The 144,179-nt window shown below is 43.7% G+C and overlaps 1 protein-coding gene and 2 long non-coding RNA genes across 6 annotated transcripts; all 3 read right to left on the reverse strand.

The window, feature by feature from the left end:
- Positions 1-6,633: 6,633 nt before the first annotated feature.
- NDP (norrin cystine knot growth factor NDP) lies at positions 6,634-33,928 on the reverse strand. Its single transcript, XM_029931010.1, has 3 exons — positions 33,551-33,928; positions 18,112-18,513; positions 6,634-7,985 (listed from the first exon to the last, which is right to left on the reverse strand). The coding sequence occupies exons 2-3, from the start codon at positions 18,283-18,285 to the stop codon at positions 7,758-7,760; spliced, it is 402 nt and encodes a 133-aa protein (XP_029786870.1). The 5' UTR covers positions 18,286-18,513; positions 33,551-33,928; the 3' UTR covers positions 6,634-7,757.
- Positions 33,929-34,030: 102 nt separating this feature from the next.
- Positions 34,031-56,753, reverse strand: LOC115284349. Its single transcript, XR_003905168.1, has 7 exons — positions 56,581-56,753; positions 55,517-55,584; positions 53,756-53,868; positions 37,531-37,728; positions 37,255-37,389; positions 35,037-35,113; positions 34,031-34,625 (listed from the first exon to the last, which is right to left on the reverse strand). It is a non-coding gene; the product is annotated as an uncharacterized LOC115284349 (long non-coding RNA).
- A 15,832-nt stretch (positions 56,754-72,585) lies between these two features.
- Positions 72,586-116,920, reverse strand: LOC115283586. Of its 4 annotated transcripts, none has more exons than XR_003905022.1 (9): positions 116,714-116,920; positions 113,725-113,892; positions 111,611-111,835; positions 99,035-99,287; positions 91,583-91,677; positions 89,887-89,970; positions 85,018-85,107; positions 84,080-84,174; positions 72,586-74,124 (listed from the first exon to the last, which is right to left on the reverse strand). It is a non-coding gene; the product is annotated as an uncharacterized LOC115283586 (long non-coding RNA). The 4 variants fall into 4 exon arrangements; XR_003905021.1 differs by having other exon boundaries at positions 72,586-73,555; positions 73,951-74,124; positions 84,080-85,107; XR_003905020.1 differs by having other exon boundaries at positions 84,080-85,107.
- Between the last annotated feature and the right edge of the window lie 27,259 nt (positions 116,921-144,179).

Below are 144,179 nucleotides of genomic sequence, written 5' to 3' on the forward strand. Positions count from 1 at the left end.
GTCAGAGAGAGAGGGAGACACAGAATCCGAAGCAGGCTCCAGGCTCTGAGCTAGCTGTCAGCACAGAGCCCGACACGGGGCTCGAACCCACAAACCGTTAGATCGACCTGAGCCAAAGCGGGAGGCTTAACCAACTGAGCCACACAGGCGCCCCTCAAATTTAAATTTAATGAAACAGGAACCTTCATGAATTACTTTCAGCAGGCCAGTACTCAGACCATGCTTCAGACTAGGTTTGCTAAGTCAAACATGTAAGAGGAATCGTTATGTAGTGGGAAGGGGAGAGCGGGGGCCGGAAAGGGAGGAAGGGAGAGAGGAAAGTGTTTCGGAGGATAACTGGATAATTAGAAGATAAGAAGGTTATACATTTATTTTGGAGTAAATTAATTTCCCAGAAAAAGTACTGAGAACTTTGCACATTTCATTGCTTTGGTTGTTTCCCGAGAAACCTGATTCAGGGGCACAGGAGAGCAAATCAAATGATCTAATAGGTAGTGTGAATGTAATTTTAAGGCAGGACAGCCAAACTAAAAATTGAGCTATAAAATAACAGCCAGCTCTGATTTATTTCTATCAATGTAGTGCTATAACCAAAAAAAAATCTAAAAACTTTTTATTACAGAGTCATATAACGAGAAATCTTAAGAATGCATGTTTTTTGCTGGGAAAAATACGGGGAAGCGTAATGTGCCAGTTAAGCAAAGCTATATTTGAGAAGTTACAGCTTGCTGGAGCTATGAATGTGTAATGCAAATAGCAGTTGATACTTATGAGAGCTTTTTGGTGTCAGATATGGTTCTAGATTTCTAGACATCACCTCTTAACTCAATTTAATCCTCATAACAGTACCCTGAAGTTTTTACATACGTACAGAGGCAGAATCCAAGGCACTAAAAGGCCAAATAACTTGTCTGAAAGTCAAATGGTCCCAAAACAGCAGAGCAGAGATGTGAACTCGGGCAGTCGGCCCCAGAGTTTATGCTCTTTCTTAATTTTTTTAATGTATGTTTATTTTTGAGAGAGAGAGAGAGAGAGAGAGAGAGAGAGAGAGAGAGAGAGAGAGAGAGAAAGAGAGAGAAAACGAGTGGGGAAGGGGCAAAGAAAGAGGTAGACATGGAATCTGAAGCAGGCTCCAGGCTCCTAGCTGTCAGCACAGACCCGAACGTGTGGCTCGAACTTACAAACTGCGAGATCCTGACCTGAGCCAAAATTGGGCATTCAACCGACGAAGCCACCCACGCACCCAATGCTCTTAACACGCAACAGTATGTGTGCTGAGCACTCGAATTAGTTAGTGAAAGTGGGTGAATGGTCAAGTCAAAATCTTAGGATGTTCGTTTCAAGGACAATAGTCAAGAATGCTTTTGCATTGTTCAAGAGAGACTGTCAGGCAAGAAGAATTGAGAACATTGCATTGGCCAATGGCGTGAGTAATGGTTGAGCAGTCAGAAGACACAGAATCGAAGACTTCTATGAAAGGAGAGAGGCGAACATCTGGCCTTCCATGCCCAGTGTTGATGTTAGTACTACGGTTTCTTGTGGCCTCTTCCAACAGCAGGTACCTAAAAAGTTGTGAATCACAAATGTTGTTGTGGAATCAAATAAGGGAAAGGGAATGAGATTGCCCCAATGCGAAAAAGGGCATAATTGGACTCTAAGATTATGGAAAAACACACTGCTGGTGTAGACCAAAATAGAAGAGAATGCGTTGTGAAGAATTCAGTTATTTAAAACCATAAGCACGGTTTAGAATGTCAGCTCTGACAAGGAGAGAACTTACCTCTTTAAATTTATTTCCATAGCACATATGCACTTACAAATACTTGACATACGCTTTGCAAGGATGATGGCGGTACTAGTTCTCGTGATCATTTTGAAGATATTAACCTCAAAGTCGGTCCGGAGGATTAAATGAGATAAAGCAGAGAAAGTGCTCATCACAACGTCTGCTTCATTATCTGCTGTGATTCTAGGTTGATGATGATGATGGTGGCCCTAAAGGGTCCTGTCCAACTCTCAACAACTTTAAAATAGAAACATTCAAGTTAACATGTTCGTCTAACACTGGGACCCTGAAGCGATTAAAATGATTACAGCCGAGGGTGATAGGGTTTTAAAATCATAAGCACAGTTTTGGCCTCATGTATAATGTGGAATGTATTTATTTTCTCCAGATGTTTATATAAGGATAGTACATTCTCTGACGTTCTATTGGGTTAAGGTCCTGTGCGCTCTGTGTCCGTGCTGTTATCCAAGTTTGCTAATGAGGACTGATATTCCGCCACAAAGGGATTTGGAGTTCCTTTTTGTTCTGTCCACACGTTTCAGGAAAAAGAAAAAGAGGGTGTTTGGAAATCGCAAAGAAAGCACAGACTTTAAGTTCAAACGTCAACTTCCGGTTTCTTATCTGCAAGATTTTTGTCATCATTAACTTACCCCATAAGGGTATTCTGAAAACCAGACGTGCAAAAGCTATACAAATGTTAGAGTTATTACCTAAAGTCATGTTTCTCCTTACTTTTATAATGGCTGCTTAATTTTTTTAAACGTTTATTTATTTTTGAGAAAGAGAGAGAGAGAGTGAGCTGAGGAGGAGGAGAAAGAGGGACAGAGGATCTGAAGCAGGCTCTGTGCTCTCAGCAGTGAGCCCAATGAGGGGCTTGAACCCATGAACCGTGAGATCACAACCTGAGCCGAAGTCGGACGCTTAACCGACAGCCACCCAAGTGTCCCTAAAATGGCTACTTAAAACCAACCACATAAGGTCATTGGCTTGGTGGATTATCACTTATTATAGTTACCTCTCGGCCCCTCTAGCCTGGGCACATATTAAAAGCAAGGCTATGAGTTTTTCACCTCAAATCTCTCCAGCATTTAGCACTCTAGCCGACGTGTAGTAGGTGCTGGCATAATATGTTGGGACTATGCCTTCACAGGAAGCACAAACATTGATTTGAACCCCACATATTATACGCCACGCATGTAACGAGACTAGACGGCTTAAATGCACTTGTCTCCTTTATATAGGCCAATGAAATATGTAAAAATTACTGCTGTTGGCTTGGTTCCTGAGCTGAGGTGGTGCTTGCAGTGCAAGTATTGATTAGGGATCGGCACTTAATCAAGCTTGGAAGCAAGAGGGAGAAGCCAGCTCGAGCACACAGAGGAATAGAGCTAATGGGCGTCAATCAACTCGGGGCCAGGTCCGGAGCCAGGACTGCCTGCTAGCGCTGTATTTCATCAGGCTGGGGTAGCCAGGCTCTTACACCCCCACGTCCATCAGTCATTGGGTACATGCCCTTGGGCAAGGTGACTCTATAGCTAAGGCAGTTCCTGAAGGGATTGACAGCTGAAGGCACAAATCCTTCCTTGGAGTATGCCCATGGTCCCCATAGTCACCTGATTTAAAAGGTTCTGTCTGGGGTGCCTGAGTGGCTCAATCAGTTAAGCGTCCGACTTTGGCTCAGGTCATGATCTCACGTTAGTGGGTTCAAGCCCCATGTCAGGCTGTGTGCTGACAGCTCAGAGCCTGGAGCCTACTTCCGATTCTGGTCTCCCTCTCTCTCTGCACCCCCTCCACCCCCCGCTCATGTTCTGTCTCTCTCTGTCTCAAAAATAAATAAAAAACATTAAAAAAATTTTTTTAAAGGTTCTGTCTACCACGGGAGAAGATGGTGTTAATATTTGAGGGCACAGAATGACTTTAATGAATGGGAAATTTGGAATTACATTTTTTTCTTTAAAAAATGTTTATTTTTGAGAGAAAGGGAGAGAATCCTAAGCAGGCTCCATGATGCCAGCACTGAGACTGACACAGGGCTCGAACTCACAAACTGTGAGACCCTGACTTGAGTTGAAATCAAGAGTCGATGCTTAAAGACAGAGCCACCCCGGCACCCCCAGAATGACATTCCCAACTGAATTAAAGAAAAGGCCTCTGCCCTTTCAGATTTAGGGTAGAACACACCAAAACATTTCATTAATGTCGTGAAGATTTCAAGGAAAATATTGACTTGCTGGTATATGATATTCTCCCATGAAATACCGTCCTTCGGCAAGTAGTTGCTGGGAAGCCATTTTTGCACTCAGACAGGCATTACTAAGCAAAATGCTGCTCCCAGCATGTAATGATAACAGTTACCGGCAGGACCTCTCTTCCCAGATCCATGCCTCTCCACTTTTCCAGTTCCTGGAGAGAATGGCCATGTCTACCCACCATGATGTGGCTGCACCGCAGGGTCCTGAAAAGGACAGCATCCACAGGATAGGCTGATTGTTTGCATATAAGCCTTACCATCTGCCTGACCCCCATGCATTTGGTGTTCCAAATTGGGCAGCTCGCTTGCTCAAGCGTGTCTGTTTCAGCAGGGCATGAAGAAGGGGCCTAAAGCATGTCTGTACCTTAATTCCTCCAACATCCCAAGGAAGAAATGAACATACTCAGTCACCCAGGCATAATGTGGATGCAGTCCACTCTCCCTAATACAAAATAATGCATTGGGTGGATTAGCAAGCACTTGATTTAGAAAAAAAAAATCAACCAGTATTTCCTTAGGGCCAAGAGGGGCTCATTTGTCCTTCATTCTAAGCATCCAGGGAAAGTTCAGAAGCTTACATGAATAAGAATTAAGAGATCGGTCTGGGAAACTCAAGAAAATCGATTTGGTCCCTAATCCTCTCTATCTTCCAGGGCGGTGTTAGCTCACCATTATTAAATGCTTGTAAGTGATGAGGGTAAAATCAGTTTACCAGAGTCTTGTCTTCCACTGTCATGGAAGATCATACACATTTTGGTAGGTGTATGCTACTAAGATCATAACATACTTTGATCTCCCTTTATCCACGCATAGCAAATGGGGAAGATGGGTGGACATTTCTCAGGCATTCCAGGGGTAATGTTTTTAACTGATCAATGTTTTCATTTGGTTCTCTCTCAATCCTTAGGGGTAGGCATTAAAACAAGGCTAACTATGTTTAATTTTTTAAAGACATAATACAAATTCCATAGTAACCCAATATCCAATAATGTCTAAATGCTCTCTGTTCCCAGCGCTATTTTGAGCTCTTTAGGGAAAATATTCTTTTTCCTCTGTCTCAGCCTTGATATGCCCCATTAAACTTCACTGTGTCTCTCTCATTTGTTGCACAACTGGGTGAGGTCCGGGCTTTCTGCAGGTCTTCATATGCTCATGTTTAGTGAGAGAAGGGGACAGATGCTCTTTAATAGCTCTCCCAATGGCACTGTTCTTTGCTTCTCTTGTGTTCCGAGCATGGTCTGCCCATTTCCATGGGGGAAGCTTTGACAATAGACTATGTAATGGGATTTGAAAGGAATATTTTCTATGGCTTCCAGGGAATTTGGAAAACATGAGTCACGTAACTGCCCACTCTAGTCCCAAATTGGTAGTAAGGAAATAAAAACTGGAGATGGGGTCATATGACTCTCAAAGCAAATTGAACTTTCAAAGCCAGAAGAGAACTTTTAAGGCTAGATGTATTATTTGCACTTTCTGATTAGCAACATGAAAGAATAGCTATAAATGTGAACATCAGTTAATACTCTTGTGATCAGTTAAGGATTATAACCATGCGATTTAGGTATTAAATTTAATTCTTTTTTATGACAAAATTTCTTTTTATGTAATGGTCTGAATTACCATTTCACATTTGCCTTCACAACGAGTAGACCTCTAATTAGTCAACTGCCTGGCCCTGTCACCATGAAGGTTAAGATCAAGGTCAAGGTTTAATAGCGTTAGTTTTATTCTGTTCCAAAGTCACCAATACAAATTTAACCCTGCTGGCTTTCTAAAAACCATGTGAGAGCTAAGCCCAGAGAGTGTACAAAGCCATCATCTCGACAAGAAAAGTAATTCACAAGTTGGTTGTGCTAACAGTGGGGTGTGCTGTCATCGCCGGTGAACCAAGGCAGCATGGGGTCAAGGTTACCCTGGAAATGGAGTCACCAGTCTAGGGTAGTGGTGTGGACACAGCACTATGCTAGCACCATGACAATTCTCTTAAGGCTCAGGAGTATAATTGGGCCTGGGCCACTGGACCGTTCATGACACAGAAAGCAAGGTTGGTGAATTATTTGTCCTTCTGTCTCTTCAGACCTCATTTATGGATACTCGTTCTTTCCTGAGAAAATTGAAGACATTAAAAAACAGATGACTTCAGGGTACCTGGGTGGCTCAATCGGTTAAATGACTCGATTTTGGCTCAGGTCATGAACCTGAAGTCAGCGAGTTCGAGTCCCGCATCGGGCTCTCTCTCCCTCCCTTTCTCTCTGCCCCTCCACCCCAAATAAAGATATAAACTTCAAAAACATTGACCTCTATTCCATCCCATAGTGCCCAAAGAAGCCAGACTTCATCAGATTTTATGCTCATTCAACAAGCTAAATTCTGAAATTAAAGCCAAGTTCCCTAAGCCTCCATACCCTAGTATATTGACTTAAAAAAAAAAGTCCTCACCATGCATTCTAGAACCCTCTCTCTTTTTCTGGACCTCCCTCCAGACACACACAGACACACACACACAGACACACACACACACACACACACACACACACCAAAGAGGATGCATTACAATAGGATATTTACTAGGAAAAAACAATACTTAACACAGTCAAAATTTTGAAGATACTGTCTTTTTATTTCACAACATGGGAATAACTCAAATTTTGAGTCTCAAGGACCAAAATACAGTTGAGCCAAATAGTCAGAGGATGAGTCAGGCTGCCGTTGGGACAGCAAGCTTCACACGGACAAGTGGATGGTGGAGAACGATGCCCACAACATGGCTAAAGCTATAGCACACCCACAAATAGATTCATACTTGGTTGTCTAATTTGCATGCATGAGTAGAGTGCATTCTCCATGCGCTAGTACATATATGCCTTTTTCAAAGTCAGTGCAGGATCCGTATTTGTGCGGCTCTTTAGATGTTGGCTCCCTTACACAATTTCACCAGGAGTTATCTGCAGGAGCCTTCAGTTGGCCAATCCCTTATGCCACCTTTACTTCCCAAAAGTCATTTCGGCATAATATTTGTCGCTTTCAGTAGCTTCTGCGTCACATAGGAGAATCCGAGTGTTAGTTATTTTAATGTTGGTTAGCAGGCTGCAAGTGGGCCTGGCTCTGGGCATCCACACGCTCGGTGCCCGCAGTGTGAAATTGGTAACTTTTCTCAGGGACGGCAATCTGAGACCAGATGACAAGATAAAACCCAGGGTAAAACCAAAGCCAGAAGGCATCACAGAAAGAGCGGGCCTTTTCTGCTTTCCGGGGCAAATGCTTCCCCAACGCACCAAACTGCGACAGCCTGACCCACGCTGGCATGGGGACCCACGTTCCCCACTAAAGAATGCTGTCGTGCTGAAAACCTAAACAGCATTCAGCGACAAGGGCGGGGGGGGGCGGGGGGAGAGATGCTTGAATCTGAAAAGGAACCAAAAGAAATTGTACGAGGGAAAGGAGATGGGGATGGGAACCAAATTCCCAGAGCATCTCTCTCTCTCTCTCTCTCTCTCTCTCTCTCTCTCTCTCTCTCTCTCTCTCTCTCTTTCTCTCTCTCTCTCTCTCTCAGCAAGCATGGAGAGTCTTTATTACTAGAATATGCAGAATCCTGTGGGAATTGCTGCATCTTTTTCTTTCCTCCTTAACTCTTGTCTTGCCAGTCCTTCTCCCTGGCTGGTTGAACTGTCTCGGCGAGGGACAAGGTTGTCCCATCCAGAAGCCACTGAGCGGCAGGTCTCAGGAGCCACACTCCTCACAGTGACAGGAGAGAATGTACCGGTAGGTGGCCGTGAGCCTCATGCCCCCGGAGCAGCGCAGCCGCAATGCTTTTAGCTTGGAGGTCTGGGGCCGGCAGCAGTGACAGGAGGAGCGGAAAGGCTGCTTGAGGACAGTGCTGAAGGACACCAGGGGCTCAGAGCGCGACGCCTGGCTGCAGTGCCCCTCGCACCTGGCCAGAAGCACCATCTGGGGAGAGAAGGGAAATGGTTACCCTGTGGGGGTGCCCAAACCCCAGCGGGGCCTTGCAGCTTTCTGACACCCATGGATGGCCCCGTTGGCTGAGGGTCCAACTCTGGCTCAGGTCATGATCTCACGGTTCGTGAGTTCGAGCTCCATGTTGGGTTCTCTGCGGTTGGCACAGAGCCTGCTTCAGGTCCTTTCTCCTCTCTCTGACCTCCTCTTCTGCTTGCACTCTTTCTCTCTCTCAAATAAAAAGGAAGAAAGAAAGAAAGGAAGGAAGGAAGGAAGGAAGGAAGGAAGGAAGGAAGGAAGGAAGGAAGGAAGGAAGAAAGAAAGAAAGAAAGAAAAAGAAAGAAAGAAAGAAAGAAAGAAAGAAAGAACCATCTGGCAAACTTGTTTTTAAAACGTCAGCACTCAGATCCCATCTCAAATCAACTGAATTAAAATCCTTGGGGACAGAGCCCCAGCTGTCATGGGTTTCAAAGTTCTTCAGGTGATTCCCAAGTGCACAGAGGGTTTGGGACCACTGCATGAGGCCCACCACCATGATGGGCAAATAAAAATGCAGGGCGCCTGGGTGGTCCCATTGGTTATGTGTCCAACTTCGGCTCAGGTCATGATCTCACGGTCCATGGGTTTGACCCCTGCATTGGGCTCTGTGCTGACAGCTCAGAGCCTGGAGCCTGTCTTCAGATTCTGTGTCTCCCTCTCTCTCTGCCCCTCCCTTGCTCATATTCTGTCTCTCAAAAATAAGTAAACATTTTAAAAAATTGAAACAAGAGAATGAAACAGAAACAGGGTACGTCTGGGCTTATATACACTTCTGGGCTTATATACACTGAAGGAGCCTGAGATTTGCACAATCACATCTTAGAGTCATTTATGGCAAAGTAACCGTCTGACCATCACCATTTCCAAAGGTAGGTTGGGATGACAGTAAACCTTGGGCTGAAGGAACAGAGGCTGTGTGTTCTTTATAGTGCCTCTTTTTTTTTTTAATGTTTATTTATTCTTGAGATAGAAAGACAGAACATGAGTGGGGGAGGGGCAGAGAGGGAGGGAGACACAGAATCTGAAGCAGGCTCTGCACTCTGTGCTTACAGCACAGAGCCCGACGTGGGGCTCGAACTCACAAATCCTGAGATCATGACCTGAACCAAAGTCAGATGCTTAACTGACTGAGCCACCCAGGTGCCCCTACAGTGGCTCAACCTGGCTTTAGTAAAAAGTCTTCTTTAAGAATCTAATGAAAAGTACCAAGGTTATCCTTAGAACAATGGGTGTAAGCACACACTCAATATTTTGCATACAGCTCACTGGGATGGAGTAGAAGCTCATTTATGTCTCCATACACAAATCCCGGAATCCTGGGACTGGCAGTCAAGGGTAGGGTCGGGTGGGCAGCTTGATTTACTAAGAATTAAAAAAAGGGGCACTGGGGTGGCTCAGTTGGTTAAGCATCTGACTCTTGATCTCGGCTCAGGTCATGATCTCATGGTTTGTGAGATGGAGCCCCGCATCAGGCTCTGAGCTGACAGTGTGGAGCCTGCCTAGGATTCTCTCTGTCCCTCTTTTCTCTGCCCCTCCCCCCTCATGCACGTTCTCTCTTTCTCTCTCAAAAATCAATAAGCATTAAAAAAAAAACAATTAAAAGAAGGAAATGGCCTGCTCATCTTTCTGTAAGGAAGACAAGATGACTTCTGGTAACTATAGATGATTATCATCATTATCGAAGAAGATGCTTGGGTGAATCCAACAACAGGATATGAGGTACTTGGAAGCATCCAACTGGGCTTGATGAAGTTGGAGTAGGACCTATTGATTTATTTTCTCTGAAAGATCACAGAGGCAGAGTGGAAATGACAGCTATACGCCATCTTGGTTTTATGAAAGCTTTGACGCCATCCTGCCTGCTCTTCACATTGATTGGCAAAACAAACAGGATCTGAAACAGCTTTTGAGAGATTATGCCATAAATCAGCAGTACACGGGCCAGTCTTTGGTGCCCACTCCATCCTTCTAATAAGAGGGATTCCAAAGGTCTTCCTCAGGCCCTTCTCCCCGCACCTGCCGGTACATGGGAAGAGCCCTCTGACGCCTCGCTTAGGAGGTTTAAATGTGCTCATGTCTGGGGCACCGGGGTGGCTCAGTCAGTTGAGCATTCGACTTCAGCTCAGGTCTGATCTCACAGTTCACGAGTTTGAACCCCACATAGGGCTCTTGCAGACAGCTTGAAGCCTCGAACCTGCTTTGGATTCTGTGTCTCCTTCTCTCTTTGCCCCTTCCCTGTTTATTCTCTCTCTCTCTCTCTCTCTCTCTCTCTCTCTCTCTCTCTCTCTCAAAAATAAACATTAAAAAAAATTTTTTTAATGTGCTCGTCTCTAATGCGGGTCATCTATTAGGCAGATTAAGCAATATTTAGAGTTCACCTTCCCAAACGGAAGTCTTCAGAGATCCAATTTCAGTCCAGATGAATATAGTAAACCTGTGTCAACAGATTTAATTCAAAGGGGCACAGACATGGTGGCGCAGTATACTCAAATGATGCAAATGCAGGTGAACTGAATGTAGACCTGGAATGACCATTGAATTAGCAGTGTCTATAAAATGACCAGGTGAGCAATGTTGGGCCATTGGTAGAAGCACTAACCTGACCGTGATTCCACTAAATGTGTTCGAGGGTCTCATGCTCTACCTTCAGCTCTTTCTGAAGGACAAGAACTCCAGCACTGAAGACCCTGACCACCTCCAATGGACCCATCTCTCTCTGGAGCTGGATTTTTGAGCAAGGAGAATGCACAGACATGTCCCATAAACACATTCAATGGCTTCCTCCAGCCTTCAGAATAAACCCCCAAATCCTAAAAGAGTATTAAGACCTTCCATGACCTGGATTTCACATCTTTCCAGTCTCACTTATAACTAGTAACTATTCTCATTGTCATCACCCACTCCCTGTTCTGATAAAGCTTAATCAGTTAGGAATTCAGGGAACTGCCCTGAATTTCCCTGCTTCTTGCCTTCCCTCATGTCTTTCCGCTCTCAGGAATGCCCTTTCTTTTCAGCTCTGCTTCATGAAATCCCAACTATCCCCCATTGCCAAGTTCAGATACCCTCTCCTCGAAGAAGACACTACAAAACAATATTTGGAGCCCTTGACGGTCTCGGCATATAGATCCCATCACAGAGCTGGAAATGATATAAAAGTCTAGCTCCGTTTTATGAATGTGTGTTGGAGAGGTACGGCCTGAAGCTGGGAAGGTAAGGTCGAGAAACGAGTGGGCGTTATGGAATGAAAGGGATAAATAATCTGCTTTCTCACCTCTTCCAAGCCAGAGCTTCTCAAACTATAACGTGCCTGTCAATCAGCTGGGGCTCTTGTTAAAATGAAGCTTGTAATTAAGTAGTTCCGGCTGAGGCTGGAGATTCTGTGTTTCTGGAAAGATTCTGGTTGGTGTCGGTACCACTCACGTCCACACTTTGCGTAGCAAAGTGATAAAGTCTGACAGGTTCTGCACTAGATGGGTCACTAGATAGCAATCATTTAGCCAATAGCAGTAACAGTAGCTAACATTTATAGAGTACTTACAACCTTTATAATCGCATTTCCTCCTTGTAACATTCCGATGCTGAGGTACTATTATTATCTGGACTGTTATTACAGAGGAGGAAACCAAGGCTTTAGAAAGTTTAAGTTGCCCAAACTCACATATCAGGTGAAAAGCAGAGCTGGCATCAAACCCGGGTCTGTCTAAAACCACCCCCCTGGTTTAAATCACTATTATGTCCTGCCTCCTGATATTAAAATGTTTCCCGGACCCATGAGCCAACTCACACCCTTCTTCAATCTGCTTTGACCTACTCCTGGGATCCCTAACGATAGCATAGGAGTCTGAATTTTTCCTTATGAACTTCTTGGGATATAGCACCACCACTTCCAGGCTTATTCAGAGCTGACTCGTGAAAGGGCACTCTTAAATAACATCTCCCCCACAATTAAGACCCTCCCCCAGTTCCATCCTCCAGTAATCTGGGGACTCCTGGCGACTCCCACGAATTTCTTGGATGGTACCACACGGTGTCTAGCTCCTTAACCAACTCACCCTTCCGCTCAACAAACCGTTGCCACCTTCAAACACCAGTTCACCTGCCAAAATCCAGTTTGCGGCCAATGCACACCCCTCCTGCCTGGGTGACTTGGCTGTGTTTTACTAACATGGGAAGACTCCTCTGCACTTGGCACTTAACGGCTCTTAACAGAGCATCTGCACTGCTCCTTCATGAAATCATGAAATGAGCTTCTTTTGACAACAAACCCACATGCGGTTCCACCATTAAAGGAGAAGATTTTAACAGTTCATTATTGCTCACGACCTTCTATTGACTCCTGTGGGTGACAGATACACGTGATCTGCTTTTGGCGCCATTTAATTTTTGCTCTCTTAGGTTCTCTAAACAAGTGGCCTGATTCTAGGAAGCTAGGCAGCTTCTCCTTGATGTCCCCTCCCCCCATTAGAGTCACTTGGCTCCAGCTGGATGTGGTCAGTTCCTTCTAATACCAGCAGAGCTGTGGGGTTCCCAGAATTGGTCATTGACGGGATCCTTCATATTCTAATCTGATTTCCATGGGCTGAGGCTAAGAGTAATGAAAGGTAGTTGGATAATAATAACAGGAGAGCGATGATGATAACATATAGCATGTGTCGAACATTTATGAGGCTCCAGGCTCCGGGCCAAGCCCTTCACACGCAATCTCATTCTTAACAACCATCTCAAAAGGTAAGCCTTCCCCATTTTACAAACGAAGAAATGAAAAGGCTGAGGGTGAAGTCCTGGCCTGGAATCACGTGGCTGTTTAACGGAGGGTCAGAATGCTGAACTAAGACAACATCATTCTTGAGCCCTCCGTCCTAGCCATGATAGTCAGCCTATCAAGCCCCTGTCAACCTCATAGGTTGCTCAAGGCGGTCATGGGCAAGTTCAGCCTACACTGTGAGGGTTGTATCCTGCTGTGATTCCTGGGTCCCCACCAAGGATTGCCCTTGGAGACTGGCCATACTTCTTGGGCAGTTATGTCTCTTGCTATCTTCTGAGTGAGAGAAAACCTGAACACAGATGGTTTTCATCACTCCTTATTGAAAGATTCTTACGGTTGCCAAAGCCATGTTCTTCCTCTGTTGTGTGGAACACCTGTGAATGCCTGGCTCAGGCCATGACTGACTAGGTATCTTCATCAGTTTCAGAATAAAGTTTCAGATGGGGCGCCTGGGTGGCTCAGTTGGTTAAGCATCCAACTCTTGATCTTGGCTCAGGTCATGATCTCACAGTACATGAGTTCAAGCCCTGCATTGGGCTTTGCACTGACAGTGCAGATCCTGCTTGGGATTCTCTCTCCCTTCTCTCTCTGCCCCTTTCCTATTCTCTCTCTCTCTCAATAAGTAAATAAACTTTAAAAAAAAAACTTAAAAAAAAAGACTTTGCACACAGAACATCCTATGCTAGAATAGGACTTTGGTTATTTTGCCTCAGTTAAGTGAGAAAACTTTTTTTTGTGCCTTTTTTTTCAGCAGTGAACACGACATACCCTTTATCCTCCCAGCACCTCCCATTTCTGCCCTCCCCAGCATCCCAGTAAATGACTATTCAGCTCATCTCCAGGCACCCAGGTCAACCCCCAAAGGGTCTGTGCCCGGCTAGACCCAGCTGAGGGTGTCAGCAAGATAGTAACCAGAGGGACAAAACAACATGGGGAGTGATGGAATCCGGTCCCCTTCGCTCTGGTCACAACTCAAACTGACACGAAGCCTTTGCACAGAGAGCATTTCCCTTCCCTCTATCCCTCATTTGCTTAAAAGCATGACGACGGTAAAAAAGAGTTGTCTTCTTTTCCCCCTGATTTTGGTGACTCCAGGACAGGTCACGGGGCCTATGCATAGAGGGCAATCACTATAAAAATCATTCCTTAAAAAAACAGAAAAACAAAAAAACAAAAACAAAACCAAAAATCCTGGGGCGCTTAGGTGGCTCAGTCGGTTAAGTGTCTGACTTCAACTCAGGTCATGATCACACAGTTTGTGGGTTCGAGTCCCACGTCAGGGTCTGTGCTGACAGCTCAGAGCCTGGAGCCTGCCTCGGATTCTGTGCCTCCCTCTCTGCCCCTCCTCCATTCTCTCTCTCTCTCTTTCTCAAAAATAATAATAAACATTAAAAATACAAAATAAAAAAAAAGAAGTCCTATCTCCCCAGGAGTTGATTGTGTTATAAACTCAGTATTCCGGACCCTATTTCTTCTCCCACAGTATGTGTTTCGTGGGTGGTCCTAGGAGAGGCCCGGGATCCTAGCAGCTCCTTCCCAATCCTGAGGCTTAGCCCTTGGCATGCCAGGCCCCTTCGCCTCTGGGAATTTTCTCAGGCTTTGTCCCCTCGAGTGTCCTTCTCCTTGTGCCTGTGCTCCTCCAGAGCTCAGACAACCATCTGCTCCGGTCCCATGTCCCTGCAGGGCCATCTCCCGAATTGCTCAACTCAGACTTCACAGGCCTCCCCTACTAGCTTGTTTTCCTGAAAACCCTCTCCCTGGCTCACATCCAGAACCTGCTCCCCAACCTCCCTCCACTACCGCCCTCCTCCACTCACCTGGGAAGGGAGGTCAGACAGCAGGATCTGTCGCTCTTCTCCTTTGATTCCCACTCTTAGCACCCAGTGTGGTGGCTTACATTTACTTTGCTCTTCAGCACACTCCCCCCACCCCCGCCAGGTTTCTGTGCTAAACAGGAACCACAATGAGGTTCGTTTTCCTAATCCTTTAAGGCTGTCCGAGTTATTGAGGTCTTAGTAGTGACTGAAATAGAAAAGTGAGTCTGAGCACCTGTCCTGTTTATAACTTCATCATCAAGACCACGACATCATTTATTAACGTCTGTGATATGCCAGACCCCGTGCCGAGTGCTTGGCAAATATCATCACCAATTCCCATCCATACCCCACCTTCACATAGGCAGCATTAGCTATGTGGACAGCTTCTGTCCCCTAACCACTGACCTTCTGTCTGTTTGCTCCAGAGCCTTTACTCAGAATTCTTTCAGAGATTGTCAGTGAACTTGCCAGTCCCAGGATCCTTTGTCCCCAGTCCAAGGTCTTGTCATCCCTGAAAGCTACCAGGCATGTCCTAATCCGTGACCTCACTGACCTCCTTGCTGGACCGTGGTGGCCAGTCTGGTCTGCCTTACTCCATCTCAGCCCTTTCCTGAATTGTTAGGCGGCAGGCGACAGACCTCTGGAACTCAGGACTGAAGGGGGGGGGGCGCGAGGGAAGTGGGTAGACAGTCTCATGGGAGGCTCCCAATATTATTCTTATTTTCTAGACACATTGCTGAGTATAAATCATTATTTCCAGTGGCTCCAAAGCTGGGCCTGGACTTCTAAATAGTGGCTTCTCCATTCTACTAGCATTTCTCCAACAGGATGGTCCCAGCAGTTGAAAGAGACACACACTGTCACTCCAGGACTCAATGAGCAATCTATGCTGAATACGTTTTTAAGGTTTCCATTTTTCCTACTGGTAAAATGGGATCGCTAGTGCCTTCCAACACGGGTGTGCTGGCAATGATTAGATCATGTGTTATGAGATGCCTTCCCTCCCTTGGGCCTGGCTCACACTGTCCCGTTCACCTGTCTTCCCAAGGCCAGACACTGGATAAATGTAAGTTAGGAAGCATTAACAATCAACAGGCAAACAGTAGCCATGTGTCTAGCAAATAACAGTCTTTGAGCATCAGGTGGAGGGATACTTTTCACAGAGAGGACAGATTTAGCCCTGTCTCCTCCGTTGTAAAAACCCTCGGTGGCTGTTTTCTAGACACAGGCTAGAGGTGTTATCCCGTGTCTGTAAAGATGAACAATTTCCTTAATGAGATCCATTAGAAAGAAGGTCAGCCTGAGTCTGGGAGCGTCAAGAATTATAGAATATTTAAAAAATGAAAACCTTTTTTTTTTTTGTTCCTGGACATGTAGAGAAAATCTAATCCAGAAAAGGTCTGGGCGATTCAGGTTCTGCCAGGCATATTTTAAGGCCAAGAAAGAAAGGTTTATAATTACAAACACCATTTACATAAAATCATTGCTATATTTGAGATAGTTTGGGATGTTTGGAAACAGATCGTTCCCATGAAATTACAAACATTTCTGCTAGGATCACAATTTTGTGCTATTTACTATGGCATTCTGGAAGAAACAGACATGTACCAAGGTAAGCTAACGTCTGTGTCTGGGAATCATGCTGAAGCACCGTGTGTTGGCTCAAGTTCATGACATCTCTTCTTTGACCGCCCCCCCCACTGAACTAACGTGATCATTGCGTGATCATCCATCATGTCACCAGATCTTTCCAGATTGTTTTTTAGTTTCTAGCGATGCTCCTATTTCCCTGTTCCTTCCTTTCATCACATTGGCATTTTCTTGGAAATAATTTCAATTACCATCCTCCCCCTTTTTAAAAACTCTTGATGATGGAGAACAGTTCAACAGGGGGAGAGATCACCCGTGGAGTAAGAAACACCAAATACTACTGCTATTTGTAGAGGGAGTGAAGCAGAAGCTAATAACTGCGCAGGTTCACAATTTTTGAGCAATCACAGTTGTAAAAATATGTCCCGACCTTCCCCCCACTCAATTTGCTTTAGTTTTTTTTTCCCTAAGAAGGAATTGCAGCCTTGCAAAAATTTATCTATTTACTCCTTTTTTTTTAGTTCTATAACTACAAATGAGAGCCAGAAGGCTGTTAAGTGGAAAGTCTCTATTTTTTCCCACAGTCCTAGATCTTATTAATATAATGGGCAAAATGATTTAACTCAAATTCTGATTCCCCCAAACTAAAACAAGCCATTACCATTGAGGTGTAATCAGAGAAGTGATGGAAATTTTAAAGGCAGACAGAAGTCGTTATGTTCTTAAATGGAGGGTAGAGACATTAACTTATATGGTCTTAATTCTCATGGTTGATATTACCCAAGCTTCTTAATTATACTGGTAATTTAAAAAATACTTGCCATATGAGAATGCTTAAGTGGTTTTGGCCTCAGGACTACAGTGAATATCTCTGAGGTTGGGCTTAAATGGATTCTTATTTACCAAATGTGGGCAAATTTCATTCATGTGACTGTTTGGGGGCAGTGAATGTCGTGAGATTTTTCAGTCTGAGTCTGTTCTTCGCTACCACGTGCCTCCCTTCTGGGTGGTCCAGGTGGCCGGCCACTCTCGGTGGCCTATGAAGCATGGTATTCCTTCACATGCCTTGTCACAACACTGAGACATTACCCACATAGGTTGCCTCCACAAAAGACCATACGGCCTACTCCAAACAAGAATGATTTGGATAATCCAGGTAAGAGTTGATAAATGATCAAATTGCCATTTAGCTTTTGAAATCATTTTATCGTAAATGTGGCAGGTGGAGAAAGGCGAAGTACCTTTTGCTGCACAATCATATTTCTTGCATCCGTTTCCTCTTCATCGCCAGTGAGAGTAGAGGGAGTTATGATAACCTGTAGATACCACTTTTCTTTTTTGTTTTTTAAGGTGATTTATTTCTTTTGAGAGAGAGAGAGAGAGAGAGAGAGAGAGAGAATCCCAAGCAGGCTCCGCACATCAGCGCAGAGCCCAATGCGGAGCTGGAACCCATGAATGGTGAGATCATGACCTGAGCCGAGATCAAGAGTCAGATGCCTAACCGACTGAGTCACCCGAGTGCCTCTACCCTGCTCTTCTTTGCTGATAAAGAACACTACTGCTCATAAATTTCCCAGCCAGGGATGAAATGCTCCTCTCTCACTGGTGTTTCGTAACAATTTTATCGTAAGAACCTTCCAGCCTTTCTTACTGACTTTGAGCAGCCTGCAAGGAGAGAAGCTGCCCGGGTATGCACTTGGTTAATGAGGCAGCGTTACTGACAAAGGTTCAAAGCATGCTGGGAACCCCTAAAAGCATGAAAAGCATGATTCTCCCACAAGCCCCATGGGCCAGCCATCTAGCTCAGGCTTGGGCTACGGTCATAAGGCCTCCATCCCCTGACAAAGGAATATGTCTTCTTTCCCGTCTCTGGGAAGTAATGCCACCTTCGCGGAGTTCTCGGTCTTACCTTTGAGCTACACTTGTACAATGGGTGACTGATAGAATCGACATAGTGGTGCCTCATGCAGCGCAGAGGGTCCGAGTCGATCATGAACGAGCTGTCCGTTTTGCTGTCTGTATCTCCCATCAGCGCCAGCAGGGAGAGCATAGAAAAGGAGGCAGCGAGTACATGATTTCTCATTGTTGTAAGGAAAGCTTCTCGGAAGGAACAGTAGAGGGAGGCAGAGGACTATAAATGGGAAACGCAGTTTCCAGAAGGATCTAGTTCCAGAAGGAACTAGGATCCAGTTCCTTCCCAGCACAGGGCAGGATCTGGCCGAAGCTTTCTGGTTGTCATGGTCCTTTGTGTGCCAGAGTTTGGTCTTACTCTTTCCACTTGCAATCCATCATCACCATATCGGCTGCACAGCTGGAATGAGAACAGAAATGGTTTTCCCCACATACATTTACCCAGAAAAACGAATGGAGCCCAGGAGGCTTTGAGGAGAATTTTTCCATGTCATTTTGGGTAAAGAACATTGGTTCCCAGAGTGCCATTAGCACAGGCTGTCGTTCATTCTCCCCACTCCCTCCCCGTGGCTCATGCCACATGTTCAAAACCATTTGGAGGGTGGACACAATGGTTTCATGAAAGCACATGTTGACTTCAATTGCCTGAGTCCCGTGTTTCTAGGAGCAAGAATAGTTTGAAGTCATGGTGAAGGTTACACATGTGGTTCTGGCCACGGTATAGCTGAATTGGGTGGTCTCATCCCCATCACCTGCTGGTGGGGGTGGTGGGAAGGTCTATTCAGCTTCTCAGAGAAACGAAAGAGGCTCCATTTTCATTTCCAAGTCCCTACCCACCCACACACCTAGTTTTTCACTTCTGTGCTCTTGGGCTCATCCTGTTTTGGTTTGAAGCCCCGTGCCACCTGGCATCAATGACAAAGTGCATCTGAAATGCACACTATGTGAAATGGCCTCCAGTGTGGTTAAAGCAGCACATGAGTCTTCGCCAGAGTCACATGTTTCTGCAGGGGCTCTGTACCCTGAGCACATGGTATCATTTGACCAAGTAAGCGGTCGTCAGAGCAAAGACTTAACAGTACAATGGGATTGAGGTGTATAGGCTGTCTGGACGTTTGCCTTGTTCTTTTAACTCTCTACTCCTTGGACAAGGGACTGAGGTCCTGAGGTTTCCCCATAGCACCTCACTAGCCCTCCTCCACATGGCCAACGTGGGTGCTTTTTATCACACCTGATGAGAAAGGATCAAAACTATTTTCAAATTTTTAGGAAAACCAGGGGGGGACCTGTCATTACCTCCCAAACAAAAGGAACATGACAACTAAAGCTTCAGAAACACTTTCACAAGGTATTTCAGATAAGAGATTGATTATTTTGTTCAGAGTACATTTTTTTTTTAAACTTCCTACTCATGGCCAGTCCAAACAAATAGGGCAAAGGAATGATAAGATAGAGATTAGAAGTTCAAGTCCTTATAAGTCAATTAGTTGACCCACACAGCCTCAGTTGTCTATCTTGTGAGTGTAGGGTGAGGGATCTCAGGCTGAAAAGGGTGTGTGACAAAAATCCATTTCAGAGAACAGTATTCCTAAAAATGCCATCATCTCATTGCGAATGTTTCTGGGAAATTCTATAGATTGCAGTAAGGGCTGGGACCAGTAATGAGGAGGCCCCCTTGGGCTGGAGTGCTGCCGTTGATTATCTGGGAGACCTCGCACAGGGCATTTCAACTGGTCTTGGCCCCAGTGTCCCTTTCTATAGAACACAAGAGTTGGAAAAGATGGTGTCTATGGTCCCCTCTTGCTCTAAAATGGCCCTGCCTGATACTCTTGGATTCAGTCACCACCATCTCCATAGGTAGAAAACAGTCCTAACGTTAAGATCATACCTTCATACAACTTTGTACCACGTTCTTTGATGAACATGCTAATGGCAACATCTCATTAAAATTGATCAAACCTGGGGTGCCTGGGTGGCTCAGTCGGTTAAGCTTCCGACTCTTGGTTTTGGCTCAGGTCATGGTCTCGTGGTTTCATGAGTCCAAGTCCTGTGCTAGTAGTACAGAGCATCCGTGGGGCTTTCTGTCTCCCTATTTCTCTGCCCTTCCCCACTAGTGCTGTCTCTGTCTCGCTAAAAATAAATAACTAAACTTAAAAAAAATTTTTTTTTTTGCTCAAACCTGAGCCTAAAGCTCCAAACTGGCAAAGAATTCCACAGAGCATTTTTTTAAAATTTTCTTTTCAGCTGCACATCACACTAAAACTCACCAAGACTTCACCTCAAAGAGCCAGAGCTTTCTTGGGTTCAATATTCAGAGGCTGCTGCATTACTGACCATTGCCTGAGTTTCAATATGACTATATTATCCCGAGTGGTTATCTGTCTCTTTGAAGCCTTAATTAGTCTCAAAAAAGGAATTTATCGATTTCTCCTTTTACCACTCCACCCTACAGATATTTCCCCCAGGAGTCGGTGGCAAAGGGATGAAGGGAAAGGCAGACATTCCAGACCTGGCCCTCCCTCCCCACTTCCAGCAAATTCTCTTCAGGGCCATGGCCGGGAGGTATGGTTAAATGAACAAAACACATGAAAACCCATAGCGCGATGGTAAAAAGAAGCAAACAATATCCAATAACAAGACGGTATATATGTGAATGTCAAGACCCAGCTAGTCCAATTCTGAGAATGCCCGTGAGATCACACAAGCATATGCCTGTTCACTCCAGCGTTGGTTGCTGTCATGGCATAAGGTTGGAAACTGCACAAAATAGCCATCATCAGGGCACTGGCTAAATATACTATACGGCATTCATATGATGGAATACTATGCAACTGTATAAAGAAGGATGCGGAAACTCTACTAATTTGCGTGTGATAAAAAATATATATTTGTGTTCATTTGTATTTGTACTGACTAGCTCTGGAAGGGTAATCAAGAAGCTATACGATGAGTTATTTGCAGCAGCGGGAGTATCGATATGAGAGAAAGACTTTTCACTGTATATATACATATATTATTTGTACAGTTCTGAACTTGTAAATGGATTACGCATCCAAAATTCCATGAAAAAATTACACTTTATCTTTTCAAAACTTGGCTTAAAAATAGTAATTAAGTTAATGGATGCTTATTGTTTGAGCCAGTTTGAGTATTTTAGTAGTACTATATTTTTTATTTCTTATAAATATTGGAAGACATGTTAGTCTCTCTTTTAAAAAAAATTCCTTTCTCAATTTTAGAGAGAGAAAGAGAACACCAGTGGGTGAGAGGGGCAGAGGAAGAGAGAGAGAATCTCAAGTAGGCTCAGCATGAAACCTGATGCAGGGCTGGATCCCAGGACCCTGGGATCATGACCTGAGACGAAATCAAGAGTGGACGCTCAACCAACTGAGCCACCTAGGAGCCCAGCTAGTCTCTTTTCTTAGTCAAATATCCTTCCTGATAGATCCTTTGGTTTTTAAGCACTACTGCCACCTAGTAGCAACATCCTGAATTGCAAGCACAGTTGAATTTTTTTCTTTGCCCTAGAAGGTAAAGATACTTTTTGCAAAACTATTTTGCCGGTGAATACTGTGAAGTGTATAACGACAAAGGGATACTTAACATCGCACAAAATGTAACTTTATTATCTAATTTTCTCATTAAAGTTATGCTGAACCCCAAAGTAGTAATAAAGATAAAGTATAAAAGAATGACAGGGAAAATGTTGCTTTACTGCTGATAAGAAATACATGTTTCATTTCCACACACTCACAAAGCAATATACTTTTGGTTCAGTTTTCACATGAAACCCCAAAATAAGAATGCAAGCAGCAATGTACATATGCCACGGAACTCACAGAGCTCTCAAAATATAAAGGTCAGATTCTCGCAACTTAACATTCAGATTTTTGCCTGAAGCGCTTAAGCTGAATGAACCCACACTGTTGTGTTGAGGAAGGAATAAACCTAATGCTCCAACAAAGAGTGCTGTTAAATCTAGTTGTCCTAAGGCCGTGTTGGTGGCGTGTGCGTAGGTGAGAAGTGCACACGGTGCCAGGGGAGGTTCCTCAGGAAGAGGAACGTGAACATGAAGGAAATTTACATCACCTGAGATCCCTGATTTTTGGCAGCCTGGCAGCAACCAATGTCTGTCTTGGAGGAGGTTGTCATTTCTCTCAAAGTTAAATTAATTCCAATGTGCGTGCTTGCTTTCTTTCTTTCTTTTTTCTTTTTCTTTAAATGTTTTTTAATGTCTTTATTTTATTTTGAGAGACAGAGCAGAGAGCGAGCAGGGGCGGGCAGAGAGAGAGGGAGACATAGGATCTGAGCAGGCTCCAGGCTTTGAGTTGTCAGCACAGAGCCTGAAGCAGGGCTCAAACCCACGGCTGTGAGTTCACGACCTGAGCCAAAGTCAGATGCTTAACTGACTGAGCCACCCAGGCGCCCCTTTTCTTTCTTTCTTAAGCCACATAGCATAAGAAATCAAATGCTGCCCATCAAGACTTAGAACCTCGGCCCGGCCAGTGATGAATTGAATGAGAAAGCGACTCTCTTGCTGAATTCTGTAGCTCTGGGATTGCCCCGTGCTCTGGGTACAGTCTCTGAGACATGGACTTGGCGGACGTACAGAGCCCACATTCTCGTCCCTCCAATGTGGAGCCTCTACAGGCAGGAGAAGCACGTAGGCTGGCGTGCCCGACTTTGGAGCTACCCTCCAAACGATACCAGTGGAAAAGAACAACTGGTGCCCAGATTTCCCCACCTGTCATCCTCGGGTGAGAGATGGTGTTGTGTCCACAGATCAGCTCACTCTTGGGCTGACCTTCTGCCTGGCAGAGGCCGAAGTGTTGGTTTCACGCAAGTTATTCCGGCAGCAGGCTAAGACAAGCTGTGTGTGCCAAGAACAGCCTTATTCTTGCCCTGTTTGCCAGACGAGGGAGGGCAGTGCTTTGGTATCCATATACCCACCCCGGCTGTTTCCAGCATTAATATATGCAAGTAATGCCTCCTGTGGCTTCTTTCTTTTCTTTTTAATTTTTAAAAATATTTTTATTTATTTTTGAGAGAGAGAAAGAGACAGAGCACAAGCGGGAGAGGGCAGAGAGAGAGAGGGAGACGCAGAATCCGAAGCAGGCTCCAGGCTCTGAGCTGTCAGCACAGAGCCTGATGTAGGGCTCGAACTAGTGAACTGAGAGGTCATGACATGAGTTGAAGTCACATGCTTACCTGACGGAGCCATGCAAGTGCCCCTCCTGTGGCTTCTTTCTACAATTATTTATTTAGCACACATTCGTAAAGCACCTACTATGTGTCTCTCCTTTTGCTCTAGCAGATAACAGTTAAGGGTCCGGAGGACAAAATAGGGCCTATTCTGGTGCCTTCTTCCAGCTCACTGCATCTACAAGCAAAGAGGCTTGGCCTGGTGTTTCCTGGGTAATTTTTTGCATACAAGGATCAGCTCCCTTAATATCTAATTCATATCCAACATGCACTGCATTATTTCTAAGATCAAGTTAAGCAGATAGAACATCATGACTTCGGAATGGCATCACTGTAACAGACAGAACGATTTGATATTTCTTATCATTCAGAACAACCCTGGCGCCTGGTGGCTCAATCGGTTAAGCGTTCGACTTTGGCTCAGGTCATGATCTCACTGTTCATGAGTTCAAGCCCCGCATCAGGCTCTGTGCTGACAGCTCAGAGCCTGGAGCCTGCTTTGGATTCTGTGTCTCCCTCTCTCTCTGCCCCTTCCTCACTCGTGCTCTGTCTCTGTCTCTCAAAAATAAATAAACACATTTTAAAAAAATCTCTTCAATCCTATCAGGCATGAGAAGGCAAAGATGGCAGAACACACAGCCTCTCTCAAAGGAACCGCCAAAAAGAAAAAGAAAACAGTGAAGTGCGGAAGAAAGTTTGCCACGAGAAAAACACATCACACCTAGGCTTTTCGAAAAGAAAGAATTTGAGGTCTCATCGGAGAGCGTGAAGTGCTAAGTAGCCCCTTCTCAGGAACTCAAAGAATTCCAATTGGATCTAGTCAACCAGATGCCTTGGAGAATAAGTCAGATGCCTCTTCCCAAGGCACTTAATTTATAAACTGTAAACAGCATGTTGGATTTTATAAAGCATCCCATGCGCTCAACGAATGGTTTTTTGATATTATTCCCATCTGGCAGCACATCAGTAGGCAGCCAAGCAGTCGAGCCCGGGCTGACCCCGAGAGGCAGTGATATGGAGTCTGGGCAACCACAAGGTCACTGGGGAGGGTATGGTTCACGTGCCCCTGTCATCTCACCGTGTCTATTCTCCAGTCCGGGGTGGGGGGGGGAAGGGCGTGAGAGGCCATTCCTGCCTCCACAGTGCCACCTTTGGAGAGAGAAGGAAACTTCTTTGCAAGTCAACAATGGTCCTCCAGTCTGGGATGGGACTCTGTGTTCTCACAACGTGCATTACTAGCCGAGCGTGGCCAAGGGCAGCAAGGGCGGTGATGGAGGAAGAAGAGTGATGGGAGAACAAGAGGGCGGGAGACCTATAACCTGGGAAAAAGGCAATAAATCAAGACCCCGTAGGAGCATAGGGCACAAAAAAGAAGGACAGTGAATAGAAGGGATTTCTGAGGATGAGCCAAGTGTCAAGGGGCCCCTCCTGGGTGTGTGTGTGTGTCCTTGAATTAAATAGTTGTACTGTCTGGGGAGGGACTGGTGTGAGAGGACTTGACCTTGAGACTTGACCGAAACTTAGAAATCCTGATTTTTGAGATATCCAGAGGAGCCTTTCGGTGTTATTCAAACTCCCACTTACCTACAGCTTTCAATTCTTCTTCCCCAAACCCACTGCCAGCCTGGGCTCAGTGTCCCATGTCCCTGTGTTTTGCACTCATCTGTTAGAAATATTAGATAACTATCCCACTGCATTCTGAAACCAGAAGAGCATTTTTCAATTTTTTTTAAAATTATTTTTGTGAAAGAGCCAGCATGAGCTGGGGAGGGGCAGAGAGAGAGAGGGACAGGGGATCCCAAGCGGGCTCTGGACTGACAGCAGCATGCCCAGTGCGGGGCTGGAACCCCTGAACTGCAAGATCATGACCTGAGCCACAGTCAGACGGTCAACCGACTGAGCCACGCAGGCGCCCCTGAAACTGGAAGGGCATTTTATCGTTACTTGCTCTGCCGGGAGGATGGTTGATCTGAGGAGCCTCAAGCTCTGAGCCCGACCCTTCCCATCATTGGCTGTGTGATCCTGAGCAAGTCCCTTGCCTTCTCTGGGACACAGTTTCCTCATCTGCAAAATGAACGGACTGCTCTAGATGCTGGTGGGTTTCTATCCATTTTTCACATTCTCCAACTCTATCCCAAAAGCAATACTTCTGCAATACTATGGTAAGAAAGGGTTCCTTTCTTACTCAAGAAGTTAATGATTTCAGGAACATCCAAACAAGTGGTAACGTGGGGCCTGAAGCAAAACCGGGGGTCAAATCATAAGAATTTGCCCCTTTGAGGAGGCCATATTGGTGGCCATACCAACTATAGTTATACATTAATAATATGCTGTTCATAGTAAGTGGCCGGCGAGGATATTGAACCAGTCCCTACGTCTCTTAGAGCTGTCTTAAAACTTGCAGTGTTTTTTTCCAGTCTCCACCAAATGGGGAGAGGAGAAAAGCTAATGGCAGCCAATCATGGGACAAATGGTAGATGTCTTTCTTTTGATGACGGTGATATAAGCTGAGTTCAACCCTCCGACACTTTTCCTGGGAACGACCTTATTCCTAAACGGAGCTTGAGTCCCAGATCCTCATACTCTAGTGGGGCCATCTGTGATCCTCTGGTTCAGGATAGAAGAGGGACAATTGGTTAGAAGTGCCGCCTTCTTGGCAGACGCAAACTGAATAAGGTCCTAGCGGTCAAGAGCAAGGCACTCTGCTCGGTAGAGAGAGGTACATTCCTGAAGCCCTGGGTGGGGACTTGAATCTAAAAGAGTTGCCCGTTGGCTTTAGCTCTTGGATCCAGTGCTGGGCTTCTGTGGGCTTCTATAGTTTCTATGGAAAGACAGTTCTGAGTTCTTTACAGTTGACATAAACTCACCGACGTTTAGAGTACAAAACCTTTTGTAAGTTGGAAGTGATGAAGTCTGATTAGCCGTGTGTCAAAAAGCATGATATGGTTGAAGTCTTTCCCTCTGGGGGGTTTGGATTACTTGTGTAAATCTACCATTCCACTGGAAGCTGTGGCTGATATGCTGTCAGAAAATGCTTCGGGGTGGCCTTTCATCGGGACCACGAATCAACAACAGCACCAAACATGGAGCCCCTTTCCTTCCTTCCATCAACAGGACATGAAAACAGGGAGAGCTGAGCAGAAGCCATCAACTAACAGAAGAGAAGGAGGAAGGATTTTTTTTTACATTTGAAATCCGCCACTGCCCTTTCAAAGATTTCCCATCGCCCAATTTCAGAGAGGGAAGCTTCCCTACATTTCACCCACTGCTTCCCAGGAAGGGGCTTTCACATGAGGGGTGAGCCCACTTCTACCACTTACCTTTGGAAAGAAAGCAGAAGAGTTTGAGATACCCAACCCAGGGTATCTATATATACCAACTATATAGATACTGTATACTATATACCTGCCCGAGCAAGAATGTCTGCTCTCCCTAGGGAAAAGAAAAGGTGGCCAGGTGTTCTGGGGACCAGGTGCTGATGCAATCTGATACACACTCTGCCGCTGGAGGGCTGCCTTTGGTATGGCCTTCGGGGGAGAGAGGTGACCAATGTTAGCCCAGGGCATGGACTTCCTTTTGCCCTGGAGCCAAATGAGTATGTTGGCTTTTCTTCAAAGTATCCAGCAAAGCGTTTCCAAGGCTGCATTTGAGTCTCCTCACCCGCAACAACGTTTTGGAATGGTGGGTAGTGATCTCACCTAACAGCTGTAGAGCCCTTAGTTAGAAATGGGGCCTTCAACAATGGGACCAGCTCACTCTTCCCAGGCTCCATTCATATGGCTTTTTCTGCCCAACAGTGGGATTTTGAATACCGAATTCAATCCTCTTGCAATTCTCTTGCAATCCGCAACACTTGCGTATGCGGACTCCTGTCAAAGGGGCAAGGTGAAAATAAAAACACATCGGAGTACATTTTTCTATCTGGCTAAGAATTCTGAACTCACTGGGCTGTCAGTTTTCCCTTTGTGTCTCTGCTTTGCATAAACTCTGCACACTACAGCTAGAGCATTTGATTGTCAGTTCGCCTTGAACAATCCCGTTCTGCTGCCTTTAGATTTCCAACCTCAAAAGAAAAATCTAAATTCTGAAAAGGAGTGATTTTCCATAGTTTGAAGGAAAAAAAAATCACAGAAATGTATCAAGTCCTAAAATATCGTCTTGTGTTTAAAAAAAATCGGACTTTGATTCTTCACGTCCATTTTAGGCATGTATGTGCCTATGTTTTACTGAGAGCTGAGGATGGGAGATATCTTTTTACTCGAAGAATTGACCTCCTTTTCTTCAGAGTTCAAGCCCCTCTTCCTGAGAGGGAGCAGGTGAAACTGAAGGAAGCTTCTTTCTCTGACACTGTGCTACTTGAAAATGCAAGGTGGCAGATTTTGAACATCACAAGTAATCCTTCCTTCTCTTTTGTTACCTCTCCCGGGTTGGGCCGGCTCCCTACTTTTATTCCCTGTTGATGGCAGGATGGAAAGGGGCTCCATGTTTAGAGCTATTGTTGGTTTGAGGCACTGCAAAAAGTTCACCCCTTGAGCATTTTCCGACAGCTCATCAACTTTCATGAATGTATTAACCTGCTACCCTTTCATTTTTAAAGGATACTGCAATTGGTTGGATCCCAGCTTAAAAGGAAAAGCTGGGCTTGAGCCAGGCCTTAGAAGAGAGAAAATTGTCTGAAAAATTCTTAGCTTTTGCTGAAAAACAAGGAGAGAAACCCATCTACTGCAGACCTTCTAGAAACGAGTTTAAAACTACTCGGCAGCGTTCATGCGCAGATTTCGACATGAGGGTGACACGGACCCCCAACTGGATGAATTCCTGATTCTAAGCACTGGGGGTAGCTTGTCCACTGAAGTTACCCATTCTTTGAATTTTCTGAGTCAGCACTCTTTCTAACAAGGAAGTCGTTGTTCCGGACCGCGAACCCCATCCAGGGTGTTACATTCTGACGACTGAAAATGGGTCTGGGGGGTGTGACTCTCAGCCACACAGACTTGCCCACCAGGCTGGGAGCCCCTCGGCTGCAGGGGACGGTAAGCATGAAGAGCACCCAGCAAAGTGCTGCCAGACACAGCAGAAGAAAGCTTTTGCAGATGTGGAGGGCAGCTGGCATCAGAAATAATGCCATCGATACAATCATCCTCAGAAACTCAAATGCTGGGGGTGGGGTGGGGGGAGTGTGAATTTGCAGCATTGCAACCTGCATGCCAGGCCAGGGCTCATTTCCGTACCAGCCTCTCCCACCGCCCTTGCACACACATGGGGCTTTCGGAAGGCCTCCCCGCCCTTTGTTTTCTGCCCGAATCAAACACAGAAGCTCATGGTTGCGGATCTGACGGGTGAGGAGTGGGTATTCCAGGCTGGAACGGTGCCACTGGCAGGGGCGGACAGGAAAATCGGAATGCTCTTAATGTCTTCCCAAAGAAAACCTTTGATGGACAAAAGAGTGGTTGTATTTTTACCCTCTCCCTTCATGCTGCCAGGCGTCTTTAAATAGATCCTCTAGCCGAGGGACTTGTATGGAATAATTCATATTAAAACCCAAGAAGTGGCAGAGGAAGCTTCTTTCTTCTCTTTCTTTCCTTTCTTACCCCCCCCCCCTTGTCAAGCGAACAGGAAAAGACTCATTTTCATTCAGCTGTGTTACATTTCTCCTTTTGGGTCTTTTAATGAACTTGAGCTAATTCGGAAAGGACTACAAAACCCCCCAGGAAAAGAAAAGGAATAAGAAACTGCATCCTCGATGGCTCTTGGATACCTTTTGGTCCCAAAGACATTAGCAGCATCCTTTAAGGACGCTTTTAAACCCATCTTTTAAGGGGTGGCATGAGGCTCTTAAATGGGCATGCCTAATTGAGAAGTCCGGTGCCTTCCATTTGCAACTCATAAACCAAACAGTTGTTCTGCTGTTAGGAGAGAGAGAGAGAGAGAGAGAGAGAGAGAGAGAGAGAGAGAGAGAGAAAGAAAGAAAGGAAAAGTCTTCCCATGTCCCCGGCTGCATGCATTTTTAGTTCAGCTCCAGCTAGGGTCCATTTCTTCCCTCTCTCTTTCGCCCAACTGGGTTTCCAAAAGACATTCAGGCCTGCGCTAGCCAAACGAAAAACCCTGTCTGTCCTTCTTTTTCCTTGGGAAGGGAAGGATGTGGGAAGGACAGAGAAAGAGGACGGAGTGGGGCCCAAGATCCAGGGAGCTTTGTGTCACGCCACTTGTCCCTGAAACAGAGAATAACCACATTTCTCTTAATGTGGGCCGTAGTGCATCCAGGCGTTCCCAGAGCTGTCCTCCCTCCCCCCTCCCCAGCCCTGTGCCGGAGATGTGCGGGGTCACAGTGATGGTATGCTGGTCCCTGCCAGCGCCAGCCCGGGGTCACCCCAGCCCTGGGCTCTCCACCGCCGGAGGGGCAAGGCGAGCCCTGCTCCTCTCTGCCAGTGCGTGGTTCAGGCCCCAGGGCTCCAGAAAGCCCCCTAATCGTATCAGCCTGGCGGAGCTGCTGCCAAGAATGACATTTTGAGAATACTATGAAGATGGGGAGACCTCACGGGGCTGCTCGCCCCGGATGGAGCAGGACCCAGGCTGTCTGGAAAATCCGGCAGGGTGGCAGGGCGAAAGAGCAAGCTCACAATGGGCCGAGCTCAGGCCCAGGGACAAGGGGGCGGGGTGCGAGCGGCGGAGAGCGAAAGAAAAAAAATAAAAGCCACATGCCACCCAGGAAGAATCCAGGGCAGGCGGGAAGGAGGTGGTGGAGGAAGGACTTGCAGGAAACAAGTGCCCAGACGTGGCACTGCCAGTCTAGCTGGATTCTTTTCTGAATTAGATTATACGAAAGAAAGCGGGGAAATATATAGCCTGCCAGCTGTTCAAAGGCTTACAACCTTGCTTTTATTGTCCGGGTAAGTTGGTGAGGTGGGGCATCAGAGGAATTCCAAACATACCAGCCCCGAGAAATTTTAATATGTTCCACAGTGTCATACACAAAGAGGAAATGACAGCTGATCACAGCCAGGGCAGGCCGCAGCGATCCGGGCCCTGGAGCTCACCCACCCTGGCGCGGCGGCACAGACCGCCTCCTCTGCTGTGCTTCAGCACTTCTGTCATTCCACCTGCCTCCTCATCCCTTCTGTCCCTGCTGGCCCAGCCCGGGGGGGGGGGGGGGGGGGGGGGGGGGGGGGGGGGGGGGGGGGGGGGGGGGGGGGGGGGGGGGGGGGTTGCAGGGGGCTGGGAGGAGGTGGCCTGGACAGAGCAGCAGGAGTTGAGTGTCATGGGAAGAGGTGAGGTTGGCCTTAGAGGCCGCTGGCCAGGGAGCCAGAAGAGGCTGGCTAGGGTGAGTCAGGCACCCCAGGGAGTCAGAGGCATTTTAATCCAACCACGGGGGCTTATCTGCTGATAAGGCCTAAAATCAAGGACTCTGGTGATGCTGTTTTCAGGGTGGTTTGGGGGTGGGGTTTTTTTGTTGTTGTTTTTTTTCCTCCCCCGAGTTACCTCCCCAAGCTGGAAAACAAAAGTCGGCCGCCTTATTTCAAAGGAACACCGCGTGTGGCTCTGCCTGGGACCTAGGCTTGGAGAAACACTTCCGGCCAACTTCTTCCCAGGGGCCCCTTGAATTTAGGCCAGACCTCAGAGGTCATTGGTTTGGATCCTGGCGGGGAGAGGGGGGCGGGACTAGTGAGCGGCAGGAGACAGTGGTGGTATCTTCCTCCGGGCATGTTTTTAATTCAGTGATTCATCCAGTGGCCCTGACTAGGTGACTCACAGCCGTCCCTGATAAAGACAGCACGTGGTCCTCTCCAATGTGTGCTCAAGGGAGCACAGAAACGATAAACTGCCCCCTTTTCCAGGCTTCCTGTAGCCAGGCGGGAAAGGTCCGGGCCTTGTTGGCTATGAGTGACGCGTACCCCCAGATTGGGTGATAGTGGCCTCAGGGAAACCCCTTCATCATAAATGGAAAGAAAATCCATTGATAAGCGACAATCGTTTCAAGTTAACCTGGGTATCAGCAGATATCGGAAATCCCTCTTTGTTACAAGGAAGTCACTGACCTGTTTACCTGTTGGCAAAGTCCATCTCAGTCCCCAAATCTAACTGGAGAGAGCATCCAGGCTGAGAATGAGGGCATGGGACAATGCCTCATTCACCTTTGCATCCATCAGGACTCGTGCAATTTCTTAAAGGGCTGATTGAATGAATAATTAACCAATAAGGATAATAGCACTTGAATCGTGAGTCCTTAAAATCTGGAAGAAATGGCCAGCCACCATTGGTGGCTATGATTCCGAGAAACACATTTTTCAAGGGCCCGGGAAAATAAATGAGTTGGAAATTGTTAAATGTATTGAAAAATGATTTATTTTCCCCTTGACAGTGTCACTGGAACTCGAATTAAGATTGAAAACTCCACAGGCATGTTTTCATCTGTGGGCGTTGGCTGCTTGGTACAGAGTCGGTCAAGAAGGCCTCTGTCAGTTTTCCCTTTACCTGAACCAAACGTATTGTAAAGTAAATGCTGCAAACCTTTGCATTTTGTGTTCAGACATTCTCATATAATGACCCAAATAACAGTAGAAGAATATTGTTTCCACTCAGCTTGATGGCTCCATTAACATCAGCAGTTTAAAAAAAATCACCCTAAAATTGCATAGCGATAGAACCCATAGTATCTTTCCAGGCTTTCTCCAACAGTGAATATCTCAAAGTTGTAAATTAACTCATTCGGAAGCTGCATTTTCACTCAACAGCACCCGTTAGGCTACTTATTAGAGAAGATCAGGCAAGTTCCCCATAAACTGAATAGGACCCTAAAGTTTACTTTCAGAAGCCACACTAGTGAGGAGGAAACGGGCAGATATTTGCATCTGGTCTAAAAGGCACACTCGAGAAGCCTTCTGCAGTCCGCACTGTACGTGGCTGACACCCACAGGCACGCCGCGTTGCAGGCGTCTCTACGTTCTCAAACTCCCCAGGTATTTAACGGTACAGGTTGGAGCAGTTTGCCGTTGCCAGCTCCTTGTAATGAAAATACACTAACATTAGAAACGAAGAGAGGGTTTCACAACACCCATATCTGTTATTAATGACAGTTACAAATGACAAGGGAGTGGGACCCCATCTCGCCAAAGAGCTTCCTTCGCTGCACCTGAATCTCACTGGAGGAGGGAGCCTCCTCTTTCGTGCAGGTTTATCTGGGCTCATGAATTACAATGAGCCTCAGTTACAGCGCGTTCTGAGTCATTAACATTCTGTACACAAACTTCCCGTCCCCCAAGAAAGAGCTATGCCCAGGCCTCCTACAACCCGATTGTTCATTTAAAGAGAGAACTTGCATTCAGAAGGAGCTCCAAAGAACCCTCCGAATATTCCTCAGGTGTCTGTAGGAGTCATTTCTACAGGTCCTGGTCCCTGCGCTGCCAGTGAGCATCCTTTCTCGCTCACCGCTGGGACAGGGCAGCATCGGTCAAGGGAGCCGCAGGGACAAGCTGACTACTAAAAATAACCCTTTGCGATAAGGCCAAGGCAAACAGCATGCATTTCCTCGGACTTTTTGCCCAATCAAAATCCTATAGTAAAAAACCCGTCCTTCTCTCTCCCCAGCGCTTCTAGCTGCGTCTATGGAAGCGAAGTCCTTGCACGTTGGGAGGAGAGTGCAAGGAAACAGGATTCCTGCAAAGCGTGACACAGAAAGCTAGAAATAAATGTTGCCTATTGTTTGAAGTCATTCTGAGCACTCCGGCGGAGCCCTGGCAGGAGATCAGCAGCATACAGAAGTAGTAATAAAAGCAAACAGTGCGCTTTTAAACTCGGAGGGTTTGCCCGCCTTCATAGTGCCCCCATTGTAACAGGGATGAGGGCGGTGGGGAAGATACTCGGGCTCCAAGAATCCATGTCGCCCAATGCTGCTTCCCAGCCTCCTTTCGCCGGGTCAAATATAAGAACCGTTACAAAGTTCCATCGAAATGCGCAGAGTTCGAAAATAAAATCTCTTTCGGTCAAACCCAAAGGGATTTTTTTCCAGCAGCCTCTCCGTGAGGCTCCCAGCTCGGTCGCAGACTTCAAAGACCCGTTCATTTAAAAAAAAAAAAAAACCCACAATGCTAGCATGCTACCGATTAATGCAAATTCAAGTAATGCAAATTTAAGTGGTATTTAAAGGTTGTCTCTTTGTCTGAGAGGAGGATGAAATGGTCGGTTTGGAAAGAAGCAATTTCCTAGGCAAGCCGTCAGCGTTTGTTTTTCCTGCTTACCTTGGGGGAAACGTAGGGCTCCTTTCTTCTCAGACTTTTCTGAGAGCTAGAAAGAGGTCCTGTTACTTCCAAATGCTTTTGTTCTTCTGTCCCTCTGTCACATGGCTTGCCTTTTATATTTGCAACACACAAAAGTTAGGACTGTTGTTTAAGCGACACAGGGAGAGAGAGAGGCAGAGGGAGAGGGAGAGGGAGAGAGAGAGAGAGAATGTCAAATGGAAAAGTGCCATTGCAGTCATATATCAATCAGGCGTGCGGCCGCAGCAGCGCACTAGCAAATGGGAATGCCACGGAAATGTGAGGCGCTCCTTATCGGGGACTCGGCCACTGCCCACCGCTCGGCTCCCTTCCACGGAGCATCTTACGATGAGATGGGAACAACACAGAAGAACAAGGGCAAGGGCGAGGAAGTTTCCACACACCCCCCCCACCCCCTTTTGGAATAACAAGAGGCTGAATGAATATTCTGAGTTTAATTCTTTGGCAAGCGTGCCCTGGAGATGGGCAGTCCGCAGGGAAGAGCCGTAGTTTTGGAAATACAGGGTTGGTGGCATTCTGTTTAACGATTCAGCAGCTGCCTGAGATGAAGTTGAAATTCTAAGTAAGGGAGGAGGAGGAGGACGGGAATCAGAACTACTTCTCAGGCGATGCCGTGGAAGCAAGTGCAAAATGCTGCCCTGTTTCATCACGATGTGTGTGGGTTGTGAGAGCTCTTTTCTGAGTTGTTCATCCATTACATGATTTTTAGCAGCGTGCACACGATGAAATCCACAAGGGCACTTTAATAAGTGCCTTCATCTGCATCATTTAGAATAAAACTCTCCATATGGTTTTGAAACAATGAGAAAGTGCAGTCCTTGGCTCCTTGGAATATAGGAGGGTGAAACTAACAGGTAACTCTCCATATGATTTTGAAACAATGAGAAAGTGCAGTCCTAACTCCTTGGAAAATACAAGGGTGAAATTATTAGGTAAGGCTAACTCACCAGCGAAACAGCTAGTTTTCTACAAAAGTGGCAAAGGTCATTATGTGTGGGCGCTAAGAGCTTGCTAGCTGGATAATGCTGCTTAGGAGCTGTGAAAATACAAAGGGGAATATTTCCTTCAAAAGCTGAAAATTAAGACAGAAAACCATCAAGCAATTTTTGTGGGGAACACAAAGAACCATTGAACCATTTATACATTATTTTCTGTCACACGGACATACCCGCAGAATAATTTTTTATTAACCCTGATGAAGAATTAAACTGAGAAAAATTTAAAAACGGCATTTCACGGAAGAGTAAATGTATCATAAATCTGAAGAAGAAATTTCTCTTAGGAGGTCCGTATAGTTGTTGATGCCCAAACTATCATGTTCAGCTGTACCAAATCATTTATTGCTCATTAATAAATTGATGATCACATCATTACTTTCCCACAGAACTTTTACTCTAGTCACTGATGTTTACAAGAGGGGTCTTGAAATGTTCGGTTTTATATCTACCTTTTTCAGAAGAAGCCTTTTTCTTTTGCTGTCAGCAAAACTCTAGCTAGGACCAGCCAGTTAGAAACAGAATCCACCTACAAGGTTAAAGGAGAAATGACAAGTTCAAAGCCTTGCAAGAAAACCCCGCACTAGGGCCGACGATGATATTGGCCAAATGTCTTAAAAGCTGAAGATCAAAAAAGCAAATGGAAATTGGGCCTTAAAAATGGAAACAATCTGAAAGGGAAAATGACTTGTAGCTGAGTAAGAGCCATGGAAATAGTCATGAACACATTTTCTGGCTCAGTTCTCTCTGGGTCAGATCGGGAGGGAGGATGAACTCTTTGGCCACCGACCCATTGAAATATCAGAGCTTGACGCCCATCCACCTTTGTTCATTTCTCTTCAGTATATACCTTGTGGCTTTCCCAACGGACGGTCACTACCCTGCTCTACTATCTTTTTCCTCTGGGTTTCTCGGAGTTTATCTGCTCTGAAGGGATGTGAAGAGGTGTATGGTTTTTCCCGGTTGGAATTTTCTAGCCTTTTATTCTGTCAGGGGCGGCAAAGAATACCATCTGCTCCCCTCTCAAGAAAAAGGCTTTGCCTCCGCCCACTGGGTTCCAGAAGGCCAGTTTCTGAGCCTATCAATAGGCATCTCGTGACAGCAACTCTTTTCCTTGCATCGTGCTTTTCAGAAAGGTCACTGTGCAACGTGTGGTTACTTTACTGGCTTGTCGTTAACGTTGCTGAAGAAGAAGGGTTCCCTTTACATTTCCTCCGGGTGCCAAAAGGAATGAAATTACTCCCGCTGCGATTTCACGTGCACTCAGGGTGCTGAGAAGGAGGTGTCTCTCAGCTGGATAGGAAATCTTTTAAGGGATTGCTTCTGAGCCTTTGATTTCTGGTGCTGCTTTCAGGTTGTCTCTCTCTCTCTCTCTCTCTCTCTCTCTCTCTTTCTTGGGAGCTCTAGTGGATATTTACTGGAGTCGCCCAACATCTGTTCACCCCAAAAGAGATGGGTAATCCCAAGACGGGTCCTGCCTCCTCCCTGAAGAATCTGAAGGGACGAGGGATTTCCTCTCCCCTCTCTGGGCAGCAGGAGAGCCAGATGGAAGTCCCATCCAAAAGGAGTGGCCAAGACATGCAGACATCCAAAGGTTATTCTCCATGGTTGCTCTGGAAGGGAGAGCCCAGAGGAAACAAGAACCAATGTCAGGGGCAACAGAGCCCAGCCCCATTGCCCTGGGGACACAGGGTCCAAGAAGACACCTTTAGCGATCTGCTCTTTCAGGCTACGTCCATATTCACCATTTTATGAGCTTTGATCTCCAGCTCTCCTTGTGATTTTGTGAACTACCCCCTCCATCATCATACCCATCAAGATCCTGCCAATAAATTCCTTTCTGCTTTTATTAGCTAGAGACAGTTTCTGACTTTGGCAACCAGGTGTCCTGACCTGAGCTTTCTATTTTCCAAATTTAGGCAAACCAACATCATTGGCATACAGATGGAATTGTAGCCTTGACTTTTTCTTAGTCAATTCCTCCAATAGACAAATGGATTCAGATTCATCGACTGTCTGCTATAGTCTGTTATAAAATTTCAAGTGCGGAAAATTCCCAACAAGATCCATGGTTCTTATATACCAGCACTTACTGAGGTACCTACTGAGAACCAATAACATTTGGTGTCATATCTACATGGATAAAGATAGGAGTGTGTGTGTGTGTGTGTGTGTGTGTGCTTAAAATCCCAACATATCAGCAAAATCTGCTAGTCATGGTTTTTAATTCTCTATGAAACTACTAATCTGTACCATCCTCTTGAATATGATAGTATTCATTCAAAAATACCTATCCATAATAATCACTTCTCGGCCTTTTGGCTAAGATCAAATGCAAAAATACTTATCCATAATAACAACTATTTAATGCTTGTTTACTTTCTGCTGGGCTCTGAGAGAAATGTTCTATATGTATGATCTCTTTCACAGAGATATGCAATAATCCTGTAAGGTGAATGCTATTATTCTCTTTTATACTAAAGCTTTTTCTCAAGTTAATTTATTTATTTTTGAGAGAGAGACAGAGAGAGAGAGAGAGAGAGAGAGAGAGAGAGAGAGAGAGAGCAAGCATACAAGTGGGAGAAGGGCAGAGAAAGAGGGAGAGAGAGAATCCCAAGCAGGCTCCGCAGTGTCTGCACAGAGCCCGACATGGGGTTCGAACCCACGAACCGTGAGATTGTGATCTGGTGTCATCAGAAAACTCAAGCTCCTTCCACTTCTATTGTGCTCATCATTCTTGGCTTCAGTTCCCCGGCAAGTTATTTCATGAACCCAAGATAGCCGGTGGGACTCCAGAAATCGCATCTAAATTCAGGAATCAAGAGAAAGGGAGGAAAGAGCTTGCTCTGTGCCTGCTTCTTCAATCGGGAGGAAGATTTTTCCAGAACCCCCAGGGGCTTCCCCTTGTATCCCATTGACCAGAACCTGGCCACATTCCTACCGCACCCGTAGTCTCTGTCAAAGGAAGCACTGTTGCAATGGCTGGCTTGGCTTCATGATGACCCATGTCCTGAGCTGGATATGTGGCCCACTAGACATAGTCAGATTCTTAGCGATCAAAGAGGATGGCCCGTAGGTGGGTAGATAGCCGGTAGCATCTGCCACAGGGAGAGCCACCTGATATACTTCAGAGTGTGACCAATGCTGTGAGGCAAACACAAGAGCAATGAGATAAAGAGTCACTGAAGTAACACAGGAAGAGGACTGCATTAATGGGGTGACCAGAGTTGGGCTCTCTGTGGAGATGACATTTGAATGTAAATGCTAAGAGCAAACCGGGAACACGGAAATGCCAAGGTGGCTGGAAAGAGGGAGAGGGACAAGTAATAGGACATGGGCTGGAGATGAAAGTGGCAGCCATATACATCACAAAGTTTTATTGGCCAGTGGAGAGAGTTTGGGTCTTCCCATTTGTTGAATTGTGTCCCCTCCCAAAACCATCCATTCCAGGCTTAACCTCCAGTACCTCGGAATGTGACTTTATTTAGAAATAAGGTTGTTGCGGGGGGTGGCTCAGTCGATTGAGTGTCCGACTTCAACTCAGGTCATGATCTCACAGTTTGCAACTTCGAGCCTCACATTGGGCCGGGCCCTCTGCTATCAGTGCAGAGCCTGCTTCAGATCCTCTGTCCCCCCTCTCTATGCCCCTCCCCTGCTCACTCTCTCTGTCTCTCTCAAAATAAATAAATCAACTTAAAAAAATAAATTCATTTATTTAAAAAAAGAAATAGAGTCTTTACAGAGATAACCAAATTAGTACGAGGTCATCACAGTGGGCCCTACTCTGATATGACTGATGTCCTTATGAGAAGGGGAATTTTAGACACAGAGACGGACACGGACCGAAGGAAGATGAGGTGAAGACACACAGGAAGAAGATGGTCATGTGACTGGAGTGATGTATTTGTAAATCAAAGAAGCTCAAAGATTGCTGACAAACAACAGGAGATAGAAGACACAAGGAAGGATCCTCCCCTAAGGCCACCAGAGAAAACACAGCCCTGCTGACATCTTGGTTTCTGGCCTCAAGAACTGTGGTGCAATACCTTTCTTTGTTTGACACCACACAGTTTTTGATACATTGATATAGACAGCCCTAGGAAATGAACACAATTTTGTTTGCAATTGAATAAGAATCTGTTGATGAGTTTAAAGCAATCATTGCCATGTTTAGAAGCTCACTTTGACTCACATGTAGACGGGTCATGGGCAGATAAGGTGGGAAAGGGCAGAGGGGAACGAGAGAGGTCACTGAAGTCTCCCAAGCAAGAGAAGGTGGTTGGCTGCCCGAAGGTTGAAGTAGAGAAGTGGAGTGAAGTGGACAGATAGGGGATGTACTATACAAGACTTGCTTCTGAATGAAATGTGGACTATACCAAAAAGAGAAGAATCCAGAACCATTTCTGTCCCATGGTGGACAGAGGGAAGCACAGGGTTGGTGAGGGGCAAGTTTGGAGTCATTAAATTCAGTCTGGAAGAGGTTCTGTTTGACAGTCTCAGAAGACATCTCTAAGTTGAAATGTAGAGAAGATGGTGCAACACACAAACCTGGATTTCAGGGACAATTTCAGAGATGGCGCTATATATATTTGAGGGCTATCAACCAACTGAAGGTATTTAAAGCCACGTGGCTGATTGAGATCACCGAGGGAGAGAATCCAGCTAAAGATTAGGAACTGGGATGGAGCCCTGGGCTCACTTACAGTGACTGAGATTGAAAAGAAGAGCCAGAGATGTAGGAGGAAACCAAGAGAGTGGGTTGTCACCAGAAAACAAAGAATAGTTTTGTTTTTGCTTTTAAACACAGAAAGAGAGCAGAGAATAGGGGCAGAGGGAAAGAGAGAGAGTCTTAAACAGGCTCCATGTCCAGCAAGGAGCCCAATGCAGGGCTTGATCCCATGGCCCTGGGATTATGACCTGAGCTGAAATCAAGAGTTGGACACTCAACCCACTCAGCCACCCAGGCATTCAAATAAATAAACATTTTTAAAAATGGTTTTTCAAAGGTGGAGACAGGGCATCTGGTATTTTAAAAAGCTCTCCTTGGTTTCTCAAAAAAGTACAAATAGGGGGTGCCTGGGTGGCTCAGTCAGTTAAGTTTCTGACTTTGGCTCACATCATGATCTTACAGTTCATGGGTTCGAGCTCCATGTCAGGCTCTGTGCTGACAGCTAGCTCAGATCCTAGAGCTTGCTTCAGATTCTATGTCTCTCTCTCTCTCTGACCCTCCCCTGCTCATGCTGTCTCTCTCTGTCTCTCAAAAATAAATAAAAAACATTAACAAAAAAAGTTTTTAAAAAAGTACAAATAGAACCACCATATTATCCAGCAATTCCACTCCTGGGTATATATTCACAGGAAATGAAAAAGCAGGATATTGAAGAGGTATATGTACCCCTGTGTTCAATGTAGGATTATTCACAATAGCCAAGATAAGGAAACAACCTGTGTCTGTAAACAGATGAAAAGATAAAGAAGATGTGACACACACACACACACACACACACACACACACACACACACAGAGGAATATTATTTGGCCATGAAAAATAAGGAAATCCTGCCATTTGCAGCAACTTGGGTGGGCCATTAGGGTATTATGCTAAGTGAAATAAGTCTGACAGAGAAAGACAAACACCATATAACCTCCTTTACATGTGGAATCTAAAGAAGCTGAAACCTCAGAAACAGAAAGTGGAGGTGGTTATCAGGAACTGGGGGTGTGGGAAACAAGATGTTGGTCAAAAGGTACAAAATTTCGGTTAGAAGATGATGAATAAGTTCTGGGGATCTAACATACAGCATGGGTATTAGAGTTAGTTAATAATACTGTATTATTTACTTGAAAGTTGCAAATAGAGTAGATCTTGAATGTTCTCACTACAAAAAAGAAATGGCAATTATGTGACGTGATGGAGAAGTTAGCTAAGGCTATAGTGGTGATCATTTTGCAAGATGTGTGCATCAAATCAACACATTGTACGCCTTACACTTCACAATGTTTTATGTCAATTACATCTCAATAAAGGTGGAGAAAATAAAGAATAAGAAGACAAGGAATAAAAATAAATTAATTAAAATAAAGTTTCCCTTACAGCATCAAAAGCACAATCCATCAAATCATTAACCGATAAGCTGGACTTCATTAAGATGTGAAGAGAATGAAACAAAAAGCCATAGACTTGGAGAAAACATTTCCAAAAGGCACATTGGATAAAGGGCTGTTATCCAAAATATGTGCAGCAAGCTTATACTCAAAAATAAGAAAATAAACAACCTGATTTAAAAATGGGCAAAAGACCTGAACAGGCACTTCACCAAAGAAGATACAGCTGGCAAATAAGCAAATGAAAAGATGCTTCACATCATATGTCATTAGGGAAATGCAAATTAAAACGACAGTGAGCTACCACCACATGCCTATTAGAATGGCCAAAATCCAGAACACTGACAATACCAAATGCAGGCGAGGATGTGGAGAAACTGGAACTCTCATTTATTGTGGGTGGAAATGCAAAATAGTACAGCCACTTTGGAAGACAATTTGGCAGTTTCTTGCAAAACTAAACATACTCTAATCACGTGATCCAGCAACTGTGCTCCTTAGTATTTACCCCAAAGAGCTGAAAGCTACACCATACAAAACCCTGCATGTGGATATTTATAGCAGCTTTATTCACAATTGGCAAAACTTGGAAACAACCAAGATGTTTTCAGTAGGTGAACAGATCAATAAACTGTTGTACATCCAGACAATGGAATACTATTCAGTGCTGAAAGGAAATAAGCTATCAAGCCACGACAAGACCCAAAAGAATCTTGAATGCATATTACTTTACAGTTTTATGTGTCAATAATACCTCAATAAAGCTTACATTTTTAGAAAATGCATATTCCTAAGTGAAAGAAGCCAATCTGAAAGGCTACATACTGTGTGTGTGTGTGATTCCAACCATATGGCATTCTTGGAGACACAAAACTATGGGGATGGTAAAATGATCAGTGTTTGTTTGCCAGGGGTTGGTGTGGGTAAAGAAGGAATAGGCCAAACATGGAGAATATTTAGGAGAGTGAAAATGGTCTGTAAGATACCATAATGATGGATAGATGTCATTATACACTTGTCCAAACCCATAGAATGTCCAGCACCAACAGTGAGCCTTAATGTAAACTATATGGCCTTTGGGTGACAATGTTGTCAATGTATGTAGGTTCATCAGTTGTAACAAATGTACCACTCAGGTGTGAAATGTTGATATGGGAGGGCTGTGTGTGTATATGGGGGGACAGGGGAAATACAGGAACTTTCTGTACGTTCCACTCAGTTTTGTGGACTTAAGTCTACTCTAAAAAAATAAGGTCTATGTAAAAAAACAACAACATAGCACACCCCCTTCCTTTCCTCCCATGAAATATTACCCAATTAAGCAGCCAGCCCTGAGGAGCAGGGGAAAACTCTCCAGGCAACTCTAAAGCACAATTAGAATTTAGAACCAGTCTTTAACCATTATAAAAATACCCCATCAATTCAATAAGCAATTCACAATGTAAATTCAAGCTAATGAACCACCGCATATGTACTAATTTTAGTGAATAATCTCTTTTGGCATGTTTTTCACCATTTTATGAGAATCTTCAAAGCATTGAGAGGACATCTTTCTCCTACAGCATACTGCACATCTCAGCAAATACATAAATCAGGACAATCTTCAGTTTATAAAAAGATGACGAAAGAAAAAAGACTCTCAGCCCTAAATTTAAGCACCTTTTGAACTTTATAAAAAGTGATTTAAGAGCAACATTGTTAGTGCAATCAAAAAAGTAAGAGTTTTATCTAGCCCTTTTCTTTTTAAATACATCCTTCTATCTGTGAGTTACTCCCAAAAGATAATGAAAAATCATTTTATACACAAAATTAGAAATGCAAAGATTCAAAGTAATCCGAAGAACATTCGAGAAAGAAAAAAAAAAGGACGTATTTAGGGAGGAAACAAATCCTCTAACAAAATGTGTCATCTTGCTGTATTATGGTCTTAAAATTAGCTCTTCCTTATGTAGGTGAGAAATAGAACTAAAACCATCAGTTAGTACTGTGCCATACTTCTGGGCATGAGGGGGGCCTCCATGCTAGAAGGAAGGACCCCGATATCCATTTTATTTCAAAGGTCTTAGTCCTCACTCCACAGGAGCCCTCAATAATATCCGACACAAATGAACAACTTTTCAAATTTTTCTTCTCTCGGTCTCCATCATGTTATATGATCCCCTCCAACCCTGGCATCCTTTTCGTTCGTGGCCTCAATGCTCTTCACTAACACCCACCTGAATGATTTATCTAGTTCATGGTACCTATGTTACCTCGACATCAATTTCTGTTCTCAGCCAAGTTTCTGACCTTCAAAACAAGAATTTACACTTATTCCTGAGAAAGCACCATTTAAATATCCCATCGCACGTCGCACTGGGGTACCAAGTGCAACTGATTATACTCTAAGTCTCCACCATTACTTGCACCTTTAACTCAATTGCACCACTGATGCCCCAGCCTGGAAAATGTCATTAGCTCAGCAATTTGGGCAAAGTCGTTAACTCCTTACAACCTTAGTTACTTCATCTGTTTTATGGGTAAAGAAAACCGATTTAAGAGGCTTGGCGTGAAGGTTATTTAAGGCATTGAACTGACATGATTTCTTTCTTTTATTAAATTTTTAATGTTTTATTTATTTTTGGGAGAGAGAGAGAGAGAGAGAGAGAGAGAGAGAGAGCGTGAGCAGGGGAGGGTCAGAGAGAGAGGGAGACACATAATCTGAAGACAGGCTCCAGGCTCTGAGCTGGTAACACAGAGCCTGACGCGGGGCTCAAACCCACAAACCGTGAGATTATGACCTGAGCCAAAGCCAGACGCTTAACTGACTGAGCCACCCAGGCGCCCTGTGAACTGACATGATTTCAAAGATTATCGCTGTGTGTTGTACCCCTGCTGGAGAACACCTAAGGAAATGATGAACTCAGCCCCACCCTCAAACAGGCCCAATGCCTTTGACTCCCATATTAATAGGCCTATACTAACTGGCAGGCTTGGAAGTAATGACTTTCTCTACAGAATGAAACCGAACTGCTTCAGTCATATTTGAACTTCAACTTCTTTTGTTCTTCCTATAAAATAATAAACTCTGCCGTCAAATCTTATTTTCTCGGATTCGTAAGTTTCACGGTAGTAAGAAATATTCACTTCCTTTAGTACCCAATGTGACATTCATTTGGAAATATATTTTTAATTAGCTTTGCATGTCTCAGTGTGATCAAGTACAAACTATATTCACTAGTAGCTCAACAAGTTCATGTTAGGCCAGTTTTAATCTTACTTAAGGTCAATTTCACACAGAAAGAATTATTATGAGAGTTTGTACTGACAGCTTCTAATTCCTGTATACTTTTAAAAGGATGAATAATCAATGTCTTGATGTTCAAAGATAGATTGTATTTCTTGATCATCCCCCCACTCCCCCCCACAAAAAGATACCACTCATCATAGTTGACATTGGCACTTCTTTATTTTTTCCCCAAAGAATTTTTTTCACATATTGAACCATTTCGCAGACCTCTGAGAAATTATTTTCAGATCTTTTTTCAGTCCCACTCATTCATTTATTCCACAGATCATTTTTTGAGCAGTGCCATGTCCTGTTTTAGCCCTTGGAGACAGTGTAGCAAAGGAGAACACAAGGTCCAAGCTCTCATGAAACTGAAATCCCATGAGGGAGGCTGACAACAGGCTCATAAACATACAATATACTTTCAGTTTTGGTAAGTGCCATGATGACAATCAAACAAACAAAAAACAATAATAAAAATGGGGCTCCTGGGTGGCTCTGTCGGTCGAGTGTTGGACTCTTGATTTTGGCTTAGGTCATAACTCAGGGTTGTGGGATGGAGCCCTGCATCAGGCTCTGCATTGGGCTCTGTGCTGGGCATGGAGCCTGCTTGAGATTCTCTCTACCCCTCACTTCTTTCTGTTCCTCCCCCACTGGTGTGCACACACACATGCTCTCTTAAAAAATAGTAATAATAAGGAGATCCAGAATGAAGGGGACTACTATTTTGGAAATGCACTCACGAGGAAGTGATATTTGAATGGAGATATGGGCGAAGGTAAAAGAGAGTCATGTTGGGAGAGGATCATTCCAGGCAGAAGAAACAGAGGAAGAGTAGAAGAAATAGGCGGGAGCCAAATCACGCAGAGCCTTGTAGCTATGATGAGGCATTTGAGAGTATTCTAAATGATGTGAGAGGCCATTGGGGAGTTTCAAACTAGAAGGTGACATGACCTGATTCAGGTTTATAAAGGATGACCCCAGGTCTTTTGCAGAAATAGACAGAAATAGGAGGCCAATGCAATGAAACATGATTAAATTCTGATTGTATTTGAAAAGTAGAGCTCTTGCAGAACTGGCTGAAGGACTGAATTTGTGGTTTAGGTGAAGAAGAGGAATAAACAATGACACTTGGGTTTTTGGTATGAACAACGTGTGATTGGTTGGTGTTCCCAATTCACTGAAACAAGGAAGATTAGAAAATGAGTATGGTGGATGAGGGAGGCAGAACCAAGAATTGGGATTTGAGCATGATAGGACATCTATTGTGCAACAAGGAAAAATGGCTGGCACATAGACCAGACCTGTAGGAACATCATTCATTGGAAGAAAATTCATGGGGACAGGATTGGGGCAGATACATGCGTTCAACACTGCCCCTCCCACTGTGGGGTAGCTTCATCTCAGAGGCCAGATATTGGAGAGGGGCATGGCTTTTGGGATGTGAGGCTTCTGAGCTGCATGGGTAGAGAGGAACCCAGACTCCCAGACTCTTCTGATGATGAGGGGCCAGGATGTAATAGCAATGTGAAACGGTAGAGCCACACTCCATCTCTACCCTGCCAGCTTCTCTGCTAGCATTAGGAAAGGGAGTGAAGGGTCCAGACGATGCACTGCAGCTGTAGGGACAAAGGAAGGCAGCAGCAGGATTTGTCACACTAGTGCTCATGATTAAATAAGCACCAGCTCCAATTTGGGCATGTTTGGAGGGCCGAAGTCCAAGTCTCATGGTTGACCAGGATTGATGTCCTTAAGTACTAAGCCTTGTCCAGTTTCTACGGAGATTTGCAAGAGGCCAATTTCCTCTCTACAGGGGATAATTCACAGACAAATTAATACTTACCTCGTAGTAACAAAAACTTGGATTCAGTTGGTAATGGTGGAGTGGTGAAATGTGCTTGGATTCTGGAAACAGTCTGAATGTAGATTTTTATTTAAAAAAAAACAAACAAACCCCAAAACCTTGCTAATGGATTGATCTTATGAGTTGAGGGGAAAAGAGGGACCAAGGAGCTGATTTAATCATGTTGTCACTGACTGAAATAAGGAAGGTTAAAGAAGTGTGTAGTGAGGGTAGGGGTGGAATCAAGGAGGTTCTGACCTGGAAATGGCAAGTAGAGAGAAGGACAGCACCTGGAGTTTAGGGGAGAGATCTGGGCAGTGGATACAAAATTTGGAGTCATCAGTATGTAGGTGCCTTTTAAAGCCACAGGACTAGGGGTGCCTGGATGGCTCAGTCAGTTAAGCATTTGACTCTTGATTTCAGCTCAGGTCATGATCCCACAGTTCGTGAGTTCGAGTCCCATGCTGAGATGTGTGCTGACAGTGCAGAACCTGCTTGGGATTCTCTGCCCCTTCCCTGTCCTCTCTCTCAAAAATAAGTAAGTAAGTATTTTTTAAAAATTAAAAAAATAGGGGGGGCTGGGTGGCTCAGTGGGTTGTGCGTCTGACTTCAGCTCAGGTCATGATCCCACGGTTTGTGGGTTTGAGCCCCGCGTCAGGTTCTGTGCTGACAGCTGGGTGCCTGGAACGTGTTTCAGATTCTGTGCCTCTCTCTTTTTCTGCCCCTCCCTGGCTCATGCTCTTTCTCTATCTCTTTCTCAAAAATAAATAAACATTAAAAAAAAAGAAAAACAAGCATTAAAAAACTAAAAAAAAAAAAGAAGCAACAGGATGGGATCATCTTAGGAGCAAATAGAAAAGAGAAAAGGGCCACAAATTGAACTCTGCCTGGGTTATAATCAATATTTAGAAATCTGGAGCAGACCTAATACCCACTTCTCCTAATCCCCGCTGGACTCTTGGTCACCCACTCAAAAGAGGGAAGACTCGAGCACAATGTATTCTCAAAATAATGGCTGTGACTTACTGCATAAGGCAGGCCTGAGACTGACCGGAAACCCCATGTTCCAAGGCAACGGGGGAGTATTTTTACAAAGACGGATACGAAACATGACGAACACACAAATCTGAAGCCACAGCTTTCTCTCCACTCCTCCAAGGAGAATTACCTTCCAGCTGAACAGAAATTTGGCAAAATTCATACTCTGCCGACTCTTTCAGAGATTTTCGTTAACATTATATAATTATCTCAAAGTATTTTTGAAGATTTGTTTTTCTTTTGAATGCCACATTTTGTCCTATGTTTAATGGGGCTATATTTTACTCTGTCCTCCCATAAAACTACAGAGCTATTAAATTAGTAGACATTCCCTTCACGTGGTATGTGTAGTTTCTGCTTCAAGACGAGGGCTTCCAGACCAATTGTTCCACTTACAGAGCAATGATGTTTCATATATGGGTATTCTACCACAGATCATGCTTATCTTCTTTAACACTTTATATTCTCGAATACTCTAGGGAGACATCATCAAGGAGATTTGAAAATGCCATTGACCTTCCCTCCATTTTCGAATCCACAGCCAAGAATTGGTTGTGGCCTAAGCTAAATGAAGTAGACATTAAATCATGATTAGTAATACTTGGTCAGGAACCGAAAGAGCTGTGGTTGGTAGGAATGGAACCACAAACATGCCCAACAATGTAAAATAGGGAACTACTCTGGTCCCTCTTTGTTCTAGCTTATTTCTTCCCTTCTGAAACAAAAAGAGCACTAAAATGTAATGGGTTCATTTCTAAATCTGTCAGGTACAATCTATGTGTGAGAATAGCCAGGAAATTTCTGAGAAAATAAACAAGAAAACATCTACTGCTCACCCAATACATTTCTCAGCCTCCTTGTTGTTGCTGAGGTGATGTGACTGGATCTGGCCAACAGGCAGAAAAGGTGTCACTTCTGGGTGAAGCCATTTAAGATCTCGGGCACCAACTCTTCACTTCTTTCTTCCCATACTTTGGGTGACCCGAAGGCCATGTATTAAGATGGCAGCATTGCCCATGGAAACAGTTTGTATCACTGAATCTCTCCATGGACGACAACTGGCCTGGAGCATTGCCTGACCCAAGGTGGAATCCAGGTAAACGTGAAATAAATCTTTGTTGTGCTGAACGACAGAGATTTGGGTGTGTGTGTTTTCCCATAGCGTAGACGTATATAGTGATTACGAAAGAAAACTTTTCTCAAGGGATACTGCAAAATGGATTAAGGAACTATGAAAGGGCCAGATCAATGGACTATGAACGGGTTCATAAATAGACCCAAGTCTACTTGAAAGTTTAGTATATGACAATGATGTCTTAAATCCGTGAGGAAATGCGGATTACTGGTGCACGTCTAAGTTAACAAATTAACCCAAAACTTAGTGTTCCAAAACAACAATAATCATTTATTGTCTCTCACAGATTTAGTGGGTCAGGAATCCAGATGGAATGTCATGGCAAGAACATGTCTCCATATCCTGCATCAGTGTTTAGAGCCTCAGCTGAGGCAGCTCAAAGGCTGAGTCACACAGCATCACTTCTGCCACGTTCTGTTGATCAGGCCAGAGGTTCACCCAGATGCCACCTTTCAGTGGAGAAGTATCGATGTCATAGCATAAGAAGGTCATGAAGGGTGGAAAAATAAATTTACATGTGCTTGCCATCTTTGAAGAATACACATCTTTGAAACATTTGCCACAGTGGAAATGGGTAATCTGTTTGTTAAAGAACCAATGCTACTTTTGGACAAGCTGAAGCTATGCCCTCCTACTACCGAGATGAGACTCACAGATAGGTTCTTACAGATATGGTTAGAACAGATGACCGAAAGCCTAGCTCATAATTACCTAAAAGAAGAGAGGCAGCAGATAAGCTTTTCGAAAATTAAAGATGTTTTGGGAGAAGGTCCTCAAATTATAAACTAGTATACAGGCTAAATTACCATGTACATTATTTTATTTAGTTATCTTGTACTTTTGGAAATGATTTGGGTCATTTACTGAGATATGGCTAATGGTCAGAGCCTTGAAAAATTCCAGACCAAAGATATTTTTGTGGCAGCATAAGACATAGAGTTTCGGGCTTCTGTTTCCTATGTGTCTAGGGACTGTAGCAAATGAAAAACAGTTTCCTAGAAGAATCTTGGCCTTGCCCATGGTGTGCCCATGTCTCACCTTAAAGCAGAGGTAAAAGGGCACCATATTCAACCCTACTCCTAGGCGATTGATTGCCCACAAAAGTATTCCAGCATACAAAGGCTAACTGTCACAATGTATCTCAACAATCTCAAATCCTCTGTTGCTGGTTTTCATTTAATGTTTGTCTGAAATTAAAAAAAAATGTCTAGGGAAGATCACTTGAGAGGTATAGAATTCCCCCTGTAGCCAGCACTGTTCATTACTCTGCCCAGAACCTTGGGGTCCCTTTCCTCAACTTCTCCAACCCTTTTTGGGAAGACTGACCTCAAGCCACTGGAGCTGCTTTGCCCACGGGCATTAGAGCAGGAAGCATGTGGGAGTTTACATCCCCCCACCCCCACCCCTCTACACCCACCCTTTGGCCAATGACTGATGGGTGCAGGAGAACAAGGTCGAGTTCAGACTGAGTTGCAATTTCTCCCCCAGAGCGCCCCTCGGGATCAAGTTCAGGCCAGGACGTCCCTCGAACTCACACCTTTGCTCAACCTCTTCCCTTCTTCCATCTGGTCCACCCGACTCCCTTGCCAGTTTCTCCTGGGAACACATTTTATATAAATCACATTTTGAGTGCATACATTTGAGTCCTCAAGTCAGAGTCTGTGTCTGGAGAACAGGACCTAAGTGCTATCCATTTCCTTAGATATTCTGCTGTGGGGAATATGTTTAGGAATTCCCTGAGCCCGCACCGATGGGTTAACAAGGCAGAAAGAAATAGAAAGCCACAAGATTAGGTACAAGATTAGGTAAACAAGATTAGGTAAACAAGATTAGGTAAACAGGGCAAAGGCCCCCAGTATAGGACAAAGGTATAGGAATAGAAAGCCTCAGGGTGAAAGCATCCAAAATTAGGTAAACAAGTTTAGGTATTCATGGGGTGCCTGGTGGCTCAGTCGGTTGAGCTGTTGAGTGTCAGGCTTCAGTTCAGGTCATGATCTTGTGGTTCTTGGGTCTGAGCCCCGCATGGAGCTCTGTGCTGACAGCTAGCTCAGAGTCTGGAGCCTGTCTTCGGATTCTGTGCCTCCCTCTCTCTCTGACCCTCCCCTGCTCAGGCTCTCTCTCTCTCTCTCGCTCTCTCTCTCTCTCAAAAATAAATAAAACATTAAAAAAAATTTAGGTACTCAGGGCAGAAGCACCCCCGAACTTAGTACAGTAGCAGAAACCTGCTTTCACAGGAAAGAAGGAAGGAAGGACAAAAACAGGAAAACAGGACTTTAGCCCCCAGCTGGGCAAAGTTGCTCAAAGCAGAGCTAATTAGCAAAAGAAAGATGCCTTGTTGACCCTGAGGTGGCCTGCTCTGTCTTTCTTGTCCCCTAGGCAAGTGGGTGGCACCTCAGGCTTGTTGTAAACAAACATCTGCCTGTGGCCAGGATTTTTTTTTGTATAGACCCAAACCCCTAACACCACATATTTTCAAAACCCCTTTTCCCTCCCGCCCATGAGTGAATGTTCATGATTTCATTGTCTTTTTGTGCCTGTCCATCACACTTGTAAGCCTTCTGATTCTAATAAAAAAGGAGCAAGGACCCTTACTCCGGGCTCTTGTCTCCTCCTGGACATTAGCCTCTCTTGCATTTTAATCCTGCATCCCACTCTCTTGCTGGACAAGAGAGAATACCAGACCCAGAGTCTATGACATTCTATTCTCTTTCTGTGAATTAGGGCAACTCTCTAGAGAGTGGGATATGTGGTATAGTTCTTTTTCTTTCTTTCTTTCTTTCTTTCTTTCTTTCTTTCTTTCTTTCTTTCTTTCTTTCTTTCTTTTCTAACTTAAATTCAAGTTAGTTAACATGTAGTGTGGTATTGGTTTCAGGAGTAGAATTTAGTGATTCATCACTTAAATAGAACACCCAGTGCTCATCCCAACAAGTGCCCTCCTTAATGCCCATCACCCATTTAGCCCATCCCCTCCATCAACCCTCAGTTTGTTCTCAGTATTTAAGAGTCTCTTACAGTTTAGTTTTAAAGAATCAGAATCTACACACCAATGAGATCCCTAGGAGAGCTATGTGTACATTAATGTTCCAGAAGCACTTTTCTGAGAAATAGCTTTATGAACTGGTTCAAGAAGAAGTAAGACCCTGGAATATACCAGAAATAGAAATGAAATAGACTGGAGTAGACCAGAAATAGACCATGGAAGAAATCACAAACCTTGTCAAAAATGAATTATTGAGTTATTTTCATTTTTATAATATTCCAATGCTATTTAAATAATTCCAAAGTAGAGAAAGCAATAGAAAGCTTCCAACTCATTTTATGAAGCTAACAAAGCCACGCTATTAAAACCTGATAAAGATGAAACACCCAGAGAAAAAGCTTATTAAATAGCCCAGCAAATAGGTGGAAACAAAAATCCTAAATATTGCATTCATTAACTGAATCCAGCATGAAAAGAAAAGAATAGTACACCACAATAAAAAACAGTTTATACTAGGAATGCAACAGTTACTTAATACTTAAAAATCGATTCACATAATTTATCACATCAAGGGAGAAAACAAAATTCAACCAACATCCCAAATTAATTAGGCAGTCATAGCATTAAATATCCATTAATTACCAATATGTGTAGTAAACTGGGACTAGATGAAAATTTTGCCCACATGATAAATAGCATAGTTTGCAAACCAACAATTGACATCATTCTGACAGGCTTTTCAACTGAAGAGAGGAATAACGTCAAGATGTTTAACATCATCACTATTCTTTTTCTTTTGTTGTAAGTTCCAAAGGACATAAGAGAACAAGAAAGGAAATAGGAGGTATGAATACTTGGAAGAGAATAGAAGTAATGCCATGTTGGATTTTTTTCTTGAACCTTCAAGAAAACCATCCATGAACATATTATAACTACAAGGGAGTGATGGATAGCAACACAAATATACAAATATCGATAACTTTCACATATTAAAAAATAAATATTATTTCATTCACAGAATGAACAAAAATATATAACCTATTTACAAGTGATCTGAACAAGAAATGTGCAATACTGTGTAAAGAAAACAGGGACGCCTGGGTGGCTGTTGGTTAAGTGTCCGACTCTTGATTTCAGCTCAGGTCATGATCTGATGGTTCGTGAGATAGAGACCTGCATCAGGCTCTGTGCTGATGGCCTGGAGCCTGCATGGAATTCTTTCTCTCCCTCTTTAACTGCCCCTCCCCTGCTCATGCTCTCTCTGTCTCTCTCAAAAATAAATAAAATAAATTTTAGTAAAATAAAAAAAAAGAAAGAAAGAAAACAAAAGAAAAGTAGCCTTAAAAGAAGAGTTTACAATGCAATGCAGAGAGACCCCGTATTTCTGGATAGGAAAATCCATTATTACTAAAGTGTTAATTCTTCCCAGTTTGCTTTATAAATGTGATACATTTCTAATCTAGTCCAACACCAACTTCACATTCTTGTAACTTGACCAAATGCTTTTCAAGTTTATCCAGAAGAATAAACATGCAAGAATAACCAAGAAAAATTTTTTAAAGAAAAATGAGAAGGGACTTGGAGCCAAATGTTGAAATATATTATAAAGCCGCAATAATTTGAACAATGTGGTATGGACACAGGACCAGCCAAACAATTCAAGGTAACAAAAATAGAAAGTCCACAACAGACACAGGAATGTTTAAGAATTTAGCATATGATAGCTGTCTCATTTAAAACCCATATTTATTATAGAACTTGACTAAATATTTGTGGAAAGATTCATTTAATTTCATTATATTCCAGAATAGATTTCAGCTGGGCTAAAAAATGTAAATTTTTAGGGGGAAAAAAAAGCATGAACTGTTCCAGGAGAGAATATAGATACACATTTATGTAATTCTGGAGTACAGGAGGCTTTTCTAATCATAACACTGAAAGCAAAATCACACACAAAAAAGCACTGGTCTCTTTGATTGTATAAACATATTAACACATAAAAGAAACAACAATATGTATTATAGACTCAAGCCTGATGTGCTCCTCTGCTGGAAGAGCATAAACAAAATTGGAAAAACATCAGTACTATATAGGAAGTAAAAAAAAAAATAAAACTATACACAACTCCAAAAAAGGAAGGCTGAAATTGGCAAAGGCCATGAAAAGGTAATTCACCAGATTGCAGAGCCCATTGCTTTATTTTTAGTGAAAGTTTAGCTTCTTTAATAACAGAGTGCAACTCAAAATAACAATGCTGTATGCATCGCCCTTTGTGTACCCACCTGAAGAGGATGAAATAAAATTATGATATTCAAATTTTGTTAAGGGTGCCAGCCATGAGTACTCTCAGATACAATCAGCAAGAGTGTAAATTTTATAACATTCTGTATAGAAAAATGGTCATATATATATATATATATATATATATGTATATATATATATATATATATATTTCAAATTTGGACCATTGGGCTTCTGTGAATTTGTCCTCAAAGAAATAATAATACATTTTCCCAATGGTTTATCTATAAGTACATTCACAGCCTCATTTCTTATAGTGGCCAATCTTGGAAACCAACTCACTATTCTATAATAAAGAATTGGCTCAATAAGGAAATGCCTTTATCTAATAAAATACCTAGAAGCTATTAAACGCATTTTTAAAAGAATATTTAATGACATGGGCAAATGTGCATGATATATAGTTTAATTAAAAACAGATTGAAAAATAACATGCAACTTGAACCTTTTGTTAAAAAATCACATTCATGTATATAATATAAGATAGGAAAAACACATACCAAGATGTTAACAATGCCTTTTTCCTGGATGCTGGGATTTCAGATGATTTATACCATCTTTTTTTCTGGCTTACCTGTATGTTTCACATTTTCTTCAACGAACACGCACTCTTCTATAATCAGAAATTGTCGATATATTAAAATTAAGTCAAGAATGCTTTTCATAAGTCAAAAGAGAGAAGCAAGCAGGCTTGTGGACCTCTTGGTGTGTCTTACGGAAAATCTGTTGTCAGTATATATTTGTCATGACAGGCAGTGCCTCCTTCCGGGGAACACCCTGGAGAGATTCTTATCCATTTTTGACAAGAACAACCAATGACAGTTGCTCTTGTCCCGAGCAGTTGACCTGCTTTTATCTGATGGACCCTATGAACCATGTAAACCAGAAAGCTTGGAGACAACCTAAGTTCACCTCTGGAAACAAGGGTATGAATCTATGTGACATGTAATTGTTCCATTTAAGAACCTTGTCATCTTGTATTTTGTGTATTCCGATAAGGTAGCTGAAGTCTTTCCAAGAAAGACACAGAATTTGTATAAAGTAGTAAGTACACCCACTAAAGGTTGTGAAGTAATAAAAGGATTTCCCAGCATGCAAGAATCATAAAGCCCAGCAGAGGAGAGTCGGTACTAGATCAACGAAAGAACTAATTTCTTAAACAACTGAGAATAGGTCATTCATTCACTCAACTAACATTATTTGAGAGGCTATGATGTGCCAGGTACTCTTCTAGGTGCTTTGAAGCCATACAATGAATAATGAGAAGACCACATAATTCCTGTTGTTCTGGGCTGAATTGTGCCCCTTCTCTGTTCATGTGTTGGAGTCCTAATCCCCAGCACCTCATAATGTGACTGTATTTGGAGATGAGGTCTTCACAGAGATGATCAAGTTAAAACAAATGTGGCGCTCCTGGGTGGCCCGACTTGAGCATACTTGACTTCAGCTCAGGTCATGATCTTACAGTCTGTGGGTTTGAGCCCCATGTTGGGCTCTGTGCTGACAGCTTGGAGCCTGGAGCCTGCTTCTGATTCTGCATCTCCCTTTTTCTCTACCCCTTCCATGCTCATTCTCTCTCTCTCAAAAATAAACATTAAATAAAAACCCCAAAACGAAGTCATTGGTGTGGGACCTGATCCAGTAGGACTGATGTTCACATAAAAAGGGGAACTTTGGACACAGACACCAATTGAAGGTAGTTAACGTGAAGACACATGCATCTACAAGGGCAAGGAGATAGACCTGGAACCCATTCTCCCTCACGGCCCCCCGAAGGAATCAACACTAACAACGCCTTGAGTTTAGACTTCTGGCCTCCAAAAGCATGAGACAATGAACTTTCTTTGCTTATGTCATCCAGCCTGTGGTATTTCATTAAGGCAGCCCTAGAAAATGAAGCCAGTCACCACCAAGGGGAAAGGGAACCAATAAGTAAACAAACAAGTATATAATTATGCGTAGTGAACTGGCCGGATTGAGTACTCAGAAGGCTTGCTGAGGGGATGCACAGTGTAAGCCATGACCTGAAGGGATAAGAAGGAAGAGGCCCATGACTTGGGGAAATCATCCCAAGTAGAGGGGTGGCACCCATGAGAGTCCAGAATGTAAGAGTCAACCTAGGCTGAACCGGTCCGAGGAGGAGACACGGGTGACAGTCATCAGAACCCACTAGGATTCTGCTGTCACTTGTGTGGGAGCAGGTGTGGTGAAATGTACTGAGTGCTCAGTACCCAATGTGCACTCCATCATTCATTACTCACTTGCTTTTTTGGTCTAGTCCTTCATTGTAAAGAGTATCTTCTGTCACAGACACACGAATCCAGAAAGGCTGGTAAAGAGAATACAAAGACCTTCATCCAGGATTCATTTTTTTCTCTTCTTCATTTTTTTGGTCTGTTTATTTATTTATTTAAAAAATTCCAGTATAATCAACATACATGTGTTCTATTAGTTTCAGGTATACAAGACAGCAATTCACCAGTTCTATACGTCACTCGGTGCTCATCACCACAAGGGCACTCTTAATTTTGGTAAAGATGCATCATGAGCAGATTTCTGTATTCATTTTATACACAGTACAAAGACAAGACTAAAATGGCTTCAAGACATTCATTCTAGTTAAGCAAAAGCCATTTTTTTTTTACGATCTAATGAAAGCCATCTTTTTTCCACCCCTCAAATCAGTTCAACAGAAAGGAGTTCTTTAAAATGAAAAAAAAAATCCAAGAATATTAAGAATATGCTATGAAATTTAAAATTTAATACTCCAGCCTGATTCTCCACTAACTTTCTGTTTGTGCATTTTTAATGTAGACATATGGCATTGAGAGCCCATCTAGAATACTAATAAATAAATAATGGCTGAGCACGGCTGAGGGAACGCCCAGCTATGTGCATAGATTAAAGTAAGGCCAATTTCGGGGCACCTGGGTGGCTCAGTGGGTTGAGCATCTGATTCCTGATTTCCACTCAGGTCCTGATCTTGTAGTTCATGAGTTCAAACCCCCTGGTAGGCTCTGTGCTGACAGTGCGGAGCCTGTTCGGGATTCTCTCTCTCCTTCTCTCTCGCTCTCTAAAAATAAACTTAAAAAAATAAAGTACGGTAAATTTTGAACATACTCCCTTGCCAGTTTGCAATAGAATGCTAATAGTATTACTCTTTTCATCTCGTTCGAATACTTGTGAAGAGCCAAGTAGCCCCGCCCCCGGGATGTCTGTTACAGGTACAGAGTCCCAAGGACCAGTACCCACAGGAGGTGGAAGTGTTCTCTGGCAGTTTTCAGGGTCACTGAACATTCTCCAGCATGAATCCAATATGTCCTACCTGTCTTTGTCCACTCCTACGGTCTCCATCATACTATAGGTTGCGCTCCATTGAGAAGTCAATACTTTTGAAATATCAGGGAATCTTGCTGGATGGTTTCCCAACAGCAACACAGGGGAACTTTCCAGCCAACACAACAGCCATTTCTCAATAGGTCTTTGCTTTTACTTCCTTATAGCTTAACCGACTGAGCCACCCAGGCGCCCTACTTCTTTATAACTTTTAATACAGTTGGCCATTTCCTCCTTGAAATCGTCTCTGCTCTCAGCTTCCGCAATACCCCATTACTGCAGCAATCCTGCTTCATCTGTGAGCGTGCCCTCCGTGACCACACCTTGGGCATCCCTATCTCTGTGGTTCCATGTGAAATCCACTGATTTACATATTACGAACAAATCAATGCCCCTCTCCTCTTCAAAAACTCCCTAGACCATCCCATATTGATTTGACCTGCCACTGACTGCATTCTATTTATATCACTTTGGTCAATAACCAAATACAGCTCTTGTAATGTAGCCTTATATTTTAGTGAATTCTTACACTCTTCTTCTTCGAAACAGAGAGGGGGAGGTTAGCAATTTGAGATGTGACCGGATGGTCCTCCCCACTCCCAGGCACAGGCATCAACATAGGGAGGAAAGAATTGTTCGAGCAGAGTAAATGGAGGGAAATGTGCTCAGTTTTTGAGTTTTGAATATAAAAATAGGTTAAAAAATTCTTTTTATTTAAATTCAGGTTAGTTAGTTGTTAGTAGTGGTTTCAGGATTAGAACCCAGTGACTCATCACTTACATAGAACACCCAGTACTCATCCCAGCAAGTGCCCTCCTTCATGCCCATCATGCATGTAGCCCATCCCCCCATTCACCTCCCCTCCAGCAACCCTCAGTTTGTTCTCTGTATTTAAGAGTCTCTTATGATTTGTGTCTCTTTTTATTTCTATCTTATTTTTCCTTCCCTTCCACTAAGTTCATATGTTTTGTTTCTTAAATTCCACATGTGAGTGAAATTATATGATATATGTCTTTCTCTGACTGACTTATTTCACTTAGCATAATACCCTCCAGTCCTATCCACATTGTTACAAATGGCGAGATTCCATTCTTTTTAATTGTGGAGTAGTATTCCGTATTATATATATATATATATATATATATATATATATATATATATATAATTTATCCATAATTTGGACATTGTTGATAGTGCCGCTATAAATATTGGGGTGCACGTGCCCCTTTGAATCAGGATTTTTGTATCCTTTAAATAAATAGCTAGTAGTGTAGTTGGTGGGTCATAGAGTATTCTTATTTTTAATTTTTTGAGGAATCTCCATACTAATTTACCAGGAAAAAAAAGGCTTTTGAAACTTGGGGAAGAGCCAGTAGTTAGAAAGCAAAGGATTGAGTTTCAAGAGTATAATCTTTTCCAGTTTTAAAAGTCAGGGACACTCAGGAGCCACAGACTGCTAGTCAAAAGGCATGGAGTAGAATTAGAATAGGTATTCTTGGGGCGCCTGGGTGGCTCAGTCGGTTAAGCATCCGACTTCGGCTCAGGTCATGATCTCACGGTTCGTGGGTTTGAGCCCCACGTGGGGTTTTGTGCTGACAATTCAGAGCCTGGAGCCTGTTTTGAATTCTGTGTCTCATTCTCTCTCCGCCCCTTCCCCACTTGTGCTCTGTCTTCCAAAAAAAAATAAATGTAAGAAAAATAAAAATTAAAAAAAGAAATCTTAAAAAAAAAGGTATGGGGTAGAAAATTGGCTTGGAGAAGAGATAACAATGACCGGAGCTGGGCAAAGGCAGAGAGAGTCAGAGCAGAGGGAGGGACTTTTCCAGGAAGTGGGAGATGGGGATGGAAATCTGCGGTCCCTTTCCGGTTGGAGTAAAGTATTGTGACCAAGCTCCCCATGCCCTCCTCTGTGGAATGAGTACAGATAAGTGACAGTGGCTCTTGAGGGCTGGGAATGGCCAGGCAGAAGGAACCTTGGGGAGCCCCTGTGGACTCCAGTATGGTCCAAGGAGCAGTCCCGGGTTTTCCCAAGCTTGGGGGTAACCAAAAGAACAATAATAGAACTTGAGCATCCTGGGTTTGGATAAGGATACAGGTAACTTGCAGAGCTCCAATGACCAGAGACCAGATGGAAATGTCTGGGTGGGTGCCAGCAAGCACGAATGCCAGTGACAAGCAGGGACTGGGGAGCAGACCCATCCTGGCTCCTCTGTGGAAGCTAAAACCCCCAATCCTTGCCTGGTTGATACTGAGCCTCTGAGAAGTTTGTTACCACCCCAGAGACGAGGCCGAAAGGGAAAGCTGTGAAATGACCAAGAAAACCCTGGACTAACTAAATGTATTTGGGAAAAAAACTAGTTAAGTTTCTTTTACCAAGCAGGATGGGAGCTAGAAATAACCAGTCATACAGAGGCGCTTTCTAAAACTATAGTAGAAAATCAGAGTTGCTGGAGGGACGTGGGAGGGGGGATGGACTAAAAGGGTGATGGGTATTAAGGAGGGCACTTGGGATGACCACTGGGTATTGTATATAAGCAATGAATCACTACATTCTACTCCTGATACCAGTATTACACTGTATGTTAACAAACTAAGATTTAAATAAAAACTATTTTTTTTTAAAAAAGAAAATCAATACAAGTTGCATGTTTTGAGTACTTGGGCTCAAGCCTTAGGAACTTTGCCCACCACTATTCATTATCTCCCCAACTAACCACAGGTATCTAGGGTTTTTTTTCTTTCTACATTTTTTTTTTGGTTTTCCTCCTAAGCATCTAGAAGACCTGAGGGTGCCTGAAAAGTAATCATTGAACGACTGAATGATCCATGAACTACTTTCAAATTCTAAATTAGCAACTATTTTAGTATTGAAACAACAATGGCCTAAAGTGTAACATTGTATCCAAAGATTGAGAGGGCTACATTTAAAACCTAGTTGCTCCCCCTTTTTTCTACACCTCATCCATTACTCTGCTCAGGAGATAGACTTCTTGTTTCAGGGAGGTGAGATGTAAGTAAGGTATGTTTAGTAACGTCTTCCACTTCCAGGGAAGCCACAGTGCTGATCTTGGAGAGATGTCAGGACCCAACTCCAAAGGGTCATCTGAAAATACTTTTGCAGTTCATCATCATAGTCATGATGCAAGATGTTATGATGCAGATGAGGGGGGGAGAAGCTTGTGTAGACATCATTTGGGGAAGAGAGGAGACTAGTGTTAAATGCAGAAGTCTAGAACAATTCTGTAGAAATACACCATGTGCATCTTTTCATATAAAATATCTGAGTTATGAAAACAAGGCTTTAAAGAACCATTACAAATGTCCAATTAAACAGCCAACATGAGATTGTACCAAACGCACCCATCTGTGCAGAATGTTGATAATGGGAAGGCTGTGCATGGGGCGGGGGCAGGGCGTATTGGGAACTCTCTGTAACTTATGCTCAATTTTGCTGTTAACTTAAAACTGCTCTCAAAAAGGAAGTATTTTTTTTTAAAGCCACCATACTAAATCTGTAAAGACAGAAGATCAGGGGTTGCCAGAGGCTTAAGGGAGGCCGGAACAGGGAATGGTTGCTTAATGAGTAGGAAGTTTCCTTTTGGGATGATGAAAATGTTTTGAACTAGATAGAAGTGGTGTTTGCACAACAACACGGATACACTAAATGCCACAGAAAATGATTGATTTGACGTTATGTGAATTTCACCTCAATTTCTTAAAAAGCCACCATACAATAGATGGGCTGTTTTCAGAAGCACATTGCATGGAGGTACAATCTCCCAACACGGTTTTCGAAAAAGGACTTCTGTGGTCCAATTTGTTTTGAAGCAGTGCGCACGTGTCCTCTTCTAGGATGTATCCACTCTGCATTCGTGTATTACAGACGTTGAGAGGTCCTGCAGAACACATTTGGGGAAATATTCCACTAGATCTTTCTAAGATGAGAAAGCCTCAACCTATTCTTGTTTTTTTTTTTAATTTTTTATTTATTTTTTATACAGAGAGAGACAGAGCATGGGAGGGGGAGGGGTAGAGAGAGGAGACACAGAACCGGAAGCAGGCTCCAGGCTCTGAGCTAGCTGTCAGCACGGAGCCTGACGCGGGGCTCGAACCCACGAACGTGAGATCTGACCTGAGCCGAAGTCGGAGGCTTAACCGACTGAGCTACCCAGGCGCCCCAACCTGTTCTTGTTTTAACTGAGGCTTTTGTACATCAAACTTTCTCAATATTTGCTGAAAACAACTTAGCCTTCAAGCAAAAAATAACATGAGGTCTTTTGCTAATGTTCAAAGGCAACAACAGGTGGCCGTAATAAACCCAGTTCTCAATGAATGATGGGATGTGAGAGTAGCAAAGACATAATTCGGTTCTTAACTACAACTTGATTTGCAGGTAGGAGGGCCACACTAGGAAAACTTATTATCCCGGCCACGCAGAGATCAGCTACTGTAGAGTTTGAGGTTTTATTCATTTGCATAAATTGCATTTTATATAGACTTCAGAAAGTATAGCACAGTATGAGGGCACATCTAAAATAGCTGACTTTTTAATAGCAGATATAAAAATGTCCAATACAAGGCAATTTAACAAAATGAAATGGCTCAAGGTGATTGCTTCATTATGAGGAAATGCATCCTCGTGAATCTTTGCTCTGAAGCCATTTCTTAGATTCCTGAAGTGTTGATTTAATAATAATTACCACCAATAAGAATATCTGTGGAATGGAATTGTCTGTTTTATGATTGAAATCAGTTATTCTCAGCCAGGGGTGGGATACAATTTTATGCGTGGGGCAGTAGACTGCTTTCTCCCAGAGAGAAGGATCAGAATCTCCTGGAGGGATGTTTATTTCAAAATGAATTGTCAATATTATAATTACTGATTTGATTTTAGTCACGATAATTAATTCACCTTGAAGACGTAATCACACTTAAGAGGGTGTGGGAGTTTCGGTTCCTCAAACGGAGACAAGCATTAAGAAAGACAGAGAAACATAAAGGAGCTGTTTTCTAGAGACAGATAAAGCCCAGACAGGCTATTTCTTCACCACCCACACCACACAGCAGCTTTCTGAATGCCCGTGCTGTGAAAGTCCCATAGGTCTGGACTTCCCCCATCTGAGTATGAGTGGGTGGGGTGCAAGTTCCAGGAAATAGCATCCCGGGAGCCTACGCTCTGACTCAGGCTTTTCCTAGAAGGGCATCTGGCTCTGTCTGTATTCCCAGAATTCCTGGCTTTGGCATCTGGGATCACCTGTCCTACCTATGCTTCTGATTATCCCCAACGTCATAGAGCTAGGTCCCGAAAGATGACTACCGCCTCAACATGCTGGGTTCTAAGAACATCTCTAGTGTGTCTGACTGCTTCAAAATGCCATCACGCTCATGTGGATGCACACATCCATATGTGCACGTGTGTGCGAACACACACAGGTGCATCCCGCATTAGCTGACCCTGCACCCCCGGCCACTGCTGATTGTACCAGGGATGTATAAATGACCCACCTGGACCACTTTTTTTCTCCAAGGAATTTACAATGGTAGGTCAGAGGTACTGGTCAGGGATCCCGGGAGCTTGGATTGCAAGCTAAGGAAAGGTTGGGCTTGGGAATATCCTGTTTGACCATGAATTTCTAGAGACAAAGAAAGCTCTGCGGTGCTTCTGGTTTATCAGGTTCTGGGTTCAAGGCCCTCCTGTGTTCTTCCTTCATTTTATGGTTTCTGACATACCTGTGTATTGTTATAACAAATCCTTCTCATACATTTTTGGGTTTTTAAATCTTTTATTTTGAGAGACAGAGAGAGAGGGTGCATGCACATGCTCAAGCAAGGGAAGGCAGAGAGAGGGAGAGAGAGAATCCAAAGCAGGCTCTGCGCTGTCATCACAGAGCCCGATATGGGATTCAGTTCCAGGAACCCCGAAATCATGATCTGAGCCAACATCAAGAGTTGGATGCTTAACCGACTGAGCCACCCATGTTTCCCCCACCCCTCATTTTTGTTGTTAACCTAAGATACTTCATGTAATTTTCTGTTACTTGCGATCAAAGATCTGCCACTAAAAATTAAAATTTTAGGGTCTCCTGGTTGGCTCAGTTGGTTAGGCCCCTGACTTCGGCTCGGGTCATGATCTCACAGTTTGTGGGTTCAAGCCCCGTGTCGGGCTCTGTGCTGACAGCTCAGAGCCTGGAGCCGGTTTCGGATTCTGTGTCTTCCTCTTTCTCTGCTCCTCCCCTGAACACATCTGTCTGTCTCACATTCTATCTTTCTCACACTCTGTCTCTCTCATTCTCAAAAATAAACTTTAAAAAACTTTTAATTTTAAATTATTAGTTCAAATGTCACCATTTATCTTTATATTATTGAATCCCAGTTTCAAAGGCATATATGAGTATGTAACTCACATGCAAAATTACTCAATTTGTATTTTACAGATTGCAACATGTATATGTATTTTGTTCTTAGCAGAACAACAGAAAAGCTGCATAGCATTAATGTGTAAATTAGATGTAATATAATGTATTTCCAGGTTCCAAAGTTTAGGACATGGTCCTCTTCGGGGAGCCATCCTTTTATTTAACATAGCCTGAGTCCCTCGGCTCTTCCAGATGGCTAGCGTCAGTCTCCTAACAGCAAAGTGAGCTCAGAATCTTCGAACTTCTTACACGGTGGTCGATTGGCTCTGAGAGTGAGCCTTCCACACCGAAAAGCTTCAGCGTGACAACATTTATCAAGCTGCTGCCTTTGTACAGCCTGGTAGTGTCCCATTGGCCAAAGCAAGTCATCTATGGAAGCCCAGAGTTAGCGTGGAAATAGAGTACACAGAGCAAAAATCTGGGGGTGGGGGGGGATAGGGCATGGCTTCCTCGGGGCCACTCTTGCAACCGTTAATCACAATCACAGTTAGAATGTTCTTTCCAGTAAGCTTCACGCATCTTCCTCAAATGTCCAAAGTGACAAGAGAAAGAGCATTGTGCATCATGCAATACATTTGCTAGTTCAAGGAATGACTGCTCCTTTGAGATACAAATGGCAATGGACATGATCAACTTGTGCACATGACACAGATTCCCTGAGCGCCTCCTGGGTCCCAGATCCTGGATGCTAGCTCTTAACCAGCCACTGAGAGCTTGAATAAGAAATGTCCGTAGAATCCACAGAGAGTGTCAACTACATCCTTGCAGGCATTCACGCAAAGTGAGAAACAACAGTTGGGCCCGGATGCTGCTTTTAAAGAATAATAATGGGTCACATGTGTTACATTGTTAATGTGTAGAGCAAGATGAGATGTCTCACTGCGGTCACCCTGGATGGGACATGTCCAACTCGTTCTAATCATCCATTGATGATTCTTGCCTAACCCAGCGATCATTAGGATGATACTAAATGGTGAATTTTCTATTTCTGACAGTCCTTCTCATTCTATTTGCGACCTTTCTATTGTAAGAAAGAGTATTATCTTCTCCTGTATTTATTTATTAATTTATATTACCATGGTGTGAAATAATGGAAAACATATATACATTGGTCTCTGCACCTGGTTCCTGGCACCAGGCTCCTAAAATCCTTTTAATTTTCCAAGTGATAAGAGCACTAGAAGCATCTCTTGTTCTAACGTTTGGTCTTTGACCTTGACACGGGGCTCCTGAAACCCTTGTAACTTCCTAAGTGATAAGAGCACCAAGAGTGTGTTTGTTCTAATATTTGGTCTTTGACCCTGGTCCATGACACAGAGCTCCTAAATCCACTGTAATTTCCTGGGTGATAGAGGGCGTCTTTTGTTCTAGTAAGGTGGTTCTTCGTGGCTTCTGGACAGTTTCAGGGTGAGGACTGGTCACCAGAAAGACCGAGCCAAGATTAGAAGCTTGGAACTTTTAGACCCACCCGCCGTCATCTGGGAAGGGGAGAGGGGCCGGAGACCGAGTTAATGATCTGCCATGCCTATGCGATGAAGGCCCTGTAAACATTCTAGACTTTGGAGTGGTTCCAGACTGGTGAACACTTCCATGTGCTGGAAGGATGACACACCTCAGCTTCCCTGAGACAGAAGCTCCTGAACTCAGGATCCTTCCAGACCTCTCTCCATCTGACTGTTCTTTGTATCCTTTAAAACATCCTTTGTAATAAGTCAGCAGTAGTAAGTAAATCGTTTTCCTAAATTGTGTGAGCCACTCTGGCAAATCAGCGAACCTCAGGAGGGGGTCATGGGACCCTCAAATGTGCAGCTAGGCTGTGGGTAGCTTGAGACTTACTACTGAGATCATGATCCGAACCAAAAACTATGGGTCAGAAGCTTAACCGACTGAGCCACCCAGGTGCCCCTTATGTGTTGATTCTTAACCAAAGCAGTCAATTAGTAGCACACAAGAATCATTATATCTGCTGGTTTCCATAACTATTTAGCTATCCTCTGGTCATCTGAGGTCACTCCTGATTAAGGTCCTTAAGTCTCCATGCTGTGCTTCCTTTTTGAGGCTCCTTCCGAGGCTAGGAAGAGAATATATTTCTTGCCTTTTCCAGCTTCTAGAAGCTGTCCACATTCCCTTGGTTTATAGCCCCTTCATGAATGTTCAAGACCAACAACAACAGGCTAAGCCCTATCCATATCACATCACTCTGACCTCTTCCATTGTCACACCAGCCTCCGACTCTCACCATCTGCTTCCCTCTTCCACTTTTTTAAAATTAAAAAATATTTTTTAATGTTTATTTCTTTTTGAGACAGAGACAGAGTGTGAGCTGGGGAGGGGCAGCGAGTGAGGGAGACACAGAATCTGAAGCAGGCTCCAGGCTCTGAGCTGTCAGCACAGAGCCTGACACGGGGCTTGAGATAACAAATTGAGAGATCATGACCTGAGCCAACGTTGGACACTTAACCAAATGAGCCACTCAGGTACCATCCTCTTCTACTTTTAAGGACCCTTGTGATTCCATCGAGCCAACCAGATAATCCAGGATAGTCTCCCTATTTCAAGATCAGCCGTTTGCTATCTTAATTCCCGGTGGCTGTGTAAGCTAACGTATTCACAGTTTCCAGAAATGAGGACATGGGTATCTTTGGGAGGGGCATTATTCTGTCTACCGCAACTCTTGTAGGTATTCCCCTTACGTTGAAGCCAAAAGCACAATTAAGTCTTTTTTCCCCTCTTTCCCCCTGGGCTTTTCTCCACTACACTCCTAAGGTCATTATTCAGTTCAAGAACTGGTACTTGAGAAACCAACATTTGACCACTTATCCCCTTACCTTATCCATAATTGCTTTGCTCATTTTAAGTTCCCTCAGCTCTTCACCACTCTTGAAAAAAAGATAGCACAATGAAAAGCCAATCCTAACTCCCACTTTTAGCTGCCTTGCACTTGATTGCACATTTTAACCACTTGACTTTGGGTTTTGGGCACTCTCTACACAGTTAGTAGCAGCCCTTAAGAAATGGAACTCAGCCTCACTCAGATTGATTAGTCAAGCCTTTTAAATAGAAACATTACTGTCATTTGTGATTTTGGAAGTTACACCTGAGGCCTCAAAGCTGTTCCTGGACAGAAGAACCAGTGAGGAGAGGGGGACAGAATGAGAATGTCCTCGAAAGGTTTTGAGACTCGAATTGTTCTCACAGAATAGCTGAACTCCAAGAGCGCCATTGTCTGAGGCAGAGGGTTCTGGAAGCCCGAACATGGGGAGAGGAGTAGAAAGTCCGGATTCCCACCTGAGCTTATGAACTTGGAGGCACAAACCACGATGCCTTCATGTCTCATCATCTTCAGGACAAGGAGGAATCGTCAACTACGATGCAGAGATAAAACCCCACCAGGAATTTTGCGTGCACATGTGCGTGTGTTTGTGTGTGTGTACATCTTTCTGATAAGATGGTGTTCGATACCCAAATGCTAACTGGGACCAGGAAAGCAATTCTTCTTGCTCCTTCTGGAGTTGAGAGTAGATTTGAGAGAGCGGTCTCTTGCTTGTAACTCTGTAATAGTTTGCATCTAGTGGGACCGTGTAATAAAATGAGTTGGCTGGGATGAGGTCCAAGGCCCCTTGAGGCTGTGCTCATGTGGCGTTTGGTGACACAGTCTTACTCAATTGACAGCGACTGCCCTTCCCTGTGGTACAGGACCCAGGCTTCTCTGTGGCCTGGGTTGTGGCTTGACGCCACACTTCCCTCTGCCTTCCTGAAAGATGAATCAGACTGGCATGACTCTTGCCACTGTCTGAGGGAACTAAGCAAATGTGAGTGTGCATGTGGGTGTGTCTTTTCCTAAGAACGAGACAGTGGCATTTCCAGATGAATCAGTCTTAGCTGGCAAATATGGTCCATGCTTTCTTTTCTTGGTTATAAATGACAAGCCAATGTACTGTCTATTTATATTTAACTCGTTATGTTTTTTTTTTAAAGGCTAAGCATGAGTGGGAGAAGGACAGAGAGGGAAGGAGAGAGAGAATCCCAAGCAGGCTCCACGCTCTTGGCAGAGCCCTATGCAGGGCTCGATCCAACAAACTAGATCATGATGTGAGCCGAAATCCAGAGCAGGGCACTTAATGGACTGAACCACCCAGGCGCCCCACTCTGTATGTTCTACTAATGTAACATGGTATCTTAGTCTGGCTGGGCTGTAACAAAATACCCTAACCTGAGTGGTTTACGAACAAAATGAAAGTGTATTTCTCACAGTTCTGGACGTGGTTGTCCCAGATCACGGCACCAGCAGATTTGGTGTCTGATGAGGGCTGCTTCCTCATGGACCAGGCCTCCTACTGTGCCCATCATACTCGAAAAGGGATGACGGGGCTCTCATGGTCTCTTTTATGAGGGCATTAATCCGATTCATGAGGGCTTTGCCTTCATGACCCAATCACCTCCCAAAGGCCTGACCTGAAAGTCCTATCACCTTGGGGAATAGGCTTCAAAATGCACATTTTTGGGGGACACATTCAATCAATAGGGCATGGGGGTTATGAACAAGGACTCGTCAACTATCATGCAGAGATAAAACCCCCACCTGCAATTGTGTGTGTGTGTGTGTGTGTGTGTGTGTGTGTATTTTTCTGATAAAACAGTCCAGACCTCATCAGATGGTCAACAGAACCCATGAGCCCCAAGATGATGAAAATCTCTAGTGCAAAAGAATGTTCCATTGTCAGAGAGTCAGCATCGATGATCACTGGCCTCTGACAAAGGCATCTCCGGGAGCCAAAGGACCTGTGGAGGTCATATCATTAATAATTTAGAGCATTGATATCAAGCATCATGCAGTAAATGTCCTCTCAAGCAGACTTAGACTCCAGAATAACCACGACTCCTGTTTCTTCTGTAAAGTACACTCATTGCCGCCTCTAGGCTTAAGCCCACCTCTCTCTCACATTTTTGGTCCTGCCCATGGAGGTAATTCACACGGTGATTCAGTGATGCTTCTTGCCCAGTGCGTTCATGCCACGATGTTACATCTCTGTGATTTGGCTAAAACACACCAAAAATGGATTAAACGCGAGCATGGCAAGAAAGTTACAAAGTTAGATTCTTGGTGGATTCTTGATAAGACCAGCTGGATTTCTTTTGAAAATAACTGTAGAAGGGGTGCCTGGGTGGCTCGGTCCGTTAAGCGGCTGACTTCGGCTCAGGTCATGATGTCATGGTCCGTAGGCTCGAGCCCCGCATTGGGCTCTGTGCTGACAGCTCGGAGCCTGGAGGCTGCTTTGGATTCTGTGTCTCTCTCTCTCTCTCCACCCCTCCCCAACTAGTGCTCTATCTCTCTTCGTCTCTCAAGAATGAATAACCATTAAAAAAGTTTTAAATAACTGTCGAAGTTTAAGTGAAATATTTAAAGTGTTCTGCACTCAGATTGAATGACAAGAATCTTTTAATTTCTGCTTCACTTTAATTCTTTCTAATGTTTATTTACTTTTGAGATAGAGAGAGACAGAGTGCAAGCAGGAGAGGGGCAAAGAGAGAGAGACACAGAATCTGAAGGAGGCTCCAGGCTCTGAGCTGTCAGCACAGAGCCTGATATGGGGCTCAAATCCATAAACCATGAGATCATGACCTGAGCCGAAGTTGGACGCTTAATCGACTAAGCCACCCAGGCGCCCCAAATTTCTACTTTACTTTAAAGAAACAACTGGAGACTATAGAAACTTTGGTTCTTCATCAAAGGATTGGGGGATTCATGCAAATTTGCATGTTTTGAGTGAAAAGAAAAAGGTTAATAAATGTGTAAATCATTTAAAAAATTTTAATTCCAGCATAATTAACATAGAGTGTTACAGTAGTTTCAGGTGTACAGTATAGTGATTCAACACTTCCATACATTATTCAGTGCTCATCTTTTTTTTTTACATTTATTTATTTTTGAGAGACAGAGAGAGACAGAGCATGAATCCGAAGCAGGCACCACGCTCTGAGCTAGTGGTCAGCAGAGAGCCTGATGTGGGGCCCTAGCGCTCATCTTTTCTTATTATTTCTAAAAACTTTAATTCCTGTGTAAATCATGTTTATGATTCCAGGATTGAACAACTTTCTCTATTAAACAAATATCTATCAATTCCCATTGAATTAATTTAGAGCAATTCTGCTATATTGGGACCCAATTTAGAAGAAAAAATGGGGGAATACCTGGGTGGCTCACTCAGTTAAGCATCTGACTCTTGATTTTGGCTCAGATCACGATCTCACAATTTGTGAGTTTGAGCCTTGCCTCTGCCCTTCCCCATGTGGACGCTTTTGTACTATCTCTCTCTCTCTCTCCCTCAAAATAAATAAATACATTTTTTTTAAAGGAGAAAACATGGATTCTAGGACCTACGATTTTCAAGGATGTGGATATCAGTACTTTGACTGACCCAGATCAATGAAAGTGAATGGACAGTTTCAACCCTACATATTAAGAGGTAGGCTTTCTAGATCAGTTTGCATCTTCCAGGAAGCAGAAGCTCAGGTAGGGATTAGATATGTAAGAAATTTACTGGGGGGAATTTGGATGAAGGAGAAAGGGGAAAAGGGACCAGAGTAGATGGGGAGAGGCTTAGGCCAAGAGGCAGGGTTTTACGCCAATGGAGGGAAAGAAGGAAGTTTGGGTAGGAGGAAGCCTTAGAATACAGGGCAGCTCTGAAGAAGTTTCAGCAGAGGGGCAGCGTGAGAATAAAGCGTGTCCATAAGGAATGGCCAATGGTTAGGCTGAAATGGCCCAGCTCTAGCACCCCTGCTGGGCTCAGTCATCCCAGAGGGTGAACGAGGCAGTGGGTCCCAAAGGTGTGGCTGCCGCAACCCGTTGGTTAACAACACTCAGCCCCATGACCAGGGACTCCTTTTCTATTACTGAGTGTGGCCATTGGAAATAAACACCATTCTCTAGGTGAACTCAGACCAGCAGAGTGTATGAAAATGGAGATTCCTCTTCAAGAGACATCTGAAAACTCATCTTTCCTTATCTGCCTGCTTCCAAAACCTTGTGATTAAAACATAATGCGTCACATATTAAATTGTATGTGTATTTTATGTTATTATATTATATATATTATTATAAAGTTTGTGAAGTTTTTGCCCGTACCTATAAATAAATTGCTCCTTTTGGTAGACTGACTTTGGGTGTAGCAAGTACTTAGTGAGCACTTTTTATAGCTGTGACAGGCCCTGTCCTAGGGGTAGAGAGTTGTGGCCCATGTAGGCAAGGCCTCCTGGAGATTTCACTGTAGCGACAGGGGTAGACAACAAACCAACAAATCTGTAGACAAGATGGCAGTCACGAGAATGAGGTTGTCCTTGAAATGCTTTTCTATTCAAATCATTTTAGAATGATTTGGGGCCACCTGGCTCAGTCGGTTAAGCATCTGGCTTTAGCTCAGGTCATGGTCTCACAGTTTGTGAGTTCGAGCCCTGCATTGGGCTCTGTGCTGACAGCTCGGAGCCGAGATCCTGCGTCGGATTCTGTGTCTCCTCTCTCTGCTCCTTCCCATTCACGCTCTGTCTCTGTCTCTGTCTCTGTCTCTCTCAAAAAATAATAAAGAAACATTAAAAAAAAGAGTGATTCAGAAAGGACCAGTGGTCAGAGAATTAGGGAGGGCTACCTCTCTAAGGAGGGGACATTTGAGGTGAAACCAAATTGGACAAGAAGAATGAGAGTTTGGGGCAGAGGAAATAACAAAGGCAGAGGTTGTTAGGTGGTAGGGAGTTTGGGGCACTAGTGGAAAGGAACAGACACTGGTTGGAGAGGCAGGAACCAGCTGAAGTTAGGAAGGAGTCAATTCTTTTTTTTAATTTTTAAAATTTATTTTGAGAGAGAGAGAGAGAATGAGTGGGGGAAGGGTAGAGAGAGAGAGAGAGAGAGAGACAGAATCCCAAGCAGGCTCCACACTATCAGCACAGAGCCTGACATGGGGCTCAAATGGTGGTGGTTGGTGGTGATTATGAGGTGAATCAAGTTGTCTCCAGCTCAACTCACTCCCATCCCCATGCATCACCACTGTGTTGTTTTTCAACCACCATGACTACTATGTAAAGAGGGAACACAGGCAAGCAAGAGTAGATGTCTGGCCACTGGTTGTGATGCTTTCTGCAGTGGTACAGGCAAGAGATGATAGTGGTCTGGATTAAGGAGGCAGCAATGGGGGCACCTGGGTGGCTCAGTCCATTGAGCGTACAACTTCAGATCAGGTCATGATCTCATGGTTTGTGAGTTCAAGCCCGGCACCAGGCTCTGTGCTGACAGTTCAGAGCCTGGAGCCCGCTTGAGATTCCATGTCTCCCTCTCTCTTTACCCCTACCCTGCTCACACTCTGTGTCTCCCTCTCTCTCAAGACTAAATAAACATTTTTTAAAAAGGAGGTAGCAATGGGAATGGAGAAAGTAGATATATTGAAGATTCCTATTTCTCTGTGAGGACATGATTGACATGGTCACCAGTTCTGAAGCATCGCAAGCATGAGCTATGCTTTTCCTTTCTTCTTTCTGGTGTGTTTCTGAATTCAGGTGTGTAGCAGACACTGTTGGTGATCTGCTCTGATCCTCCACACAACCCCATTGTTTAAGTTTATTTATTAATTTTGAGAGAGACAGAGACAGCGTGGTCAGGGGAGGAACAGAGAGAGAGAGAGGTAGAGGGAGAGAGGTAGAGGGAGAGAGAGAGAATACTATGGTGGAAGCACAGAGCTAGACACGGGGCTCTAACCCATGAAACCGTGAGATCATGACCAGAGCTGAAACCAAGAGTCTGATGCCCAACTGCCTGAGCCACCCAGGCACCCACTGACAACTCCTTTTTATCACTCCCATATGCTCATCTCCTGGCTGCGATGTGCTTTTATCAACAAGAGCTTGCACTAGTGACTCCTCTTTATAGGACTATCTTCCTGCTACTGAAGAACTTTGCCCAAGTAGGACAGCTGAGCTAGAAGTGCCTAGGACTTTCCATTCCTTCCACTGCCACCCCACACCCTCTGTGACCAGCCCATAGCCAATGGCTGACAGGTATGGGAGTACGAAAACCTAGCCCTCTTGCTCTGAGTTGAGATGACTCTCGGGTATAAGTTATCCTCCAGAGCTCCTCCCAGGATCAGGCAGAGGCTATGCTTGCTTCCAACCCACCGCACTTAGCTTCTTCTTCACTTCCTCCATTTCCTACTTCCTCCACTTCCTTCCTGGCTTCTTCTGGGAGCATTCCTGAAAAATCCACTTAAACACAACTCCTTTTCTCAGGGTCTACTTCTGAAGATCTCACTCTAAAACTCTATTCCATTGCCACTTCTACCTCCTTAATGCAAGCCTCTATCAGCTCTCACCTGTACCATGACAGCAAGCGTCGTACACTATTGGTTTCCAAGATTTTTTTTTAAATGTGTATTTATTTTTGAGAGAGACAGGGAGCTGGAGCATGAGTGGGGGAGCAGCAGAGAGAGGGAGACACAGAATCGGAAGCAGGCTCCAGGCTCTGAGCTGTCAGCACAGAGCCCAATGCGGGGCTCGAATTCATGGACTGTGAGACCATGACCTGAGCCAAAGTCAGACGCCCAACCAACCGAGCTACCCAGGTGCCCCCAGTTTCCAAGATTTTAATTCCATGACCCTTTTCATATGAATGCCACATGCATGACTCTCTCCCATGGCACCAGTTGCTCCCAGTGTGGCCTTTTCTTTCCCATTCAAGAAAGTCTATTGTGCAATTGGCTAGGAGTATCGGTATGAGAGGCATAACCTTGAATCTGCAGTGGTTTACTTTTAATAAGTTAAAAATCCACACACATCAACACTTTAGCTATTATTAATAATAAATTATTTGCAACATATCCTACCATTTTTACCATTTGTCGTTTTATCCTAAGTCTCATATATAGTATACAGTATCTATATAGTTGGTATATATTGACACCCTGGGTTGGGTATCTCAAACTCTTCTGCTTCCTTTCCAAAGGTAAGTGGTAAAACGACATTAGACAAATGGCTCATCTTACCCCAAGCACATTTAACACAGGGGGAGCAGGGATTGAGTACGGTCCAAATACAATTTTTCTCCCAGCATAATGATATCTTTTTATGGAAATAACAAGTAGAAATATTTAAGTATTAAGTTGAACCATATGAAATCTCCACCAGCATTTTCACATAGTTCAAGCTAACACTAATTATGAACATTGGCTGGATTTTACAGATTTTATACATGCAATGTAGATTTAAAGAGACCCTGCCTCACTCTTAACCTTGACCAGATACCTTCTTGAGTAGATTGCTCATAATTTCAAACACACTTATCTGGGAATGTCCACTCCAGGACTAAGTAAATGGACCACAACCATTTTCATAAATTTGAAGCCTTCCCGTAAACTGCAGTGAGCTCAGGCCTTTCTTCACCCTGAGGCTGCCTTGCTGCTCACCCGGGAACGAGAAGGTAGGACATTTCTTAGCATTCTCCAGGGAGGATGAGACTCTACTGGACCCATTCCCGCTGCTCATTTTGGTGCGAACCTCTTCAGATGAGCACTGGGCACAAGACAAAAGACCTAAGTGTGAATCAGACTCAGCCATGTTCCAAGCATATGACCGTAGACATCTTTTCTATTACAAACCCCTTCCCAGTGTAACTGTACACATTGTCTTATTCTTTTAATCAATGACTTTGGTCTGGATCATGTTTCCTTTGTATGCATTGAGAAAGAAATAAAAAAAACTACCTTTCTACATGATTGACTTTCAAGTTGTTTCTAATACTTTGAATATGAGAATACTCTAATTCTCGTTTTGAGTAGAACTCAAAACAAAAAAGCAAGAAAGACCAAGGCGTCTTCAGGACGGTATATTCAAATCACTATATGTTTACTTACGACTGTTATAAAACCAAATGTCTTCATATGTTTGTTGCACTTCTGGTGTTGTACCTGGCATGATAAGATTTGATCTTTCCTAGGGGCCACCAACACATTTCATACTTCAGTGTCTGCAAAGTGGGGGACAAATGCGTCCCCACTCAATTTTCCTTCATGGGATTCACCCTGCTGCAGTTGACCAACATGCATGAAGAGATGCTTTGAGTCAAGTTGCTTTTTCTTTAACTGAGAAAGCCAAGACAGACCACAGTTAACAATAGTCTTAAAAATAACATCTTGGGAATAATCATCACATGTTTCCTTATTACAGGAAATGCATACCAAATGTCATCTTGTATTTAAACCTGAAAAGTGGGCAGAGTGTGGGCAGATAATTACACCAGAGGCTATTTAAGGAGAGCAGGTTTTCCATGACTCGCAACCATTGACCGTAGAAGTCCATCTGTTCCTAACTTAATTTCCCATGTAACTATTAGGACAGGTGCCACTGGTTAATATTATAGAACCAAAAATGCTTGCCACATAATCTTTGGGATGTAAGTGGCTCATTCAGACCCCTCTGGCTTGACCACATGTCCAGTATGGGTGAGGAACAGAAACAAAGGACAAACTTAACAGGATGATGTCTCATGGGCCTTTTTGTCCTTGGAACCAGAGACGTGAATTTAATTTCAAGGCCCACTTGAACACGGAGGCCCTTTGACATTTATCCCCATATCCCTGAAACACATACTAGCCAAATGCCATGGGGGAAGGCCACCCATGTAATTTGTGGGGCCCAGTGAAACATGAAAATGCACTCAGAGTCCCTTGCTCAAAAGCAGGGACAAAGGTGCCTTAAAGGTACTAAAATATAAAGTTTTTCCTTTCTTCCAGTTTTTCTCTTGCCTTGTCATGATGTTTTCTATTTCAAGTCACTGTAAGTGAGGAAAATTAAAATTTTAAATTATTATCATGAATTTACCATTCATCTTAGAGTGCACAACGCCAGCCAAAAAAGCAAATATAAGAGCATTTAACCCATATGTGGCATTCCTGAAATGACACAACTCCGATTTCCTAGCCCAATATGGACATGTGTATTTTGTTCTTATCAGAATAGCAGAAATACTCCACAATACTAACTTTGCTGCTGCTTTCATTTCACTTCTTCATATCCACGCGTTCTATCAACACTCTCCGTCTCTGGCTCCCTGGTGAGTAAGGAAGGATTGGAAGGAACTGAACTTTGGGTTGCCCTGTTTTTCTCTTCCCTTCCATCTCATCGTTTTCTGTGTGAGTGGTTGGCTAGTACAGGGGAAAGAACACAAGTAAGAAAGAATGCGAGAGGGCTCCTTGCTCCTTCATGGTTCTTAGAACGTCACTGCATTCCTTGCACCATTGAAGCAGATTCTGGTTCAAATGGAAATCATCACTTCCCAAAGCTGTCAGCCACTCACTCAGTTGTAGGTAGAACACGCTTGGGATCCCTTGGCATTCATGCTCAGGGACATCACGATTGCTCTATGCTAATGGGTTGGCAAGGGAAACCAGACACACACATCTCACTATTATTTTCACTGCTCATGTTCCCGTTCCATGGTTATGTCTGATTTCATTAGCAAAACACGAGTTCAAAGGTAAAAGTAAGAAGCTCAAGGAAGTGACAGCAGGGCACTGAACCAACGTGCAGGACTTCTCTGAGTATGGACCTCTGTGTAACCACACATATCATACACAGAGCCTGACGTGGGCTTGAACTCCCAAACCGTGAGATCATGACCTGAGCTGAAGTCTGACACTCAACCGACTGAGCCACCCCAGTGCCCCTTGGGATGTTTCTCTTTGCACTTCAACATTTATTAAGCAACAGATATGTGTGAAAAAACTAAATGATAGACAGACCATATGCCATTCTTTAAGTCATCGAGGGGATGTTTGGGGGATGGCTGTATCCATGTTTCCAATAACAGAGCTACTTGATAGCTTCCAAGGTGATGCTTAAAATTGCAAGAGAATATCGAGCACTCTTGGCACATGCCTTAGCCCCAGAATTGCAATCCCTTGAGATAAACTGGGGAAAATGCAAGATCAGTGCAGCTGAAACTTAACACTAAACTTAGGAGCTAGAGTTGACAGTCAGAACATATTACTCATGAGGATTATTGTAAACAGACTACAGAAAACAGGTAACCAGACACAGCTCCCAGCAGCCTGCCTATACAGCAAATTAGTGAGCTTTTGTGGCAGAATTGCCAAACTTGAAATAGTGGCAGGCAGGGACGCCTGGGTGGCTCAGTCGGTTAAGTGTTGACTCTTGGTTTCGGCTCAGGTCATGATCTCAGGATCTGTGAGTTTGACCCCTTCATCGGGCTCTGTGCTCACTGTGGGGAGCCTCCTTGGGATCCTCTCTTTGCCCCTCCCCTGCTCTCTTTGTTTCTCTCTCTCTCTCAAAAATAAATAAATAAAAACTCAAAAATAATTTTTTAAAAAGTAGTGGCAGCCAACAATATTTTTAGAGTTGTAGTTTCTTCTTAATTGTGGTCAAATTCACAAAACATAACATTTATCATCTTAACAATTTTTAGGTGTATAGTGCAATGGCATTAACTGTATTCACATTGTGGCAACAAATCTCCAGAACATTTTCATTTTGTAAGACTGGAACTCTATATCCATTCAACAACTCTCCTTCCTTTCTACCTCAAGCCCTTGGCATCCACCATTCTACCTTCTATGTCTATGGGTCTGACTGTTCTAGAAACTTTACATAAATAGGTGGGATTGTACAGTATTTGCCTTATTGTGACTGGTTTATTTCTCTTAATGTAATGTCCTCCGGGTTTATTCATGCTGAAGCATGTGCTGGAATTTCCTTCTTTTTTAAGGCTGAATAATATTCCATTCTGTGGATAGACCACACTTTGTTTATCCATTCATCCACTGATAAACATGCAGATTGGCCATGGTGAATAAAGCTGTCATGAACATGGGTTTACAATTTTCTCTTCAAGATCTGCTTTCAGTCCTTTTGGATACGTACCCAGAAGTGGAGTTGCTGAGTAATCAATTATTTTATTTTATTTTACTTGGTTTCTTGTAACCAATTTATATTTTTAAGTTTATTTATTTTGAGAGACAGAGAACACGAGCAGGGGAGGGGCAGAGAGAGAAGAGAGAGAGAGAGAGAGAGAGAGAGAGAGAGAGAGAGACAGAGAGACAGAGAGACAGAGAGAGAGAGAAAATCCCAAGCAGGCTCCTAGCTGCCTGTGCAGAGCCCATTGGGGGGCTCGAACTCATGAACCTCGAGATCATGGCCTGTGCCTAAATCAAGAGTTGGGTGCTTAACTGACTGAGCCATTCAGGCACCCTTATAACCAATTAGTTTAAATCACACTTAAAGGTGTCTGACCCATATTTGGAGATAACATGATGTTCAGAATTGTCAGGAGACTACCTGGAGAGTTTGAGGGGTAAAGGAGATAACATGGAAGGTATGAAGCTTGGAAAAGTATAAGTGTACCCCATGCACTTCAACAGTGTGGCCTTCTGAGCTGGATAGACAAAATCACTGGTTAAAATAAGTATCAACACAAATATTCTAACCAAAAAACCTTGGTTGGAATCAAGTGAAGCTAAAATAAGTACAGTGAAGATGTGTAGAAGATATAGTCACTGACCATCCAATTGTTCTTGGAAAGATAGAACTATTAAGGCACTGTTTATGGGTTTGTAACGCAGGACTTGGAACAACGCGAGAGAACTCTCTGTGGCGAGATATCAATCTTCAGACAAAAAAACAAGGTCCCCAGTGACATATTACTACAACGACCAGAAGTAACCTCGCTGAAAATACGGCAGCATTCAACATTTGGACAGGCAACACCCTGACCGACTTCACCAATGGATTTTAGAATAATGGAATTTTCAAGCTTGTAAGGACATTAGAGATGACGTAGTCCAACTCTCCTAATTGTAAAAGGAAGAAACCAAGGTTCAGAGAGATGAAGGGGCTCTCCCGGGACCATAAATAAACCGAGTTGGTGACAGAGGTATAGCCGAGTTTCTCAATTCTAGTGGTGAATCTATTAATATCCTCAAGGTCACCCTTAACAGCAGCAACTTCACAAGTATCCGACAGTGTAAATAAAATAGTTCACGCTTGAAAAGACAAGAGCTTCTGGATTATTTTCTGTAGCACAGCCAGGCTCTCACTGATGTGTTCCAAGGATCCTGTCCCACTCCAGGGATGTAACAGACACTTTTTCCAAGACACATCAAGATGTTTGATGGTCGCAGACAATCAACATGATGAAGGCAACAGTCAGTGCCCCAAATGGACCTTGAACAAATATACAAATATCTCCCCCCTCCTTTGGGTTGACTTAAGACATCAAGACCTCAGAAAGTGCCTGTCAAAGTGGAAATATAGTCTTTAAGAGTGATTATATACAAATTCATTATGGATGTTAAAGTACTGGCAGGAATTCATCCATCAGCTGGGTTAGTTATCACCTCGGCAGAGCAGATCCCTCCCGGCACTGACGGACTCAGGACCCACACATTTTTGTTGGGTGTAGGGAGGGGTTGGGGAGAGAAAGGCTAGCTGAACTGAGGTGTGTGTGTGGGGGGGGGTCTGTTCGGCACCCTGAAGAGGAGGAAAGCTTTGGACAGGGGATGAAGAACACCTAAAAAGAAGGTATAGGAGTATCAAGGAAAGAGTTCACCTACCTAACAATTTTACCTTGTGGGGCTGCCAAGAACGCCAGAGTTGTAAGCATGACCCATGTTGCCTGCCGCATGAAATAATTTTTTGATCATCTAATGAGTCCTAAGACAAAAAGGAGAATATGCCATGTGGGGCTTTAAACACTGGACTCCAAACTGCCTATACACCCCACTATTTCTACTTGACTTGATGGCAGCCATATTCCTATGAAAGGAAGTAAAAGGAAAATGTGATGGAAAAACACTCTGGGATTGCACCAATGGTGGAGACACCCAGCGTGAGGGAACCATGTCCCATCCGTTGCTTGACGACTGAGACAAATGGATATGTGACTAGACCCTCTGGGAATTGGCTAAGATGAAAGCAGAGTGGATATTTGTTTTCTTTACCTTATCTTTATTTTTCCTATATCCCTGTACTGCATGTTGATTCAGCCATTAGAGACCATAAAGGTTCAGATAAGCTCGGGGAAATCCCACAGGAGTGGTGGGTATTTTCCATTCTTTGTTTGGTGGATGTGTCTGTTTTGCAGCTCGCCATGCTGGGTGGCTGCTTTCCTGGACTGAATACCTGGTACCCAGGAAATTCCAGAGATGCCGGGATCTTTGGGTTCAGTCACAAAGAAACCCATGCCACACCTGATCTACGTATTTATATGGGGGGTGTGTGTGTTCCAGACAATTCTTGAGGACATCTGGGAAGGGCAAATTGGTCTTGGGAAGGTCCCAGAGGACTTACTCCTCCGAGACACTGAAGGACCTGTAAGAAACTTCAAGAATGCTGTGATTCAATGTTCACAAGGACAGAGATTCCTGAACAAGCTATATTCCTTTATCACCTTATAGGATTGCTATTACCGTCTGGCTAACCCTTTGTCCCTATCCTGCTCCCCAACAACATCACTCATATAACAGACACTTTAACTGACTTAACAACAGATACTATTTTGAACGCCATTATCTCATTTATTTCCACCGTAACCTTGTGAGATACATGCTATTATCATCCCCTTCTCACACATGAGGAACTTGAGGTACAGAGAGCTGAAATGAGCACCCCAGGTCACAGGATAGAGGTAGGACTCAGACTCAGTACTGTGGGATGTCAAAATGCATGGCCTTCACCACCCCATGTTTTATCTCTGAAGCATCTTGCTTTCTCTGTGAAGAGGGGAGGCGGCCCCTTATCCTTCCACTTCATATGTCATTTCCCCAACCCTACATCTGGGACCCTCAACCATGAGGCCTTCCCAGAAAAGGCCGGCCCGTGAGGAAGGAATCTTTTCCCCTTTGCTCACTAAAAGCTGTTCACAAGGCTCAGGCTCTTCCACAGGCGATGCCCTGCTCCAGGCCCGAGGCTCTGGGGTCGGGTTGCCTGCTAAAAAGTTTCCACTCCCAAGGGGACACTGCACGGGAGAGCTGGCCATCTGGGAACGACCTTCCTGATGTTCCTTTGGCTCCACGTTTTGTTGATTTCCTTAAGTGTGTTTTCTTACGGAGTTTCTGTTTCTTTTCTGGCTTGGTTTGTGACTTTCCTTCATTTCTGTTTATTTCTTATTATTTGGCCCAACACATTTGTTTTCATTTGATTTTTTTTCCCCCTCAGACCTCTGGCATATACGACCTGTAAGCTCATTTTGCTCTATGATATGCCACCCTGAGTGTGTGTTTTGTCTGAAACCTTTGGAAGCCAAAAACTTAAACACTATGCAAATGAGACAGGGAAAATTACTCAAAGCTTTTGACTTAGGCAAAGATCATCTTGTTAATGAAATATATAACTACTGTTGAGAACACCGTGTGGATTCCCTCAGCCATTCACCACCCACCTTTCATAACTGAGGAAAGCTGCCATTGAAAAAGGAGCACCATGGGCGCCTGGGTGGCTCCGTCATTAAGCATCTGACTTCGGCTAAGGTCATGATCTCACAGTTCGTGAGTTCAAGTCTCACATTGGGTGAGCACAAGCCTTGCTTTGGGTTAGCCCCACTTCTCTCCCACCCCGCTTTGCCCCTTGCTCACTTGCATCTTCTCTCTCAAAGAAAAAAGAAAGAAAGAAAGAAAGAAAGAAAGAAAGAAAGAAAGAAAGAAAGAGAAAGAAAGAAGGAAAGAAAGAAAGAAAAGAAAAATAAATGTAGTATCAGTAGCCTTAAGAAGAAATAAAAATGTGAAGCATTTTCCCTTGGTGATCCAGGGATGTGACAAGGAAGACTGGGTAATAGCTGGCTCAGAGTCTCAGGAACAAGGACAGACGTAACTTCCGGCCACAAACAGGTGTGGCAGGGGAGTCATTTCCTGTAGAAAATCATTCATCATGCTGAATATGGCATGGTGTGTCTTCGTGTCCAACTTCTAATTCCAGATAATATTCGAAAATTTTAAAAGAAGAACCAAGATGGTTTGTAGCCTGTCTGGACCTAATTATTTTCCTCACACATCCAAGAATGTGTTTGGGAGACTTCTGTCAGAGAAGATGGGATACGAAATAATACCACAATAGACTCTGGTCTTAATGCTATTGAGAGAGATGAGGAAAAAGAGCCACGTGGGTTATAGTGAGAAAGATCTTCCAAATATTACAGCATTCACAGAGGAGAAGGCCCAGTCATATAGATCCAAAGTATAACAAAAGGCACAGGGCTGTGAAGAGATTTATATCAGGGCTATACTGTGTCTGTATTTAGAAGTCTTGACAGTTTGCTCTGTGCTAAGGCTTTGGAGTCAGTGAGTTCAAATCTTGCTACGGAACTTACTAGTTGGGTGACAATGGACATTCAGCTACCTCATGTGTGAATTGGAAATAATAATGTCTATTATTTACAGTCCCTATCAGGCTCAACTGAGAGTGATTAATATAATGATGATGTACAGTAATTTTTCAATAAAAATTCAATAATTTTTCAATAAAAATTATATTATTCTTATATATTATTCTACTGCTGCATCTACTTCCTGTTAGCATTTGTTGAGCCCCTTATGCATATGAGCCCCTTCACACCATATGGACTCACACATATTGTTTCATGCCTACTTACAATAAATCCTGGAGAAGAGCTGCCTTATTATTCATCTAATTCTATATTTATAGAAACTAGAGTGAAGTCCAGCTTGGCCAAAAGCAAATGAAAAAGCGAAGCTAAAACAGAAAGATCTAGTAGGTCTTCTCCAACCCTTACTCCCAGAAGTATAGTTGAGAGGACCTAATACAAGCCCAGAGGGTCCAGGATGTCTTCCCAGGAGGAGAAGGAAATAAGAAAGATCTGGAAGCTAAGGGTAGGCATATGGGGCCTTCTTTCTTCCCTCTGCCTTTTCCCTGAAGGAGTGTTTATGTCCAAGGTCTCGTTGCAAAGTCCCAACAACTACTTCATTTGGGGAAGTGGGCTTGTGTGCCACTATGACCCTAGGGTCTAAAGAATGCATTCAACAAAAAATAAGCCCATCCATACCAATCATTTGCATCAATAAATACTGGATGTTTGTACATATTTAGAGATCACAGAACAAGAATGTTCCATATCAGAAACAACTGCATTTTGGGGTACTAAAATAGACAAAATGCTACCATTCATGAAGAATGCCCAATTGTGCTGGGCATGACAATCAGCAATCCTGCAAGATCAGGGGTCAAGGTCAGCTTGGACTTAATTCTAAGTCCAGTTTCCTGTGGGCTGCTCAGTTCTGCTGCTGTCTCTGTTCTGAGTCAGGAAGGAGGCAGGATTGCCTCTGTTGATTAAAATCATAGGGGCACCTGGGTGGCTCAGTTGATTGAATGGCCAATGCTTGGTTTGGGCTCAGGTTATGATCTCATGGTTCGTGGGATCAAGCCCCAAGTTGGGCTCTGCATTGATAGTGTGGAACCTGCTTGGGATTCTCTCTCTGCCTTGTTCGTGCTCTCTCTCTTTCTCAAAATAAAGAAATAAACATTAGAAAAATAAAATAAAATAAAATAATTGCCATAGTGGATCTTAGATGAATTTGTTGGCCCATCCCCCCACTTTTTTCCACTAATAGTATGACTCTTCCTTGGGGAGGGGGGGGGCTGCTCCTCCCTGGCCCCATCCATGTGATTCTTTTTAGGCCACTCTGCACGATATCCTATCCACCTAGTCAGAGACAAGAGCCCATAAGTGAAGTCTGGACATCCATAGTACCACCCTGAACATAGTGATTACTCAAGAAATAGGTGCATTCCTAGAGCACCTGGGTGGCTCAGTTGCTTGAGCATCTGACTTCGGTTCAGGTCATGATCTCTCCACTCGTGGGTTTGAGCCCCGCATCGGGCTCTGCACTGACAGCTCAGAGCCTGGAACCTACTTTGGATTCTGTGTCTCCGCCTCTCTCTGCCCCTCCCATGCTCATGGTCTGTCTCTCTCTGTTTCTCAATAATCAATAAATATTAAAAATTTTTAAAAAGTAGGTGCATTCCTACAGCCAGGCTAATGAGTCTTTTCCTTGGATTTTTTTTCTCCTTTTTTAATTTTGAGAGAGAGAGAGAGAGAGAGAGAGAGAGAGAGAGAGAGAGCACAAGGGAGGGGCAGATAGAGGGATCCAAAGCAGGCTCCATGCTGAAAGCAGAAAGCCAGATGTGGGCCTTGTATTCACGAACCACAAGATCATGACCTGAGCTGAAGTCAGATGCTTAACCGACCGGGCCACCTAGGCACCCCATTCCTTGGATTTTTTTTCTAAGTAGCACTGAGAGGGAAGCCCCAAGGCTTTGAAGACATAAACCTAAAACATCTATGGCCAGGCTACTACCAGATGGAGAAACCTCATTTGTAGCAGAAGTCAGTGAAGCGGGCACATGGAGGAAAGATGTACCAGGGTCCTGATGGAATTCAAGTCCCTGGTCTGAGGCGTTCCTGGGGACAGCTCCAGCCTTCCTGGGTCTTAAGCTGGTTTGAATCATGTTTCTGTATTTGCAACCAAGAGTCCTGACTAATAGGGAAAGTAAACTTAGCCAGGTGCACACAGGACAACACAGGTGATAAAACTAAAGGGATAATGGAAGTCATACATCCAGTAGAGAAACTTTTAGAGGACGGACTATGGAGACTAAATCAAGCAATGAAAACAAAAAAAACAGGGAGGGTAGCTCAAAGCCACCTTGACTCTTGTTCATATGTATAACCAACATTTCCTAGACTATAGAACAGAGCTGAACTTAAGAGGATGGAAAATCTGGATCTTTCATTTCTACACTTGGACATGGACCTCCATATTTTGCATAGTGTTTCAAGAAGTTCACAAACATCTCAGAGCTAATCAAGAAAGATCTTCCAAGGACTATAAGATGCTAGTGGTGCTAATGATGATGTTGGAGATTCATGTTTCTATGTAGCCTGTCACTAGCTATGTATCAATATTTAAGCAAGTCTTAGATGTATTATTTGCGATTTTGAAGTAACAAAAGCACTGAATGTAAGTAATAGGGGAGTCAAGACTCTTAGGGTGGAACACCTATGAAAAGTACCTGGTATGGTGAAGGACACATCATCACCTCTCAATAAAGGTATCATCATTGTCATTATCATCAGGTTCATTAATAGATGCTTGTAGATTGATTCACTAAGAAAACACAGACATCAAGTATTCAACTTTCATGATAAACTTCATATTTACTTCTGAACACGTTATTCTAATTGTTTCATTGCATAAATACAGGAGCCCTCTGGTGGTCAAAACCATTTCTAGAACACGCTCAAGAGACTACCTTTATTTAAGCATTAAAATGAGTCATATAAGGATATTGTTATCTCCATCCCGTTAAGATAGACCGGAAGTTATAAGCTTATATCTGTTTGAGTTGCGTTTCCACCAAAGTTTATCCGTTGAGGTTCTAACTGCCAGTACCTCAGATCATGACAATATTTGGTTAATTAAGAGGTTAATTAAGAGGTTAATTGGTTAAAAAGAAGTTAATTAAGTCACAACGGGATCATTAGTTTGGCCCCTAATGTAACATGAGAGGAGATTTAGCACAGACACGTAGAGGGGAGGACAACGTGAAGACGCAAAGAGAAGGTGGCCGTTTGCAAGCCAAGGAGAGAGGCTTCAGAGGAAACTAATCCTGCTAACATTTTGATCTCAGACTTCCAGCTTCTAGACCTGTGAGACAATACATTTCTGTTGCTTAAGCCCCTCAGCCTGTTCCATTTGTTATGGACTCCTTGGCAAATGCATACATATGGATTGAGGTCCTGGTCAATAGATGACATTGTTTTCCTCTCAGTGTAAATTTTGCCAACAGACGTCATTGTTATCATCTTGGAGGTCCATTTGGATGTACCCCACAATGACGTATGCCATAAAGCATGGCATCAGGGAGATTTGAGCGAAGGGTTTCTTTTGCATGAGATTTACTTTTTTTCATGATCAAATACTAGCCATTGAAAACCAGGCCAAAAGAACCTGAGGACAGCGAGGTATGGTCCAGGACACATCAATCAAAAATAGTAGAAGCATCATCTTCATTGAGGCAGTCCAGCTCCTGTAACAAAACTTAATACAATAAATAATGACTGTTTGTAATATCATTTTCATAATTTGCCCAAGTCTTAGCTTAATTTTTATCTCCAAACTTCACAAGAACCCCCTTGTAGAGCTGTTTTTCTTATTTCTACTTTTAGAGGTAGAGTCAAAAGTTAGAGAAGGTCAGTAAGAAGTTCAGTTGCAGGGTACAAGTCAAATCTATGCTTTTTTAAAAGTTTATTTATTTTTAGAGGGAGGGGGAGAGAGAGAGAGAGAGAGAGAGAGAGAGAGGCAGAAAGGGAAGGAGAAAGAGAATCCCAGGCAGGCTCTTCCCTGTCAGTGCAGAGCTCGAACTCATGAACAGTGAGATCATGACCTGAGCCAAAATAAAGAGTCAGACGCTTAACCAACTGAGCCACCCAGACACCCCTCCAACGTAGGCATTTTGACCCCATATTCCCATGCCTCTTTTGCCGTCTCTCCATGTTTTCCATTTTATAAGCACCTCAATTGCTGATATCTTCTTAAAGTAACATCATAAAACAGGAGATTTTTTTCCAACAAAAACAGTGGCAGCCACTTGTTCTACAGGTTTGTGTTTATGGATTAAACACATAAAAAATTTGGATATAAAACTATTTAAGTAGATATAAGTATGGATGTGAGATCTCTTCTCCAGGGCATTAAATTGGTGGGAGATGTACAGATCTAAGATTTCTATACCAGGAAGGGAGATAAGAATAAATTAGGAAGCTTTTCCTCCTTATGATTTCCTGTTATTCTGTACAGTGAGTATTTAATGAGAATTGGTGTGATCTCTCCGTGTGCACAGAAGCATACTTTTATCAGAGTCGGCATTCCAACATTGCCCTTTCTTAGTTCAAAGCGGATCTCGTGAAGAACTGACCTTCAGTTGCATTTTAATACAGAACATCTAAGCGTGTGTAAATAAGAATTGATGAAGAAATTATTTAATTAGTAGAATCCAGCACTAACAAAGTGCTCCCACATCAGATAATTAAATTCAAACATACAAAATTTCTACATCAAATGCAGTAAGGTTTTATTGATTTGGAGTCCATAAATTCATGATGATTGAATCTAGCTCAGGCTGACGTTAACCTCTGCCCTTTCTCGGAAGAAAGAACGTGTTGAGGAAAATAGTACTGGGTAAACACAAGAATAGGCGAAAACACTTTCATCTGTGTAAGCACAGTAATTATTTTAAGAAACTTTGACACATTTCATTGTAAAGCAATTGTACCTAACCCCTGGCAGGTGTCCTCGCCTTTCGAAAGTTCGCAGCACACCACTTCGCTTTTACAAAACAGCTACATTAGCACTTGGTTTTGCTAATGAGAAGAAATCCAAAGGGAATTTTTGCTTTTAGGAAAAAAGATGCAAAGCAAAAATAGTGTTCAGTGTTTGTCTTGCAATTTAGCTGTTAGAGGGGCAGCGCCTGCCCTGAGTAGCTAGAGCGGTCTCTCCAACTCCTTCCCCGGCAACTATTTAGGACCTCAGCATCTAGTCAGCAGAGCTTTGCACCGTGTCTATGAGCGTTTGTGTTTTATTTAAATTTATTTTGTGCATCTGCTAGCAAGAGGTGTCCTAAGGTATCAGAAAAGCCTAAAAGGGGTGATTGAAAAAAAAATTTTAAAATGTTTATTCATTTTTGAGAGAGAGAGAGAGAAAGAGAGAGAGAGAGAGCGCTCATGAGTGGGTGAGCAGTAGAAAAAGGGAGACACAGAATCTGAAGCAGGCTCCAGGCTCTGAGCTGTCAGCACAGAGCCCAACGTGGGGCTCGAACCCTCGAACCGTGAGATCATGACCTGAGCCGAAGTCGGATGCGTAACAGACTGAGCCACCCAGGCGCCTCAAGAAGTGAGCTTTTTAGGGTCCAGGAAGGCTCAACATTTTTCCATATAAATGAATGGTAATTGCTTCTTCATGTGACACCATTCCTGCTTGCAAAAGGTTTCATAGGAGAGCTCTGTTTTTGGACGGGGGAAAACCTGTATTCTGTTTTCAAAATCTTGCACTAATTCAGAGAGACTGTCATCCCAGCGAGGAGGGGAGGCGGGCAGTAACTGGGTGTTTGTTTATAGTGAGGCCGGGAAGCCACACTGATAGCCTTTGTCCTGCCTGGCCTCTTACTGATGAAGGATAATGGAAACTGACGTGGGTCTGGACCTCTCAAATGGTTGCAATAGTTTTCAAATCTATTTTGTTTCTTTCTCTCACTTAAGTTGGGTTTCAAATGAAATCCAATCCACATTTTCCCTAATTTACATTTAAAATTGTTCAACTGTTGTGTTGGTAGGAGATGAGTGAGTCCCCGAGAGGCCTCATGAACCTTCTGAAACTTTTTCTCCAAAACAGGAAGTCGCACTTTACCCGGTGCAAACAGAGTTTAGTTTGCAAAGGCCTGCTTAGGGCTTCAAAAAATTTGGAATGTATTTAAATTTTCAAAACACATTTTCCCCAATCCTTACCATCATCAATCTCTGTCTCACATTCCCGTCACATATACGGCCTTTCCTTCTAGAGAGTTCCAGCTTTACGCTCATTACCTTACGCTTGTCTGTTATGGTTAAGGGATTATATAACTCTGTAAACGTACTGGTTACACCTAGGTTTAACTCAGTTCAACGACCATTTCTTATTTCTTGTGCAAGGAAATAGGACTGCCTGCAGGGAAGGAAGAGATAAAAAAAAGCAAAATAAGACTTCAGAAATGAGTTGATCTCAGCTGAGGAATGCTTGAGTATTTGTTGCATTCAATGTGTCTGGATCACTCTTGGCTCCCCAGGTTGTTGTCTGGGAATTAGATATAAACTCCATCTTAGCATTTGGAAAGTGACTGGAGAATCTAAAGAACGTCGCCATATTTGGGAACAAGCAATTGAACTAGTGGTCTGAGAAGGAGGAGATGGAGAGAGAATTGTGGCCAGCTGCATAGGCTAAGGCAGGATGCAGTCGGCCATCTTGTGCCTGATCCTTCTGTGTTCCCATCTCCATCTAGTGCCTGGAGGCATCTATTGATTTATGCCTCGACTTCTCTTACAAGGACTTATGAGCCCCTTGAGGCCAAGGACTGCTCCTTCCTCAAGTAGGTCAGGTGCAATGGCCTCAGCTGCTTAATAAAGCATGCTTCTTTCACTGGTCCTCTCAGCCCGAGTACCACCCGAGGCCTCATGGAGGGTTACAGAGCCACCAAAAGGCTCCTTGGAGGAGGCCAGAGTGGAGGAATAATGGAGCCAACTCTCTGGTAACCAGAAGTGGAGGTGGAAGAGCCCTGAGGCAATATGGTGCAAATAGGGAAGTCAGAGAGACCTGACCTTCCCTGTCCACCTCTCGCGTCCCCCTCCATCCCCACACAGGGGCTGCCTCCTGAGCCGGGGTGCCATTGTTCCGCCACTGTTGCTGGAAAACAAATCGCCCCTCAAACTCCAGCTTCAAACAACAACCATTTTATTATCTTTCTGCAAGACAGGAATTCCAGGAACATCTCCTCGAAGCAGTTCCGGTGAGAAATTTCTGGCCCAGTTGCAGTCAGACAATGACTTGAGCTGGAACAATGAGGGGATGTGGCAGCTGGGACCTGGCTGGGCACCTGTCTCTCTTTATGGAAGTCCCAGGGCCTCTCCCCATGCCCCCCCCCCCACCCACATGGGCTAATCCGGGCTTCCTTAAAGCTTGGGGACTTCCGGGTTAGTCAGTCAGTTGCTACGGAGGCTCATGATGGTAAGCAAGGTGGCAGTTGAGTCGTCTTGAATGACCTAACCTCGCAAGCCTTCTGAGGCCACTTCTACCACATTTTGTGGGGGCTCTTTCCTTCCCACCAAAATTCTTTCCCTAGAAACCCCCCCGCACACCCACACACCCTTCTTATTCCAATTACATTTTTTCTTGTTGTTGTTTTACACTGAGGGAATCTGGCACAGCATGAATCTTAAATACCTTCAAGTTTCTGTCTACTGCCTGTGAATTTAGCTTTTTACAAAACTTAAAAAAAAATACCACGGGTTGGGAGGTTCACACACATCCCCAAGTAATTTTCCCGAGGAAATACTATTTTCAAATTTTCTGTGAGGGGTGGGGGGACGAAAAAAGTTGAAATGAAAATCAATATTGATGGGTAGTGCTGTACAAAAAAAAAAAAATGTGTGCCATAAGTTATTTTTACCAGAGAGGTAGTTTCCTGTGGAAACCGTGACTGGTAGTAAAGCTCAGTTTTAAAATATTTTAAGCTACAAGCCAAAATCTTGGGTGGGGAAAAATAATTTGCTGTTACCCGGAGCAAAGTCAATTACTTAGAGCTAAAGTATGTATCATTTATAAAATTTTTTTTAATGTTTTATTTATTTTTGAGAGAGAGACAGAAAGACAGAGTGAGCAGGGGAGAGTCAGAGACAGAGGGAGACACAGAATCCAAAGACAGGCTCCAGGCTCTGAGCTAGTTGTCAGCACAGAGCCTGAGACAGGGCTCAAACCCACAAACTGTGAGATCATGACCTGAACCGAAGTCAGACGCTCAACTGACTGAGCCACCCGGGTACCCCCATATTTTTTCTAAAAGTAATGTGTAGCAAGCTGGGGAACAACAAGGGTGTGCTGGCAATTAATTACCAATAAATCCATCTACAACTTATAGACCATTATCTCCTTCTAGAAATTGTAGCTTTCTTAAGAGTCCCTGGATTTTTCAATGAGCTTGGTGCCATCTGATATGTATTCTATATATAAGTTATTGTAAAGGAGATGGTCCAGCCATCAGAAAGCTGTATTCCAAAAAGAAATATAAATTACCTCTGTCTCCATTTTTCACATCGATGGTCCTGCGTAATGAGCTGGAGAGGTAAAATTCAGGACGCCATCTTCATCAACAGTAAACTAAGAAAAATTCATAACATTTTTTTTTTTAAAGGAGAGGAAGGAATCATTGCCCCGGGCTACATAATTGAATTGTACAAACTCGTACAAGCCTCACGCTAACTATAAGGGTATTTGCAAGTAATTCTTACCCACAGCATAAATAACTTTCTAATATCTACCTGAGTCAACATTAGTCAGATGTGCAAAGCACCAAGGAAAATAAGCAATTAGTGGTTCCTTATCCAAGAAAAGCATATTACTTAGTTACAAATAATTCCAAAATTCCCAAAGGAATGAGTGGGCGGAGGCTGGTTCTATGAAGCCCATGGCCCAGCTTCAGGAGATGTGGCAAAAAGCCACCTTCTGATAAACTGTGTGCCTCCTTTACTTTTCTGAAGGCCCATAATAATAACACGGAGTCAAAGATAGTGGAGTCTGACGGCTATTGCTATAGACACTTCCCATGAATAGAGCTGAAGTGCATGGCCTGATGAGCCTCAGAAACATGTTTTTCAGGGGAGCCTGGGTGGCTCAGTCAGTTAAGTGTCTGACTTCAGCTCAGGTCATGATCTCGTGGTCCATGGGTTCGAGCCCCGCATCGGGCTCTGTGCTGACAGCTCAGAGCCTGGGGCCTGCTTCAGATTCTGTGTCTCCCTCTCTCTCTGCCCCTTCCCTGCTAGTGATCTGTCTCTCTCTCTCTCAAAAATAAATAAACATTAAAAATTTTTTTAAAAAATAAAAAGAAGCAGGTTTTCAAAAGACCCTCTGCCAAGAGCTTCAGGTCTGTGAGACAAAGGCCTCGGCGTGGCCCACACAATCAGACCGTGCAATCTCTGGACTATTCATTTCAAAACAGTATACAGTAGGAAGGGAAATTCTGGAATCGTCTATAAACTCTCTGAATATTATCATTCTATGATTTCATGATTTTTAGTACAAATGTGTTCATCGCCCCCTCACTATCTTCTCCGGGCTGCTTTGGCTGAATCCAATCAAATGATTATCGGAGACTGGTTTTTCTAGAAAAACAAGGGGCAAGACCAAACGTTTTAGAGCAAAAGTTCGAAAGAACATCTGGGTTTGAAATCTCACTTGTGAGACTCCCAGCCAGCATACTGCCCCGACGAGGGCCAGGGACCAGCCAAGGCAGGGGTTGGAATGATCGCAGCATCTAGCTCTAGCTGCTACATTGCTGGGCACCCACTCGTCCCCAAAAGCATTTCTGCCCAGCTGAGTCTTGCTGGTCACAGCTGTTTCTCTAAGGTGCCCATGGGATGCAGCAGCCCGGTTCCTCCTAGGAATGCACTCTTCTGAATGAAGGAAACACATGATCTGCTTCCTATCTGATTATATGTTTATAAATACATACCTGCTTCTAACCTTGTCCACACGCCAGTTCTGGACTGGCCCAAGGCACTGACTTGTTGTCTTAACCTTAAAAACTCCATCCCAATGATTTGAGAAAGCCTGCATCCGCGAGAGGCATCAAATATCTGGGGAAACTATTTTGTAATACACAAGGTGCTGTTCAGAAGAGTAACTTAGTCTACACCTCCCCCCCCTTCGTTCTTATCTAAAAATCTCCACTCACAACTGAGAGTGGATACAAATCATCTATGTACTTACTCACCATTTTGTTTTGTTTTCCGTTGTGTGCCCCAATCCTTTATACTGAAGACTTTCCTCCCTTGTCGCTAGTAAAGACGTTCCGTTATCTTGAGAGTTCTGCCATCAGTGGAGACTGACCATTAAATACAGACAAATCCCTATGTGCACTAAAGGACTCTACACATGGGTCCAGTTATACTGCCCTGGATTGTGTATCTGCCAAAGATCATTTCATATCCCAACATATCAGACCCTTGAAGTGATTCACTCATGCTAAAGGAAAGAGCTGGAGTCCACCGACATCATACAAAAGACAGGGTTATTTTTCCCTTAAATGTTCATTTTTTGTTTAAAGGATTATATCTAGTAAAACAAAATATACATTAGCCATCCATTCCTAGCTCCCAAATTATACAGTCTTATTATTTGCATTTCTTATTCAAATTAATACTTGCTTCCAGGCCCACTCCTGAGGTATCAAAGGACAGGAGAAGCTGAAAGTCTGTGGACTGGCTACCCTCAGGCATGCACCTTGGTGGTTCTTTCTGAGTAACATTTGGGTAGGCTCTTCTTTAAAAATAGGATTCAAAAGAAAATCAGATTTAGGACTTGTGGTTGGCATGGGGTAAGTGTTGAGAAATGTTCCCTTGGCTTGCATGAAGGAAAGAACATGGCCATCCAGAACTCTTTAAAAAAAAAAAAAAACAAGCCCTTAATCTTCCCATTATACTCAGTTTCTTTTTGTAGGAGCGTGGGGCTAGCCCAGCCTCTTTGAAAGAAATATAAGGAAATTGTGAAGAAGAATGTGAAAAGGGACAGCTCTCAGGACTGTCCAATGGGTTGCATTTTTTACACAACTCACATGCGTGTGTAAAAATGCACATGATTTCTTACCACCACTCCCTACCCCTGTACCTGGTACCCATCAATATCCACTGATCCCAATACCTTTGCCTGGCATGGCCGACTCACACGGCTTGGCATAGCTGACTCATGCGGACTTTCCATTTCTGAGGCAACAATGACTCGATCTCCCACATGCGTCTCTGTCTCCAACCCATTTTGTAAATATGTTTCCTGACCACCAGCTTCTCCTTTGTCTCCTTTGGGCAAATGTGGCGTTGGCTCCTTTGGCATCGCCCATTGCTTCAAAACAAATGCCTATGAAAATACTTCCTACTTCATCGAAATTCTCAATCTGAATGTCCCACAATACTGTCCATCATTTCCTCGGTGATGCCTGACATCCTCTAGGGAGGTCACACCTACAGAGAGTGACCCAGGACCTCATGACAGTCTGTACGTACAGAGTATGACACCTAATACATTTTTACTTCCTCTCGTTTAATCCTACCCCGACTCTAATTTCAAATATGATATTTGATCCTGTCTGCTGACACCAACATCTAAGAATCCCGAGCCTCTCAAGCAGGGAGACAAGGGACAGTAGATGATGAACTCAGTAGTGTTTGCCCATTACCTGGAGTCTATTTCTTGGGACCATTAACAGATATGATCGTAGTATTTTCATTCAGGAGGGAAAGGGAACAGAGTTAGGTGCCTGCCTGAGTCAACTTGGTCCCAGAAAAGAGTGTGAGCTCTTGTTTCCCTGATTTTAAAAAGTTTTTTTAAATGTTTGTTTAGTTTTGAAAAAGAGACAGACGGAGGTGGAAAGTGAGACAGAGAGCGTGCACATGCAAGGAGGGAAGGGGTAGAGAGAGAAGGGAGACGGAGGATCTAAAGTGGGCTCTGTGGTGACAGCAGAGAGCCCGATGCGGGGCTTTAACTCACAAATGGTGAGATCGTGACCTGAGCCAAAGTCAGACATATAATGGACTGAGCCACCCTGGCGTCCTTCCCTGATTTTTTAAAAGGGTACTTCAGGGTTTTCTCTCCACATTTATCAAACTGTCATTAAAAGCGATAGATGAGAGATATCTAAAGGTGCTTTTGTCCCTTTATCCAGAGGGAATACTGCCTTCTACATACAAAAGCAAAATCTAAAATGTAAGTCTTATATAACTTTTGTGTGATTATTAGCAGGCTCAGCAAAACAATACACGCATCCCCTAGCAGTTTCAGGGAAAACCTTAGTTTATCCCCAAGAATGACACGGTTCTCCGGGATGCCCGTCAGTTGGAGGACTACATTATGGTCCTGGCTAGGATGGTCCTGTTTCACATCTTAAGCCCCCTAATCCTCAACCCCTCCTCAAAGTAAAATATCTGGCAGAAAGTGGAGAGATTTGTAAGCAAATAGATTCAAAAAAGCTATAGGATTAGTCACACGATTTAAAGTAGCATCAATAATGGAAGAGTGAAAAATTGCACTACCAGGCATGAAATAGCCTTGAGTGACCGGTTGAGAGGCATTTTATGCACTGAAGTGTGTCCAAGGACCTGCAGACAATCAGGATGCATGAAGCAATCCACGGGTCACGTATTTTCCCTGTGTTCCTTAGGCCTCACTTTTTTTTTTTAAAGTTTATTTATTTTGAGAAAAGGGAGAGAGAGAGAGGGAGAGAGAGAGAGAACACACGCATGCAATCATGAGCAGGGGAGAGGGGCAGAGGGAAAGAGAGAACCTTAAGCAGGCTCCACGCTGAGCCCCACCTCGAGGCTTGATCCCATGATCCTGGGATCATGACCTGAGCCGAGATCAAGAGTCGGATGCTCAACCAACTGAGCCCCCCAGGCGCCCCTTCAGCTCCACTTTTCTACCATCGTCTTCCCTGCTCTCTGCCAGGACCCTGTGAGTCTGGACTCCACTACCGGGGCTTCCATCCCCTCCTGCTCCCAGTCGTGACTGGCCAGTAGAGAACACCTTACAGAAAATCAGACAGGAGGGAAAATGAGGTCAGCATATTTGTGCTCCTGGCCCCTCCTTGAGGTAGTGCCCCTGGCTGGCTGCTTCCACAAACCACCTCTTCCAGGGACAAACTCTTAAAATTCCAAGACTCAAACTTTCCCAATTCCGGCAACCATCCCCTTCCCTCAACCCTTCGGGCCCTAGAATCCCTAACAACAGCCTCGTGACCCCTGGTTACAGGTTACTGCGCTATCCGTTGCGGTTCCCCTGTACCAGCTTTGTAAATAAATCCTCCTTACATGATCCCTTTGTGAGTGTATTGACTCTTTCCAGTTAGAACTGACTGAGACACCCACATACAATGAAAGGAAGGTAGGTGCCAACCACTGACAAGATCAGTGTGGAATGTGGGAGCTGAGGTCTGGTTTGGGACATGATGGTGGGGACGGGTGGCTATGGCAGGGAAGGCTAGCCAAATTTTCATAATTTATAATTGACCACTCTCACGGTGTGTTATCTATGGCTCCACTCATAGGCAGAGGGAGACAAGGTGGGTATATGGAGCCAAGAGAAGGGGACCCAGTCTTCTATGCCATGCCTCTTTCCAGGGAAATATGTCCTGTGCACGTAAGACTCTTCATGGACTGAGATCTCTCTGAAAGGAGCTTAAGCCTGCTTCATAATGAAAAAGTGAATGTCTTTTAGAACTCTTCCTTAAATCTTTTTTTTTTTATCTTTGCACTTCTCTCCCTCACACTTCCTGCCTTCATCTTCCCCAGACATCCAGGCCTGTGTTCAAAGGGGAAGCCCAAACCCAACAGACCATTCTTCTGGGGATAGGGGTTCCCTGTATAGCAGTCATGATGCAATGAGGGAAAGTTCTTCGTAAGTAGACCCCTTGTGGGCCTGTGACGGGAAGAGACTGGGCTTCTGTGGGAGTCGGGTATCCCGGGTCTCTCATGAGGAAACATCTCAGCCCTGCCACGAATAGCAAGGCTAAGGAGTTCCCTGAGCTCTGGCTTCAGTGATACAGTGAATGTGTTTTAGAGCCTGGTGTCTCTTGTCATTGCTGTGAGTTCCGCCCCCCCCCCCCAGGAGTCTTCATGAGGGCTTGGTGGAGGGACACAGTCTATCCCCACAAGTCCATGATCAGGGCTCCATTTCAGGCCACTGAAAGCTGACTCACAGCAACATACGCCCATGTGTCCTTAAATATTTGAAACTCTGTAGGAAAAAGTCAAACAATGAAAAGTTAGAAGCTATGTTTAGGGTAGAGAGAAGGCATTTGGGCCCTCTTAGACAATGTGCCCATGGATTTATGGAAGTGGAGAAATAGCAAATTAGCTGACTGTACCAAACGTTTTATAAAAGAGACTGAAACAAGAAATTGCAAAAGATCATCTGAGCCAATGTGCTCTATCTCTAGGTAGGATCATGTTTGTTCCATCCAACTCTGCCTACTGTAGATGAACTTCAGAGAAATGGTAAGATAACAGTCTTTCTTACTCTCCAGGTCTGCACAGACACAGAAGTGGAGAGCTAAGGGTTATTTTTGTAACTGAGATTGTATAAGTGGTGACTATGGGGTAGGCCAGATCAACATTCTATCTCTAATAGAATGTTTTTCTTCCTGTCTCGCTCATCCAGCACTGGAATTCAGGAACCAGGCACCTGCTTCATGTTTAAAAATATATATATTATGTCTGGGCTGATGAGAAAATGTCCTAAGAGGAATTTCTGAAACTAGTCAAGATCATTTTGATGCCTCCTGGCTTGATCTGTCTATAGATCATCTTGGTTAGTTTGTACTACACTGTATATCCAACATTTATGTGAATATGACATATGATTTCTTCATTTAAAGTGTTTTCCAAATAAAATTAAGTGGGGGGGTGCCTGGGTGGCTCCACCAGTTAAGCATCTGACTCTTGGTTTCAGCTCAGGTCACGATCTCATGGTTTGTGGGTTCAAGATCCACATTGGGCCCTACGTTGACAGTGTGGAGACTGCTTTGGATTCTCTCTCCCTCTCTCTCTGCCCCTTCCTCCTCCTCTCTCTCTCTCTTTCTCTGTCTCTCCTTCTCAAAATCAATAAATAACTGAAAAAAAATTAAGGCTGTATTTTATCACGACATGGAAGTATAGATATTTGAGTCAGGCCCTGACTCTGCCACCTAACATTTATACCTTAGGACTTTGTCATCTCACTGACGTGGATTTGATGCAGACGGTAAGATGACTAATGGCTGCTTCAGGTAGAATTAAAATCATATTGTCTGCGCATGAAAGATGGATGGTCCCAGGAGCATTAATCAGGACTCTGCTAAAATAATTCTGTGTTCTAAATGACTCCAGAACTTGATGAGTTATGACTATTAGCATTGATTTCTAGCTCAGGGATCTGAAGATTAGCTATAGTTCAGCTGGGATCAACTCCAAGCTTCAACTTGGTTTCAGGTTTGCTCCATATTTCTCTTCACTCTGGGGCCAGCAGATATCTGGGGCATGTTCTTCTCATGGCTGATGGTAGAAGCAAAGACATACACACACACACACACACACACACACACACACACACACACACAAAGGAGTGAGTGGAAATACACAATACCTCTTAACCATATCAGCTGGGAACTGATGCCCTTTCATGTCTACCTGCATTCCATTAACCAAAGCAAGTCACATGGCTAAGGCCAAAGGCAATGGATGAGGGATAATTTTTCTTTCCCAAGAGGCACTGCAAACCCACATGGTTAAAGGGAGTGGATGTGTAATTCTGTTACAAGAAAGGAATTAAGAATGAGGAATACAAATCCAATCGACTACCCCATTGGCCTTGAACATCACGTTTATCTAAATTCAGGACAGCAGAGAGCTGTCTTCATGACCCAGAGATCTTTTATTTACCCTGACGTAGCCCCAAATAATTCAACATCAGCCTTTTGGTTCCCAGTAAAGCAGATTTCTTAGCACTTCTCAAAAAAATTCTCATACAAGAAATTCAACAGACAACTGTAGAAATTTCCCACAATGGCTGGCCCAGAAGGCCTGGCAGTGTCGGTGACTGCCAAAAATGCAAATCACCAGACTTACATCAACAGAAATCAGGAGTTTCATCTCTAACTCAAAGTTGACTGAGTCCTCTGGAAATCTGATCTTTGTTCTTACTTGCGTGAAGATGCACATCCAAGTCTGAATCAGGAAAATCACCAAACTACCCTTCTCAGAAATGACCCGACCCCTATGGGACATTCTATTTTGGTTCCCATTTTGACGCTTAGAAGAGGCCTCATGTCTGTAATTTTCTCTTTTGCGTGTAATCTGCCAAGACACATACCCATAATGTAAACTTCCTTGATTTGAGTTTATGCATTGGATGTTTTTGACAAACTCTAAGACCTGCAGGGAAGTTACTCTGTCATTAAAGCTGTTTATTTAGTGAGCCATTAGTGAAATAAAGAATGGTAGAGAAGCTTAGCTTGTATCTGTCATCCACGACTCGACCCAAGAAGTACAATTCCCTTCAGAAAGACCTCCCTTCCGTGGACACTCATTCACCAAACCTGTGGGAAACCATCAACGGCTGTATTCAGGCTGCATCATGACCATGACCTCATCCGGCTGCCTCGCTGTCAACCAGACAGCTTCAGTGGAGTGAACTTACTGGACAGAGAAAGGGAGAAAGGCCCCTACAAAGAAGCCACAGTCTACTGGCCATGGGACCCACATGATCCTCTCTCAACAATGACACAGGCTTAGAACTACTGCTTGAAACAAACGGGGTGTCTCCAAGGGTGGTGGAAATGAGCTCAAGCATGAAATAAAGACTTGTTCTGAGAAGATATAGTTCTGTTTATGTGATTGCTATAATTAATATCTTCGCTGGAAGGCATTCCAGTGTGTTCTATTTATGAAAGTTGATTTTTTTTAATGTTATAAAATGAAGTTAGTGAAAAATAAGTTTCCCTTTCAAGAGGAAGTGGACATTTTAAAAAGGGATGCATGGGGTGCCTGGATGGCTCAGTCCATTAAGCATCCGACTTCGGCTCAGGTCATGATCTCATGATTGTGGGTTCGAGCCTCGCGTCAGGCTCTGTGCTGACAGCTCAGAGCCTGGAGCCTGCTTCGGATTCTGTGTCTCCCTCTCTCTATGCTTCTCCCCTGCTCATACTCTGTCTCTCTATATATCAAAAATAAATTAAACAAAACCAAACCAAGGGATGTATGGAATCTAAATTGGTCTTTTCCCCAAAGCTGAATATTTTTTTATAGTTTATTGTCGTCAGTTTCCATATAACACCCAGTGCTCTTCTCCTCAAGTGCCCTTCTGCCAAAGCTGAATTTTAACATTCTACATTACCAACAGTGGGCATTATTGTAGATGGCCATCAGACAATGTTTGCCAGAACTTCCTGGGAGAATTTCTCCCCTGGTTAGCTGGCTCCTTTGAAATATTTCTTTTCTCACATTTTAAAATCTTGAACCATGAAAAAAATCTCATTATTTTATATATTAATGTATTAGAATAATGCTCTTTAGAGGCAGAGAACAGCCAAAAGAAATGTTTCTTTCCTTGATCATACCGTGCTAGGAATCCTGTATTAACTATTTACCATTTACTACTTTCATTTATTATTTATTATGAACAGCAACATGAATTAGCTCACAGTTTCTGTGGATCAGGAATCTGGGCATGGTTAGGTTGGATCCTCCGTCCTAGGGCCTCTCCCAAGGTTTGACCTGGGAAGGTGTACTTCTAAGCTCATTCACATGGTTGTTGGCAGAATTCAGGTCCTCAGAGGTGACTTGACTGAAAGTCTCATTGGCTGTTCACTGGAAGCCTCCTTCTGCTTCTTGCCAAATTGGCGGTCTCCATGGGGTAGCTTATAATGTGGCGGCTTACTGCCCCCATGGCAAAGGCTCCAAGAGAAAGAGAAAGAGTGTGTAAGAAATCATAAGCGAAAAGAAGTCATTCTTCTTGTAACTTAGTCTTGGAAGTGACATCCCACCCCTTTTGCTGTATCCTATTTATTAGGAGCAAGGCACTAAGTCCAGCCCCCGCCCGAGGATGGGAATACTAGCAGGTGGAGAGTATGATGGGGCTTTTAGAGGCTGCCTGACAGATATCTTTTAGCATTTAATAAAACATGGCTTAGGGAAAAGAAAAAATGTGCATTTAGATAAACATACCAGGCCTTGAAAACATAAACATATGCTGTCGCTATTGTCCTAGACAAGTTACAAGGCTCTAAATATCTCAACAATGATATCCTTATTCAAACTATTTTTCGGGGCACCTGGGTGGCTTAGTCCATTGAGTGTCTGACTTTGCCTCCGGTCATGATCTCACAGGTTGTGGGTTCAAGCCCTGCATGGGGCCCTCTGTTGTCTGCACAGAGTCTGCTTCGGATCCTCTGTCTCCTCCTCTCTCTGCCCCTCCCCTGCTTGTATTCTCTTTCTCAAAAGTAAATAAGCATTTAAAATATTATTTAAAAGATATTTTTCAAATCAATTTTTAAGATTCTTATTCAGGGCTGCGTTTAGTGCCTGTAGCCAATCTTTTTTCCTTTGCAGGTAGATTTGAATAATAGATGGAGATAAATAAGGTTAGTGATCAAGGTCAGCAATACTGTGTTTTAGTCTTGGCTTTTGTAAATATGAAATAAAAAGACAGATTTCCATATGTGGCTCATAAATTGGCCCAGGAGGCAGCGCCTGAAAAGGATTACTTTGATTTAACCTTCACCTGGATGTTTAAAATCTGAAGATTTTTAATTTGCATCCTTCGTAGCTATGGTTTATGTGTTTACACATTTGATTTTGCATCTCTGATACTCCGGGGCAAATAGAAAGCATGAGGCCATGTTGGGCTATGGAACAGAAAGGGGCAGTAGGGAGAGACCCGGGGTCCCCTGAGTGGGCTCCAGAGTGCACCCCCACCCCACGAATAGACAGGATGCTTTTACAGCACACAGGGACTGTCCACGTATGCCTCTAAGACCCCCTTCAGGTTTATCGTTAGCGAGTCAATATGAGATACTGATGCCACACCCAGACCCTGGGACCCCTTCAGGGCTGAGGGAAATATGAAAACCCCATAGCCGCTATCCTTCACCTGGTTGGGAAGAGAGAGGAGCCAGGTGACATTACATCAGAACTGAGGGGACCATTTTGGGGGAGTCTCCTCCAAACTCAGAATCTTCCAGATTACCATTTATGAACAGAATGCTTCCTGATGGTTAAAGATATGTATCAGATATTGTCAAACTTAGCAAAGCTGTTATTTCCACTAAGTTCCATGTTCCCAAGTCCGAGGGCGGAGGTAATAAGCTGGGCTCTAGTCCTGGGCTGACTCCTCAAGGCCATACAATATGACCTCGAGCTCCATCCTCCTGTTTCCTCCAGTCACACTCCTTCTCCCTCCCCCAGACACCTCCTTCCCTCTCCCCAAGTCTAAGGAACAAGCGTGCCCAGCTGAGAGCTCCAGCAATGACTCAAGGGTAAAGAATTGCATTCTTACCTCAGGTCAAACAAACTCCCACAATGTATGCATGTCATACATTTATCTTCCTAAAACTAAGATAATCAATGACCCTGACCGGCTTTGATGTCTCAATCCCTTTAGGCACCATTTGACTTTGGTGATGATCTCTCTCACTCTTCAGAGACCAGATTCTCTCATGTTTTTTGTGGTGGGCTTACATCAGCGGCCTCTCACGACTGCCCATACCTCCCTGCACCTGTGCCCCCCTGTAATCCCCTCCCACAATGTCTTTGAGTTTGGTCATGTGATATGCGACCTGATTTGGCCAATGGGACATCAGCAAACAAGATGTAAGTGGAAGCTCGATAGATACTTGGGGTACTGGGATTTATCTGCTTAGAACACCTTCTGGAAGATAGTGCTATGCTGTAATGAAGCCCAGGTTAGATGGCTGGAAGGACTCTGAGAGGCCACGATGTAGAGCAAACCCGGAGGATGAGAGGCCACGTTGGTCATTCCCACCCCAATCGGGTGCCCAGGTGAATGCAGCCGTAGGAGTGACCCCAGCTCTATGACATGGAGCATAATGTGGCCCTGGCTGAGCCCTGCCAGCCCAGAGAATGATGAGAAATAATAAGTCATGGTTGCTTTATACCAAGTTTCGGAGTGATTTGTTAAGAGGTAGAAGGTAACTAGACCACTTCTCCTTCTCTTCCCCAGCCACAAAACAGGAAAGTATAAGACATTAGTCTCTACGTTTGGGGGTTGATTGCCTGATTGTAGGTGGTCTGAAGGTATCTCAGCCAGTAGCTGAAGCTCACGTTTCTAATTGTGGATTGGAAGGTGAGGTCATTTTGGGAAGGGTCTCTTCTTCACGTGGATATAGAGAGAACAGGATTTATTTAGCTATGACTTCTAAGATTTCTCTCTGGGAAGCAGCCAGGAATAGAGGGGCTCCCTTGTCCCTCATGACTCAATTCATCCTTTCCTCTTTACCTTTTCTACTAACGAGCACCCATCTTTTATTTTCTTTAATATTTATTTAATTTTGAGAGAGAGAAAGACAGAGACAGATGACAGACAGACAGAAAGACAGAGAGACAGACTGCAAGCAGGGCAGGAGCAGAGAAAGAGGGAGACACAGAATCCAAAGCAGGCTGCAGGCTCCGAGCTGTCAGCACAGAGACTGATGCAGGACCTGAACCCACAAATCTCGAGATCATGACCTGAGCTGAACTCAGACGCTTCACCGACTGAGCCACCCAGGTGCCTCAATCCTTTATTTTCTTTAATACTCAATCTTGTCATCCATTTTGCATTTTCTATTGCATGAAAAGGTGTTCCCCTGGTGATTTCCTCAACTTGTTCTTCCAGGTTCATGTTCCTCCCCTCTCTGTCCTTCTCTGTGCCTGGAGGTAGACCTCTGCAGTGCTGTGTCAGTGGGGCTCACCCAACCTCTGGCTTCTAGTTGGGTTGGGCCAATGTGAGGCACTGACAGGAAGTCAGAGGGCTGGAGGAGAGAGGGCAGGAAATGTATTTCACCCCCTCCCTATCTCCATGCCAAGCCACAGTTTCCTTTATCAACACTGCAGTGTTACACTCCTATAGCCGTAGGTCCCTCTGGGTTCCAGGAAGAGTGTCCTCCACCTGTCCCTTTAATTGTAGGGTGGTAATGGCTTCCCATTTATGTTAGTACTTGGGACACATCAGCAACCTTCATGGTTCCCTTATACCTGTCCATGATTCTATAAATAGTCCTCTTCTCTTCAGTCGTCCCTGGAGTGTGTCATCTGTTTCCTGCAGGACCCCGACTGATAAAGATTTTCACTAATGAACAAGCACACTGTATATACTTTTAAACAATTAAAAAACTTCTTACTAATTCAAGAGACGCATAACTGTTAATATCTTGTCACCTACACAGAGCAAAGAGCCCCTGTGTTGAGTCGGTATTATTCCAGCCAAAAGCGAAGTTGCCTTGCAAAGTAGAAGGTGCAAAATAGCCACTCTGTGTTTCCAGGGGCTAAAAAGGATATGCCCCGTCCCTGAGAGGAAGACCCCGGGACTGGGAAGAGAAGTGGTATTGGCCATCTTGTTTGGGGTGGACGCCTGAATTCCATCTGGCGGGGACATTGTGCTCTCCTAATGGGCCACAGTGGCCTGGGGCCAGCAACATTTCACCGTAATGGAGCCAACAGCAGCAGGCAGACTGAGCGGACCAGGGCCCTCAGACCACTTTGAAGAGGCATAGTGGTCACGCGGCTGCAGGCTGGCCGCCACCAGGAGTGGCTTTCAAGTGTCCAAGAGGACAGACTCTAAGCAACTGTCAAGGTGGGGGGGATGTCTGGCACAAATGAAGGATGCTGGGCCCCTTGCCAGTCTGGCTCTTAAGTCTTTTAAAATTTAATTCAGAGAAAGTTGATGTGATGGGTCTGGATGCCTGAGGGTTGTAGGGGAGATTTTGGAGAACTGCTTTGTATTGACTTATTTTTTTTTTCAATTATGGAGACGGTTATGGTTTTATTCAAAACTCTCTTTCATGCAAAAGAAGATTATATGAATACATAGCAAGTCGCCTAAAATCTCTTCGGTAAGTCACAAGGCGATCTAGAATAGGAAAGTATATATTTTAAAGCTCAGCTGAGCGCAACGATCTAATCAGCCCCAGCCATGGGTGGGTCAGGGCAAAAAGACAAGTTCAATTCCTGAAGGCTGGCTGTTTGCTTTGACTTTCATGGGTAACACGCAGCGTTGCAGGAGAGAGACTTTGAAAGGATATTGTTGAATGTTGGGACAGGAAGGAAAGAAGAAGGAAGGAAGGAAAGAAGGACAGGAAAACAAAGTTATTGAAAATATAGGAAATATTTTGCATAGGGAGGTTACCAAAAAATAGTTCCCTAGAAACATGGCTGCATCCTTCCCGTGGAGATCATCACGGCAAAAGAGTATGGGCTTGAACATCCACTACGATGACCCTAATACCACTACTTTCCTCACTTCTTGATCACTTCTATAAGGTCTTGAATGATGCGGGGTTTTTTTTCTTTATTTCCAGACTACAGATTAGAACTCCCAAACTGGACACCGGGAATGAAACTTCGATGAACGTATAGAGGTGTCGCTGTAGACCAGGCGCCATACACACGTCATCTCCCTGAATCTGCACAGCAGCTCCAGACAACAGATACCATTGATAAAGAAACAAATACAGAAGATCAATCAAATGTTTGATGCCTCGTGACCAGAAGGCAGTGTGGCCGGGGTTTGAGCCCAAGTCCAGGCTTTCTCAACTACTCTGCACTGTCTTCTAAATTGGAAACGAAAAAAAAAAAAAAAGGTGGGAGAGGGGTGGGAATCAAGTACTTGATATTTGGGGGAAAGTTGATTTACGTAAATCTTTAAATATGTCTTTTTAAAAAAATGTCTTACTATTTTGTTTATTGATATGAACACCAACTCTGTATTGGGTTTTTTGTGTGTTTGTCTTGTTGTTTCTTTTCGTTTTAACTTTAGAGAGAGAGTGCAAGTGCAAACACGGGAGAGGGGCAGACAGAGAGAGAGAGACAGAGAGACAGAGAGACAGAGAAGCTTAAGTCGGATCCACATTCAGCACACAGCCTGAAGTAGGGCTCAATCCTATGATGCTGGGATCATGACCTGAGCTGAAAGCAAGAGTCAGACGCTCAACCGACTAAGCCGCCCAGGCGCCCCTATATTGGTTTTATTAGTGACTTTTGACTACAGACAAAGCATTTAATTAGCAGATCTGAGGGAGGGAGTCTTGTTCCCGTATGTTAGCTGGGTAATCTGGCCACCTCTTTCTCTTTCACCTTCCCACTCCTCGATGGGCTATTCAAAGGGAACAGCCTTGCTTCATTTCCATTAGTTTTAAGAAATATTTTCAGTGCCTGTATATCAAGGTGTTAACATCTAAATCTGCAGAAATCAAATGATTTAGATATTCATGCATAACATTTGGAATGAATTCCAGGAGTAAACTCTCCTCTTCCTGCTGAAAAGGTTTGTGGATAAATTTGAAGATGCTAATTTGCATTGAATATGAGATATAAACAACCCGCTAGCATGCCATGAGTTGGATCGAATTTTCTTCTCTCCCTCCCTGATGGAGACAGTCCTGCTTCATTCACCATGTCAATATGAGTTGATCTATCTCTGCTGCCTTTCTTTTCAGGGACACAGATAGACACCCTCCACAGGGCACAGGGGAATTTTCCCAGTCCGTTCTGGGCATATAAATCTGTGTCAGATCAATAAAGAGAGAAGGAGTAGAAAAAGGAGGTCAAATGACTGAAAATGACAAAGTGTCATATGCTTGACCTAGTCGACCTCTGGTCTATTCCTTATTTCTGGTCTATTTTGTATTTAAGATCAGGGCCCATGACCTTTGCCATAGAAACTGGGTCAGAGTGACCAGGTGAATCTTGAATGTATCTCTGATAGCATGTAAAGCAGGTTGCTGAGGCAGGCACAGCAAAAATGTGCTTCCGAAAATGAATCGGTGGTTTCTTCTGGATCACTTCAAGCAGATACCAGCAAAGACTTCGTTATTCATGTAAATCAAATTATAGGTGTGAAAACAGAGCCGTGGAGTCTAGGTGCGCGTTAATGAGCATTAATATCTGAGGAAAACAGTGTCAGTTTTTTTTTTAACATATGTTTGACTTTCAACGCTGCGAATGTGGGAAAACTCACAGAATGGTAGCATGTGTGAATGTGGCGAGATTCACAGTCAAAGGGGACGGGGGTGGGGGGATGATGAAACCATTGCGGTACCATTGCTCATCCCCACTCTGCTTCCTGCTCAAGAGAAGCTTCCTGGGGGCGGGGGGCGTGGGGAGTTTGGGGGGTGGGACGCAGAAGATCAAGAAAAATATGTTTGGTTCCAGGGGAAAAGCAGAATTGAAGCTGAATCACAGGCATATTTGCAGTAGGATGGGCTCAGAAAACAGTGTCCAGTGGTGTGCTGGTAAATATGTCATAAATAAAAATCTCTGCTCTGTGATGGTTGTCTATTTCCACAGTGTAACTACTCCTACCATGGTCAGTTTCCAGCTGCCACCCCGGCCTCAACCAATGCAGATTTGGGAAGAAAGGTGAAGCTGGCTTCAGGACATCAGAGTGTGACCCCTCCCTCGTTCCCCTCCACTTGAATGAGGCACTTGGCGAGGGATACAAAATTGACCAGTTTCTGTTCCAGAAGGAAATTGACAGATCAACCCTCCGGATAGTGCTCTCGCTGGCTTCTCTACCTCAGACACTTTTCTCTATCCATCTTTAGTTCTACTCCTCCTTCAGGTCCGTGTAGAAATCTTCCCTGGTTTCCAACCTTAAAGTTAGGTGAGGTTCCCGCCTACAGCTCTGGGATTCCTACCCAGATATCATTCTGTTGTAAGAGTCTGTTTATGCGAGAACTCCTTGAGAACAGGACCTGATCCCCTTCCCTATTATATCCTTGGAATTCAGCACCGTGCCCAGCACAGAGGAGGGGGCTTAACAAATTCTTAGGTATCGATTGAAGCAGGGAGGGAGAGAGAGAAAGCCTGAAGGGAAGGACCTTGAATAAGCACTCTCTAGCTGCTTCTTCCGAGAAACTACAGATAAGCAGTTGATAGAGTCACAAAAACACTTGGTGTTGAAATGTGTTTGAATGCGGTTTGAAATGTGTTAATTTATTTTATCACTTTGATTACAAATCGTTATTTAGGTATCTTAGTATTTCCATGAGGACTTTATAATGCAGCTTGGGACTGAGATTTCTTGGTTTAAAGTCTATTGCTTAAACATACAAGCTCTGTAACTTTGGGACCCGCTCCGTAGTTTTTCTGTTCCTTAATTTCCTCTTCTGCAAAATGGGGAGAATCATAGCATGTAGATCACAAGAGTGGTTACAAGAAAGGAGGAAAAATTGTGTTCAGCATATTACCTGAATATTTGGCTCATAATTAGAGCCTACTAAATGTTAACTAGTTCTGATAGATTCTTGTTCTCTGTATTTTCTATCCATCGATTTGTTTAACTAGGAATGAAAAAAAAGGTCTTCCCTTAGCCATAAACACCTAACTGAGGAATGCAATGTACACATGAATAGCCGGTGATTTGTTCCTTAAATTTTCCCTTTGCCTGCCGCAAAGTGACTGCTCTAGTGGGTAACGACAGTGCTGTAGCTATGTGCTGGGCCACCACCTCCTTTCTTGCCTTTTACATTATTCACGTCTTGGGGGGCCTGGGTGGCTCAGATGGTTAAACATATGACTTCGACTCACGTCATGATTTCGCAGTTTGTGAGTTCAAGCCCCGCAACCAGTTCTTTGCCCACAGCTTGGAGCCTGGCTTTGGATTCTGTGTCTCCCTCTCTCTCTCTTTCTCTCTCTCTCTGCCTCTTCCCTGCTCTCTCTCTCTCAAAACTTAACACTTAAAAATTATTAGATTATGTGCATCTTGGTTCACTCCCTATTAGGCGATCCTGCTCCTCGTCTTTGTTCCTTTCGGCTTCGTCTCTTTCTGGTACTTCACATGCCCTCTGTTGATTCTTCCATACCCCTCTTATATTTTCTCCCGCTCTCATTCATGAGTTGCAAATACCCACTTCACAACAGTTAGTTATACGTCGACATGAAGGCGACAGAAATGGTAGTAAAGCAAAACAGAAAATCATCATAATTAACCTCTAGAGACCTTTAAATAAACCTGGAAGACCCTTCAATCACCCTTTACCTTTTCTTTTTTTTTTTTTAATATTTATGTATTTTTGGGAGAATCCAAGTGGAACAGGGGCAGAGAGAGAAGGGAACAGAAGATCTGAAGTAGGCTCTGGGCTGATAGGCTGACAAGCAGCAAGCCCCATGTGGGGCTTGAACTCACAAACTGCAAGATCAGGACCTGAGCCGAAGTCGGACACTCGACCGACTGAGCCACGCAGGTGCCCTACCCTTTACCTTTTCAAAGGTTTCCAAGTATGCTTTGATGCCAAACCCCAGCATTTGAAATGATTAAAAACAAAACACATGTTTAAATTTCTTTTCCAGGGGCACCTGGGTGGCTCAACCAGTTAAGTGTCTGACAGTTGGCTTTGGCTCAGGTCATGATTTCATGACTTGTGAGTTCGAGCCCCACATTGGGCTCTACACTGACAGCATGAGCCCCACATTGGACTCTATGCTGACAGCACGGAGCCTGCTTGGGATTCTGTCTCTCCCGCTCTCTCTGCCCTTCCCCCACTTGTGCTCTCTCTTTCTCTCTCAAAATAAATAAACTTAAAACAAATTTTAAAATGTTGTGCTAAAAATATCCTAACACGATTCCAACTAAAATGTACAGTATTAGTAGTGTCGGTTTTCTTGGGGGTGATGAAGAAAACCCAGAAACCCAAGTACCCCAATAACATGGCCTCTGAGGGAGAACATGGTACACAAACTATCTGTAAAGTTAGAGTTCCTTGTCTATGCTGATGATCAAGGGGTTTACATTATGGATTTCTTTTGCCATTTCATGTCTTTTTAGGCCCAGGGAAGCAAAGAGATTACCCCAAGCATCATACATGCACTGAAACTCAGGGTACAGTCCTTTCAAGGGGCATGTACTTTTCCACAAGGAAACAATCCTTTGCTTTTGTAAGATAATCTGTTCAAAACGTGTGGCGAGTGAGGACAGCAGGACCCAGCAGGATGTGTGTTTTGCTGAATATCAGCATGTTGATCATAAACACAAAGCTTGTCTGCTTTGCTCAAAAACACGTATTTCTGAGCTTTTGTAAAATTGGATGGCAATCAACAAGGGGGGCTCCATGCTGGCTCACTGTGAATGCCATTTAACTGGAGAGCTGGCTTACTATTTCTTATCCAGGGACATTTAAGCTTGTTTTTTTTTTTTTTAATTTCTCTTAGTGAGGGAATAACCCCTTTATGACTTCAAATACATAGTTACTGTATAAACGATAAGAGTCGTGACATTAAACTGAGACACATTGGTAGGCTGGCCAGAAAGTCTATATAAAGAGTGGAATCCTGAGGCGTCATTTTTACTGACAGTTACCTGGAGAAGAAGCATTTTTAAAAAAATTGTTTTACATTTTATTTATTTTTGAGAGACAGAGACAGAGCACAAGTGGGGCAAGTGCAGAGAGAGGGGGAGACACAGAATCCGAAGCAGGCTCCAGGCTCTGAGCTGTCAGCACAGAGCCTCATGCAGGGCTCGAACCCACAAACCATGAGGCCATGACCTTAGCAGAAGTCAGACATTTAACTGTCTAAGCCACCCAGGTGCCCCAAGAAGCATTTTTTAAGTTCAAAAGCCAAGTCTGAAAGCTAAAGTCCTAGGTAGGTAGAAGAAACATGGTATGAGCAATCAAGTTCCCTTGAAAAGCCCTGAGTGATGGACTGCTAAATACGGATGGACAAGTTGTTCACTGAACAAAGGTGCCTGGTTGTAGAGTAAGTAGAGGCTGAAATCCATGCTGCCCTCTGCTCTCTAAGACAAGTGCAAAGCCACACCTGCCCAAAGAAGGCAACTTTGACTAGTTCACACAAGGCGCCTTATCAGCCAGCCAAGACCTTGGGGGGCTGGCTTCATGATGGCACCAGCCACTGGGCAACAGGAGCAGAGATATAAAAGGGTAAGGCAGGCACTTGGCCACCTGGGCTTCAGTACACAAATTCCACGAACACTGCACAGGAAGGGGACTATGGGCTAATTGCCCCGGAAACGCACTGCCCAAACCAAGGTCAAAAAACTTATTTTGTGAACATGGTATCACTCTCTGTGTTTATTTCCTTTGTTTTTCCTTAGAACTGTGTAAAACTTTGACGGAAGTTCCAGTCCGTCTTCACCGAGTTTAGAGGAATCACAGGAACTGTTTTGTTTGACGTTTGGGTCACACTATTAGAGAGTCATCTGGCCCCAGGGCCCAGACACATGGTATGTAAGTAATTAGAACTTCCATCTTCACCCCCATCCTCTCCCAGGAGGCCTCGTAGACTTCCACCTATTAGGAAACCCTTTGGTCTGATTTTCTTTTTATTAAATAATAAATGCTTATTCATTTTTGAGAGAGACAGAGAGACAGACAGACAGAGTGTGAGTGGGAGAGAGACAGAGAGAGAGGGAGACACAGACTCTGAAGCAGGCTTCAGGCTCTGAGTTGTCAGCACAGAGCCCAAAGTGGGGCTCGAACCCACGAACGGTGAGATCATGACCTGAGCCGAAGTCGGATGCTCAACCGACTGAGCCACCCAGGCGCTCTTGGTTTTCTTTTTATTTAAGGGAAGTTAGTAGAATTTCTTTATGTGTTTTGTGGGGGGAATGCTCAAGACCCTCTGGTGAATCCATAGGTGATTATCTTTGGGGAGAATAAGAGAAATTATCCAGAAAGAGAGTGATAAAATACTACGTTCTGCTTTCTTGTGTGTCAATCTTCAAGGAATTCGATAATGCTATAACTTTCTCCTCAGCTTCTCAATCGGAGACTTGGGAGCTCACTCTAGCAACCACCTGAGGGGAAGCCATCCATTGGGTGCCTTTTCTTCATAAAGTTGTGGGGGTAAAATTGCGTTTTTTAGTGCTATGGAGGCTTCCGGCAGGGCCTGATGTCATCACACAAGTTGTCAAGCAAGTGAACAGAGCCAACCTTTACAGTGAAGACTTGTCCTTTGTCTTCCCCCTTCAAGACAGGATATCTCAGTATCTTATCATGGTGCCTAAGAATGCTCAGGAGTTTTAGAGATAGAGGTGGATAGCTTGTCTTGTCAAAAACACGTCCTAGGGTCCATGTACAGACTCCCTGGACTCAGGAAGAACTGTCTTTAACTTGAACTGCCTTTAACCTAGAGTACATTGCTCTAAGGCCAGAGCAAGAACAGTGCTTTGGCATGGTACTGGACCCACACCTGATGTGCACTATGGCCTGGGGGAATCTGAAAGCTCCCCAAAACCCCCATGTTCCATTTCTTTTTTTTAACTTTTAAAACTAAAACATTAAAAAAATTGTAGTGAAACACACATACCATAAAATTTACTGTCTTTGCCATTTTTCAAGTGCCTGGTTCAGTGTCATGAAGCCCGCTTACTGCCATCCATCTCTGGAACTCCTTTTGTCTTCCCAGACTAAAACTCTGGACCCGTTAAACATTAACACCCCATTCCTCCTTGCCCCCAGCCCCTGGAAAAGACCACTCAGCTTTCTGTCTCTATGAGTCTGAGTAGTCACCTCATAGAAGTAGAATCATACCGGAACGGCTGGGCGGCTCAGTGGGTTAAGCGTCCAAACTTCGGCTCAGGTCATGATCTCACGGTTCTTGGGTTGGAGCCCTGTGTCGGACTGACAGCTGACAGCTCGGAGCCTGAAGCCTGCTTCAGATTCTGTGCCCCCCTCTCTCTCTGCCCCTCCCCCACTCACACTCTGTCTCTCTCAAAAATAAATAAACATTAAAAACATTTAAAAGAAAAGAAGTGGAATCATACGGTGTTTGTCCTTTGGTGACTGGCTTATTTCACTTAGCATATGTTCTCAAAGTCCATGAGGTAGAATGTGTCCGAATTTCATTCCTTTTGATGGCTTAATCATACACACACACACACACACACACATACACACACACACAACATCACATCTTGCTTCTCTGTCTGTCCATCAGTGGACACTTACATTGCTTCCACCTTTTGGCTCCTGTGAATAATGTCGCTCTGACCCTGCTTGTAAAAATGTTTCTTCAAGACCCTGCCTTCAATTCTTTGGGGTACATACCAAGAAGTGGGACTCCTGGATCATGTGGTAATTCAATGTTTTATTTCTGGAGGAGCTGCACCATTTTGCATGGTGGCTGTACAACATCACTTTCCATTTGGACACATATATCCTCTGGGCACCTCTTAGGAGTTTCCTTCCACTCATGAGGATGAAAATGATCATCTTGGTCATTTACAACTGTCTTTGCCTCTCCCTTGATCCTCCATCAATAAAGCGGAACACCTAGGGAGAAGATTAGCTTCAGTGACCCTTTGGTTCCTTGAATTGGGAAACAGATGTTAAAGCTCTAAGAATGGTATAGATTGATCCACGTTTTCTTTCCATGGGGATATTCTGACCAAGACCGTTTCTGAAGTCTTGGTTAATAATCCCTTGATTTTGCACTTAAACAATGGCTCCTTTCATTTCAGGATCGCCAAAGGCTTCCTTCCCAAGGAACTATGATGGTTATCATTTTATGATAGTGGAGGAACTGAAGAGTAGACTCTTTAAATGACTTGCCCAGGATGAGTCAGGGATTTGGTGGCTGAGCCAAGAAGGAAAGCCAAGAGTCTGTGGTCCCCTGTCTGAATCCCAAGCCTGCACTTGTTCTAAGTGCAGTGTTCTAAAACGCTGGTGGATCTAGAGAGGACCGTGGTTTCCAGAAGCTTCCCTCTGAGGGACAAACAGGTTAGCCAGATTGAGCTGAAGAGAAGGAGCAGCATTGGACACTGGGCTTACCCTACCAAGGACAGGAGAGTCTGACCTTGAACAAAGAAAAGTAGCTCGAAGATTATTTTCCAGAGGGAGGAGGAAGGGAGAACTCTCTTGAGACTATTATAAACAAGTAGGAAAGCAAGCCAGCTTCAGTTTGGCAAAACGATGCTCCTGAAATCCTGCTTCCTCAATTAAAATGCATGTTTGAGGGTTAAGAAGAGTAGCAACCAATGAAAAGTTACGGGTGCATCTTGGCTTATCATAGCATTCCAGTCTGGTAAAAGTAAACACGAGTGATATAGATCAGCAAGGCAGCCAAACATCTCTGGGGCCCAGTGAGCACAGACCCTGATTCTAATAAAAGAACTCTCCTCATCCTGTTGTTCGAGAGGGTATACACGACTCCCCAGGGGAGTCTAAAATTCCTTTGACGTGCCTACAAGCTCCTCATAGTTCAGTGTTCTGCATTTCCTAGATTATGTAACAACAACAACAAAAACTGCACTCAGCTACATTAACGTTTGTTTCTTCTCTGTGACATGATGGTTATTGTATAGAATGTACAGTGATACGGAGGAGAAAACACTCCTTTCTCACAGAGACCCTACATACACAGAGCTGTAAATCTTTGCCATGAACATACCGTTCTTTCTATTGTATGTCTCTGGAAAATGTTCAGCCTAGTGGGGGGTCATGTGGGTTCTGTAAAAGTACCCACTGGTTAGACCTTGTCCTTCCAGTGGCCATGCAGAAGTTACGGGAAAACAGATCAGCCCTTCCAGACTTTTCCTGTTGTGTGTTCCCTTCACATGCAAACAACAAGACAATGTTTGAGGTGATTCATATCAATAAGGGTATTGGGGGCCACCGGGGTCTATCTCCAGTACACAAAGCCCCCATAAAAGATACACTCCAATGGGAGAACTTCCTATCTTTTGAGAGATTTTGGGAAAAGTTTTCCAACCGCAAGAGAAGTTTGAACAGAGACAGTCCCAGGGCAAGGGAGATAGTGGCCTGTGGGAGTCTCACGTCGGAGAGACTCAGGGGCACAGGAGGGGAGCGGGAGATAGCTCTATCAGCTGGAACTAAAACCAGCTGAGACACAGGCCACTGGGCATCTCATCCCCAAGGTCAGGCGGGTGGTATTGCCTCTTCTCCCTTGGCACGCCCGTTCAAGCTACACGCTTCTTTTTTTTTTTTCCCCAAGGATGTCTGGGGTTTATTCTAACCTCCTTTTAAGTTAATAACAATGCTATGTTTGGAAGATAGAGAAAGACTGGAGGGAAGGGAGTATATGTTTTGTCCCAGGGCTTAAACACCCTGCCCCTGAGTCACCTTTCTTTTTTTCATGTCATATTCTATCATGTGATGCAAATCCCATCCGAGAAGACTTGCCAATGGGCTTTGGAACTTACCCTCTGTGCAAATTTTGCACTGGTGGTTACCTGGCTGGCCACAGAGTAGTAAATCTAGAGCAGTAAACTGGTTGCATTAGAACGCCCCACTGTCCAGAAGTCTTTCGCCAAATGCACAGCCGTATGAATCACGGTGGCCTCGTCATCAATCCAGAATCGGTCACAAACCTGCAACAAATTATTAATGGCTTCCCAGCTTGGGGCAAACCAGGCTTTCCATATTATTCTTTATCATTACTATTATATATATTTTTTTTACCACAGCCAAAAGAACATCTGTTTTCTCCAGATTATTTTTATACTTTCTTCCCCCTCCCAAAGAAACCCTTCTACGTCTCTCCGGCTTCACAAAGCCCTTGGACCCCTTAAGGAGGATGACTTAGCCTGGCCGGTAGGCTGCCTACAGCCCTTGGATGAAGCAGGAATTGGACTCTCCTCGGGGTCTCAAGACCCAGACTAACCCACAGGATGTCACTGCCAGCGCTTTGCAGCTCAAGCTTAAAGGTTATTTCTCTTCTCAGCGATGCTGTTCTCTTTATTGGCCTAGGATGTCCAATGAGAGCCAGGCTAACTTTTATGGAGCCAGCCAAAAATCACTCTCCAAGAAGAAAGTCTCGTGAAAGATAGCCCCGACAACTATCGAGTCCCTCCCTCGGCTTCATGAGGACCCGGAGAAGCTATTAGTGACCCGAGCTGTCCCCAAATGGGAATCCAAAACACTAACTTGTCAGGGAAGCAAGCCTGACCGGGGTCAATGGGCTCTTTATATTTTGGTTCCTAAGTGCTCTGCGTTTCTTTGTTTTCTGTGCCAATTAGTCCATCGTGGTATGTATTTCATGTAGAGAACACACTCATAAATCTACCCTGGAAGCCAGAATGTGGCACGACCATTTGATTATGGGAAAAATCGCTTTGATTTATGAGGTATTATGACCCAACGAGCCGTAGTGTACTTTTCTTCTCCACTGCCTGCCTGGCTTAACTCTGCTGGCAATCAAGTCTCTCCCTCGGCTTCACGGTCGCAAGATTCAGGGCCTGCCTCTAGCAGCAACACGGAGCAAGGAGGGAAGGGTGGAGAGCAGAGGAAGAATTGCTCTTTAATTACTGCTTGTTTGAATATTAAATTATTTCCCCGTGAAAACAGCTAGATTCAGCAGTCTGAGGCTCGGGCCACATTTTTCCATTAATGTGACCGGGAGCTCTGCTTGGTAAGAATTCTGAGCAAGCCCACGCTTGAGTGAATGTCCTGGGAAGTCCTGGGAATCAGAGGCACGCTGCCATTTCCAAAAGGGACATCATTACAAAGGCCTCACAATTCACAGCTACTTGAAGTGAATTTGGTCTAGAGAGCACGTCAAGTAAATTAGGATTCCTCCGAAAAGACTCTCCCATGTGTATATATGTCTGGCACTGCAAATGGCATTTGAGGAGAGGCCAGCGATTTCTTTTGCTGGCCTTTCTAGAGCAAGAATTGACTGCTTCGATTTGTAGGAGTGGGGGGGTTAACCCAAAGTGGGGGAAACTTCTCCTCTCCCCCAAAAGTGCAAAGTGGCCTATTACAAGAGTGACCCACCCAGGGACGCTGCTTTCAAAGGAAGTTGGACCAAGCCATTTGTGCTTCCACCATCTGTGCCAAGGGCCCAGCCCCAGGGCATGCTGGGAACTTATGATCCAAGAAAGGCACAAGCCAACAAGGGCTAGCGTGGGAGCAAGGAGGGAACCTTCTGGGGCCAGCAAAGGTGTCTCTCTCTGCAGGGAGTGTGTGTCAGAGCAAATGTCTAAATCTAAATGGGCAGAACAAACTCAGATCTGGCCAAATGTGGGGCAGGTGAGTGATGAGGGTCCCAAGCAGCGTTATTAGTGGTGTTCATTTAAGCGGACACCAGTGAGGCTGAAAGATGGGACCAGGCCTGGGGAAAGGAGACTGCAGCCCCATGAGAATTAGCTGGAAGCTTCGTGAGGGCAGAGGTCCTGTGTGTTTCACTTGCACACTTCCCTGTGCCAGGCAGGGCCGGGGCACACATCAGGGGCTCAATAATAATGGGTGGAGGGGCACCTGGGTGGCTCAGTCGGTGAAGTGTCCGACTTCCGCTCAGGTCATGATCTCCCGGTTCGGGAGTTTGAGCCCGGCATCGGGCTCACTGCTCTCAGCCTGTCAGCACAGAGCCCGCTTCAGATCCCCTGCCCCCTGTCTCCCCGCCCCTCCCCCACCACCTCTCGCTTAAAAATACATAAACATTTTCTAAAAATTATAAAAAAATAATGGGTGGAATGAATAAGATTATTGAGGGGTTGCTGGGCTGGTTAAGCTAGAGCACTAATGGGTATAATAATGGCTGTACCCATCTCAAAGAGTAGTTGAGTTAATGCACGTCAATGCTCATTTAGTTAATGCACGTCAATGGCACATCATGATTCCCCCTGGCGTGTCTACTGATAGCACAGGAGGCTACATCCAGTCCTTCAAACCAGTGGTGAGAGGTGCCCCCATAAAACCAAGCCTCCATTGATTCCAGGATACAGTGGGGCCCAGCCCACAGAAGGGTGGGCATAAGACTGGCAGGGACCAACAGACGACAGGCCATATTCAAGCCTGAGTAAAGTGTTCTTCCTCACTTTTCTGAGGCCATGTAGTTCAGAGTTGAGGTTTTTGACTTAGAGAGTCGGGTTCCAATCCCTGCTCTGCTGCTTGTGGTGTCTGTGTCCCCAGGCAAGTTACACAATCCTCAAAGCTTCAGATCCCTTATCTGTAAAGTGAGCATGGTAATAACACTTACCGAAGGGTTGGGGTGAGGCCTACTTGAGAAAATGTTAACTTCTCCATAGGAAAAGGGACCTGGGCCATAGGAAGCACTCAGTAATGGTGGTTATAGCTAGTACTGTGATTCCTCAGTCACACTATGAGCTCTGTCTTGTTCTTCTAAGTTCTCATGCTTCTATCGCTGACACAGTGCCTTACACAGAGTGTTCAATAATTGCACATGCTTACCTCTTCCTGCTTCCTTTACCTCTTCCATTGGGCTGACAGCTGAAGAGCTAAGGTCTAGCTGGCTCAAGGGAGCTCCAAGTATGTGTCATTCTCTTCTTGGGACCAGTGGCTAGTCAAAGCATGTTCTTCTCACGGAGTCTGAAACACAAGCATGGAAGCCCAATCACACAGGCACGTTTCAAGCCCCTGCTTGAGTCATGTTGGCAAATATCCTGTTGCTGAAGCATGTCACATGGCCAGGTCTAAAGTGTGAAGAAATACATTCTGTGGGAAGAACCACAAAGCCACGTGGCAAAAGGCATAGTTATAGGAAGGGGTGAAGGATCAGGACCAATAATTAGAAAGCTTCCCCTGATGATGCCCCAAGATACTAAATCCCGCTCCTGGAAATTAACCCCCAATCCATAATGGACATGCCTGCACATCAGCGCTTGACCACACCAGCTTCTAGATATCAGTGTCCTGGGCTCCCCAGTGGAATAGGAGCTTTACAAAGGGAATAGTGGTGTTTTATTCCTTCTCTGTCCTCAGCACCTAGCACCATGCTTGTACAGAGTAGGCATCTCATGAATACGTGTTTGTTTTCATTAACAAGGGCTTATAAGTGGATGAATGTTCACTGTTTTTGTTTCCTTATTCTTCATCATTCTCTGGGCAAGCAAGGTGTCAGGTGACTGGGGCTTTGGAAGTCACGGATGAGCCCATCCAGCATTATCAGGGACCCACGTCCCAGGAAGCACCTTCTGCCATGATTGGCTCATTGACCTCCTTGTTGGTTGCTTTCATCCTCACTCCAAAGCTCCAGGTCACCTTCTAACCCACCTCACCTTCTCCCTCTTCAGGGCAGGTTTTGTTTCATTCCTAAATAAGGAAAGTGTTTTTTGTCTCAAATAATCAGAGCTTGGAGACAGCCTCAGTCACTTAATCACAACTCTTTTTTTATTTTTTTTTTAATTTTCATTTATATTTGACAGAGAGAGAGAGAGAGAGAGAGAGACAGAATGTGAGCAAGGGAGAGGCAGAGAGAGTGGGAGACATGGGACCTGAAGCCGACTCCAGGCTCTGAGCTGTCAGCACAGAACCTAATGTGGGGTTTGAATCCATGAACCGCAAGATCACAACCTGAGCTGAGGTCAGACATTCAACCAACTGAGTCACCCAGGTGCCCCAACCACAACTCTTTTTAGAGCTCCAAAAATCACCCTTATTTCTCCACCATCATACGGTCATCTATCAAGAAGCTCAAGCAAGTTCTTGGAGGGCAGATCCAGAGAGTATTTGAGTGATGACCAAAAAATATCTGAAAATCTCATACCTTTCAGTTTTGTCCCTCTCTGGAATGGGCTCCCAGTAACACTTTTTAGCTCCCTATGCCCAATCCACAGAGATTTATACAGCTTTCTTCCCTTTTTTGTCTTAACCCTTAATCCCATTATCCCAGGAGGCCACAAAGCCCTCATGCACCTCCAACTGAAGTCTTGTCCTGAAATCCCAGACATCTGAAGGTAGACGGCAGCTTAGGCTCCTTGCACGATTACCTTTGATGCGTGCCGTTAACGTATCCACCAAGGAAGTTGAGAGCTGTTGGCTCTATTATAAAAAACATTTGGAGGGCTCAGTTTACTTTTTCTTCTTTATTGGATTTCAAAATAGTGGACAGTTCTGTGCTCCGTCATAGATTATTTGCTTTTCTAAGAACACTTTTTACAGTAAATTAAGAAGCATTTTACTCAATAGGACACTTGCTGAATTTCCAGCGGGAGTATTTTTGTCCAAAGGGGAACTCGTATTGTCAAAGTTGTCTTCATAAATTGCACTTGAGGTCAAATTAAAAACAGCTTTTGGAGCTCAATTACAGAATCATAGAAATCATAGACCTTGAAGGAAAAATAGCTCTTTTACTTCCTAGAAAAACAGATGAAGTTGAACTTCTAAAGGTTGAGCTAGAGTGAGGACGACAAAAAGACTATTTCCTCTCTTAATCTGGGGCTGGATTCAACTGAAAAATGGACCAATCTTGTAATAGGAGTGCCCCCAACACCTTTTTTGGGCCCAGTTAAGAGCTGTGGGGGAGAAAGAAGAATTAAAACACAAGGGGATGACTCTTCAGAATCAGTAAGTTAGTTACACGCTGGAAGCTTCCAGAAAAAAATACCAGACTGTATAGTGTGTTCTAGTACAGAGCTCCTTAAACTTGAATGTATGTACAAATCACTTCTCAGTCAAAAGTTCTGGGGTGGGGCCCCAGATTCTGCATTTCTAACAAGGTCTTAGATAATCCTAGCATTCCTCATCTGTGGCCAACACTCTGAGTAGCAAAGTTCTCGTTATGGAACATACTGGAATCGTGTGTGGGAACATATAGGTGAGTGAGATAATGAAGGTAAAAGTGGTGAGGAATTCTTCACAGAGGAAGTATGCACAGAGGAAGATTCTGGAATGATGTACATGTAGCAGAGCCAAAGTGTCACAGAAAATTCATGCTTACAAAGGCCCCGTGAAGAGCCTACAAGAATCCCAGAGTGAATTATAAACATGGTGCTCCTTAACTAGGGTTTGTTCATGCAAATTTTCACTAAATTGGTGAAATATAGAATTGGTTTTTTTCCACCTAAGAAGATAGGGTCCTAATACAATATGTATGTGTGTGTGTATATATATATATATATATATATATACACACACACATACATATATACACACATACATATATGTGTATGTAATACACCATATTAAGTGTATATATATGATATATATAAATATATGAAGATGGGTCCTAATACGATATGTATACATAATACACCATATTAAGTGTATATATGATATATATAAATATATGCGGTACATGTAATATGTATATGTGTATAGATGAGATATAATGCATATATAGATATATAATATGTATATTATATAGATATGCTATTTATTTATACATATCCTAATATATATTATACATATATTATCTATATGTCTTGCTGATCTACGTACATGAACTGTCATGTGACCCGGTCAAGTACAACTTCCACAGACCTTACTACCCACCTAAGACCAGTTACAGTCACATAGACTTCTGAACTTGAATGATGTTTGGTGGGGATGGTCTATTAGAAAAAGAGTGACAGACTTCATAAGTTGTATTTTAATTTTTTTTATTTTGAGAGACAGTGTGCAAGCAGGGAATGGGCAGAGAGAGAGACAGAAGATCCAAAATGGGCTCTGTGCTGACAGCAGTGAGCCTGATGTGGAGTTTGAACCCACAGTGAGATCATTACCTGAGCCAAAGTTGGACACTCAACCGACTGAGCCACCCAGGCACCCCCCCATAAGCTGTGTTTTCAACCCCATCACATGCTTCCTCAAAAGTTACGTGACTTGGGACATTCTAAAAGAAAACCAAAGAGAACAGAAACTATTTAAAAGACAGGACGGTTTTGTTGATTTCTTTTTTTTTTTTTTTTAGAACATGACTCTGTTCAGTCCTTGGAAGGGAATTAGAAAGTGAATCTGTTTCTTTCTATTATTTGTATTAGAGAAAACACCAGCCTTTCCCTCCACCACACACACTAAAAGCGTTGAGTAAATATTTAAAGAGTATCAGTGTGAAGAAGCACTAATTTATTACCCCGTTGTCTTTGTCTAAAGGAAACGGATTTAGACTGGGTGAACATTTTCAGCAGGAGAGTTCAGGCGGCGGTGGCAGCACTGTTTGCTCAGAGCTGGAAACGGGCTGTGGAAAGTAAGATTGCCAAAGCAGGTTGTGGCCAGATGGTAGAAAACCAGCTAAGAGTCTGGACGCCCTTCTTTAGGTAAGCACATTTTTGATCCAGAGATGAAATAAAATTTGAAAAGGGCCATATTGAAGTACTTGGTAGTTGGCACTTGGCAGTGCTCACTGTGGGCCATTCACCCACTTGATAGCTCCTGTGGGAGTTCTGAGGAAGGTTCCATAGGGACGGGTGTCCAAGTTCAAGGTAAACGCGATCGCAGACGGCTGAGCGAGACAGGCCAATCTCCAGTACCTTGGGACCAGACTCAAACCAGAAACTTCTCCGTGAGCCCCAGGGACTTAGAGAAGAACTGGTCCTCAGAGGGGCAAAATGCCCACCAGGTCCCCGAGAGACTGGGGGAGGGCATCCATATTTTTCTCATTAACTTATTCATGACATGAAGTATTATGTCTTGCTGAGGATGGTGGAAAATATTTGACTGAAGTCTTAAGTTGGAAAAAAAAGTTAAGAGGTTTTTTCCCCCCTTCTTTATGACCCCAGGCCAAAGAAAAAGTTTGTCACTGAATGTTTATGAGAGGAGTAAGCCAGAGAGCGGGCACAGCCAAATCCCTCTGACTCATTATGGAGTGGTAGGAGCAGAGTGCTCAATTAGTAGGCAATATAATTTACCTAGCCCCCAGGGTTGGAGGTGCTGGGGTGTGGTGGGCAGTGGGGGGTTCTGGGAGCAAGGTGGACATTCGAATTCTCAATGTTATAAATTTACCCAACAGAATGAGATGGTAAGTGACCCCTCTGAGGAAAAGTCAGGTCTACACAGCCACCAGTCACTTCTGAGCTAGCTCCACGGGGCCACTTGTTTGACCCTGCCGTCTATACAGCTAAAATGAGTAATGTATTAGCAATGTGAGTAGCCTCTGATCATAAAACCACAGGGGGATAAATCAGCTTAGCTTGTCAGGAAGTGGAAGAGGCGGAGATTTACTGCTGGGACACCACGGAGCTGGGCAGCACTGTTCGCACGCCAAGGACACCAGCTTCTTCCTCCCGGGGGCGGGGTAGCACCAGGGCCGCCCAGTAGAAACACCAGCCCCAGACTGGATGTTCTGCTCCTGGTGAAGCAAGGCTGTTGGTGATAAATAGCGTCCTCATGGAGATATCCTTGGTTGTCATGGTTTGTAGCACACTTTCGTTATTTCACTCTGACGTGCTCACTCATTTTCTTCACATATTCACTCATTCAGCTAAGATCGTTGGAAAATGGGAGCCTGGGGGCTCTGAGGAAGGGCTTCACAACTGTAACAAGGTGTGTGTGTGTGTGTGTGTGTGTGTGTGTTCATGTGTGCACATGCGTGATCCCAAATGTCTTCTCATTGGTACAACCACAGGACCTCTGCATCACCCTAGGAGTAGTGGTAGCTTCTAAAGGTTTTGATTTCCTATCAATCCAGCATGATGGGATTACAGTAAATTGATTTAAGTACAATTAAGAATTGCAATGTTTTTATAGTCTTGAGGATATCTACTGAGCCCTACCTGCTGTTCTGGCCAGGTCCTTCTCTCCTTCCCTGTTTTGGCCAGGGTGGGGATATCAGGCTTGGTACCCAGATCTATTTTAGCATAAAGCCTGCTCCTATGAGGCAGAAAGCTGCATCTGAATAAAAGCTTTTCTGAAATAGAACCTTTCAGGATGTACATGTACATTTTATGCTCCATGTGTCTGTTCCCCTCCCCCCGTCCTTTCCCTCCTTCTCCTTCTTCCTCTCCTTCTCTTCCCCCTCCTCTTCTCCTCCTTCTTCTTTTCCTCTTTCTCCTCCTCCTTCTCCATCTCTCCCCTCTACTTCCATTTTTCCCTCCTACTCTTCCTGCCGTTAGCTTCAGGGTTTATGCTCTTAACCATTATACTAGGCTCCTTGTTGTCACTTTGAAATACCAAGAAACGAAAGTCTGGGCTACATTGGAAATATCTCCAAGAATCAAGGTGCAGAAGAGTGTGTATGGAATGATTCTTTTTGTATAAATAAGTATAGAAGTTTGGATGGATAGATGGATAGATAGATAGATAGATAGATAGATAGATAGATAGATAGATGATAGATAGTGACAGATGGACCAATTGATTTCTTGGTTTATGCCTAAATAATTTGGGGGGGCAAGGAAGGAGACAAAAATGTATTAACGGCCACTAAAAGAGAGATGCTGGAGGCAAAAGGAGGGAGATGAAATGTTCCCCTTTAAATTTGTTCATTTCTGTGCTGCTTTACTTTTTAAATCTATCTACCAAGATCATATACAAAGTGAGATTTTATATAAGGCCTCTTTTTTTACTTTCTTTTCCAAACATTTTGTGTTCGAGTAACTAATAAATGAGTCCCCTCCCTAAGAGAAATCTTGCACTATGTTTGTCGAGTAATTCTAACATTGTGATTCCACCCGCTATAGGCCAGGGGAATTCTGATCTGATCCTGAAGACGTCCCCAATGTCATGGCTGGCTCTGGCAGGGGGCGGGGCTCTAGAGTGCTCTGGAGATGAAGAGGCCTGTGCAACAGATGGAAAAGATGCCCTGTTGATTGTATCTGTTTCCCCCACTCCCAAATGCTCGAAGGCCCTGGGAGGAATCTAGACACTGCTGTGAGGTCTCAACTGCCATGTGGGCATGAAGCTGACATTGTCAAAGCATTTTCTTTTCATTTTTATTTTTTTTATGTCTTTATTTTATTTTGAGAGAGAGAGAGAGAGAGAGAGACAGAGAGACAGAGAGTGAATAGGGAAGGGGCAGAGAGAGAGGGAGACACAGACTCTGAAGCAGATTCCACGCTCTGAGCTGTCAGCACAGAGCTTGATGCAGCGCTCAAATCCATGGACTGTGAGATCGTGACCTGAGCCAAAGTCAGACACTTAACCGACTGAGCCACCCAGGCGCCCCTGCCAAAGCATTTTCTAATTAAAATGGAAAAGAACAATATGGACTCGGAAGCTGGATCAAGGTTCCAATTGGCATTTTCTTAGAAATTCAGAGGGGTGATGGCCTTTGGCTGGGAACCCAGGAAAGCCCAACTCCTGTCTATGAAAACTGCTCTTGGCTCCCCCAAGGAGGTCTCAGCTCCAGGCGCAGCGTCTGCAGGTAGGGAAATTCAGCAGGCCCCGAAATACAGGCTGGAGTTTTGAGCCCACTCCCCCAAGACAGACATTCCGATGAGAGAGCTATGTGACAGCATCCGGTAAAGACATAGATGCCCAAAGGACAGAGGGAACAACCTGTCTTCATTTGCCTCCAGACTGTCCCAAAGTCCCAGGAAACCCCTCCCTTCCAGGCGACTAGTGACCCTTTGTGTTCACTCTACCAGTGGGCATCCTCACGGAATTCTAGATGGGAAAGGAGCTTGGTGACTAATTCAAATTTCTGTCTACCTGAAATTTAAGTAACAAGTTATTATTAGCTTCGATTTGTTTTCTGTGTAAAAGGAAAAGGGGCATGTGTGTGTGTATGTATGTGTGTGTTCAAGAAAGAGAGAGACAAAGAGAAAGATTTAAAATGAAGAAGGAATTGCTTTGTTCATCTAACAATGATCCGCGGAACACCTGCAGCATCCTGAGAACTGTGCTCAGTAAAGGTTTGTTGCAATCAAGAAACCATTAGAATTTCTTCCATATTTTTCATTTTTATTATGATTTTTAATATTTTTTTGTTTTTTACTTATTTTTGAGAGACAGAGAGAGACAGCGCGGACAGGGGAGGGTCAGAGAGAGAGGGAGACACAGAATCCAAAGCAGGTTCCAGGCTCTGAGCTAGCTGTCAGCACAGAGCCCGACATGGGGCTCAAACCCATGAACTGTGAGATCATGACCTGAGCCGTAGCTGGACACTTAACCAACGGAGCCACCCAGGCACTCCCATATTTTTCATTTTTAAAGAAGAGGACATTAAATAGGCTTCGGTGGGGGCACCTGGGTGTCTCATTCAGTTAAGTGTTTCACTCTTGATTTTGGCTCAGGTCATGATTTCATGGTTTGTGAGATTGAGCCCCATGTTGGGCTCTGCACAGACAGTGTAGAGCCTGCTTGGGATTCTCTGTCTTCTCTCTCTTTCTGCCCCTCCTCCACTCACATGCTCTCTCTCATGTTCTTTCTGTCTCTCAAAATAAATAAATAAATTTAAAACAATTTTAAATAGGCTTTGATGATACTTAGTATGCTGGTTGAATTGGTACTGTCCCAGAGGTCATGAGACACACAGGAGGCACTGTATTCTTGGGGAAAAGAAAGCTAGAAAAAATTCAGTGTGAGTGGAAGGGGCGCCTGTGTGGCTCAGTCGGTTAAGCGTCCAACTCCTGATTTTGGCTCAAGTGATGATCTCAGGGTTCATGAGATTGAGCCCTGTGTTGCACTCTGTGCTGACAGTGGGAAGCCTACTTGGGATTCTGTCTCTCCCTGTCTCTCTGCCTTTCTCCAACTCATGGGCGCGCTCTTTCTCTCTCTCAATCTGTCTCTCTGTCTCTTTGAAATTAAATAAATAAACATTTTTTTAAAATGCAGTGGGGGCAGAAAGCAGATTGGTGGCTTCCAGGGCATGGGGAGAGAGCTAAGTGGGGAGGGATTGTCTAATGGGTACAAGGTTGCTTTTCGGGGTTCTAGAATCGGTGGGGATGGTTGCACAACATGGTGAATATGCTATAAGCCAGTGAACTAAGTGTATGCTTTACAATGGTTAGAATGGTAAACTGTGTTATTTGGATTTTATCTCAATCAGAAGGAATATTTGTAAAACTTCAGAGGGATGGCCATGGCACCCTTACTCACTGACTTGCCGTCTGTGCGTTGTAGGTGTTTGCAGTCTGGACGCTATGGATTATGGTATCTTTCACAGCAGGATGTGTGTAACCCCTCCTGATGGGATGGGCAATAATCATGAAAATTGCTTCCACCATAAAAGGATGATCTAATGGAAAAGCAATTTTAATAGATGTTTTTTAAAAGTTTTTAATTTATTTTCAGAGGGGCAGAGACCGTGTGAGTGGGGAGGGGCAGAGAGAAGGAGAGAGAGTCCCAAGCACACTTTGTGTTGTCTGTACAGAGCCCCATGCAGGGCTCGAATGTGAGATCCGGACCTGAGCCAAAATCAAGAGTTGGACGTTTAACCAACTGAGCCACCCAGGCACCGTTGGAAAAGCAATTTTAAAAGTAGTGAAACTAAAAGATGAATTCTGAATTTTTCTTTTACTTTTAATAAGGGTTCTGAATCCACTGACCTTTACCAGGATCGCAAATTAATCATAATTCTTGTTTAGGAGAATTTTTTTTTATAAAAGCACATAATCGTGTTGAGATTTAAACATTGACATTTTTTTAAATAAATGAGAAATTGAGTATTGTTTTTTAAAGAAATCTATGTCATGGAGAGAGCAGAAATGTTTGGAAGTTTCCTCCATTGTGTTATTTTTGTTGCAGAAAACAATAGGCTTAGGTGACACTTAGAAAAGCTTTCATATGTTCATACTTGTAAAGAAACATAGGGATGGAATTTTCTTTTTTTAATTAAAAAAATTTTATGTCTTTATTTTATTTTGAGAGACAGAGACAGACAGTGAGCCAGGGAAGGGCAGAGAGCAAGAGAGACACAGAATCCGAAGAAGCCTCCAGGCTGTGAACTGTCAGCACAGAGCCTGACTCAGGGCTCGAACCCACGAACTGTGAGATCATGACTGAGCCGAAGTCGGGTGCTTAACCAACTGAGTCACCCAGGTGCCCAGAGATGGAATTTTAAATCTTATTTACGTAACTCCCAAATGAAGCTCTCTCTCAAATGATGCATCTTCTGCTTGTTTTTCTAGGACTATTTGACATTCAAAGATAGAAATTCACTAGCCGCTCTTCAACAATAATCTTTCTCTCTCCTTTCTCTCTGCCCCTCCCAAACTCATGCTCTTTCTCTTTCTCTCTCTCTCAAAATAAATAAATAAACTTGAAAAAAAATCTTTGCTTGCAGATGACATAATGGTCTATGTAGAAAATCTGTAAGAACTGACGAAAGCAAAAACAAAAACAAAAAACTCCAGGACTTAATACGTGATTTCAGTGACGTTGAAGGATACAAGGTTGACATACAAAACTCAATCACTGTCCTAAATACCAGCAATGAACAAGTGGAATTTGATATTAAAAACAGAATACCTCATGCAGTGTTGGTGGGAATGCAAACTGGCGCAGCCACTGTAGAATACAGTATGGAGGTTCCTCAAAAAGTAAAAATAGAACTATCCTATGATCTAGTAATTGTACTATGGGATATTTACAAGGAAATCTGCAAAGAAACTAATTCAAAGAGATATAGGCACCCCTATGTTTATAACAACATTATTTATAAGAGTTGAATTATGGAAGCAGCCCGTGTGTCCACTGATACATGAATGGATAAAGAAGATGTGATGTATATATGCAATGGAATATTATTCTGCTGTTTCTAACAACAAGGATGGAGCAAGAGGGTATGATGCTAAGTAAAATAAGTCAGTCAGAGGACAAATACCACATGATTTTACTCATATGTGGAATTAAAGAAACACAACAGATGAGCAAAGGGAAAGAGACAAACAAAGAAACAGACTTATAACTATAGAGAACAAACTGCTGGTTACCAGAGGGGAGGTGGTTGGGGGATGGGTGAAATAGGTGATGGGGATTAAGGAGCGCACTTGTGATGAGCACCAGGTGATGTATGCAAGTGTTGAATCACTATATTGTATACTTGAAACTAATATTACACTGTATGTTAACTATACCGGAATAAAAATTAAAAACTTAATAAAAAACAATAAAATAAAATTCTCTTGGTGTAAAAAAAAAGGCCAACCCATCAAACACAATACCACTTACATTAGCATCTCTAAAAATAAAACACTTAGAACTAAATCTATCAATGTATGAACTAGATCCATATGGGGAAAACTACAAAATTCTGATGAAAGAAATCAAAGAACTAATTAGCTGAAGAGATGTTCTTTGTTTACGGATAGGAGCATTCAATATTGTGAAGATGTCAGTTCTTCCCAACTTGATCTATAAGATTCCACAGAATCCCGATCAAAAGCATAGGAAGTGATTTTGTGGCTTTTGACAAAATGATTTTAAAGTTTATATGGAGAGGCAAAAGACTTAGAATAGCTAACAAAATATTGAAGAAGGAAAACAAATTTGGAGGAGCAACACTCCCCTGTTCGAAGATTACTATAAAGTTACAGTAAGACTTCACAACAAGGCTCTGTGGTATTGGTGAGAGAATAGATAAATAGAGCAAGGGGATAGACTAAAGAACGCAGAAATAAACTCAGAAATATAGTCAACTGATCTTTGACGAAGGAACATGGGCAAATGTGATGGAGAAAAGGTTATCTTTCCAACAAATGTTACTGGAACAACTGAAGATCCACATACAAAGAAAAAGGACCTAGACACAGATCCTAAATGTTTATTTATTTTTGAGACAGAGAGAGACAGAGCATGAGCAAGGGAGGGGCAGAGAGAAAGGGAGAATCTGCAGCAGTCTCCAGGCTCTGAGCTGTCAGCACAGAGCCTGATGCGGGGCTCAAACTCACAAACTGCTAGATCATGACCTGAGCCAAAGTCCGAAGGTCAACCGACTGAGCCACCCAGGCGCCCTAGCTAGACACAGATCTTACACCCTTCACAAAAATCTAACACACAGTGGATCATAGGCCTACTTGTAAAATGTAAAACTATAAAACTCCTAGGAGATAACATAGGAGAAAAATGTAGATGACCTTGGGTTTGGCAGTGACTTAGGTACAACGCCGAAGGTAGAATCCAAGAAAGAAATCAGTGATAAGCTAGATTTCATCAAAAGTAAAACTTTTCCATTCTGTGAAAGACACTGTCAAGAGACTTGAGAAGACAAGCCAGACTGGGAGGAAATGTCTGTAAAAGACATACCTGAGAGAGGGCTGTTAGCTAAAATGTACAAAAGAACTCCTAAAATTTAAGAATGAGAAAACAAAAATCTGATCTAGAAATGGGCAAAATATTATTTTGTGGGTTTTTTGTACAGTAGCATTGGTGAACATGGATAAAGGATACATGGTATTTGTCTTCAGTATTTCTTACAAATGCATGTAGAATTATTATCTCTAAATTTTTTTTAAATTTTTAAATTTAAAAAGTCTAAATAAGTAAATAAATAGGCAAAATATCTGAATAGACACCTCATCAAAGATGTACAGATTGGCAAATAAGCATATGAAAAGATTCTCGGCATCACATGTCATTAGGAAACTGCAAATTAAAACACAACAACCAACACAAAATGGTACAACTTTGCAAGACAGTCTGGTGGCTTCTTACAAAAACTAAGCAATTGTGCTCCTTGGTATTTACCCAAATGTGTTGAAAGTTCATGGCCACATAGGTGTTTATGGCAGTCTTATTTATAATTGCCAATACTTGTAAGCAACCAAGATGCTCTTCAGTAGGTTAATGGACAAATAGGTTGTGTACATCCAGACACCGGAATATTATTCAGCACTAAAAAGAAATAAGCAATTAAGCTATAGAAAGATATGGAGGAAACTTAAATGCATATTTCTAAGTGAAAGAAGCCACTCACAAAAGGCTACATACTGTATACCCCAACTATATGACATTCCAGAAAAGGCAAAACGATAGGGGCAATAAAAAGATCAGTGGTTGCCAAGGGTTAGGGGAGAGAGAAGGATGAATGGTTGAGGTGGAGAGGATGCTTTAGGACAGTGAAACTAGTCTATATGATACTACAATGGTGGATACATGCCTTTAAAATTTGCCCAAACCCACAGAATGTACCCAAGAGTGAATCCTAATGTAAACCATGGACTTTGGGTGATGATGCATCAATGTGGGGTCATTGATTGTAATAAATGTACCACTCTCTGGTGCAAGCTGCTGTTTGTGGGGGAGATTGTAGGTATGTGGGGATAGATAGGAATTCTCTGACTTTTCTGCTCAATTTTGCCGTGTGGCCAAAGACAGTCGAGAGCCGTGATCTCTCCATTTTTTTATGTGCAACAAATCAGTAAAACGTTTAGAGTATGCATCCTCAGTAAGTACATATGTATCCTTTATAAGCTTTGTAAGTACTGAGCATAATTACACGGCCACATTACATACACTATAACAGAAAACGTGAACGCAGAACTTTTGAAAAATTATTTTTAAAATATAGCCTAGTTTTTGTTTATATCACCCTTCCAGAATTCCTTAGTGCACGTTCCATTGCATATATAACGAAGTGAACAAAAAAGCATACAAAAGGAGTGGGCTCCGAAATTTTTTTTTTTACATTTTTTTTAATGTTTTATTTATTTTTGAGACAGAGACAGAGCATGAGCGGGCAGGGGCAGAGAGAGAGGGAGACACAGAATCTGAAGCAGGCTCCAGACTCTGAGCTGTCAGCACAGAGCCCAACGCGGGGCTCGAACCCACAAACGTGAGATCTGACTTGAGCCAAAGTCGGACACTGAACCGACTGAGCCACCCAGGTGCCCCCGACATTTTTTGTACTGAGAAAGAAAGATTCAAGTTCCACCAGAGGCAGAGCCCAGACAGGAATGTGGCCGCAGGGATTTCCTCTGGTAGGGGATTCTGGAAGCAAGCAAGCATCAGGAACAGGGAGTGTGAGATGGAATAAAAAAAATATGTTGTTGAACTGGTTACGTCTGTGAGCAAGTGAGGCTCAGTCTTACCAGAGACCTGCTGAAGAACTACCCAGAGTGTCTCAGAATTGGAATTGTTTCTTCAAAAGAAGGAAATCTGGAGCATTTAACTTGTAACTCCCATCTCCCAATCGTGGAGGGTCTTTCTCCACCCCTTACCTCCCCATACCCCCACTCCACACATACAAACACACAGAATTCTGGACTGTCCTGGGTAGGCTAAGTTCCTAAAGGCAGATAAGAATGGCTGACCCTGAAGGTGGGACTTTGTCAACGTGTGTTCTGGTGTGGGGCACCCAAAGCATTTGCCACAAAAACTATGATGAAACGAAAGTTTGGAGACCCTTAGTTTGTTGAAGAAATAAAGGTAGGATCCTCCCTCACCTTTTTAAGAAAGTAGGGCCAAACGGCAATGACCACATTATCACACTAATTACCATGTACTGTTTACACGTGCATTTTTTCCATTGTCCTAAGAATGGCTCCAGGATGTGCTGACATCAGACTGAAACAGATGAATATTCCAGATCCTTTACTTAGCAGCTACGTGATACCTCTGAGAAAGTTATTTTTTCTCAGCCTCAATTTCACCATCTGTACACCAGAGATAATAGTGCCTACCCAAAGGATTAAAGTTAGGACTGAATGAGATAATATGTGTGTGAAGTGCCTGGTACAGAGACGCCAGTCAATTAATAAGGTGGGGTGTCTTCCCCCCTTTATTTGCCTCTTCGACAGCTGCACACAGTAGGCTGAGAGCTTGGGAGTTAAAAGTGCAAACCTTAAGGCACAAAGTATTGGGTTCAGAGCCACGCTCTACTGCTGAGTACCAATTTCAGAACCTTGAGCAAGATCCTTCAAGTCTTGTTGAAACTCTAGTTTCTAGTGAGTTAATCCACCTCTTTGTGGAAGCATATATAAGATACGGAACAGAATTTAAATTTAAATATGGTGCCTATCATAGTACTTCATACTTACATCATTACAAACTACTTATTTTTTTTATTTTAATGTTTAGTTATTTTTGAGAGAGAGACAACACAGAGACAGAGCATGAGTGGGGAAGGGGCAGAGAGAGAGGGAGACACAGAATCGGAAGCAGGTTCCAAGCTCCAAGCTGTCAGCACAGAGCCTGATGTGGGGCTTGAACTCACCGACTGTGAAATCATGACCTGAGCCAAAACCAAGAGTCAGATGTTTAACCGACAGAGCCATCCAGAAGCCCCACAAACTACTTCTTGATTTCACTTTCTTTTGAGATTCAGGATTTCACAGTGCCTTGGCTTACCATTTTTTTATTATTAAAATCGATTTAAAGATAAAGAGAATGGTATCATCAGCCCCTAATCTCAACAAGTATCACTCTTCTTTCATCCATAACCTCCACTCCTTTCTTCTCTCATGCTATTTTGCAGCAAATCACAGACATAAGATCATCTTAACGGTGGGGCGCCTGGGTGGCTCAGTCAGTTAAGTGGCCAACTTTGGCTCAGGTCATGAATTCACCGTTCGTGGGTTTGAGCCCTGTGTCAGGCTCTGAGCTGTCAGCACAGAGCCTGCTTCGGAGTCTGTGTCTCCCTCTCTCTCTGCCCCTCCCCCACTTATGCTCTGTCTCTCTCTGTCTTAATCATAAATAAACATTTTTTAAAGATAAACAAAAATTTAAAAAAGAGTCATCTCAAACTCCCCTTTCGGTGGTACCACACCAAATATTTTAGATTGTATTTTTCTAAATGAATTCCACTCTGTTGGTCTTCTGCCTTTGGAGATCCTCTTTAATTCTCACTGATGGCTGCCCTGTCCTGGCTTCCATTAATGAGTTTCTGTTTTCACCTGGGTAGGATTGCTGTGCCCAGACATTGAATGGGATCTTCAGAGGTGAGTTCATCCAGGTCTTTTTGGGAGAAAGCATCTGGAGGCAACCCCTGGGTAGAGCCTGGGACAGAGGCAGAGATCCTCAGAGGTGGAAACTGCTCCCTCGAGGTGATATCAGGGGGCATTATGGTTAATTTTATATGTCAACTTGACTGGGTTACGGGGGTGCCCCAATATTTGGCTAAGCATTGTTCCTGAGTGTGTCTGTGAGAGTGTTTCTGGAAGAGATTAGAATTTGAATCCATAGACTGAGTAAAGTAGATTCATATGTGGCCTCTTCATTGTGGGTGGGTCTCACCCAATCTGTTGAGGGCCTGAACAGAACAAAAAGGTGGAGGAAGGGAGAAAGGGCTGTTTTTGACTGACAGCTGAGATATCAGTCTTCTCCTTGCCCTCCAACTAGGATTTATGCCATTGGCTCTCCTGTTCTCAGGCTTTCAGACTTAGACTGGAACTTATCCATCAGCATTCTTGGGAATCTGCCTTGCTGACTGTAGATCTTGGGACTTCTTAGCCTCCATTATCTCATGAGCAAATTCCTTATAATAAATTTATTTATATAAATAAATAAATAAGCATACCTCTTATATATACTTATATATATTTATTTTACATAAACATATCTATGTATGTCTTTTATATATACTTATAGCTATCTACCTATCTAATCTATCTACCACCCATTCTTCCTATCTATATCTATATCATATGTCTCTATATCATATATCATCTATCCTGTCTGTCTATGCTATCTATCATCTATCTATCTATCTATCTATCTATCTATCTATCTATCTATCCATCTATCATCTATCATGTATCCATTTCCTATTTTCTATTGGATCTGGTTCTCTGGAGAACCCTGACTAATACAGAGGATGTTTGAATGTTCTATTAGTTCTGCCCAAGCATTTTGCCAACAGTTCCTGAGAAGAAAGGACCTTTATCTGCCAGAAGAGAACCCAATCCCCACATTATCTCCCTCAGAGTTTTCAGGCTGATGAAATGGGAAAATAATGCAAAGAAATGATTTACAAACAGTAAGGTGCTTTCTAAAACTAAGCTGTTGTTGCAATTCTTCACTCTTGGGTTCTGAGTTGCTTCAAGGTGAAACTTAAACCAAAGGGATAAATTGGAGCCAATCCTCTATCTGGAAAGAACAGTTTGACTGCAATGTTGGTGCTATGTGATTCCCCTCCCCTCCACTTGTAGGCCTTTCTTTTATGAATAGAAGTATCTATATTTCATTGCCTTTTACTCCTACAGGACATCCTCCCAAGATATGCTAGGTAATCAGTTTGTTTCCATTTCCTTTTGAACATTTAAAATGAAAAGGATAGAAATATACTAAGATAATTATTAAAGAATCAGTTATATGTAGGAGTTGCTTTCTTGCACCATTCCAGGGAAAGAAAACAATAAGAAAATCTGGAATTTGGAGTAAGTAAAGGAAAAAATTTCCTGATAGGGCTAATTATTTAATTAGAATGGATTAATACGAGGAAAATGCTTGGTAAAATTATATATATTTATTTCACATATATCTACGGATGTCTTTCTTAATATTGTATTTTTAAATTTTTTAATTTATTTTTGAGACAGACAGAGAGAGCGAGCAAGTGGGGGAGGGGCAAAGAGAGAGGAAACAGAATCCCAAGCAGACTCCACGTTGGCAGTATCGAGCCCAATGCGGGGCTCAAACTTATGAACTGTGAGATCATGACCTGAGCTGAAGTCAGCTCGACCAACTGAGCCCCCCAGGAGCCCCTTTAGAGGTCTTTTTTTCCTTTAATGTTTATTTTTGAGAGAGAGCGCGCAAGAGAGAGTGAGGGAAGAGAGAGAGAGGGAGACAGAGAATCTTAAGCAGGGAATTGTCCCAGAAGATACTCTACTGTGAAAGGATTCTTTAAGACCCTGTAGGCAATATTCCTACTTTTACGACCTCTCCTGAACCTTGATGAAATGACAGGGCTACGTAGCTAACATTTTTAGAAGTTAAGTCAGCAGGTATTTTAGTCATACATGGGCATGGCTGTATTGAATTTTATTGTATTAAACCCTAGCAATTACCTCTGCTGATCTCCTTCCTCTTGCTTTCTGGCTATTTCCTGAGTTTTACTACAGTATTTCAATGCCTTGGTTCCCAGATTTCTGGGTAGCTTCTTCCCTGGAATTCTCCATGCCCAAATTCCATTGTGTATAAACATAAACATGTTGAGCAAACTTATTGTTCTGTCCACCAGGTCACTAATGGAAAGGCTAAAAATGTAACAGATCCAAGACTGACCTTCAGGACCATGATTCATTCAACGGTGAGGTTTCATGCCACCTTTCCATTGGTAGTAGAGTATAGCTTTAGAGCACTGCATTTATTTGGTTGGGCAAGCTAGGTGGTGACTCTTGATGGACAATTTAGATGAAGGTACTCTGTGAAGGTTATGTCCTGGTGCTGTGTCCAAACTGTCACCAGGCAGAGTAGTATAAAGGATTGGATGGACAGATCTAGGATTTAGAAGCAAGATCTGTCCCTTACTAGCTGAGGGACCTTGGGCAAGTCACTCAGCTTCTCTGAATCTCAATTTTCTCACCAATGAAATGGAGACAATAATAGCAATGTCACAAAGTTGTCACAGTTAATGGTGTTTGTTAGGTGCTGGGTGTATTCCAGAGACTGCTCTTTGATGACCGCCCCATTCATAAAGAGTCTCTCTGAGTATGAACTTTAAGCTTGTGCCCATCCCAGTGATTGTGTGGTTTGGACCACATGGGTGTTTCCACTTTGCTAACGAATCTGTTGTTCACAACAAAGTCAAAGGCTCTTTAAAGTCAAGAGCAATTATGTATATTATCCCACAATTTTCAGATGAGAAATTCTGCTCAGTTAATTCCTGACAAAACTATGAAGATAATTTTCCTGTATCCATTTTCTTCTTAAGACTTAACCGCTTACCTTGCTCCAGTTTTATTCCTATCGTTTCTGAAAACCAGAAATGATAGGTGTAAGTCTGTAATTTCTGGGGCCATTCCTCTTCAGTTTTTGTTTTGTAAGATTTGCACAGGCTTGTTTATTATTCCCATACAACTTTCTTAGTCCAGACCCCCTTCCAGGTAGTGGGCCTGTCATTCACGTCTATGTACCCCAGAGTGAGACAACAGGTCTGGTCCAGGCCCATGTAACCAGAGCATTATAAAATAAATTTGCCCATGCATAAAACCGTAACACAGAGCTATCATGCTCCCCATCTCAGACATGTCCCGTCCTTGTTTCTAGTTTAGTGGTCACTCATGAGTAGTTTGATCTACTCTAGGTCATTAGTGAAGATGTAAAATAAGGACTTCTGTGATGGCAAGGCCCTCTTCCCCACAGTTGGCTTGTTGGAAAGCCCTGGAATGCTAAAAATGGACACTTTATGTTATCCCAAGGAACTATCCTCTTTCAGTGAATGGCAGACAGAAATGGTAGGAACCATGGTGGAACATGTCACATGTTTGATGTCTAATGATGAGTTTGTTTCAGAGCTTCAGGAAATGTTGGTATGCAGCAAGCTAAATTTGGTTTGAATCTGGACTTGGAGATTGTTCAAGGGATTCAAGCAGATTGAAAAATCACGAACAAAGGGATGTTGGGATAACGCAAAGTGTGCTGCTTAAGTTCACCCTTCCGTGGCTTTCTAATTTATGAAAGAGATATCTAACAAAGCAAATGAGTCTTTTGTACCATTCCTATTTATGACTGGGAGTATCAGTTTGCAACATCTAGTATATTCATGGATTCAGGCATTGATCATTAATGGCTGGTCATATCACAAAGAGACAACCAGAGTTATGTCCTTGATGGAAGAACATCCCCCACCCTACTCATGAAGTAATCTTAGCAAAAAGAACAAACGTGGGGTACCTGGGTGGCTTGGTTGGTTAAGCATTCAACTCGGTTTCAGCTCAGGTCATGATCTCATAGTTCATGAGTTCGAGCCCCATGTCAGGCTCTGTGCTGACTGAGTTGTGCCTGAGATGGCTCTTAAGTCAGACTGAGCTAGATTCTACTAGTGGGCCTGGCCCTTCTCATATAACCAGGGCACGTAAGCTAAGCTTCCCATCTTCCGTCTACTCATAGGTTATGTGGGGAGTAGTTGCTGGTTCGCACAATAAGGATGCCTCTCGCAGACCTCAAGTGGAGTGTAAACAGGAAGACACAGAAGAGTATACAATTCCATTGATACAAACTTCCAGAACAGTCAAAATGAATCTCTGGGGATCGAAGGCAGAATAGTAGGTGGCCTCTGGGGTGGGGAGAATTAATAGAGAAGGAGCAGAGGGGAACTCTCTCTGGTAATGAAAATGGTCCATAGGCTATGCAGGTGGAAACATGCCTCAAAATTTATCTAACTGTAAACTGCAGATCTGTGCATTTCATTGTATAACACATCTCAATAAACTTTCAAAAATGCATATCTCATTGGACTGTTGTGAGAAATGAATGAAGTAATATAAGGAAAGTGATTTCTGGTGGAGTACTTAAACACACAGTAGGTGTTCAAGAAATGATGGCTAAGACACCTATCATCAAAGTAACTGACTTGAGAGGTGCCTGGGTGGCTCTGTCCATTGAGCGTCTGACTTTGATTTTGGCTCAGATCATGATCTAGTGGTTTGTGGGATCGAGCCCCATGAGAGCCCCATGTTGGGCTCTGTGTTGACAGTGTGGAGCCTGCTTGGGATTCTCTCCCCCCACTCTCTCTGCCCCTCCCCTGCCTGAGCTCAGTCTCCCTTTCTCAAAATGAATAAATAAATGTTAAAAAAAAATAAAGTAACTGACTTGAGAAATCTCAGTAAGTCTGCATCATCCAGAAATCTGAGAGGATTCCAGGGCAGAGCAGATGTTAGAGGCTTTCTGCTTCCCCCTTCAGTATTAGGTGTGGGCTTCTTACTGAGCATGCCAGTGGGTACCACCCAAGGAAGCCGGCAGCAGGCAAGGACCCTGAGAGAGCCCTGGGCAAGGCTGCAGTCTCCAGGAGGCTGAGGAGAGGCCTGTCTAGGGAGAGATCTTCAGTCCAGAGGAAATGGGCCCCAGTTTGGGGCCCCTGAGAGAGAGGCTGAACTAAAGAGCAGGAGGGAGGGAGTAAGGCAGGACAACGATCTGGCTTCTGGAACTCAGCACCAAGACAGGGTCTGGGCAGGAGGCACAGTCCAGCTCAAAACAAAAGGTTGTTCTGAGTACATATAGCCTGAGCATTAGTCATATCCCAGAGCCTGGGGTGAGATCAATCCTGGATAAATCCAATTGGCCCTACTCTTGTTCAAGTTATCTAGACTCATCCTGGATTGAACGCTATGGCAATACTTCTCAAAGGCACAAGAGTAGCTTGGGGATCCTGTTAAAATCAGGCTCTGAGATGAGGCCTGAAATTCGGCATTTCTAACAAGGTCTCAGGGGATGCCCACGCTTTTCTGGCCCACGGATCACACTGGGGCTAGCAAAAACCTTCTGGAAGATGCACTTGGTGTCAACAGTCAGGTGACTGGGATGACTCCTGGATCTATTTAAGTATCTGTTTAAATAGCCTCTGACTCTGGGCTCAGATGAAGATGAGGGAAATAAGAACCCCTGCCCCCCACCCCCTGTGTACACACAACATTGAAACCATGTAAGTCAATATTCTGAGGCATTCTAAAAGACCCCACTCCTATTTTTTCTGGGTTTAAACCATAGCCATGAATGGTGTGGCAAAGAGATTTACAGCTTTTAATCTTCTCATATAGCACAAATGCTAAATACGGTGTAATATATGTGACAGGAATTAGTCCAGAATTTATTTAAGACTTTATCTTCTCAGTTCATATGTCAAAAGATTGCCATTTCCAATTATTTATTAGGAATGTGATGTTTTTCAAGGTGGATGCATTACTCTTGTTATCTGCTTTCAATTAGCTGAAATTTACTATGCTCGGCCAAAAGTCCATTCATCAGCAAATTCCACGTTCCTGGCACTCTGATTAACTTCCCAGGGCTCTTCCTTTATAGTTTAAATAAATGAGGCTGTCTATATCTCAGGCTTGCTTGCTTATGGAAGGAAACAGAATGGGCCTTGGAGTTGAAGAAGACGAAGAGGAGAAGCAGGTGGAGGGAGGGAGGGGAGGAGAAGGAGGGGGAGGAGGAGAAGAGAAGAAAAAGCCTCAAGCAATCAGGAAATACTATGGAGATGAATACCCACCCTTAGACCAAAAACTATTCCACACTAGAGTTTTTTCAGCCATATCAAAGCCAGCAGTTTGGAAATGCATGCCTTCAGCCCAGGGTTGCAGCCTTGAACTTGGCATATCATTCCTTCTGTGGGACCTGCTCTCATGGGAGAAGCGTGAGCCTTGGAACCAACAAGGCCTGCCTCTGAATTTCCCAACTCAGCCCCTTACAACTGGGTAAGTTTTCTAGGCTCCATATTCAACCCTCTACATTTCCTCATCTGTAGAATCATGGCAGTAATGATGAACTTGCAAACTTGTCATGAATTCAAGTGAGACCATGTTCAAGTAACAACAGTGTCAGCTAAGGTAACCCCGTCCTTGGGTGTCAAGCGACATTTGTTCAAACTGCATGTAGCATGTGCCGAAGACCCCAAATCACTCCCAATCTCTCTTGGGGATAAGGGATGGGGTGGTTAATGTTTGTCCCAGCCATGGCTAGCCGAGAGCTCTTCCTTCTCCTGGATCGGTCCTGTTCCAGATCTCCCCCTGCATGGGCCACACAGATCATCCCTGTTGCTCACCGTGTGTTCAACCCAGTTACCCAAGGTCACATGAGTAGCAGATTTTGTCCCCGAAGGTCTGGGGAGAAAGAGAAGGTTTCCCTCACAACAGTTCACACTCTTCACACTGAATCTTCACCACCCTGCACTTACAAAGTTCTATAGTCATTTTTTTTTGTTACCTAAAATCCCAGCTGTCAAATATGTGACTTGGCCCTTTTGTGGCCTTCTCTCGACCTCGGGCTCTGTCTCTTTGTCTCTTCCCTTCTTCTCTGGTGCGTGGGTGGGAAGGGGCAATGACAAAGAACTGAGGTTGACTCAGTTTAGCCCTCCCCTTGGTGCTGACTTCACTTTCAGGAGCCCATCTTGGACCTGGATCTTGACATTCCTTTGACTCTTCGATAGGCTGTTTGAGGAAAACACAGCTCCTCACTCTTGGAGATTTCTGGCTGAGTGGTTCAGATTACTGCACTGGAGCCATCCATCAGCCAGACCCACACGGTGCCAACTTCACAGACATACAGGTTCTGGACCAAAAACCACACCTGCCTCCGACAGAAGTGGGAAGGCCTCTCAAACGTGCCTTTGTTCCCATGTTCTGATGTTTCTACCCCGCTTTGCATTTCTCAGTCATTTCCGTTGCATCACCTGAGAGATCATTTTCAACTTGACCTTGCAACCCCCTACTGAACATTTTGGGTGCCCTGTTTTAATTTCTGAGAACTTGGACTTCTCGCCAGTTGGTTCTATTTGATCACATCATGTTCTGGTTTCATGAATCCAGTTTCTTCTCTGGATCTATTTAGGAGCCTTAATTATTACTGGACTTTTTCATCTAAGTCATTACTATTATTGGCACTTCCTTCTGTGCCCTGAATTTTCTCCAGGTGCCCTCATTTTGAAAGTTGTCTCGTTTGGTCAAATTGCCTTTCTTTCTTTCTTTCAATTTTTTATTTATATTTGAGAGAGAAAGATCAAGAGTGCTAGTGGAGGAGAGCCAGAGACAGTGGGAGAGAATCGAAGCTGTCAGCTCAGAGCCCAACGTGGGGCTTGAGCCCATGAACTGTGAGATCATGACCTGAGCCTAAGTCAGATGCTTAACTGACTGAGCCACCCAGTCACCCTGATCAAATTGCCTTTCTGTGCCTTGGTTTCCTCACCTATAAGATGAAGATCATAGTCACACCTGCTTTTTAGACTCTCTGGGAGGATCAGACACATGTACATGGAATGTACTTTGCACGCCATTTCACATTAAGTAAGCACTCAGTGACTGCTCTTTATTATTATTGCTATTTCTATGGCTATTACTATTATCACAAGACGCCTCCTCCAGGAACCAAACAGCATATTCCTCCTTCTCATAAAAGCAGCCCCAAAAGGATGCTCCTGGCCGTGAACTGGCTGCTGTCAGTGCCCATGGCAATTCCTTCCACTTGGTTGCTTTTACTTGTTGGCCTTAGTTACAAGGGTACCCATATTGTTAGCTACTCTACTCACCACACATCTGCACAGATCAGGCAGTGACATTAGGGACTCGTAATATCTGTTGCTTTTAACACAGTGAATCTTGTTGGGTGCACTGACTCACCAGGGCAGCTTGCTTCAAATGGAGATTCTAAGGTTCTGCTTTAGCCAATCTGGAGTAGGGCCCAGAGACTTGCTCTTTTAATGAGCCTCTCTAGGTAGCTCCAATGCAGGCGTCCGCGGAAGCTCTGTTCTAGCAGATGGTCAGTCTCCTGAAAACCCAGCACCAGCCAAACCTTAAGGCACCACTCAAATAATGGATGGCTTGGGCTTTGGTTTTTCCCCCCCAAAATTCTTTAGCACAGAGTATCCAAAAAAATGAAGAACCTACAGGATAAATGTGTATTTCAACAATATGTTAGTTTCTGTCTCAGATACTATGCTCATTGCATTTTTCATTGAGTGTCAGATATCTTTTAAGATGAAACACCCCTAAACTTAAAGTAATGGGTCCAATAGTTAATCTGAAAAAAAGTGATATATATAATATGAACATATGACAATAACTACATGACAGAATGCCCGAAGAGTCTGGAAATACAGAGAAAAGAGTGTAAATTGATAAATAAATACAAAAATACATATCCTCCAGCGTGTCCAGGAAGTCTAGAAACATTTGAAGATGCAGTTAATAGACTGCTCGATAATAGATTTATCCTGTTTCCTGGATGATTGGACATCTTGTCATTATATTATATTACATTATATTAGTCATTATGTTAGTATAATTAGATAATCCAAATCTATCAGGGCTCACATCATGTCTCCTTCCTCCTTTCTTTTCCTCCTTCCTTCTTTCCTCCCTCCCTCTCTCCCTTCCTTCCTTCCTTCCTTCCTTCCTTCCTTCCTTCCTTCCTTCCCTCTGTCTCTTCCCTTTCTGTCTTCCTCCTGTCCTCCATTTCATTCTCTTTCCTTTTACAACCCCTTCCTGAGCCCTTAAAATATGCACAGCACTAAGGTGCCTGGGTGGCTCAGTCAGTTAAACATCCAACTCTTAATTTTGGTTTAGGTCATGATCTCACAGTTCATGGGATCAACCCCCGCATTGGGCTTTGTGCTGACAGCATGGAGCCAGCTTGGGATTCTATCTCTCTCTTTCCCTCTGCCCCTCCCCTACTTGTGCTCTCTCACTCTCTCTCTCACTCTCTCTCTCAAAATAAATAAATAAATTAAAAAATAAAATACATACAGCACTCTGCTAGACATGGGTATAATGGATATATTTGTGTCGGGGGGAGATGTTATAAAAAAAAAAAGTGCCTGCTCTCAAGAGCATTCTCCTTAGGGTGTAAAATATAAATAGGTTATACATTTAAGTGTTATTATAAGCCAGCATCTCAATTAAGTGAGTGGTTCAGAGAATGTGTGCTATAAAATCCTGGGGCAGAGGTGTCAACCTGCCCAGGATGGTCAAGATCATTTTCAAGGCCTTTCTTTATGCTGTGTGAAGACATTCTCTATCTTTCCACCTAGGATATCATCTCACAGAAGTCCAACGACAGGCCATCAACAAGCCCTATGGTAAAGTGAGAAAAACAATTTAAATTTTTCAAATCTCATATGAAAAAGGAATTTGATTCAAAGGGATTATGTTTAATTCTACACATTGTGGGACCTGGCCCAACCTCGGGGATGAGGAAGACGGCATGTCACCCAGTCTCTATGCCAAGGCCCTTGGCTATTCCTGCAGGTGGGGAAATGAATGTTTCCATATCATTTCTCCTGGTTCTTATCGCATAGGCGACTTCTTTTGGGAGGTGAAGAGAAAAAGCAGTGTCATCTCTGCTTTCCAGAAGGCTGGAGAGAGGAGAAATTACCTAGCTCAGAATTATAACTTGCCATCCAATTATCATGATCAAGGGAGCCTGTTGAGACAAAGCCTCAGACTTTATTTTTTTAACGTTTAGTTATGATTGAGAGACAAAGAGAGACAGAGCATACATGGGGGAGGAGCAGAGACAGGGGGAGACACAGAAATCGAAGCAGGCTTCATGCTCTGAGCTCTCAGCACAGAGCGCGACGTGGGGCTTAAACCCACTAACCACGAGATCATGACCTGCGCCGAGGTCAGATGCTCAACCAACTGAGCCACCCAGGGGCCTCAAAGCTTCAGACTTTTAAAGAGATCATGCTGGGTCCCACGCTTCATGAGAATTTGTCTAGTGCAGGGTTTTCTACCCGGGTAGGATTGCCATTTGGGGCAAGGTGGGGGCCCTCCTGTGGTGTACGATGGTTAGCAGCACCCCTGGCCTCAACCCACTAGATGCCAGTAGTGCCAACCCCCAGCTGTGACATTATCTCCAGACAATTGCCAAATATCCACCGGGGGGGTCAATATTTATCCTGAGAAACAATATCACTTCCTGGCTACACACTGGAACCACTGGGGATGGGGGTTCCAGGGCTCCTGGGTGGCTCAGTCAGTTAAGCATCTGACTTCAGCTCAGGTCATGATCTTGTGCATGGGTTTGAGCCCCGCATTGGGCTCTGTGCTGATGGCTCAGAGCCTGGAGCCTGCTTCAGATTCTGTGTCTCGCTCTCCTTCTGCCCCTCTTCTGCTCATTCTTTCTTTCTTTCTTTCTTTCTTTCTTTCTTTCTTTCTTTCTTTCTTTCTTTCTTTCTTTCTTTCTCTCTTTCTTTCTTTCTTTCTTTCTCTCTCTCTCTCTCTCTCTCTCTCTCTCTCTCTCTCTCTCAAAAATAAACATTTAAAAAAAGAGTTTAGAAAGTGCTGGTTCCTGGGACTCACCCTGCTCCAGAGTGTCTGATTTGATTGGCCTGGGGGTGGCCTGCACTTTAGGATTTTTAACCACTTTTAAGGGAGTCCAATGTGTGCCAGGGTTGATCTCCGATTAAGCCACAAATTTTAATTTTGACCAGGACCGCCACTCAGATTGGATGCCCAATGCCTCGTTGATCTGGTGATTTCTCCAACCTGCACCCATCTGGCTTAACTGGTCCAGTGTTCGTGCCCAGTCCATGTTCCCAGCACGTGACCTCAGACCGGCCTGCTTTGGTCTTTCAAGTTAAAACATGACCTTTTCCATAACTATTTGTCATTCGCTTATCATGTCTCACCAAGGAAATTCCGACATCAGCATCAGGCCAAGGGGGGACATAGTTATGGGCAGGGCGCCTTTATGACAGTTCCTCAGTATACCTCAAGATGAAGCAAGCCTCCTCCTCACAGCCCATGTTTTGAGAGCCCAAGTCCATGCAGTGCACACCTGAGTATGTGTGCAGGAGAAAGCTCCAAAAATAATGCAAAGGGGGAGATGCCATACCTTCTCGTCTCTTGGAATGTCCTCAGACTAGCCCTAGGGTGGCATCACACCAAAATAATGAACATCCACGCACCCACTCCTTTCAACCCTATGTCTCCCAAATGGATTAGAGCAGCCACAATCTATTTCCTCCTACCCACTGATCCAGCAAGTCTGACCCCAGCTCCCTGTCCAACAGAAATGTTTACTCATATTACCAAAAGATAAGGGCTAGAATGTTCATAACAGCATTCTCCATAATAGTCAAAACTAGGAACTCTACCCAAATGCCCATCAACATTAGGATGGATAAATCATGATGTACTCATACAAAGAGATACTCTACATCCAGGAGAAGGAAGGGTCTATAGCTTCATGCAACATCTTGATGAATTTTACGGGTAAAATGTTGAGCAGTAGAAACTAGACCTAAGGGCACCTGGGTGGCTCAGTTGGTTAAGCATTTGACTTCGGCCATGATTTCATGGTTCATGAGTTTGAGTCCCACTCCTGGTGAGCTCTAGCTCTGCTTCAGGTGAGCCCTGATTCTCTCTCTCTCTCTCTCTCTCTCTCTCTCTCTCTGCCCCTTGCTCCCTTTATTTCTCTCAAAAAAGAGAAAGAAACCACACCCCCG

This window comes from Suricata suricatta, chromosome X (genome assembly GCF_006229205.1).
Source record: "Suricata suricatta isolate VVHF042 chromosome X, meerkat_22Aug2017_6uvM2_HiC, whole genome shotgun sequence".
Lineage (NCBI taxonomy): Eukaryota > Metazoa > Chordata > Mammalia > Carnivora > Herpestidae > Suricata > Suricata suricatta.

Bases quoted from the DNA above. Each gene is read 5' to 3' on its own strand.
- NDP (XM_029931010.1), bottom strand. From the start codon at position 18,285: ATGAGAAATCATGTACTCGCTGCCTCCTTTTCTATGCTCTCCCTGCTG. The intron at 7,986-18,111 runs GTAAGACCGAGA...TTCTCTCCCCAG, and splicing joins TGTACAAGTGTAGCTCAAAG to ATGGTGCTTCTGGCCAGGTG.